General features: G+C 45.8%; 1 protein-coding gene across 1 annotated transcript; it reads right to left on the reverse strand.

Moving 5' to 3' along the window:
- Positions 1-22,095: 22,095 nt before the first annotated feature.
- PSAT1 (phosphoserine aminotransferase 1) lies at positions 22,096-101,409 on the reverse strand. Its single transcript, XM_069230069.1, has 9 exons — positions 101,060-101,409; positions 76,697-76,757; positions 76,102-76,171; positions 75,700-75,905; positions 68,498-68,670; positions 55,404-55,573; positions 49,754-49,882; positions 46,239-46,376; positions 22,096-23,120 (listed from the first exon to the last, which is right to left on the reverse strand). The coding sequence occupies exons 1-9, from the start codon at positions 101,117-101,119 to the stop codon at positions 23,021-23,023; spliced, it is 1,107 nt and encodes a 368-aa protein (XP_069086170.1). The 5' UTR covers positions 101,120-101,409; the 3' UTR covers positions 22,096-23,020.
- Between the last annotated feature and the right edge of the window lie 42,770 nt (positions 101,410-144,179).

Raw genomic sequence — 144,179 nt, forward strand, 5'->3', positions numbered from 1 at the left:
GAGTAATGCCCCCCAGCCCAATGGCCATGCCCAGGGCATGGCAATTGGGCCCAGTGACATATAGGGGGCCAGGGCCATGTAGGGGGCCCAAGTTAGGACCCCCCATGGCACTTTGGAAAACAAAAATACCCATACCTACCCTACCTACCTGGGATGGGGTCTCGGCATCCTCAGGTGTCTTCCTGGTGTGGGTAGGGGTGAGTGAGGGTGACCCTGGACCCAGGAAAGGGCACCTTTGGGCTCTTTCCATGGTGTATGACCATGGAAAAATGTCTGCAGGTCCCCTTAAATATTTAAGGCCCCAATCCCCCTGTGCTAGATTTTAGCACAGGGGATAAATATGGCACTAAGGCCCTATTGTCGTTTTCTGCACGGGAATGCCTACCTTGCATCTCATTGACGCAAGGTAGGTTTCCACGTCCAGAAAATGAAGTGAACTCCATCACTTTGGCGCTAGGCATGTCTAGCGCCAAAGTATAAATATGGAGTTAGGTTTGCGCTGAATTATCATTAAAAAAAAATGACACTAATTCAGCGCAAATCAAGTATAAACATGGGCTTATGTTGGTAAAATTCGATGCTTTAGAAGTGGTTCACTTACACATACTTCTAACCTCATGAATTATCCTGCCTTGATGCAAGAGTTTTGGACGTGTACAAAATTGGCCACTTGGGCAAAGTACGTAGAGGAGGCAAGCCTTTAAACATTAGGAGTGAAACTAATCAAGAAGTATGAGAAGAGATGGAGTCTATAGGTTAAATATTAAATGAGCTGATTCTGTCAGTTGGGGTAGTCAACATGCGTACTGTTCAGGTAGACAAACTATACTAATCCATGCTGTAATGAAATGGGGTATATATATATGCTGCGGTTGGGTGATCTCACGGTGTCATACACTTACAAACCCCTGGCTGCGTTTGTTAAATCTTTAGCTCAACCCAGGGCAGCTGTGGCTCTGAACAGTCAGGCTTACACAAAGGAACAAGTGTAAAGCATTTTAACAACACCAAAACAATTGAAAAAGAAATATAGGAGACACTCAAGAAATCCAACACCATTTTATAAAATACTTTAGATTTTTATATAATTTTTGACACCAACACAAAAAAGATACACTGGAGGGTTCCAGAGATAGAGAATGTATGAGGTATAGTAAACCAATGCTTTTTAATCAACCACGAACATACACTGTCAGATTCAACAAATTTGACACTTAGAAACGTTTTCAAGAAAAACTTGGGCAAATATCAATGCAGCTACTTAGAGTTACTTTAGGTGACAAACTACGGCAGGGAGGTAGTCAGGTGGACCAGCAAGGTCCATAGAAACAGTCTCCGGTCCAGTTCCAGCATCAGTGGCTCCTTGCATTGACTTCCATGGAGTGGCCCTGATGCAGGGATACAGGATGCTTAAGATGCTGTGTGGTTAAGGGGGAGTTTCTAGGGCTAATCCTCAGTCCATGGGCTTGGTGAGGTGATCTTCGCCATAGGGATGGACATGACAACACTGGCCCAATCCCATGTTCAGAAGCATCAGTTGGCAACGAATTACTTACTAATGCCAGGTACTTTCAGGACAGGTGCTGAGCACAGTGCTGCGTTGAGGGTGTCAAAAACCTTTTGACATTGCTTAGTCCAGATAACTTCTCTGGGTTGGTTCTTGAAGGTATGTTAATTTAATGGTGTTACTAAGGTACCACAACCCTTCACAAATCTTCTGTAGTACTTTTGAGGGTACACTTGCACATCCAAGAGCTTGATTACAGTAAGGTGCTGTTGCTTGCAACATTCAGATATATTTGGTTATATTCACTACATCCTTGAATATCAGGTTTTCAATAACCAATGCTTGTTAAATGTATTATTTATTATTATCCAATGCTTATTAATTATACCCATTGTATTCCACCTGCTAAACGTATGCCAACTGTAACTGCTAAAACATTTGCTCTTCACAATGTAATCTGTATTGAACATGCGCCACGATCAGGATAATTGCTAATTTCCTTATTAAGCAACCAACTGCCTTTCCACCAGCTCCAACTGTAACTGCCAAAACATGTGCTCTTCACAATGTGATCTGTATTGAACATGTGCCACAATCAGGAGGATAATTGCTTATTTCCTTAACAAGCAGTCAACTGCCAAAAAGCTGATGTGCACATTTGCTTATTTAAGGATGCTTGTGAGTCTGAAGTCTTGCTTGGCTTCGTACCTATTGCTCTGCTCACCTGTTTCCAGTCAAGTCAAGTTCCTTGTCCTCCAGCCTGCTTCCAGTGGAGTTCCAGTGTTCTTCATTCTCCGACCAGCTTCCAGTCAAGTTCCAGCATTTCTTGTCCTCTTGACACCCGCCAGTTGAGTTCCAGTGATCTTCACCCTCTGGTCAGCTGTCTGCGGAGTCCTGGCTCTCCTCTTCTGTCTTCTGCCTATGATCCGCTACTTCTTGTAAAAGAGAGAAAATAAGGAAGGGGGAAAAAAAACAGTTTGGGTTCTTTGGAAATTTTCAAGAAAGTAACTTCATTTCAAGGTAAAGAAAGATTAATCGCTTATATGAAACAAAACAGAGCTCTGCCTTTTAAACAATTTATGACAATAAGCGCTATCATGATTTGTCATTTGGGTGAGAATCCAAGATACCACTAAACGGACATTAAGGAAAGATGTATTTTCTGTACATGCTTTCCCCTGAGAATTAGGAGATCAGAAATAGAGCAAGTTTATCAAAACTATAGCTGGCAAGAGATTACACCAGAACACAAAGAAGCCCTTTAGTCAAGTTGATTGTTTTTGAGTTTAGACATTGCTTGGGATACTGTAAAAAAATATTGTAAAAAGAGGCAGAGACTTGTTCAGCCTTATAGAAAGGTATGCACAACTTGTGAACAATAACTGACATTTTGCAATAGTTCATGTAAATTCAATGCATTCATGAAGTAATTTGTTTGCAGCCCAGAATCCTGAAAAACCAAGAACCTAGTATCTTGAGAAATCAGAACACCTGAAGCCCAACACAACACGGAGTCCAGGGTCCAGCAGTCAGATTCTGCAGTCCACGAAGCAGAAGTTGGTATTTTCTCTTTTTCTCTTCCCAAAACCCCCTACCCCTTGAGGACTTGCGACAGGGCAATGTACTCTTCATCACAGACATGTTAGTCTCAAAGGGATTGGGGAATTGTCATCGTCCCATCGGAACGCCTGGAATTCAGGTGAGTGGCTCGTACAGAACAAGTACCCAGTCAGACCACAAAAGACTCTGACTTGGGTCTGAGTTTTAGGAGCTTCCCAGTCCAGAATTGTCTGGATCTTGGGTTGGAGAGACTGTACATGGCCTCCACCTACTTGGTGGCCTGAGTACACAGCAGATGCTGCCCAAATATCTACTTACTTGCCTTGCTAATTAGGCCTGCATGTTGCAGGGACTGAAGCACTTTCCTTAAGTGGACCAGGTGAGCCTCCGAGATGGAACTGAATACAGCTATATCATCAAGATTAGCTGCACTGAAACCTTTTCTGACCTCACAGTACTCTGCCTACCAACCTATGGAAGGTGGCAGGTGTATTGTTCAACTCAAACATTATCACTTTGAATTGAAAGTGGTCGTTAGGTGCAGAAAAACAGACCTCTCCTTGGCTTATGGGATGAGGGCTAGCTGTCAATCACCTAAAGTCAGTCAAAGGTACACAGATATTTTTCTACCCCAACCAATGAACTTATCAGCTCTTAGTATGGGGTGAGCATCAGTCTTTCTGACTCATTGAGGCCTCTGTAATCCACACAGAACCTCATCTCAGGCTTCCCTTCTTTGGAATTGAGCTTGGACTACTGTATCATAGGGCTGGCCCATGAACTATTAGAGGACTCTATCACCCCCAACTCTAGCATTGTGGCAACCTCAGCCTTAAAGCTAGCCTTGACCTGGCCTGACAACTGACATATCTCACTTTTGGCAGGAAAGCGGTCACTGGTGTCCACATCATGGGTACACTATTTTGTCAGACTTGGGGTCAGAGAAAATAATCCAGCAAACTGCTTCAAGATGTAACCGGTGTCCCTTTGTTGCTGGTCTGTGATTGTAGAGGAAAGTACTAGTCCTTCCACATTCGAGGACAAGAGGCCAGGGAGAGAATTATTCTCCTCTTCCTCTTTATGATATCTGCCCTGTTGTAGTGTAGCAGTGTAGCTTGAGCCTGTTTACATGGATGACCCTATGAGGGTTTCTGGGGCTCTAAGTCCACCAAAAAGCCGACATCCCCCTTCTTCTCCAGAATTGGATAAAGCCCAAGTCCATTTGTCTTGCAGTGCTCTGAGAATCACAGGCTCTAAGACCCACACCAGCTGTACTGGCTGGTATTCCACTATTAGGACATTTTGGCATACTCATGTAATACTTTACAAGCATCTGGCTGGCCTCTAAATTCTTATTCACCTTCTTCATGTACTTAACCATTCTTGAGGGATGGCCCAGGACACAGTCCACCATGTCCTGCTTGGACTCTTTGAGGGGTCTCTCTCAACTCTCTCCCACTAAGCTTATTGGACCCCTCACAGGATGCCAAAGAGTAATTCAAAGGGATTAAAGCCAACTTTTTGTGTAACATCCTTGCAGGTGAACAACAGGCATTGGAGAACATCCCATCTCCTCTTGAATTTTTCAGGCACACCCATAATCATGCCTTTTACCGTCATGTTCAATCTTTAATCTATCTCATTTTCTTGGGGATCTTAGGGGGTGGTGAATTGAATGCTACACCACACTCAATCCACAATCCTTTCAGATAGGCAGACATGAAATCTGTGCCTCTATCTGAGATGACCTACTTAGGGAACCCAAACCTGGTAAACATTCCAAAGACTGCTCTGCTACTACAAGAGAAGTGGCTATCCTAAAGGGAAGAGCCTTTGGATAGCTGGTGACATGGTCTACTACCACCAAATAAATCTAATCCCTGAGGCTGTTAGGGGGTATCAACCCTCTCAAGGGGACTGCCCACCACAGGATGTGATATCAGGGGAGGCTTTTGCTTGCCTCCTGCCTTGCCTCTAGCTTGACAGGTAACAAATGAGTGACAAAACCCCTCTACCTTCTGAGACATCTGGAACCAGTAGAAGTGATTGACCAGCCTTTTGCAGGTCTTGGTCATTTTCTGGTGTTCAGGTAAGGGAATGTGTGCCAGAATTAGGAGGAACCCACTGTACTGCCATGGGACCGCCAATCTTCATGTTCCCTGTGGTTTGGGTCCCTTGGCTGGCTGTACAGTAGGCCCTCTTCCCAGTATACCTTATGGCTACCACTGGTATCCCCTTGTTCCTGTCTGACAGCTGACTATTGCAGGTCCTCAAGAGTGGAGCACATTCTTTGCCCTCTACTCGGGTCCTCTGTAGAGGGACCCCCTGCTCCCTGGAGTACTGACAGATCTGGCAAGTCTTCTCTTGAGGCACCAGGTCTGCCCCCTTATAGTTAGGCACCTTCTGGGACTGTGGACTCTTGGAAGGTGGGCGGCTAGCTTTCCTACCCCTTCTCTGGTCTCTAGGGACCTATGTTTCAGGCTCCAGGATACCTCGATTTTCGTTCAGGAGGCCTTCTGTGCTCTTGTGGTAACACACACCGATTCAGGAAGACCCAGCATTGCTGTATGGTTCCTTCTTTCCACTTCTGACCAGGCCGAAGTTTCCAGATCATTGCCCAGCAGACACTCTGTTGGGATCACAGGGGGCACAGCTACCGTCTTTGGGCCAGTAACACCCCCCCTCCCCCCCCCCCCCACACACACACCCAAAGTCTATTTGCCAAGGATGACTTTGTGACATTATCAGCAATGACAATTTGGTGCACCTTTTCTGGAAGGATCTGGTCAAGGAAAGCCAGTTTGGCCATAAACATGGTTACACTGGCACCTGTATCCCTCAGAGCCTTCATCTCCGCCCCATGGATTTTTGGCCACTGCCTCCACTTCTGCATACTAGGAGGAAAAAGGCTCAATGTCCTCCCCACCCTTAGACACTAAGGTGGCCTCTCTATATCCCCTGGAGTCTACTGGGACAACTTTCACTCCATCCCTGCATGAGCCATACCTTTGGTATGGTCACCAGTGGGTGCCTTGTTGGTGCACACTTGAGTCTCCCCTCTTGTGACCATGTTGCTTGCAATCAAAGTGCACCCTAACCTTTGAAGGATTGAACTTCTTACACAAGTATCTTGTCCCCTTGTAATGGGATGTGGCTCCCGACTTCCTCCACCCTTTTGCATCTTTTGGGGACTTTTTGGGATTTCCTTTTTTTGTCTCCCCCTTCCTTCCACTGAAAGAGGGACGGCCTCCTTTACTCTTGTCACCATACTGGGACTTTTTGTGGACTTTGGTGGGATCCCACTCAGCTGTCTTACCGATTTCCCTGGGCCTAGAAATATCAGAGTCCACCAGATGCTGGTGCAACTTCCCTGATGAACAATTATGTAGAATGTGCTCCTTAAAAATTAGGTTATAAAGCCCTTCTTAATTGCCCACTTTGCTGCCTTCAATCTAGCCATCAAGTGCCTTAACTGAGGAGTCTACTAAGCCTACCCATGTCTGTGTTGCCCTCTGTTGTGCGGGCCTAAGCTTCTGCCTCTACTCTTCAAGAGTGAGACCAAAGAATACAGTAATTGCTGCCTTCATGGTTGAGTAGGATTCTGCTATCCATCCTCAACTGAGTAGTCTATTCCTACCACCTACAGGCACTAACTCCCAGAGTAGTGGCCCCCACTGTTGTGTGCCCATGTTCCTCATTTTGAAACCTCTCTCATATGAATCAAGCCACTTACCTATATCATCTCTCTGGACCTAACTAGGTGCAATCCCTTTGGGCAAACTGTAGTAGGCGGGCCCTCTATGTAGTGTGCAAATCTAGGCACACTGTGGGGAGGGGGGATACAGGCAACCACAGGTTGGTTTACAGGGGTAAAAACTAGATCACCTAATGCTCTAATTTTTAAGGAGTTTGGTTGAGCAGTTAGGCCAATCTTGGAGAAGTGCAAAGGTGCAAAGCAGTTGTTGTACTCACAGTATCAATCTTGCAACTCACGCACTCAAAGTAAGAAGTTGAGATCAATTTAAAAAATACTTCAGATTTTCATGTAATTTTTAAGACCAAGATTATCAAAACTTGTTAAGTACTTTTTGAGATATGAATTTTTGAAGATTAATAAAAATAGTCTGAGCGTAGTTACACACCATAGGAATCAATGGAGGATCACCTTTCAAAAAATACATATAAAATCATACATTTGGTTTACCAAGTTCTTTTTTTGCAGGTTGGTCGAGGTCATCGGTGGCACACTTTGCCAGCTCAAGAAGTTCGGGTGGTTCCCGGTTCTGGCAGGAGCAGCGATGAAGTCTCTGGAGCTGGTGCAGGGCCACTGCAGGAGGCCACTTGGAAGAGCACTGCACAAGTAAGTTTAAAGATGGTTCTTTGGGGTCCCCTTGGAATGTCGAGGTCGCAAAGGGTGGGGGACCCTTAGGGCACAGCCGGTTCATCGGTGTAGCGCACAGGGCGGCTGGGTGAAGCGGTGAGCCAGGAACTGTGCACAAGGATGCCCTCTGGAACAGGTGGTGAGTTGGTTCAAGGGTCGTTTTCAGGACAAAGGGGGTACTCTGGCGGGAAGTCTGGGGTGTTCCTGAAGTCCTCTTTCTGGGGCTTCCTCCTGGTACTTTTCAGCCCTGGGCGGGATGGTTTTCTCAGTGTCTGACGTTAGCTGGCCAATACCCAGGGTAATGGTACAGTTCTACCACTGGAGGGTGCAGGGCCACCAAGCTTAACACACTTGCAGGGTTTGTCCTTGCGGTTGTCGGTCCAGCTGCGACTTCTGCTTCGGGAGTTAGAGGCTGGTCAGCGAAGTGACCCTCACTGGCTTGCTGGTTTCTTGGTGTTGTAAAGTGGTACCTCCAGCAGCTCCTCAATGGCGATTGTTGGGTCCTGGGTGCAGCAGGCAGGGTTTGCCGCCTTTTCCATGTTGCAGCATGTCCACAGTTCTCGTGCCTTGGATCTTCTTGGGGCTGGTCGTCTTTTGTCCATCGAATTTGATTTCCTGGTCTAGGGATGCCCACTAAATACTGTGTTTAGTGGGCTTTATAGGGGAACCTGGTAGTGACCAATGGGTCACATACCTTTGGGTGGCTACAGCCACTAAAGTGACCACTTCCTGTGGGAAGGGTCACTTCCCTATCCATGAGTGGCTTTTTTTCTTCCATCCACATGGAGGAAAATGAAATGGGGTGCCCACCTCACAGACAACACCTTAGGGGTGGTGCATGCCAGGTGGGCCACTCATCCTACTCTTTGCTTGAGTTTCCCATTGTTGCTCCCACCAAAAGTGGGGGTTTGCACCAGGGTTAACTTCTGCTGCTAGCAGCAGGCCTGGGGATCGAGTTTCAAAGGAGGTTAGCCCTTTGAAGCTTGCCACCAGGGAAGTACACATTCCTGAGGGAGGGGGTGTTGGCACCCCCACCCAGGAAGGGCTTTCTTCTTCAGACCAGAGAGATGAATCTCTCCCCCAAGGTTTGTAGATTGGTTATATCCAGCCTGCCACCTCCAGACACCCAGTCAGCAACCATGCCAGGGTAGTTAGCTTAGCTAGTTTAGGGATAAGGCCAATACTCGTACCAGGTTGAATTTACCACTCGGAGTTGTTTGATACCAAACAACCCAGGGTACAGAGTGGCCATCATGTAGCCGGTAAACTGGTATTGACCAGTGTCCATCACATATATTAAAATGACTGCTCTGTCCACTCACTATGTCCCAGGCTTAGCAAGGACACAGTGGGGGCATATTATTCATGCAGCTATGCCCTTACATATGATATGGTGCACCCTGCTTTAGGTCTGGAAAGCCTGCCAGGGGGTGTCTTACCCATAGTATATGCAGTATATGGTAGAGAGGGCACACAGGCAGTGTCGAGTCTGTGTTTCATGTATGCACCAGGACAACCGGCCCCTAATGGCAGTGCTGGGTGCATGGCCCTACAGGGTGACACAATCAGTGCTGCTGCCCTCAGGGGCCTACCCTTCGTACCCTATGCCCTGGGTACCTTTTACTGGGGACTTATAGTGGTAGCTACAGGTGTATTTAATTGTGACAATGCATCACAACAGTTTTGGGGAAAGAGCGGTGGCCCAGGGAAACTGGTTAGCAGGGGCCTTGATCACTACACTTTCTAGGCTACATCATTTCTAGGCAAAAAGTGAGGGGGTAACCATGTCAAAAAGAGGCAATTTCTTACACAATCTAACTTCTTGGGCACCTATGTGAGATACCCAAGTTGCTCTTCTGCTGCCACAATCTCCTCTGGGCCTCATGCCCAGTTTGGACCTTTTTTCCCTAAAGTGCCAGTCTTCTCTCTTTCAAGGTAATGTAAAGTCCCCTTTTTGGATAGTCACCCCCCACTTTTTGCTACTTGATGCTGGTACGTTTGATCTGGAAGTGTACGGAGGTCGGCTAACCAGACCTCCATACCAGTGCTCTTTCCCTTAAATTGTACTGAGAGGTTTGCATACCCAATTGGCAAGGACTTTACCACCACTGTAAGGCCCTAGTAAATGGTACCAGTGGTACTCAGGGCAGGGATGGTAAAGGGACCACCAAGACTGCAGCACTGATTGTGCCACCCTGTGACCCAAGTAAACGCAAAGCCTGCAGAGTTGCCATGTCAGTCTGCATGAGCAGCTTGCCTGCTTGAGTCGGACTCTGCCCACACCAAGTGCAGGTAGCATCCATTCACTTCCATAGCACAGGTCAGTCACTTCTAAGGCAGGCCTTCTATAGCCCATGAGGTAGGGTGCACTGTCTTATGAGTGTAGACATAATCACACAAGCATACAAGGCCATGTGGCAGCATTTACCACAAGTGACCAGCGGTCTACAGGATAACATATAACAGGATAACATGGGCTGGCACCTGGACAGTCCCCAGATGTCTGGCAGAATCCCCAGTGTTTGGTATCATACACTGAGCTTTTTACCCTGAGCATGATTCTTGTGCCCAGGGTTAGCTAGAATGTATCCTGGTGGCGTCTTTAGAGGATGCTCACCAAGATACCAGCTTTCCCCTGCTTTGGCGGGACCTCCTGAGCCATTTGTCACCAAGACAAGAGTCTACACTCCCACTAGTCGTGCTAACACTTCCAACAGGACGGAAACAAAGGATCTAGGCAGGAAGGAGGTCACACCTCCTCCCTCCCAGGAAGGCTAGTGTTTACAATAATCAAGGCAGTGAGCCTCCAAGGCTTCACCGCCCTTGTTGTGTAATCTCTTGTCCCCCCCACTCGAGGAGAAGATCTCTTCCTGCCCTGACCAAGCTGGCAGGTGGGAAAATTAGCTATTCAAAGGCTTACACGCCACAAAGACTAGCCACACCTTTAGGGTGGGAGAGGAGGTCTCTACAGCTGAAACAGGGTTCTGCCATCTTGACAAACCTTAGGAATAGTGGGTTCTGGGTAGAAAAGTGATGTACTCCCACAGGGGCGGACTAGCTGCAGGGACAGTAACCCATTGGCCACCGGCCCAAACACCCTTAACACTCCCTAAACCAGGATTTAAGGGGCTCCCCTGGCACCAGAACCTCAGCTCTGAATTTAAAATCAAGACGCACAAAGATGACACCATCACCGACAACAGGACTTCCAACTACACTGCAGCGCACAGAGAGGTCTCTTAAGTGCCCTGAGGAGACCATATACTCGGCATGTGCCTGTGGTGAAAACTCATTGCTCCTAGAAAAAGGGACTCCAGTGGATGTTAGAAGCTAAAGCAGACCCTCCCACCCCCCACTGACTTTCAGTACCAGTCACCTGCAACCTGCAGAAGAATTGTTGTCCTGCGTCCTCATAAGTGCAACCCGTCGGGCCACCCTTGAATGATCCAAAGAAAGCAGGTAACCTACACCCTGGGAGTGGTAGTGAGACGCTCACCAAGATTCGAGCCACTACCCCCTTCCGGACGACCTCCAACTGACAAACTAACCGTGGACTACTTTTGCTGCTGCCAAGGCTTGTCTGTCCCAAGCCTGGTAACCGTCAGCTTATCAGACCACCAACTCCAGAGCAGTTCCCCAACACAGTGACTGATGTCAGCAACAAACCCATTCCTGAGAATCTGCATCCTGAAGGAGGCGACTAAGAGGAGCAGCAAACCATCTTTGATACGACCAGTCCCCCTAATTGACAGCTGCAGGGCCACCTCTGCACCCAGAGCCGCTAGATGGTGTGGCTAAATTACAGCTGTGGAATCCAGATCCTGGGACCCCAAAGGTTTCTATTTCCCAGGGGTAGAGTGTGAGTTCCACCCTGAAGTGTGCTTTTGTCAAGTGCAACATTTTGACAGTGCCCGCGAATCCCGTCAGCACCAAGGACCCAAACTCCCTGGGCAAGGTAACTAAAAACTGACTGTTGAGGCTTGATCTAGGGATCCGCAAGACCTTAACTCCAAATGGGATCTCCAGAGCTCACCCTACAAGTGACCGACTGCACACTGTGATTTTCCCCATTGAGTTCAATGGGAGTGGTTTGGCCACTAAAAGTACTCTGTTTTTCAACACTTTAAAAATTCACAACTCCGGTTGTCTACAAGATAAAACATATGTTTTGGAGGGTCTAAATTGAGATAAAAATCTGCTTTATTTTTCAAAATTTTTGTCTGATTTCTTTTGAGTCGTGTCATTTTCTTATCATCCATGTGGGTGTTGTGAAATGCTTTACACACTACACCATCAGGACTGAGCTAAGGTTTGCGAGTGTGAAACCGAGGCCCACTACTGCGTAACGTGCTAGTATTACATGGTAAGACTTCACAGTCATACCACATAATACTGCCACGTTGCTACATTGGTGTTTCAGCTGTTGGATCTTGAACTTGTGAACTTAGACATAAGCATATTTTTGGGTACACGAGAAATACTCAATTGGCCTTGGACCCAAAAAGTATTTTTTAGATTTTTTCTAAAATCAAGTTTAGCTAGAATTGCTAGGGCCCTGCTTTATATCCCTATTCCAATAGTTTTCAAAAAGTTTTAAAAGCTCAGAAAGTATCTAGAAAGTTAGGTAAAAGCATGTTTTAGACAGTTGTAAAAAGTACCCAACTCGATAGATAACCAGTGCACCATGCAGAGTATCCTGAACCCCGATCAGCCAATCTTCTCCATCCTCAAGATCAATGATCTGAGGGATTTGTGCAAAAGTAGGTGCATTAGCGTTAGGGCTACTGTGAAAAGAGAGGACCTCATAGAGGTCCTCATCTCACTTGAGCAAAACAGCTAAGGAAAAGGCTTCTTATTTCAGAAGAAGAGCCCATATCGTTGGGAGGAGAAGCCGTGGGCCCAGTAAGTGAAGAGAAAGGAGATGAGGACCATGTTTCTCCATCTTTCCGAAGACCACTTTCACCAGTGGAAAGTGTCCACTCTAGTAACGCCCACCTCCCACTGGAAGAATGGGTAGGACTCCTGACACCAGGCTTCACCAGCTCTCCCAGGAAGAGAGGAGGCTTGAGCTCGAAGACAGGACACTAGCCTTGGAAGAGAAGGGCTGGATTGGGACTAGTTCCCAAGGATATTGGCAGCAACTTAGCTAGAGTAAATGAGAGTTCTTGTGGCCCTAATTTCCCCGAAGGGATTGTCCCCATGTACAGTGCAGGAGATGACATTGACAAATGGTTTGCATTTGAAAGATGTTGCAGAATGAGGAAGGTACATCCACAGCATTGGGGCACTTTTCTTTGGGTGTTATTCCCAGCTAATGGCAGAGATATTCTGACCATTATTGAGGACGTTGAAATATACCTGCATAGAAGGGCTTGGGCTCACCACAGAGGAGTACAGAGTCAAGTTTAGGGACACCTGAAAAGGTCAAGACCAAACTTGGGTAGACTTTATTGTCTCCTTAGTCAAGGCACTAGAACGCTGGGTAAAAGGCAATCATGTAGACACATATAAAGGGCTGTATAATCTTTAGATGAAAGAGCAGATTTTAACCAATTGCTATACTGAGTAACTGTGACATCATCTAGTGGATTCTGAGCTGTCTTCTCCCAGAGAGCTGGGAAAGATAGCTGACAAATGGGTCAGGCCCAGCGTTACACAGAACAAGGCCCATAGTGGAGGTGACTCCAAGAAAGGTGCTCAGGTTTCTGAAAAGGGGAATGGGAATAACATTGACAAAGGTAAAAAAAAAAAAAGAAAGAGTTCACTCCAGGTCCTCAAATGAACTCTAAGGAGGGTAGGCCCGAGACACTTCCCAGTGCAAAAGAAAGGGATATCAGGGGGAAAAACTTGGATCCCAAGAAGGCTGAGTCGTGCTTGGACTGTCAGCAGCCAGGGCACAATAGGGGTGATGCAGTTTGCTCCAAAAAGCTCCCCAAAGCGGGGCAGTCCAAGGGTGTTTTTAGTATTGGGATGGGAGTAGAAGTGTACTCTGGAGAGACCCGAGGCCACAATGAGGCTACCTTGGTTTCCCTGGAAGAGGTGGACATTGAACGTTTGGCAATCTTACCTTCAAGCCTCAAGAAGTATAGACAAAGACCAAGAATCAATGGGAGTGAGGTAGGGGCTCTGTGGGATACAGGTACCAGTGTCAGCATGGTGATGGCCAAACTGGTTTCCCCAGACCAAATGATCCGTGGTGCCAGTCACCTGATTACCAAAACTGGCAGTGAGACTAAGCTTCATCCAATGGCTTTGGTGAATTTAGAGTGGAGAGCAGTTACTGGCCCGAAGAAGGCGGTTGTGTCTTCTGCCATACCAGTGGGGTAGACTGCTGCATGGGCAGAAGTAGAAAAGAGGGTTTCATGTAGAGATGCTGTGTCACCCCCCCCATTGCTTGTGACAACTAGGGCACAGGCTGAACAACAGGGTAAAGGTAAAGAGCCTGAAACTATGGCCAAGCACTTTAAGAGCAAGAGAAAGGGCAAGAGGACTGCTGACCCAGCCTCTCAGACTAATCAAGCTCAGGGGGAGAACTTATCCAAGGGTGAGACCCTGCTGCCTGATGAAAGCGCTGCAACTGAAGAAGCCTGGCTTGGCATAACTTCTCAGTGCTGGGAGACCTTTCAGAGAGGAACTTTGCCAGGAGCAAAGAAAGTGCCCTACTCTTGAGAGCCTCAGGGAGCAAGCTGCCAGGCAAAAAGATGAAGATGTCAGTGGTACTCAAAGGGTGAATTAATGTACACTGAAGCGAGGGGTCCAAAACCAGGGGCAGCCAGAACAGTGGTGATCCCCCAAGTGTACAGGGAGTTCATCCTAACTTTGGCCCATAACATTCCCCTTGCTGGACACCTGGGGCAGTCCAAGACTTGGGACCAGTTAGTGGCCCATTTCTATTGGCCCCAGATGTCAGGGAGTGAAGGAGTTTTGTCACTCTTGTGTCACTTGTCAGGCCTTTGGCCAGACAGGTATACAACCAAAGGCTCCCTTAATACCACTACCCGTGGTTGAGACCTCATTTTAGAGGGTAGGAATTGACATACTTGGTCCCCTTGATCCGCCTACTGCACCTGGGAACATATTTATCCTAGTAGCTGTGGACCATGCTTATAGATACCCAGAGGTAATCCTTCTTAGGACTACAACTGCTCCCAAGTAGTAAATGCCCTCCATGGTATTGTTTTACCAGAATGGGGTTTCCTAAGGAAGTGGTCTCTGAAGGCTATGTGGGATGAATGTGGTGTGACTCACAAGTTCACCAACCCCTTTCAACCCAGACTAATGGCTTGGTGGAGAGCTCCAACAAGGCCATTAAAGGCATGATCATGGGACTCCCAGACAAACTCAGAAGGAGATTGGGTGTCCTACTGCCATGCCTCCTGTTTGCATGCAGGGATGTCCCTCAGAAGGGGTTTGGCTTCAGCCCCTTTGAACTTCTGTTTGGGTACCCGGTAAGAGGTCCCCTTTGTCTAGTGAGGGAAAGATGGAAAAAGCCTCTCCAACAACCCAAACAGGACATAGTAGACTACGCGCTTGGCCTTCGCTCAAGCATGGCTGAGTAGATTGAGAAGGCAAACAAGAATTTGCAGGCAAGCAAGGAAATTCTAAGGCACTTGTAAGACCTCGCTGAGTATTAATCTGATCAGTTGGTGTGAGTGTTCGAGCCTGTGGCTCCTAGGGCCCTCCAGGACAAGGTGACTGGGCCCTATCCCATTGTGGAAAGAAAATAGGTCACCTATTTGGTTGACCTAGGCACCCTCAGGAATCTGCAGTGATTCAGGTGAACTGCCTAAAACCGCACCAGGACAGGGCTGCCATGACCATGCTCATGGTCAGAAATGGAGTGCAAGAAGGAGAGGGAGACTCTCCCTGATCTCCTATGAACCAATTCCAAAAAGGGAAAAGCGGAGGGTGTTTATCGAACACCCTCACTGCACAGTAGCAGGCTGACTGCAGACAGGTTCTCAGTCAATTTGCAGAGCTCTTTTCTTTGATCCCTGGTCAGACACCTTGGTGTATCCATGATGTGGCCACTGGTAACAGCCTCCCTGTCAAAAGCAAACTCTATAAACTCTCTGAGCAAGTTAAAGAATGCATCAAGACTGAAGTCAAGAAGATGCTAAAGCTAGGGGGCAACTGAATCCTTGGACAGTCCCTGGGCCAGCCCAGTGGTACTGGTCCCCAAACCTCACTCAAAAGGTGGGACACTTCAGATGAGGTTTTGTGTGGATTATAGGGGGTTGAACGCAGTCACTAAGACAGATGCACCCCCCAGAGCAGATGAGCTTATTGATAAGCTAGAGGCAGACACATTTCTCAGCACCCTTGATTTGACATTAGGGTATTGGCAAATTGGTCTACCCAGGGAGCGAAGGAGAGATCTGCATTCTCCACCCCAAAGGGCCACTTTGTTTAAGGTGATGCACTTTGGCTTAAAGAATGCACCTGCCACTTTTCAAAGCTTTGAGGATAATGTTCTGTCAGTTTGGAAGACTTCAGTGCAGCATATCTGTATGATACAGCTGTCTTTAGCTCCACCTCTGAGGATCACCTGGTCCATCTGAGAGACGTTTTGCAGGCCATGCAGCAGGCAGGCCTCACTACCAAGGCCAGTAAGTGCCAGATAGGGCACAGTACTGTAGTTTTCTTGGCCCACCTGGTGGGTGGAGGCCAAGTAAAACCTCCAAAATCTAGACCATTCTGGGTTGGGAGCCTCTAAAGACACAGACCGAAGTCAAGGGCTTTCTTGGCCTGACTATAGGTTTGTGAAGGGGTATGGTATCACTGTGGTCCCTCTCACTGAGTTAACCTCAAAGATGCAATAAAGGAAGGTCATTTGGACAGAGGCTTGTATAAATACCTTTGATACCTTGAAAACAGCCATGTGTGCAGTACCTGTCCTTAAAGCACTAGACTTTGGGAAACAGTTCATTGTCCAGACAGAGGCTTCTGAACTTGGGTTTGGGGCAGTGCTGTACCAAACCAACGATTGGGGGGCGGGGAGATCAGCCAGTTGCTTACATTAGCAATTGACTTCTTCCCAGAGAGTAGGGTTGGGAGTGCCATTGAGAGGGCAGCTTTTGCTGTAGTTTGGTCCCTGAAGAAGCTGAGACCCTAACTATTTGGGGCTCACTTCAAGGTTCAGACCAACCACAGGCCTCTCAGGTGGTTGATGCGGATGAGAGAAGAGGAGAGAATCCCAAATTGTTGAAGTTGTCCATTTCCCTTCAAGGGATGGACTTTTTGTAGTTGAATACAGACCAGGGACGGACCATGCCAATACAGATGGTCATTCCAGGTTCTTCCACTTAGATGGGGATGGCCAGAAGGAAGGTTAGAACTAATCCCCTTTCATTGGGGGCAGAGGGGTGGGGGGAGGTCATGTTGTAAAGTCCCCTTTTTGGATCGTCACCCCCTTCCCCTCTTCTTGCTACTTGAGGCTGTTGTTTTGACCTGGAAGTGTACTGAGGCCTGATAACCAGACCTCAGTACTTTTCCCTTAAATTGTACTGAGACGTTCATTCACTGCCATAGCACAGGTCAGTGACCCTTAAGGCATCCTTAGAGGTGCCTTAGAGGATGCCCACCAAACTACCATATTTCCCCTGCCTTTGCAGGATCTCCTGAGCCATTTGCCAACATGAGTATGCCCTGTTGGCATACCCCCCAGGACGGTGACAAAGGACCTGGGCAGGAAGGAGGTCACACCTCCTCCCTCCCAGGAAAGCTAGTGTTTACAGTAATCAAGGTGGTGAGCCTCAAAGGCTTCACCACCCTTGCTGTGTAATCTCTTGTCCCCCACTCAAGGACAAAGCCCTTCCCGCTCAGGCCAAGCTGGTAGGCAGAAAAATAAGTTATTAAGGAGGCATACCCCGTGCCTCAAGACTAGTTACACATGTGGCATGGGCTTGGCGGTCTCTAAAACCGAAGAATGATTTTGCCATGTAGGCAACCCTTAGCAATAGTGGGTTCTGGGTAGAAAAGTGATGTACTCCCACAGGAAGTCATCACTTTAGGGGCGGGTTAGCCGCAGGGACAGTTGCCCATTGACCACTGTCCCCAACACCCCTAAACCAGGTTTTAAGGGGCTTCCCTGGAACCAGAACCTCAGTTCTGACTTTGAAATCAAGAAGACGCACAAAGAAGAAGCTGTCACCGACAACAGGACTTCAGACTCCACCACAGAGCACAGAGAGGACTCTTAAGTGACCTGAAGAGACCATATACTGGAACTGTGTGATCAACATGTGGCCTTGGTGAAAACTTGTTGCTCCTGGCAGGAGGGACTCCAGTGGATGCCAGAAGCTAAAGCAAATGCACCGGTCGGTATCAGACACCTGCAAAAGAATCGTTATGCTGTGTCCCCAAAAGTGCAACCCGTTGGGCCCCTTCAGTGAGCCCAACAAATGTCAGTGACCTGCACCCCAGGAGAGGTAGTGAGGATCTCACAAAAAATCTGAGCATCTACCCCCTTCCGGATGACCTCCAGCTGACAAAGTAACCATGCATTACTTTTGCCGCTGCCAAGTCTTGCTGTTGCCAGCCCCGTTCTTAGACATCACAGACTCCAGAGCAGTTCCTCAGCATAGTGAACGATGTCGGCTAAATCCCCACTCCCAAGACTTTGCAACCTGAAGGAGGTGACTTTGAAAGGAGGAGCAAACAATCTTTAGCACAACCAGACCCCGTGATTAACAGCTACAAGGCCACCTCTGCACCCAGAGCCGCTGGATGTGGTGGTGAAGTTCCATCTGTGGAATGCAGATCCTGGGACCCCTAGAGGCCTCTTCTTCCCAAGGGTAGAGTGTGAGTCCACCCGGACATGTGCTTCTGTCAAGTGCTGCATTTTGGCAGCGCCTATGTATTCTATCAGCACCAAGGACAGCCAGAGAATCTCTGCACCCAGACTCCCTGGGCAAGGTAACTAGAAACTGACTGTTGAGGCTTGGTGAAGAGACCCGGAAGACTTTAACCTCAAGTGTTTTCTCCAGAGCTCACCCTTCAAGTGACCAATTGCACACTGTGATTTTCCCAATTGACTTTAATGGGAGTCATTTGGCCATGAAAAGTGTTCTGTTTTTCAACGCTTTAACAATTCACAACTCCAGCTGTCTGTAAGATAAAAAGTTTGTTTTGGTGTCTAAATTAGGATAAAAATCTGCTTTATTTTCCTAAATTGGTGTAAGATTTCTTTGGAGTTGTGTCGTTTACTTATTGTCCATGTAAATGCTTTACACATGTTCCTCTAAATAGCCTGACTGCTTTTTACTACTCTAACTGAACTGAGCTAAGGTTTACTAGTGTGAAACCAAGGTCCACCGCTGGGTAACATGCTGATACTACATTGTAAGACTTCCCAGTCATACCACATAATACTGCCACCTTGCTGTGCAAGGTTAGAGCCCTCTCTTCCAGTTACAGAGTTGTCATGGCCTTCTGGAGGGAGCTGTAGCCCCTTAGGCTGTTGGCTCTGGAGGCCACTCTTGACCTGGCGTTGGGGGCCAGGTTTTCACCCACACTTCCTGTTTCCTAAATGGCGCTTTGCCATCCTCATCTTTCCCCACTACCTTGAGGGAATTCTTTCTCCAGTACTAGAGGAACTCAGTAGGCCTCCTCCCAAATCTTGAGGGCCTTGATCAGATTATTCTTTCTGGCCCTAGTCCCCATGTTGATCACCCTGTCCCTGCAAAGTGCCCTCAGCTCAACTATCTTGAGAGTGGACAGGTTTGCTATGTCAAACTCCATGTTCCCTTGCTGAAGAAGAGACTTTTTCAAAACTTTGTCACAACTTTTTGCAGCTCCTTGAAACGTTTGGCAAACCTTTGCAGACAAAAACTCAAATAATGCTCGAGAGGCACAAGAAATGTTTTTTTTCTAGGTGTCACTATTGGCAGATTCTCAGAGGACTCAAGCTCAAAAAAAGTGTATGGTACTGCTAAACACACGTTCAGTGGCAACATTTGAACGCCAGGTTCGGGTCCTTTGGGCTGCATGCTCATGAGGAGCGGCAATTCAATAATCCAGGCTACCAGCTCACCCCAGCAGGCTTCTTCAGCTGTTGTGGCCCTGTGCTGCGAATAAATCAGCCAACTGACCCTTGGATTCTCTGATTTCAGCTGGGCTCAGGCATCAACTTCTCCACGAGCAGGACAACAGGCAGTCCTGCTCCTTTGCCAGCTGCCAGGTGCAGCAAGCAGAGTTCACTCAGGTGCAGCCTGTCATTGTCAGGTCCTTAGGCTGTCCTTCTTGGGTCCTCTTCTCCAGTCCAATGAGTTATGAGTGCAAAGAGTCTTTTTTTATGCCTAGAAAATGCACTTTGGGTAGGTCACTACCCAATGGACTCCTCCGTTTCCTCCGTCCTGATCACTACTTCCTGTGAAGTGGGGCATCTACCCATCCCAGAAGTCTTTATTCTACCCAATTTCAACATGACAGAACCGCTCTCGGCATGCAGAGCTCCGTAGCCCAACCCAGAGGTGTAGCTACCAGGGGGCTACACACCTCTGCAAACCAAGTTTATTGGCTGGCCCCTCCTCTGTGTGCCTAGTGCCAGCCTGTCTACCTAGACAATAGAGCAGCCCCTCTCCCAATTGTTAGCTATTTGCCCGTCAAAGGTGACTTCTCATTTGAAATTTGCCTTTTGGGCCAACATCCTTGTTGCTCCCTGCCAGGGAGAGTTAACAGCTTTCCCTCATGCAGTTTCTATTGTGTCCTTTCCTGGGAGTCGGTTACATGTCACCCCCCATAAAGGTGGGGAGGGGGCAGAAAACTGCCTCGGGGACAGAGCCCATATGCAACCATAAACAGGCACAAGAGACTACGGGCAACAAAGTGGCAACTTTGTAGAAGTTGGACAGCGCAACAAGTTATATCAATTTCGACTTGAGAAACAAGTCGGCCTTAATGCAACACATTGTTTGATCCCTTACACTACCAACTTTAGTAGTCCCAGTCAGATGTTAACAGGGCTGTTTTGGTAGCATGTAACCCTGCACTCACCAATGGGGCTACTAGCATTTTCCACAGTAAAAAAAAAAGTCAACTTTGGGGTTTTAATGTTGGGACATTTAAGAGTACATGTTCCAATTCCTAATACACTGCAGTCTGCCTTAGGGCTTGAAAGGCCTCCCTTTGGGTGACATAATAAAAAGAGGTTAGATGTTGCTATTGCTTTAAAAGGCAAAGTTGAGTTTGCAGTTTACAACTGCCTTCCACTCTGCAGGGGCAGGCCGGGAGTCACGTTTGGTCTTTGTAACACCCAGGGTGGCACAAGCAGTGCTGCAATCCCAGTGGTGACTATCCAAATTACAGGCCCTGGGCACCATACAAGTAAGCTAGTGTATGCAAATTGGGTATAAGCCAATCAAACATACGGTCAGGGCACTGGCACCGAGGTATCGTTAGCCGGCCTTAGTACACTCTCAGAGTTGAAAAACCAGCAGCATCAGCACAAAACTGTGGGGGTGACTACACAAAAAGAGGCATTTCCTTACACATGCATACCCATCTCAATAGATAAAGAAACTATATATGTATTACTACATTCGGGAGATAAAAATTACCATCATTTCACAAGATAGGTTTAAGAAATCCTGGGCAAACAAGACATTATTTCCTCTGGATGTGATCACCACTACTACTGAAGGGAACAAAATAGAGTTATTTGGATATTTTAGGCACAAATTGAACTCAACGATAAAAATATACAAAAGAAGTATATGTTGCACAAAAAGGACAACATTTTCTAGGATAGTGGCATCAAGTCTGGGAAGAAAAATCCCATATCTCGCAATCAGGTGCAGAGGTCTGAACAAATGTTTGAAGAAAAACGTTAAGAAAAATATGTATGCATCACAACAAGCTCAAGGAGCGGCGTGTTCAAGTCAAACATTGTCTTCTTAATATACTGTGGTATTTAAGCATGAATTGGGGTGAAGGACAGCGCTGGTGCTAATATATAATATGGCAAGTCCTTAATCTCAAAAGGTAGCTAATGCAAAAAAATTGCTATGCAAAAAAATTGCGAGTCCTTTCAAGATATATTTAATGTACTTATTACTGATAAAGATACTTCAGTATCCAAAGCCAAGAAACAAACAAAAGTGCAGCCAACACATGTTTCGCTCCCTGATGGTGCACAGGCCTGGGGCTCAAGGGGTGAAAATAAAGGTTCAGTCGCAAGGCACACTAGTCCAATCACAAGGGAAAAAAAGGTCTAAGGGCAGGCCAGGCAACTGACTGAACTCATAAGACAAGCAAGATGTTCTGAAGTGGAACATATAAATGACCAATTTTAAACACAGAGCACTATTGCATCATAAGTGTACCAAAGGTTGATGTTGATATATATATAAGATACCTTTGAAAGGACACTGTACAGACTGGCCTGTCCAAAAAGGGCACATAGAGCCTTCCCAAAAGTAAACACCATCATGTCTATCACGCAAACATATCTAAGAGCGCTGCATTATTAAGCAGAAGAGAGGACTTTTGCCACAAATAGACAATGCACAAGTACATTTGTTATTGAAATATTTTACAAAATCAGTCCTTTTCAGCTGCACAACACAGTGACAGTAAACACAGATATGAGGAAATGTCTGTTACAAATGACAGAAAATGAATTAAATATAATCTAAAATACAGAATATAATGAGAAAATAGTTTAATAGAAATTAGCATTGTGGAAGAACAAAGAACACTTAAGCAAGACAGAAAAAGAAAAGAGTACATGAGTAAGTTATGGTAATAATAATAATAGAGGGAACGGGGCAATTACTAAACAAACTATTTTTGAAGCCAGGAGGAAAAGGACAACTTAAGTTTTGAGATCCCAAGGAATTATACCGAACTACAAAACTTTGTTTTCTGTCCATCTCAAAAATGAGTCATGCAGGAGGATTCTGAAACTGTTTTGCTATGTCATACAAAGTTAGACATTTTCTTCCAGCAAACATTCACAAGCAAAATAAATGTATGGGACTTCATTTTTTAAGCACTTTAATTGTTTTCCATTTTAGATAGATCATGAACTGAAAAGATGAATTTGCCGAAAAGAGCTCCAAAAATAAACTCACAAACATCTTATTGCTAAATATCAGATATGACAGAGTTACACTTAAGCATACCCATATAAAATGTTAAAAAGACGTATCAATGATTATGATAAACAGAACATACAAAATTCATAATTTTTTTTACATAAATACACAGATATGACTTTAATTTGTCTAAGAGACAATTGATAAGTGCTTACTTGCACAGCAGCTTTAATGAGGGAAGTCTGAAAATTGGCAACTACGCTTTGTCATATCAAACAGTATATACACACCATAGCCTTCTTGTAGTGTTCAGTACAACATACAGCACATCAGTGAATGGTAGGAATGCAAACATCAATTGAGGAATGTTACAAAACTGCAAAATTAAAACCTACAAGTGTGAAGTTATTTTGCAAGATAGAAATGTCTGATGCTGCATGTGATAAGAGCATGTAAACTTAAACAGAGCTTATTTTCTAAGCTAGTCACAGAGAGTGGTACACCGTTGTTTGCAGGTGTTCCTGGTCGGATTGTCTAGTGCATCTGCATGAAGTTCCTCATAAATGTTGCAAGTTTCTCAACTTCTTCAACAGTAACAGCGTTATAAAGGGAGGCCCGAATGCCACCGACTGACCTGTAGAACAAAAGAAAAGTGTACACTTTCACTCCACAAGGTCAAACTCAGGAGAGAGCACAGAACATTTTCCAGTACAAAGAATTAGGCAAAGCTGTGGAATAGTTAACGCCTTGAGTGCACATTAATACCCTAGCAAGTAAAAAGTGACATCTCCCATAAAATTTAACAACGTTCAGCCATCTCGGGCAAGTGCAAATAAAAAAAGGAAAAAAGAATCTAAAAACAATATTTCATGACAAATACATAGAACTGAACTGAACTGCACAATCTGGCTATTGAGTAGGCCTGGATTATGTCCAACTGTAGCTTAGTCACTGTGATGGGCAATTATCAAACGTGTATTAATGTGAATGAATGTTTATTTTTTTTGTTGAGGAACAGGGTGGAATGTGAGTATTGTGCCACCCACTGTAGAGTTTTTATCTATTTGGTGTCTACAATTTCGAGGGTGCATGCATAAAACACTTGGGAAACCTATAGGTTGTTTTGTGCTTTTACAAAATAAGTGAATGATGGAGAGCGAAATCACCCTGGACAAAGGTGCAGATGACCTGTAGATTGACCAGGAGCGGCTCGTGGAAAGGTGAAGGGGTGGGGCGGTACACAAGGGAGGGGGCGGGGGGGGAAATTAAAACAAAATTAGCTTCTCGCTGCAGGCACAGGCTCCGAGCCTGCCCTGCAGCCAATCTGGACACTGATCAAAGCAGCGTCAGGATTGGTTGGGAGCGCCCAGGCAGACTGGGAGCCTGTGCAGGCTCTCTCCAGCCCAGCAACTGTGTTGTTGGGCTGGAGAGAGCCTACAGCGCATGTGTATTTGGCCAGCCCGAGACGGCTGGCCAAACACACATGCGCTTTGAGGGGGGAGTGCTGTACCCTACCCCTTTTACCAAACAACGATAATAAACACAGTTTATTATTGTTGTTTGGCAAAAGTTTTGCAGCTGTCACTGCTGGCGAGGGGGCGATGCTCCTCCGCCCCCAAGGAAGAGCACCCCTGAGATTGACTGAAGTCATAACTGATCTTCACACTCCCAGAATGACTGATAGATCTGTGTCTATGTGTAGTGTAACATAATTAATCACACTGCATGTCAGTCCTTACAGGGGACGTGGTAGGTGGTGGAAGGATGTCAGGAGTGCAAAAGAAATAGAGGGGGGGACAGATAGATTCTTTGCACCTCTAAAGATAAGAATCTGCATGTCAGTTTCATTTGGACTCATCTTTTTTCTTCTGTGTGAAGCATGCAAAGTTTCTAAAGCAAATGTTTACCCAGAGGCACTTTGGCGCTAACTAACCTAAACAAACAAAGCTGGTTAGTTCTTATGTTCACTGTAGGAAAAGCATGGGTTTGATAAGCTTATTGAAATGTGCGATTGGAATTTGCCTCCAATGAACATCAAGGCTGAGGACAGAGCTTGCCTGAGGGTGTAGCAAAGGACCTCCCTCACCATCTAGATTACTTTATTCTTGGGACAACCTTGTCCTTGATCTCTGCTGATCTCGGAGGTTTCCAAGGGCATACCAATTCAAATTAGATGTAATCGATGCTGCACCAGTCCCATATAACATCCTGTGCAGCAAGCAGAAGGCCTTAAACATGGAGTATCTGAGGACTGGCAGCCAATCTAGGCCCTTCAGTGCCTCTGCCACAGAACAATATTTAGGAATCCCCAGAATCAATCTTGCAGCCACATTTTGAGGGACCTGTAATCTTGAACACACCACCTGGGTAACTCCCAGATAGAGGAAGTTGCAGTAACCTAAACAGGAACAATGAAAGCCTGAACAGGCCGTTTCTGTGCCAACTGGGAGTTACCAGGAAAGATTTTCTTCAGCATTCTAATAAAGGATAAGTCTTTGTCAGAAATCACTCCAAGATTCAGTGCATAATTAACTGGTTGAGGCACTGAACCCAGCTTAGAAGCCCACCACGCAGGAGACCAGATATTTATTGAGTTGCTAAATATCAAGACATCTTTTGTCTCACCATTACGTTTTAGGCACTTAGATCTCAATATATGATAGACTTCTCTCGTGCAATGCTGGGACTTGATCGCTGTCAGTGGATCGCTAGAGATATTAGTTACAAACTGTGTATCATCAGCATACTGTGATACCATAAAACCATGAGATCAAATCAACTCAACCAATGACACCATGCATAGATTAATCTATTCTGAACTGAGTGAAAAGCCTTGTGGAACACAGGATTGACACCTTCTTGTTAGGAAGGATGAAAGAAACTCAAGAGTCATCTTTAATGTCAATCTGAGAAAGATGAGCCACTAGCACAAAGTGCGGCATGGTATCAAATGTCACGGAGAGATCCAGTAATATAAGGGCATCAGAGGCTCCTTGATCTAAAATGGTTCCTACATCATCCGCGACACTAGCACAGAGTTTGTGTTGGACAAATGTTCCTTGTTTAGGGCTTTTTTCCAGGATCTTAGCTGGCAAGGGCACGGAAGAAATCATTGTGTAATTTTTCTACACTACGGGATCTGCAGTCAGTTTTTTCAAAAGAGGATTATTGTAGCTTCCTTCCAAATTGGAGAAAAAAACAGCTATCTCAATGGCCAAATTAAGACGGGGAACAAGAAATTAAGTTATACTATTTGGACCAGGATGAAGAATTCAGGGGTCAGATGTGGATCCTGTTTTAACCTCCACAAGCAGGTCTCAAACATGTAGTTCAGTTAGCATGTGAACTTGTAAAGCAAAGTATTTTGTGAGACCAGTGCTCTGCTAGCCAATGCTAGTTCTAGATCCATGACTGAATCCAAGGAAAACTTTAGCCAAATATTTTGTTTTGAGGAAACTAGCTAGTTGATTACACATCTTCCAAAGGTGCAATGGTAGTTTTGAATGTGGGGCCGAGACAGTTTACCACCGCAAACAAGTCCTTGCCTAAGCTATTAAGAGTTTTCAAGCTTATGCATGAAGAACTCCGATTTTTTTGTTTGTTAAATGCACCTTTATATTACAGTCTTGCGGCTCTAAAGGACAATGTATCAGTCAAGATAGTCTTTCCCCAAATCTGTTCAAGTCTCTTATATTTTAGTTTCAGAGGTCTCAAGGTGCAAACATACCATAGAGCAATGGAACAAAACTTATTTTCTTCAACTGGTCTTAAAGGAGTAATCTCATTCAAGGCAGATAGGACCCAGTTGCTAAATCTTGCTGCCGTAGCTTGTAAGTTCTCATCCAGAACAAATGGCAGATGCTTTAAGGTTTAGTTAAATCCACTTGTTTTACATAACCCCATTTACAAGACTATTATTAAATTAAAGGTGATAGCACTATGATATGACCATGTAACAGAGTGGGAACCATATCTTTATAAGGCTGCGGTTGGTGTAAATATCATCCAACATATTTCCTACTCTATGTGTGGGACAGCCCACCAACTGTGAAAGACCAAATGCATTCAGTGTAGTCGATAAAGCACTACTGTACAAATTATCCACTATCTCCAGATGAAAATTGAAATGCCCTAAAATGGTTAGGTTAGGCTTTTGAAGAAAGGATTCTAATAAAGGGACAGGCACTGAGTAAAGCTGGCCCTGTGGCGTGGTGGTTTACAGAATAGCATCCCTGTATCAGTGCTAACTGCATTAAATTCTAGTGAGAACTCGACATACTCGTAGTCAGGTCATTACAACTTGGAGAGGGCCCCTCTAAACTGGTCTGTGAACATTACTGCTATGTCACCTTATTCACCCTTTCCTGCCTAAGAACAGACTAGCGCTCTGGGACTGCAATGACTAAATCTTGGCTTGATAAATCATGTAGTAATGTTTCTGTTAAAAACAATCTCTGATTTGTGCATTTGAACAAGTTCCCCAATGCAGATTTAGAAAGAGGCATATAGTAGAGTTCATATTATCACTGGTAACAGAGATACAGCCATGGTGCAGAACTAGAGTGTTCATCATACCAGTCATTTGAACACCTGCTAAAAATGCTTTCGGCAGGGACCTATTTCAATGTGGTCATAGCCGTTCACTGCCCCTGCTCCACCCTAGCTATTGTTACAAGGCAAATCTGCAGGCAAACTTACGGCATGTGTTTAGTTTTAACATACAAGTTACTTACCTTTGGTAATGAAATATCTGGTAGAGACAAATTCTAGTTGCAGATCCTAACCTTAGAATTTCCCCCAGGCTCAGACTGGATCTGGAGATTTTTCTTCAAGCAATACCCTTGAGCGTTGGTAGGTGGCATCTGTCAACTTCACAGGCGGAGTCACCGTGATGACGTCAGGAGTAGTACACAAATGCCACTTCAGCGCAGTGACGTCAGTTTCTTTTAACTACTTTCCATGGCAAAGCGCAGAGCCGCTAAGAACACAGATTGGTGCGATAGAGCTAAGTACCTGAAGGGGGAATCTCTGTCCCTAGAAATCAGTTCGCAAGCGGGAAGGATGGGTGGGTCGGCTAGGAATCTGCAACTAGAATATGTCCCTACCAGATATTTAGTTACCAAGATGCCAAGTTAGGATTTGAAAGTGTGCTGAGGGGTGCAGAGTGCAAAGTCTCACGCTTCCAGCGGGAAACGTGTGGTCTTTAAAAGTTGCTTCTTTGTTGCAAATATGTTTCTTCTTTGGAGCAGAGCCGCTGTCCTCGGGAGTTCTTGGTCCTTCTAGATGCAGGGTAGTCCTCTGAGGCTTCAGAGGTCGCTGGACCCTGTGGAACGCGTAGCTGGAGCAGTTTCTTTAGAAGTGGGGAGACAGGCTGGTAGAGCTGGGGCCAAAGCAGTTGGTGTCTCCGTCTTCTCTGCAGGTTTTTCAGCTCAGCAGTCCTTCTTCATCTTAGGTTGCAGGAATCTATCTTGCTAGGTTCTGGGAGCCCCTAAATACTCAATTTAAGGGTGTGTTTAGGTCTGGGGGGTTAGTAGCCAATGGCTACTAGCCCTAAGGGTGGCTACACCCTCTTTGTGCCTCCTTCCTGAGGGGAGGGGGGCACATCCCTAATCCTATTGGGGGAATCCTCCATCTGCAAGATGGAAGATTTCTAAAAGTCAGAGTCACTTCAGCTCAGGACACCTTAGGGGCTGTCCTGACTGGCCAGTGACTCCTCCTTGTTTTTCTCATTATCTCCTCCGGCCTTGCCGCCAAAAGTGGGGCCGTGGCCGGAGGGGGCGGGCATCTCCACTAGCTGGAGTGCCCTGGGGCGCTGTAACAAAGGGGGTGAGCCTTTGAGGCTCACCGCCAGGTGTTACAGTTCCTGCAGGGGGAGGTGGAAAGCACCTCCACTCAGTACAGGCTTTGTTACTAGCCACAGAGTGACAAAGGCACTCACCCCATGTGGCCAGCAACATGTCTGGTGTGTGGCAGGCTGGTAAAACTAGTCAGCCCACACTGGAAGTCGGGTATGTTTTCAGGGGGCATCTCTAAGATGCCCTCTGGGGTGTATTTCACAATAAAATGTACACTGGCATCAGTGTGCATTTATTGTGCTGAGAAGTTTGATACCAAACTTCCCAGTTTTCAGTGTAACCATTATGGTGCTGTGGAGTTCGTGTTTGACAGACTCCCAGACCATATACTCTTATGGCTACCCTGCACTTACAATGTCTACGGTTTTGCTTAGGCACTGTAGGGGCATAGTGCTCATGCACCTATGCCCTCACCTATGGTATAGTGCACCCTGCCTTAGGGCTGTAAGGCCTGCTAGAGGAGTGACTTATCTATGCCATAGGCAGTGTGAGGTTGGCATGGCACCCTGAGGGGAGTGCCATGTCGACTTAGTCATTTTCTTCCCACCAGCACACACAAGCTGGCAAGCAGTGTGTCTGTGCTGAGTGAGGGGTCTCCAGGGTGGCATAAGACATGCTGCAGCCCTTAGAGACCTTCCCTGGCATCAGGGCCCTTGGTACCAGGGGTACCAGTTACAAGGGACTTACCTGGATGCCAGGGTGTGCCAATTGTGGAAACAAAGGTACGGTTTTAGGGAAAGAACACTGGTGCTGGGGCCTGGTTAGCAGGCCTCAGCACACTTTCAAATCATAACTTGGCATCAGCAAAGGCAAAAAGTCAGGGGGTAACCATGCCAAGGAGGCATTTCCTTACATTTTGCATTCGTTTTCTGAGGAATAGCCCAGAGGAGAGACCCTAAATAGCCCAAAAAGGAGGCTTGGCTACTGAGAGAGGTAAGCACCTATCAGGAGGGGTCTCTGACATCACCTGCTGGCACTGGCCACTCAGAGCTGTCCATTGTGCCCCAACACCTCTGAATCCAAGATGGCAGAGGTCTGGGATACACTGGAGGAGCTCTGGGCACCTCCTCTGGGAGGTGCTGGTCAGGGGAGTGGTCACTCCCCTTCCCTTTGTCCAATTTTGCACCAGAGCTGAGCTGGTGGATCCCTGAACTGGTGTAGACTGGATTATGCAGAGATGGGCACCATCTGTGTCCATCAAAGCATTTCCAGAGGCTGGGGGAGGCTACTCCTCACCAGCCCTTCATACCTATTTCCACAGGGAGAGGGTGTAACGCCCTCTCTCAGAGGAAATCCTTTGTTCTGCCTTCCTGGGACCAGGCTGCCCAGGCCCCAGGGGGGCAGAAACCTGTCTGAGGGGTTGGCAGCAGCAGCAGCTGCAGTGGTGACCCCGGAAAGGCAGTTTGGCATTACCCGGGTTCTGTGCTAGAGACCCGGGGGATCATGGAATTGTTCCCCCAATACCAGAATGGTATTGGGGTGACAATTCCATGATCTTAGACATGTTACATGGCCATGTTCGGAGTTACCATTGTGACGCTATACATAGGCAGTGACCTATGTATAGTGCACGCGTGTAATGGTGTCCCCGCACTCACAAAGTCCGGGGAATTTGCCCTGAACAATGTAGGGGCACCTTGGCTAGTGCCAGGGTGCCCACACACTAAGTAACTTGGCACCTAACCTTCACCAAGTGAGGGTTAGACATAAAGGTGACATAAGTTACTTATGTGCAATGAAAAATGGCTGTGAAATAACGTGGACGTTATTTCACTCAGGCTGCAGTGGCAGCCCTGTGTAAGAATTGTCTGAGCTCCCTATGGGTGGCAAAAGAAATGCTGCAGCCCATAGGGATCTCCTGGAACCCCAATACCCTGGGTACCTAGGTACCACATACAAGGGAATTATAAGGGTTTTCCAGTGTGCCAATGAGAATTGGTAAAATTAGTCACTAGTCTGTAGTGACAATTTTAAAGCAGAGAGAGAGCATAAACACGGAGGTTATGGTTAGCAGAGCCTCAGTGATACAGTTAGGCACCACGCAGGGAACACATACAGGCTACAAACTTATGAGCACTGGTGTCCTGGCTAGCAGGATCCCAGTGACACATATCAAACATACTGACAACATAGGGTTTTCACTATGAGCACTGGGCCCTGGCTAGCAGGATCCCAGTGAGACAGTAAAAAACACCCTGACATATACTCACAAACAGGCCACAAGTGGGGGTAACAAGGCTGGAAAGAGACTACCTTCCTACACCCGGCCGTTCCTGACCTTCATGAGAACTCTGGGCAGAAGTGGTATAGGCGGAAATGAGGCCAGAGTTCCACTCAAGATGAAAATCGTCTCCAAGCGAGTGCCGCCTTGGAAACTTCAACGAGCAAAACAGCTGACATTGCGCGTTCTCTGCGGAGGTAAACAGATTTAACCAAGGCTCTCCCCGCTGCTGAAAGAGACCTTGCGCCACCTCGGGAAAGAGACACCATTTGTGATAGACTGTGCATCGACGGCAGAGTTCGTCCGCGCTGGCATTGAGAGAGCCCGCCAGATGTTGTACCACCACGGTAGTGCCCTGATGTTCCAGCCATGTCCAGAGGCGTAGTGCCGCCTGACAAAGGGTCCAGGGTCCTACTCTGTCCTGTTTGTTGCAGTACCACATGGCAGTAGTATTGTCCGTGAACACCTGCACTACTTTCCCTTTGAGAGAAGGAAGAAATTATTTCAACGCACGCCTGATCACCAGGAGCTCCAGAAGGTTGATATGGTGATATGGAGCCCAGACTTCGCCGGAGACTAGAGGCCTCTGATCTCTGCCTCTCCCACGTGGCCACCCCAACCTAGAAGCAACGCATCTGTCACTATAGACCGATCTGGTTGGGGAAGGGAGAGGGATCTGCCATGGACCCAATGCGGATTCGAAAGCCACCACTGCAGGTCTTTCACAGTCCACTCCGAGATCTGGACCATGTCGGATAGATTCCCCATATGCTGCGCCTACTGCGGGGACAGACTAGGTGAGTTTGGAGGCTGCAGCAGGGGCAGGGGTGGACTGGGCAGACCTCTGGTTCCCTGTCCCACGTGGGATTCCGCGTACCCGGCCACGCAGCGGCTGAACAGCATGGGTGGCACGGTGGCTGGGTGTGGGATGCGACAGGAAGCCCCTTCCGTGGCCACAAAAGGGGAGAAAAGCAGACTGCTGGAGGCGAGGGGCAGCGGAAAGACCAAGGGACCGAGCAGTAGCCCAGGAATCCTTGTATCTCTCCAAGGCAGAGTCCTTCTTGTCTCTAAGGAGCCGTCAAAGTGCATGTCCATGAGAGACTGCTGGACATCCCTCCCCTAAAAAAACAGAAGTACGCAACCAGGTGTGGCGTCTCAAGGCCACCGTCGTAGCAACCGATCTGCCCAGAGAGTCAGTCGTGTCCAGCCCACATCGGATTGTTAACTTTGCTGCATCTCTCCCATCATTGACAGCTTGGGAGACGATAGCACGGGCCTCCTCCGGTATCTGCGGCAGAACTTGCGCACCCGTATCCCAAAGAGAGGGGTTATAGCGGCCCAAAAGGCATGCGGTGTTCACGGATCGCAGCACTAGACTGGAGGAAATAAACATCTTCTTGCTAAATTGTTCCAGCCTTTTGGATTCCATATCCGGGGGTGCGGACGAGAATGCGCCTGAGGAAAAGGAAGCCTGGATGACAAGACACTCTCAGGCGTTGGGTGTTGGGACAGGAATTTAGGGTCGTTTGGGGCGGGCCGATGGAGACGTGCGATAATCCTATTCACAGGAGCCCCTGTGTTGGGTTTGGACCAAGCACCCAAAAGGACATCGGTGAGGGCTTCATTGAATGGCAAAAGGAGCTCAGATGTGGAATCCCCTGGTTGAAGCACCTCCCTCAGGAGATGGGACCTGACCTCTACAGTAGGTAGCTCAAGTCCAAGGACCTCAGCCACCCTACTGACCACCATAGCATGTTGCTCCCTCTGCTGTAGCCACGGTAGGAGACAGCATGCCAGCGTTTGGAGCAGTGTCCAGTCCACTGGCCTCGTCCAATTCCTGTGCCCAGTCCAAAGATGGGTCATCCTAGTATTCATAAGGGTCCAGGGACCTCTCCATTCTTTCCCCAAAATTCGTACCCATAAGGAAAAGGGTCCAAATCCTCCCTGGGGTGAGTAGGCCCAATCGAGGACAGAGGCATCATCAGCTGACGCCGCTCCAACTCAGAGTCGTCGGGGATAAGGATTGGGTCACCATCAATAGTTGGCACTACCGACGTCGGGAGCATCAACAATCGAATCGGTGCCGGGGACGGTCTTAGTGGTACAACTGGTGTCTGTGCGGATCCGCAGGGGCCCTCGGTGGCCGAAGCCAAAGCCGCTGGTGCGGAATCCGAAAGCCCCTCGATCGAACCCCTTGGGCCGAAAGGTGGTTGGTTTGTCCAAAAATGAGGCACATGGCCTGAAAGAACTGTAAGTTGGTCGGGGGTTGTTCCGGCTCCCGGAAATTCCGGGAAGCGGAGAGTGGACCCAGAAGCAGGCTCCAAGGAAGGAGGCCTTGTGCGTTGACGCTCCTCTTGCATCGCATCAGCGGAGCGACGGGGCGAGTCAAAGGGTGATGGGACTTCTTTGACTTCTTCTTACCTGTGCCCAAAGACTTGGAGGAAGACGAATGGTGCTGGCTCCGCAAACTGTCTCAAGACCTTCCTCTCGAGCGAGACCGGGACCTACGCGGAGTCGAGCACCGGGCCGCCATGAGGTTGGGAGAACGCTCCCTCAAGACCTTCGGAGCACGACTTCGGGTCGTGGTCTCACTCCAGGCACCACAAACAAACCTGATGCAGATCCGTCACCAACATCATGCAGTGACAGTCCACACACGGCTTGAAACCAGTCTTCGCGGACATCAACACACCAAAAAGCAACCAGAAAAGTAGACAAAACGGGCAAAGTCGGGCAAAAAGAGACCAGGGTAGCTCTCTCCAAATCAGCACGTGGTGTGGAAAGAAAAGAACGGACATCACTGCGCTGAGGTAGAGTCTATGTACTACTCCCGACGTCATCACGGCGACTACGACCCCAACGATGCCTGCGGAGTCGACCGATGCCACCTACCAACGTGCAAGGGTTTTGCTCGAAGAAAAATCTCCGGATCCAGTCTGATCCCTGGGGGAAATTCTATGGTAAGGAATCTGCAACTAGAAGTCTCTATCAGATAAAGTCTTTACAATATATTATTCTGTGCTTTTGTGGACAGCCAAAGACAGGCTTGCCCCTGCTGCTTCTTAAGCCCAAACTGAGAATGAACTGCATTTTTGAGGTGCATGTACCCAACTTTTTACTTGCCATAACGGGGCTCAAGTGCAATTGTTTTGTGTACCTTGTACCGTAGTCCAGGCATAACCACATTTTATTTCTCTGGCTTGGGTAAGCTCATTGTAAGCAGCAGCAGCAGCAGCTGGCTGGCTGGACAGGGATGCCTTCTGCTCTAGCAAGATGCAGCTGCGCTCCCTTTTTCTCCCAGAGTGTGGAGAGGGCATTAGAACCCTTACTCGGTTCTGATTTGTTTATCAAATATCACATCATGGAATTCTTCTGCGAGTTACAGCTCATTTCAGAGCAGGTAAACATTTCCTCTACCTGTATATCAAGGAAGAGACGTTGGGTACCATGCAGATCCCTTTTGGTTTATTTGGGAGACAGTCATTTTGAGAGCCGGGTTAGGCCATTTATACATTGGAGTACTTTATTAGAACTAATTTTATGAAGTGTCCTACTGGATCGCTACAGCCATCAGAGTACAGCAGTAAGCAGGGGGGCACTTGTACAATACCGGGCATACTTGGAAGCACCTCATCAAGCAGGAACACATCAAACATCACTACGCTTTAACCGAGTGGTAAACTGTGGTGCAAGAAAGGAAACACAGTATCAGACACCAGCATACTGTAGCTGTCACCCACATGCTGATGTCTTTGCTCTGCCAGACAGCCATGCAGGGCTGGATGACATACTTATGAGCTAGCAAACACCAGATTGAGGCCATCTGCACCAACAGGAGTGAAGAATCACAGTTTATGCAAAACAGAGTCAGATTTGTGTTTTAAATACACACCATGCAGTCGAACACCTACATGTTTAGTCTTAAGGAAAAGACAGCTCATCTTTGATGCACCGTCTCGTGCTGGGCATATTCCACCAATTGGTGTATGGCCTTGGGAGGTGAACACTTGTTTTTACAGAACACCTTCTCGATGTCATCGACCAAAAGCTCCCCACACAAACCCAAACAACAAATTGAGAGGGTTTTCTTCCCTATCAAATAGGATTGGCTTTAATCTAAGAAAATCATTACATATTCTCAGACTACACAAGGAGACATGGGGGTCACATGTGGATCTGAAGCTTGAGGAAGCTGAAAAGCAACGGTTACGGAGGTTGTTCTTTTGAGAGAAATGTTTTCAGCCTTCTTTCTATGATCGTCGTCAAGAACAAGGCAAGTTCTTCCACCTTCTGTGATTACTGTCCATACATGCACTGTAGAGCCAGTTAACTAGCAATTCTCCACTCACTGCCTCTCCAGTCTTCAATCCTACCCTCGAGTGCTCAAGCCTCTTCCTCTCTTTGTGACGAGGAGAGCCGTAAGTGGTACTTGCATATATCGATCTCGTCTAGGACATACGGACCACTAGAGACAACTTTAAATGAAGAGAAGGGCTCTGTAACGCTGCTGCCATAGATTTCTATTCAATGAGATGTGCCACAAAACTGACTTTCAATGGGATCTTGAAGTTCAGGAGCTGACTTTAAAACCACATTCTGAGTCGGTAGAAACACGTTCATTTTCTGTCTTAGTCAGTTTTTCTATAAGAAATAATTTTTCTCCACCAGCGTTTGGGCCCCATGAAGGGCACATGCTCTCTGTATAACTGAATTATGGTGTCTTAGCTGATAAGTTCTTAGACCTTTATCCAGAAATCAGTCAACTCATTAGTCACTCCTGACAGCTAGGACTTTTTCGCTGTAATGGACAGTTTCCAGTTCGGTTTATGTGTTCAACTTACAGATGGTCTTCAGCAACAGGCCAGTGGAAATTTTTCAGGGCTAGTGGTACCAAAGGCTCGCTGTAATGAGACCGATGATATGGCTATGAAGCCTAATTTCTGCTGTCTTATAACTGTTGACTTTAAGGGATGTTTAATGGTTAAAGTAACTGAAAATATTTGGTCATATACATTTGAAAAAGATAAGGCTATTACTCCAATGCCTATATATTTCTAGGAGCCCATTGGGACGAGCACCTTTACAGAAAGGTAAACTCATAGAAGTAACTATTTGGCCCAGTACTTCTTCTGAACGTAACAAAAAAACATGAGGACAGATGCTCCCTGAATTTACCTGCCCATAGCATAATAAATTGTTATGGCAACCCAAGAAAATCTCTTCCACCCTTGTTTGCCACCCTCTTGTTTGCCACCCTCCCAGAACAGGCTCACACCCTACAAACCCTGATACTAGCTTAGTAATGGACTGAATTGGATACTGGACTGAGCAGCCTGACCACACACAGGCATGGAATTCAGATTTTGTGCAGTGGTCACAAGTCATCTTTTGCACTATTGGTGATCATGTGCGGAGACTTGTGCCTACCCCAGGAAGTCTGAAAATGGAGCCACAACTGTCTGAATCCAACATAATTCCTTGTGATTAGGTGGCGGAGAGGAAGCTGTTGTAAGAGCAGCGAGTCAAGAGGATGGTAAAGGAGCACTGTAAAAGATGAATTTCTAGTCTTAGAAAAGAGCATGGTTTAGAGTCTGACCTCTCTGTAGGAAGCAATCATGAGTAGTGGCAGGCATTGGTGGCTCGTCGTTCCACTCAGTTGTAGATAGCTATGAAATATAGTCATGGTGATTATGATATTAGAGACAAAGCCTTGTTTGCCGACTATGGCATCTACAGTCCAATGTAACATGTGCATTAGGAAATTATTAGACAGCCCACATCCGCTTGATATTGTGCAGGTACTTGCCTTACAGTATGGCTTTTTGTTTGGATTAAATGGCCTTTTCAGTCTTTACGTACCTGAGGAAGCTCTTTATTCAATTGCTGCTGGAGTTGTAATGAAGACCCAGAAACACTAATAGCCATAAGCTGTGGGGGCTTTAACTGGTCCTCTCGGTTCCACTGCGCATGGGCATCGACTCCATTGTTAGATTGTTTTTCCGCAGAGAGTGAAGAAAGGAGTGATAGAGTATATAAGAGAAAAGAGATGTCCATGCAAATGTAAATGTATATACATATGTACAAATGTTTTTAACTTAAACGACTACAGGCGTCCGTGGAGGAGGGAGGGTGCATGTGAATCTGCAGCACAACATGCCACAAACAGATGTACACTGGGTAAGTTACATTTTCGGTTCGATGGCATGTGTAGCTGCAGATAAACATGCTCTGCATTGACTACAAAGCAGTTAGTCGTCACAAAAAGCAGTGGCTACCCTGTAGGAGTTTAAGTTGTTTGAAATAATGTTCTTAAGACAGCTTGTCCTACAGTGGCTTGTTGTTGGAAGAAATCATCAACACAGTAGTGTTTAGTAAATGTATGAGGGGTTGACCATGTAGCTGCTTTACATATATCAGCCATTGGTATGTTTCCTAAAAAAGCAATTGTTGCACCTTTCTTTCTTGAAGAATGTGCTTTAGGAGGAACTAAAAGTTGTATTTTTGCTTTGATATAACATGTTTGTATATATCTAACAATCCAGCTTGCTAAACCTTGTTTTGATATAGGATTGCCTGTATGTGGTTGTTGGAAAGCTACAAAAAGTTGTTTTGTCTACCTAAACTGTTTAGTTCTGTCTATGTAGTACATAAGAGCTCTTTTGAGGTCTAGGGTATGAAGAGCTCTTTCTGCCACAGAATCTGTCTGTGGAAAGAAGACTGGCAAACCCACGGTTTCATTGATGTGAAAAGGAGATACTACTTTTGGTAGAAATTTTGGATTTGTTCTTAGTACAACCTTATGTTTGTGTACTTGGAAAAAAGGTTCTTCTAGAGTGAATGCTTTTATTTTACTAACTCTTCTTAAAGACGTAATAGCTACGAGGAAGGCAACTTTCCAAGTTAGAAATTGATTTTGACAAGAGTGCATGGGTTCAAAAGGTGGTCCCATAAGTCTTGTAAGTAAAGTATTTAAATTCCATGATGGAACTGGTGGTGTTCTTGGTGGAATAATGCGTTTTAATCCTTCCATGAAGGCTTTAATAACAAACTCTGAATAAAGAGTTATGTTGAATAGTTTGTAAATATGCAGATATTGCAGTAAGATGTATTTTTAATAGAGGAAAAAGCCAAATTAGATTTTTGTAAATGAAGTAAGTAACATACAATACCTTGTATTGATGCTGTAAGTGGATCTATGTTTTTAGATTGACAATAGCAGACAAATATTTTCCACTTGTTTGTGTAGCACTGTCTAGTAGTGGCTTTTCGTGCTTGTTTAATGACTTCCATACATTCAGATGGAAGTTTTAAGTATCCAAATTCTATGACTTCAGGAGCCAAATCGCTAGACTGAGAGCACTGGGGTTTGCATGCCTGATTTGACCTTTGTTTTGTGTTAACAAATTTGGTCTGTTTGGGAGTTTGGAGTGAGGTACTACAGATAGGTCTAGTAGTGTTGTGTACCAAGGCTGACGTGCTCATGTTGGTGCTACGAGTATCATGTTGAGTGATGTTTGACGCAACTTGTTGACCAGAAATGGAAGGAGTGGGGGGGGGGGGGGGGAGCATAAGCAGATATCCCTGACCAATTGATCCATAGAGCATTGCCCCCGGATAGGGGATGTGGGTGTCTTGATGCGAAGTTTTGGCATTTTGTGTTTTCGCTTGTTGCGAATAGATCTATGTCTGGTGTTCCCCACTTTTCAAAGTACTTTTGAAGTACTTGGGGGGTGAATCTCCCATTTGTGTGTTTGTTGGTGATTTCTGCTGAGGACATCTGCCAACTGATTGTCTATCCCTGGAATGTACTGTGCTATTAGGTGAATTGGATTGTGAATTGCCCATTTGTTTGGGCTAGAAGAGACAGTTGAGATGAATGTGTCCCTCCCTGTTTGTTGAGATAATACATGGTTGTTATGTTGTCTGTCTTTATAAGAACATTCTTCTGTTTGAGAAGAGGTTGAAATGCTTTTAGGGCAAGGAATACAGCTAATAACGCTAATTGCCTCATGTGTAGCTGTTTCTATTTGACATCCCATGGCCCTTGAATGGTGTGATTATTTAGGTGAGCTCCCCAACCAATCATTGATGCATCTGTTGTGATTATGGTCTGAGGCACAGGGTCTTGAAACGACCGCCCCTTTATTAAATTGCTGCAATTCCACCATTGAAGGGACATGTGTGTTTGGTGGTCCATCAACACTAGATCTTGAAGTGGACCGTGTGCTTGTGACCATTGTTGTGCAAGGCACTGTTGTAAGGGCCTCACGTTTAATCTTGCATGTGGGACTATTGCAATGCAAGATGCCATCATTCCTAAGATCTTCATGACAAATCTTACAGTGTATTGTTGATTTGGCTGTATAAGTGGAATTAGATTTTGGAAAGTTTGTATCCTTTGGGTTTTTGGATACGCTAGAGCTGCTTTCTGGGCCTCGCGCTGCCAGGGACCAGAACAGACTACAGTTCCTCTCACGCACAGCGTCGCTAAGTGCTGTCCACCACTTTTCATCTTGGTCACGCTTGGCTTTGCGTATGGCTGGCTTGTAGGACTTTCTAGCTAGGCGGATGACGGTGGCATCCTTGGATTTAATAGCTTGGATTAAGTGCTTATTTAAGGACTGGCACATTTTATTCAACCAGCGGTGCCTACCTTTGGGTCTCTTGCCATCATGGGCTGTGGATACTGAGAAGTGGGCTGCGATATCCCTGAAGCATGAGGTGTGGATTAAACTTATTTCCTTATAGGGGATTGCGGGACTCACCTCTAGGTTCATTAATGTAGTCTTTAGGGTGTTATTAGCTGCATTGATGAGTGCGGGCCGAGCCGCAACCTTGTCCCACTTTAGGTGTCGTTTGTCGTTAACCAGGCTAATCCCCTCCGGTGCTGCTACTGAGGAGTTAATCGTGGGCGAGTGGTTGCCCAAAGCCAACGTGTGGACAGAGAGAGGATTATGATCACTTTCAGTTCTTTCAATTATCGTCATGTCGATGACTAGGGGCCATAATCTTATGTCAAATAGACAGTAGTCGATTCTGCTGGTGTGGTTGGTTTTGTTGAATGTGTGATGGCCTTTGGCGTCTGATTTGGTTCTGCCATTTAATGCCCTGAGCCCAAATTCCATGGTCAGTGACTTAACTTGGACAGCGACCTGCGTCCATCTCTTGATGGGTGGAATGGAAAGGGCGGGGCGGGGATAGACCAAGCTCGATCCTCCTCGTCTGTGGACCTGAGATCATCCCAGTCTAGAGGTTTGAATGTGACATTAAGGTCACCTGCCACGATGGTTTTATGATGGCGGGGACAGTTTTGCAAGAGGGCTGCCAGGACACAAAGGGTTTTGGAGACTTGACCCCCCGACCCTTCGAGTGTAGATATTGAAGATGTTCACAACAGTGTCAGGCCCGAATGATAGACAATGACCTAACAGTTCAGGAGAATCGGTGGGTAGCTGTAATATACGACAGTTAAGTGATGTTCTGATCCAGATGGTCAAGCCCCCAGAAGGCCTGCCTCTAGTACTGGGCACGGCAGGGATGTGGCAGTTTGAATAGCCTGTTCGAAAAAGTGGATCAGTTGACCATGTCTCTTGGAAAAGACATATGTCATGTTCTTCAATAAAAGAGGTAAAAGATGGAAGAGGGAGAATAGATTTCAAACCTGCCACGTTCCATGAGACAAGTCGTACCCCAGTGAGTGGAGGAGCTATCATGTCTAATGGCCTGGTATTTACATAATTAGCTGCAAGAGGTTGGTTTGGCAGGTGAGGTTGAGTGGGAAGAAGTGGATCAGTACCAATGTTCGTCAGTGAGACCTGGGGTGAGTGGTGATGTTCCTCTAATGGAGCTGACCTGGCCCTGGTGAGGGAAGTACTTGCAGGCTTGGCTATCGGTTCTTGATTTGGTAGGCAATATTCCTGCAAGATGAGAGGTGCAGTATTGTCATATTTGCATAGCAAGCCATCAGAGGTCTGGGGGAATACGTCATGAGAGGGAAAATGAGTACTAGCACTGGCAGTGTTAGGGATTGCAGCAGGCCTGGAGGTGATTGATATAGGTTGGTTGCGTGGTTTTTCAGCATAGATTTTAGATGAAGCTTTAAGTCAATCGTTCTCACCAAGGGTAGATAAGTTTTTTGCTGGACAGTAGCTGGTGGGTTTGTTCTTGCATCTAGGGCCACCAAATTGTCCACCATGGTCCCGTCCTTGAGTGTCAGTTTTAAAATGTCAAAATGTGTTCCGAGGTCAGGCCATCTTGCTACATTAATTATGTCCTCGCGTTTTACAGAGCGACAGCCTCTTACATGGCGGATCCAGTGAATTACCTTGTTTTTAATAGAGTCTGCCCCTTCCTTTTGTGTCGATGTGTTTAACTTGGGAACATGACCATTAGAACTACATTTCCTGATTGAGACCAATCAGTGGCAGGCTGTACAGAGTATTTTGGGGCAGTATTGCTCATAAGTTTGGGGATTTTGTGATGGTCGTCTAGTGTATTTCCTGCGCCTGAGCTGTTATGCAAAGGAGGCTGGTGGAAGTTCTTGGTCTTAACACCGGCTGGGAGGAGGCCATCACAACTGAGTGCTGGAAAAATTGGCAGATTTGTTGCGGTGCCCGATAGGGTTGGGCTTTGGGTAAAGTTCATGGTGGCCGTGTCATCTGCAAGAGTTAACTGTTTTACTATTGCAATTAAAGAGTTAACCATGAGCTTAAGTTCTAGTACTTCCTTTTTTAATTCTTGTATGCACTGAATGTGCTGTCGGTTTATGTGAGTTGAGTGTGTGTTTGCGGCTGCTAGCCCGTCCACCCTGGTACCTGGGTCAATGTCATCATGTGATTCTAGGGCATTAATTAACGGGTTAAAGCGGTTGCTGCACTGGATGAAATCGTTAGAGCCCAGTGGTAGGTCGTTCACTAGAGATGGAGCAGTGTGGGTGATAACATTCCTGCCCTCTCCCTGCCCTGTAGTGGCTGTATCCTGTTGCCCACGTTTCACAAAAATCTCAGCAATTTTCTTTGGGCCAGCCATCCTTTTGATTGGGGAGTGCTCCCCCCACAGTGCCGTTAAAATTATTTCCCTGAGGAGTAGTTAAAATTCCCTTGCATTCACCCAAAAGAGTCAATTCTGTCCATAACGCAGTTACTAGCTGCATGCTTGTGCCATTTTCGCTTAGCTTTTAGCACTGCCCCTGCCCCAGCCTCTATTGCTTTCCTTTTACCCATCTGGAACTGTTATTGGTGATAAAATGTTCTATAGGGTATCAATATAATGATGCAACCTACGGGATGGCACACTATTGGCAATAGCGCATAGAGCTAAGATCAATGATGCCTACTTGAGTGGTCAATGTCAAGGGGGTGGCCCAGCCCAGCCCAGCCCAGCCCAGCCCAGCCCAGCCCCTTCCAGGCGTGGACGGGCCCACCCTTGTCCCACGCAGTGAGGTGCCCCCACATGCTTTATAGCGCTCACTGGTGTCAAGTGGGTGCAGCTGCAGGTGAAAATGGCCGCTTCCTGGGGACTCAAAGCAGCTTGGGATATGTAGTCCCTCTCAAGTCTTTAGCTCGTCCCGCGCAGCAAGATGCCCCCACGCGCTTTATAGCGCTTGTTGGTGTCAAGTGGGTGCAGGTGAAAATGGCCGCCTCCTGGGGCGTCCCCTGTAGTCTTCCACTCACAGATGTGTGGAGTGGAAGGGAGGGAAGGAAGTCACTGTTTTGGTTGTGTTGTTGGTTGTTTAGAGGTTTGGAATTTGCCTCTATTTCTAGAGTATTGGCCTCTGTATATTCCTCTAAACCCACCTCGCTGGTACTGGGTTTGATATAGTTGTTTTGTTTGTGAGGTAGAAGCCTCGGAGGATTGTGCTCTAAAACCTCCTCGAAACTGCGGCTTACGAAATGACCCCCTATATGGTGTAGTATACAGAGCACCCATTGCCTTTGCTGTATCAGAGACTTTTCACAAGTTCTCTATTTTAGTGTCCACTTCTGGGCCAAAGAGGTGTTTTTTTTTATCAAAAAGCAGGTTTAACACAGCCTGTAGGATTTCCGGTTTAAAACCAGAGGAGCGCAGCCATGCATGTCTTCTGATGGTAATGGCTGTGTTAACGTTCCTTGCAGCTGTATCAACAGCATCAAGGGCAGACCTTATCTGATGGCTTGCCCTTCCTCTACTACTTATCGTACCCGCTTTTGGTGTTCTTTTGTGTGATGCTGTATGATATCCTGCATCACATCCCAATGAGCTCTATCATAATGGGCTAGTAGTGCCTGAGAATTAGCTATTCTCCACCGATTTGCCACTTGGAACGCAACCCTTTTCCCTGCAGCGTCAAATTTCCTGCTCTCTATCCGGAGGGGGTGCATCTGCTGACGAATGGCTATTTGCCCTCTTTCGTGCAGCACTAACCACCACTGAATCTGGGAGGAACCCGATGGGTAATATAATCTGGGTCAGAGGGTGCAGGCTTATATTTCTTTTCTGTTCTAGGTGTAATTATCCTGGATTTCACAGGCTCATTAAAAATGTGGTCTGCGTGTTTTACCATGCCTGGTAACATTGGTACCTAGAATGTGTTGAGGATAATGTATTAAACAAAAAAATCTTCAGTTCAGTGTTGTCCCGCCCTGTTTTTTGTTGCACCAGCAGTTACCACTATTAAAAGTGCAGACTACACACAGGTAACTACCTAGGTGCTTTTATATCCTTGTAGCTTAGCTGGATTCCATTATCTCCAGATATAATATATTTACGCACAGGTGGTACTATCCTACCTGGGTGGGGCCAGGTGGTCAAATGATGAAGCATGACACTATATAGTGTGTGAGACCACCTAGTCCGTAAAAGGAAATTCCCCCCCCCCCTCAGCCCCCCTTCCCGACACAGCATCCACACCACGTATCTTCTAAACCCAGTGAGGTCCAGGAGCTCACGGATAATCTCTCGTGGACTGAGCTCCATTTCATTTGTGAACCCCATACTTTCTTTTGGTAACTAGTTTTTTGAAGAGGAAGCTAGTATGGGACGTTTCCCACCAAATACATGTTTCTAATCTCCCTCACTACTCTCCGTTAGTGTGATTATAGGCCATTGTAACCTTCACCAATTTACAAAGGAGGGTTGTGGAAAAATGTGCTGCCTCAATTAGTCATACTCAAACATGTATTAACTGACAGTGCCCATCTCCCAGGGTCAATTGCCACAAAGTCTCAAACAAATGAAAGCTTAGCAACTGCAAGAAGCATCCTCCATTAATGTATAATTCTCTGAAAAAAACTACTTCTGTAATCAATGATGGTTTGGCGCAGTGGTTCCCTAACAGTGCGCCAAAACACCTGGCAGGTCTTAGCTGGATATGTCCAGCTCCAGATTGAGCATGCATGAACAGAAAACATATGGAGTCAATGCATGGCCAGAGGGCGCACAAATATTGTGAAAAGAAAGTAGACGTATCTTTGCATTGCACGCACTATTCTCCATACCTTCGTCCCAATTATTTTCAAAGCATAAAATGGAACTACTACCAAGTTCAGGCTTACATCCCCTCCGCGCTTACACCCCCCTGCCAAAATAAAGGACTGTAATGGAGAGTCACAGCCAATGGCCAATTGGTCAAGGGAGCCGCAGATCTAAAATGTTTGGGAATCACTGTCCTAAGCAGTAGTAACAGAGAAAAGGGCAAGTCGGACCTAAAAACGTCCTCACCTTGTAAAGAGACTGCACTTCCACCCTTCACCACTACCATCAGCCAAATGGCAGTTCCTGAGAAGAAATTACTGGCAGCTCCATGTTTATTAAAGTCTTCAGCGAACATCTAAAAGTAACCCTCTCTATATCCTCCTTACTTCACTGTCTGGATTTCTATCCTCAAGCCACAGGAATGAAATCAATAAACTTCTACTGTCCAGGGAATCTGTCCTCATGCTCTGTCTTGGGTCACGTTAAACCAGGGACATTAAAAAAGATCCCACTGTTTTTCAGTACTCCTACCAACAGTCTTACTACTATGCATGTATCACAGGCTCAATGTACATGCACTCAACATACACAAGTTAGTGAAGACTCTGGGGTACACAAAACAGTGAAACCTCTCACTTAAGGGGTCAGCAGGCCACACAGATAAAAACATTCTTGTCACACTTAACAGAAAAACACAGTTCGCTGCCAACATCACTTTATATGCCACACCCAGGACAGAGAAAGCAATCCTATATTCACTATGGTGGCATGCTTGGTGCGCCCCCCAGGTCACAGGACCTGGAACTTGCAGTGTCATGAAAGGGCCAGGACTCAGTGCACATGCTAAGATATGTTCTTCTTTTCTCCTGTGTGAATCAGCAGTTACTATCATTTCAATCGCAAATCGACGGAGTTGATAACTTGCCAGAGTTTGCCTTTCACTAAATGAACTAATACAATAATATACCTACATTAAATAAATTACTCCCTGATTTCGGAAGCATCAACGTTCAGATCCTTTTTCTGACAGCACTTGAATGGCTCCAGCGCTAATCAGCCTACCCCGCCCCCTAAAAGTAAATCCCCTACTTCTTAATAATCCGGATCAATCTAATGAGGAGAAATACATTATAGTTGTAAACCAACTAGATGCCTTAAAGTCCCTACGAAAGGGCAAAGGACGTGTTGGCTGTTTGGCTGTAATGAAAGGACTGTCGTGTACACAAAAGAAAACTGACCAATTCAATAACACTGAAGAAGTTCTACTACTCATATCATGTTGTGCTTTAGAAATGATAGACTGTTATGGATTCCTATGAGAATTAATAATGAGATGTGCCACCAAGTTTTGAGTATTTATATATTATATGCAGGGGACATTTAAACCCAAGAGATGAGATTCATCAAACTGCTAGCTCAGCATTTAACATTTCTACGCTGAGCTTCAATGGAGTGTAGTCATCACCTTTACGGGCCACCACAGAACTTAGCTTAAGAGTGCTACGACCAAGTTCTGGTGTAAAGGTGGAAGAGGACCTGAGGGGGCAGATGAGGAAGTGGGGGATGCACCAACTCTCAAAACCACAGCTTTCAATTCCTCTTGGCTACTCCTTTAGAAAGTGCTACACTGAGCGATCATTTATGGATCCCTAAAGTACAGATTTATGTGCAGAAAACAATACATCAGAAAGTATCTTCTTCAGTATAATGATCAGACCAGCACCATGAATTGTAGCTTTATTAGGATGTGCTTTCTCGTGTGCTGCCCATCAATTCTACCTCTCTACCACCCATGTCCTATTATTACACATGCTTGAAATACCACCCACCTCTACTAGGAGCCTTTATATTCATATTTTTCAAGTAGGCAGAATTGAGGTGATTCGCTATGGTATGGCCCACACCAAGAGAACCAGTTTTAATACTATTGGACAAAGAGCAGCACCAAAGCCTCACTTCAGCCCACTCACAAAAGGATAAGTGTTAAAGGTCTACACCATATCGTTTTAGACTGTTCCCTTTTCCAGGATCCCCCTGATCTTCCCCCACTACTTTCACACATGGAACAATAAGATGAAGCCTACTGTATTTAAGGTCTGGAGCTCCCTGGCTCTTATGAGCTTGAATCAGGGCAATATGGAAACGGCTATCTTTTTCCCAAATAACAGACTGTGTACATGTATGCCATCAAAAGAATTCGAACAAAAGTTACTATCATCTTTACCTGTGACCTTTCAATGACATCATTCCCAGATCAGCAGCCTTCTCAAGAAACTTCTTTTCCAAAGTGTCATCACCCTTTGCATTTCCTATACGGAAAGGTATGTTCATTTTGCTTCTGCTCTTTTTTTCAACAGGGCAGCTAGAAAAATATAAACATTAAATTGTTAGTTTCACCAAAGTGCTGTGAACTGCAAGTGAAGGCAATTGTCTAACCTGCTTTTTCAGTCTACATACAGAACAAGTGTCGTTTTCACAATTATCTGGACCAATATTTCCTGTTTTGTGGAAAGGTCTAAAGATAATTGTACATAACACAGTGAGAACAAAACATGATAATATTGTTGGCAACACATGGAACAGATTAAACATATCCTTTTGATCTGTCATTGCTTCTTCCTGTAAAAGGAGAAAAAGCTAAAGGTATTTGTTTTTCACAAACAGCATTTCAACTTGCATCCAAGTCCTTCTTTCATAAAAAACGCCAAAAATTATTTTGCAATTACTTATTTTTTGTAGACTATTTGTCTATTATATAAGAATGTGTTTTGAAGAAAATGTAATACTAACAAACAAACTTGTAAGCATAAACAACTTCCAGTTACTGGGCTCTTTTACTCAATTAAGGATGCCACTCAAAAGCAGATTCTATTATTTAAAATGTTGTTAAATATGGACAACTCCATTAAAAAAAAACTGACATTTCATTATAGTTTTGTGGGTGTTTTTGAAGCCTGTCGAGCAATACCTAATAAAACATGAACTTATCACAAGGAACACAATTTGGACAGAGACCTATTTAAGTATAAAAACATTTGAAAGTATTTTCAATGTTATTATAAATCTGCTAGCTCCCTCTAAAGCCCCAAAGGAGACAATCATGAAACAACTAAAATGTTGTCCACACATTTGTCTCTCTACCAGGTGGGGAGTGGGGCATAAGCAAAGATCAGAAGGAATGAAGCCCCAGTTGTGGTGAGGTCAAAGGAAACGAGTTCAGCAACAAACATTAGTGCAAACTTGATCTGTTGTGAGGCTTTGCACTGGCAGCCCAGAACAGTCTACATACTGGTGCAATGGGCAGGGTTTCAGCTGGCTAAAAAAGTGGTTTCATCTGAGCATACTAGTGCCTTTGTAATAATGGCTGTGCAGTTCCACAAATCAAATGTCATACTGAGCCATTACAATTCTTTCCTCTAACAGTGAAGGCCCTGTGATATGGAGGCCACACAGTTTGTCTTAGATGAAAAAAGAAAAAAAAAAAAAAAAAAAAATGACCTCCATGCAGATCTTTGCATCACTGAAATAAAGTCTACATCATCCCGTGGTCTGATTAAACAAAGCATGTTAACTTAGGTGGCTCATTTCCAGACCTATGTTCTAGTTCCTCAGACTACCAGATTGTATGCCTGGGACAATTACTTCATCTGGCTTTTAGCTCTCACAATAAAAGCTAAGTAAATAAGACGAAAGGGCAGTGAATCATAAACACGTCAGATTTCAAAAGAAAACATGATACACTGTGGAGGGTGTCAAAAAGAATTCAAAATTAGAGACTAAAAGCATGCATCTAGTAAAATGCATTCTTCTTAAAGTTGCTTTTGTATATGAAAACAATAATTAATTTGCAGATGCAGTTCTATAGAGCTTCATAACCTACCATTGGCTGGCTTATTATATTGAACGTCTGGCCATCCAAGGAATATCTTGCCCCTCTTTAAACACTCATTTATCACATATAGTTTGGGGCTTCGATAACCCATCCTATAATCACAAATTTAAACTTGCAAGAAAATCTTCTAGCCACAGAGCTCCAGCTTTAGGCCGGCATGGGTGGAGTGATCCCTCTACTGCAGGCCTCTTTACCACAGAAGCCAGAAGAGAAATGCCAGGGCTCAACTCTAGCCCACTAACTCAGTCACTTGTGAAAAGAGGCTGGAGAAAAGGAGCAACAGCCTTTGATAATTTCAGTCAACATATGATTCCAAATCGTCATTCAAAGACTAGTTGCATGCAGTCAGGAGACGATACAAATGACCTGAATGTATCCATGTATGGATACACAAATAAACAGCTTATTTTACTGCCGTTCAGAGAGATATTTAACTAAAACATCTCTTTTCAGAAATCAGCAACCGCATCTCCAGTACGATAAGTATCCTTTGCTTTCGAGACTGCCTGGTTAGAAGCATTCTCACTCTCCTCCTAGACGACCTTAGAGCATCGCTCCTAAGAATTAGTGTTAAAATTCAAGTACCACTAAACACCTTGCGAAACTGGTGAAGACTCAAAGCAATAATTACAACAAAAGAGCAACCCTTTATATACATTTAGGAAACTTAAAAAAATAAATAAAAAAAAATCTTAAGTCTTATAATCAGGAACATTATAAAACCTGCACTGCAAAGCATCCACTTTCTACGACTTGCTGCTTACATGTGTTTCAACAAACATGGAATGACCATCACAGCCTTCTGTTCCCTCCATATAAAGTAAGCCGCCACAGCTAAAAAAAATGGTGCAGATCACTTCTCTTCTATAGCATAAATGCGTGAAACACATTTCAGAGGCAGTATATTTGCAAGACTTGTTCACAGCATCTTCAACTACTCCTTTATCAAATAGTCATTCACTGATCACTTAAATACTTTGAGTCCTCAAAATGTAAGAAGAAAAAAAAAAAAAACACAAGCCTTTCTCCCCTCTCCCACTCTTACTAAATTCCTCTTACATATCGCTATATTACCAGGCGCGGCTCTTCTGCTTGGACGGAGGAGTGTTGCGCCTAAATTCCCCCCTCCTTAAACAGGTGAAAACCTTTCACCAAAAAGATAATAAACTATGTTTATTATTGTTTTTTTGGTAAAAGGGGCGGGGCTACAGGCTGTGACAAGCATTGCGCATGTATGTTTGGTTAGCAGTCTCCGGCCATCCAAACACACATGCGCAATAGGCTCTCTCAAACCCGGCACTGTGTTGCCAGTCTGCCTAACAGCGCCCTGGCTGGGCGCTTTACAGCCAATAATGACGCTGCTCTGAGCTGGGAGCCTGTGCCTGCAGCCTGTCTGTAGCCTAGGAGAGGAGCAGCGCGGTGGTGATGGCAACAGCAGCACATGTACGTTTTTGTTTTTTAATTATTTCCCCCACCACCACCCCACCCGTGCATGCGCTACCCCGTCCCCATTTACCACCACAAGCCGCTCCTGTATATTAAACCTGCTCACCAGGATCTCTCCTGAATACAAAAGCAACAACCACCTATTAGAAAACCTATGTAACTCTGAAGCAGCAGAAAAAAAAGGCACAGGGAATCCTAAACAGTGGCAGTACCAAATCAATATTATTGGGGGTACCAGAGAGTGGGAGTAAGAAGTGAGCATCCTTAACCATTACCGTGCTATAAACCTGTAATGCTATAATAAAGTTGAACCATTTCATGGTTTAGAATATACAAAATACTTGAATAAGTGGACAGACAGGAACACTTCAAAATAAAAAAGCAAAAGAATAGTAACTTACACATAAAATCCATGGGATTCATCAATGAGATTATAAATCAAACTTGATTTGAGATGATTCATCTTCTCCATGGCTGCAGCACCACCATTGTTCTTAATCCATTCCAGAACAAGACCTGTTATATAGATGCTGTAAGAAGGAAATAATGAAGTCACATTGTGCACAGAAGGACACAAATTACAACCACTTTCCTGTCTGCAGTTCACTTGATGAAAGAGGGGAGCTCAACACAGTCACCAACATGTATTCATTGATGTTTCTAGCATTTTTCCCCTGCAATGGGAACTTTCAAGACACTCCACTACGACTTTCTGAAGGACTATCATAAATGTCTACCGGGTCACAGTATATTGAGGAATCTGATCTTTACCTCTCTAGAGGTCAGGACAATTTTAAATATCCAGCATAATAGAATATTTTGGTATCATTTGAGGATGCCACGTACAAAACAACATGGGCAGCTGCAACTTCAACACTAGAGGGATTACTGGTCAGCAGTGCTTTGAATTACATAATGCAAGTCATTACGAATCAACACAAAGAACAGTTCATGTAATTCTTAAGGATGATAATTGTAGGGAACTGGGTTCTGGTTGCAGCACCGCCCTACTTTTTGCCTGGTTTTTAGATGCAACTTTGACCACAGTGCACTGGGTTCCTGCTAACCAGGTCCCCAGTGCCAATGTTCCTAAATAGTAAAGCCCATATTACCCTGGGGCTCAAGTGTAGAAATGCTAGCACCTGCAGCCTACGTCTCCTAGAAGCAACAAATAAATCTCCTTTGTGCTTAAAAATTCCATCCAGTCAATATCCTCAAGTTTTTGTTGTAGTCCAGCTACTACACTCATGATAGGATTGTAATCCCTTTGACCTCAATGTGGACAATTTCACTGTGTGATCACGGTTAGGTCAACTCTACGCCTGGGTGGTTTGTGGCTCTTGAGCACTGCTGGTATCCAATGGTAGTTTACTTTTCCTTTGCCCAATTCTGGCCTGCTTTACTGTTTAATGGCAACTGACCTATCAGCTGAATTTCCTCACCTGGTAACTGTCATGTTCCCTAGTAGAATTTTGAAATTCCCTTCTGGCTTTTTCGAAAGACCCAGTTCCTTTTGTGCCTTGTGATGCCTGCTAGCTGTGATAATCAATTCACTTTGACAGACATGCTGTGTGTGTCTGATGGTTTAGCACTTCTGTGTGGGAGCAGGTCTATGCCCATCACATGGAGGTTATCAAGATTATCATCAATAAGCTTTGGGATGTCCGGTGGGTAGAACTCCATGTTGCAACAAGCACCCATTATTGCTGCCTCGATTACGGTGTAATGCCAGGCACCTGTGTTGTTTATTATTTGTATGTCCTGTGCTAAAATCATGGAAAGTGCTGGGATGGTACGAAGCACCTCCAGCAGGCCTGCACGGTTTAGCAGGACTGGATTTGCGGAGTCTAGGAATAGATCAATGAAGATGAACTGGGTTGGTTCCCTGCTAGTAAGGACAAATGGCCCAGAAGTCGTTGGTTTATATTACCCTGGTGAGTATAAGCGAGGCAGACAGAAAGCTCTTCCAGAAGAGTTTAGTTCAGCTGGTCCTGGGTGGAAGGGAACCCACAGTTCTTCGACTGTGGAGCCTATAGTTCCTTGGTCAAGCATACAGGGAGGGGTTGCTGCTTGCACAGCAATACTGCTTGGATTTGCCTAGGGGTTGGGGGGGGGGGGGCGGGGGTAAGAGGAGGTGGCTATGCAACCCGACTTTGCTTTTATTGCATGCCTTAGAGTTGTTTTGGCTTTCTTAACTTTCATTTTCCTCCTAAAAGTTGGTCTCATTTGCAATTAATTTTTAACCTCTACATCCATGGAGAACAGGGGTGCTCCGGTTCCAGTCTGCTAGCATGTAAGTACCTGCGTCCTCAGGGGGAGACCAGGGGGGTTTTGTAGAGCATTGGGGGGGGGGGTGACTCAAGTAGGCACACAAAACGCACCCTCAGCGGCACAGGGGCGGCCGGGTGCAGTGTGCAAAGCAGGCGTCGGGTTTCAGGTAGAAAACAATGGAGGGACCCGGGGGTCACTCTAGCTGTGCAGGCCGCAACGGGGGGCTTCTCGGGACAGCCACCACCTGGGCTAGGCAGAGGGTCGCCTGGGGGTCACTCCTGCGCTGAAGTTTGGTTCCTTCAGGTCCTGGGGGCTGCGGGTGCAGTGTTGGTTCCAGGCGTCCGGTCCCTTGTTACAGGCAGTCGCGGTCAGGGGGAGCCTCTGGATTCCCTCTCTGCAGGCGTTGCTGTGGGGGCTCAGGGGGTCTTCTCTGCTTACTCACAGGCTCGCAGTCGCCGGGGAGTCCTCCCTGAGGTGTTGGTTCTCTGAATCTCGACCCGGGGGCGTCGGATGCAGAGTGAGAAGTCTCACGCTTCCGGCGGGAAACGTGCAGTCTTTGGAAGTTGCTTCTTTGTTGCAAAGAAGTAGCTGGTTTTCAACAGGGCCGCTGTTAACGGGAGTTTCTTGGTCCTTTAGTCTAGGGCAGTCCTCTGAGGCATCAGAGGTCACTGGTCCCTGTCGGATGCGTCACTGGTCGCATGTTTTCGAAGTTGGAGACAGGCCGGTAGGGCTGGGGCCAAAGCAGTTGTCATCTTCCTCCTTCTCTGCAGGCTTGTAGGTCAGCAGTCCTTCTTTCTTCAGGTTGCAGGAATCTGATTTCCTGGGATCTGGGGAGCCCCTAAATACTGAATTTAGGGGTGTGTTTAGGTCTGGGAGGGCAGTAGCCAATGGCTATTTAGGGGTGTGTTTAGGTCTAGGAGGGCAGTAGCCAATGGCTACTGTCCTTGAGGGTGGCTACACCCTCTTTGTGCCTCCTCCCTGTGGGGAGAGGGGCACATCCCTAATCCTATTGGGGGAATCCTCCAAACTCAAGATGGAGGATTTCTAAAGGTAGGGGTCATCTCAGCTCGGGACACCTTAGGGGCTGTCCTGACTGGTGGGTGACTCCTCCTTGTTTTTCTCATTATCTCCTCCAGCCTTGCTGCCAAAAAGGGGGGGCAGTGGCCGGAGGGGCGGGCATCTTCACTAGCTGGGATGCCCTGGGGTGCTGTAACAAAAGGGGTGAGCCTTTGAGGCTCACCACCAGGTGTTACAGTTCCTGCAGGGGGAGGTGAGAAGCACCTCCACCCAGTACAGGCTTTGTTCCTGGCCACAGAGTGACAAAGGCACTCTCCCCATGTGGCCAGCAACATGTCTGGTGTGTGGCAGGCTGGCAGAAACTGGTCAGCCCACGCTAGAAGTCGGATTGTTATTCAGGGGGCATCTCTAAGATGCCCTCTAGGGGTATTTTACAATAAATTGCACACTGGCATCAGTGTGCATTTATTGTGCTGAGATGTTTGATACCAAACTTCCCAGATTTCAGTGTAACCATGATGGAACTGTGGAGTTCGCGTTTGACAAACTCCCAGACCATATACTCTTATGGCTACCCTGTACTTACAATGTCTAAGGTTTTGCTTAGAGACTGTAGGGGCATTGTGCTCATGCACATATGCCCTCACCTGTGGTACAGTGCACCCTGCCTTAGGGCTGTAAGGTCTGCTAGAGGGGTGACTTACCTATGCCACAGGCAGTGTGAGGTTGGCATGGCACTCTGAGGTGAGTACCATGTCGGCTTAGTCTTTTTCTCCCCACCAGCACAAACAAGCTGTGAGGCAGTGTGCATGTGCTGAGTGAGGAGTCCCCAGGGTGGCATAAGACATGCTGCAGCCCTTAGAGACCTTTCCTGGCATCAGGGCCCTTGGTACCAGTTACAAGGGACTTATCTGAGTGCCAGGGCTGTGCCAATTGTGGAAGCAAAGGTACAGTTTAGGGAAAGAACACTGGTGCTGGGGCCTGGTTAGCAGGGTCCCAGCACACTTTCAATCAAAACTTCGCATCAGCAAAGGCAAAAAGTTAGGTGGTAACCATGCCAAGGAGGCACTTCCTTACAAATGGGTCTTGCATTACGTCGAGTTAGAGCTATTAGCGTTGTCAACGCCTAACCGGTCTTTTCTTGTCACATTAAATGAAGAAAAAAAAAAAAAACACGAGCGCAATCACGCTGCGTAAAACACGGCGCGATCGCACTGCAAAATTAATAGAGGAGCCTCGTATGTTTCCGGTATTTTACCAGTGCTCTCGAGGAGAGCTAAACACCAGAAAAAGCATGAGGTATGCATGCCTTTCACAAATGAAAACAAGCGGATTTTAAAAGCCACGCTCACAAGCCAATGAAAGTGGCTGACCTAACATGGGTGTGGTTAAAATCCCCCTAAAGAGAGATTAGAAATGGGAAAAGGACACAGTAGAATGGGCTAAGACTGAGATGATAGGCATAAAAGCTGTGAGAAAGGATAAGAAAATACCAGAATACCTAGCTAGCTGGGTACATATGATTAATGCACTAATGAAGAATCCAGCAAAGGAAGCATTACAAAACTAATGATTGTGGTAGAGATTTATGTGAAGTATGAATATCTATGCTTAGTGCAATACAACTGTAGGTGGAATAACAACCTTAAGTTACAACTGATAAACATGATCTGATATTTGGCTTGGTAAAAACATGTGCTGAATGTTGAGAATGTTTATTTACAGCTTAATGGTAATAGAACAATATTCTGATTGTTATATCTCTAGTTTCATTTGCAAACTGTAAATAGTTAGGAAAAACTCTTGTTCCCTAAATTAACAAAATCGTCAAGAACAGTAGGTTCAAGTTCCAACTCCTATGAAAGATACCGTTTTTTTTTTTTAAAGGTAAACTTTAATAAAATACTTGTAGGAACCCCAAATCAACTCTGTACTTGATAACAGCAACGGTCTGTTTGGTAGACATCTGAAGTTTCTTGTTGCGACCATTTTGTTTACAAAACATAATTTGTCCTTCCCAAAAAATACCCAATTCCACCTCAGGAAGTTAATACACTTACACGAAACAACAACAAGTACTGTCCCCCAGACATTTGAGATCAGCTAATATCCTGCTTCCGACAGTAGTCATCCATCAAAACGCAAACATGATGAGCCTTAAGATTCTATGAGCTTTTACAATGTATATGTTTTTTTTTTTTTTTTTACCATCAGGTTTGTTTTTGTGCACAGTACACATTAAATAAATTAATTAGTACACTATTGTTAAACATCTAGGTGGTCCTTCTTCAAGCAACTCAATTTTCTCATTAAAAAACTCAGTGTACTAGAAAGTACTATTGTCTGGGCCAATCTGAAAATGCTAGCTATTGCTTGAAATTGATCAGCTTACAATAACTTAGCCATCAGCTCTGTGTAGTTTTTAGTTCCAAAGCAATGGGCGAGGCTAAAATTTAAGCTGCTAATTAGACACGTTCAAGCCCTACTCATTCAGAGCAGGCCAGTGCTTGCATCTGTCCTAATTTAGGCTGATTTCATAAGCACTGTTGGCTTTCGTTTCCGCTGCTCGCTCTGTACAATGCCTTGAAAAAAGCCAAGGAAGCACACGTGATTGATATATATGTATATACACACATATTTGCATTATTTTTCCATTTACCGTTGCCAAAATTGAAGGAGTTCAAATACTTCATCCAAATGTAATGTAAATCCAGAAAAGTGTTGATTTCATACAATTGTCTTTTGCAATAAGACCAGAATTACCTGAAACATGGAGGGGTGTTGTATAACGAATTGTTCCCCACTTGAATTTTGTAGTCGAAGATCGTAGGACATTCTTTCAGAGCAAAGCCCAGCAAGTCCTCGCGGACTATTACCACAGTGACGCCAGCACAGCCAATGTTTTTCTGCGCTCCAGCAAAAATGAGTCCAAACTATAAAAATGAAATTCTAAGTCAGTGAAAGCTGATGTCATTTCAAGGCTGCAACACACTCAAGAAAAAATATTCAATACCGGATTTAAGGTGGTGCAAACACTGCCGTCCCATCAAGTACCAAGGTCAAGGGTGTGCACTCTGCATGACCGATTGAGCCGAGATAAGAGCAGCCTACAGTGATCTCTCTGGGAGTGGCATTTTTCAGGGGACAACTATAACAGCATAATAACTCATGGTTAATGCACTGGAGGGAGAGATGCCTTTTTGACTCATGATATAGTTGCCTAGGGTGTTAATGTTTCTTCTGCAAAGCACAACATGTGACATGTAGATCACAGATTAGTATTTCATGTAACTAGCTCAGTGGGTTATTACTTTTGTCACAGAGATATTTTTGTTACTTGGAGTTCATAAGTAGCAATCCTAATATAGCACACTGAGCTATGCATTGCATGCAAATTGAAAGACATAGGTTCAGAAGATTATTGCTTTTTCTCCTCAATCTTTCGTTAATCTTCAGTTGCCATTGAGTTGCAATTCAATTTTATAAGTATGACATCCCCACACTCCTCCAATTACTGTGTTATGTATATTGGTAGGCTTGACTAACAGAAGCGCCTAGCTTGCAACACAAAAGTGATGCAACCCTGGTACAAAGTGTTGCTTAGGGGTTTACTTTTCAGCACAAATAATAAAGTGCATTAGATATTAGCCCTTAAGTAGCCCTCGACCTCTTAAGTCAAGCGTCCCACTCCCCCATGGCTGGCGAGATAGATCACCAATACTATGACTGTGCCACAGTCCTCGAGCTCTCTCGATCGAACCCGCCACCCGGATGGATCTTCTTTCATGCATTTGCCCGTACTGTCTAATATATGTATATCCTTTAACCACATTGTAAGGTTGAATTTGTAATTTTTTGTGCCACACTGCCTGTTTAACTTTGGATTTCCTTTTGCCTGCACAGTCTGTTTAACTTTGTAAGAAACTGTGTTTTGCCTAACTTTGCTGTTTCACCACAGTTTTGCCTGTATTGTTTGTTTCAGTAGTTTTCCTCTTAGTCATCTTCAATTGCCGACATATTCCCACTCCCTGCCCTCCAAACTCCCACCTCCCTTCTAGCCCCTCCAACCTCCCAGGACTTTTTATGGAGCCACGGCACGGCTCCAGTGAGTAGCCCTCGGCCTCCTAGGTCAAGCGTGCTGCTCCCCCACTGCTGCCATGATAGATTACCAATACTGTGACTCTGCCACAGTCCTCGAACTCTCTCATTCAAACCCGCCACCCGGGTGAATCTTCTTTCCTGCATTTGCCTGCTCTTTCGGCTAATGTATGTAAATTCTTGTGCTGCATTGCCTATCTAATTTTGTACTTCCTTGTGATGCACTGCCTGTTTAACTTTGCAAGTACTGTCTATTGCCAGCATTTGCTGTTTCACCACTGTTTTGCCTGCATTATCCGTTTCAGTTGTTTTCTTCCCAATCATCCCACCCCCTGGCTTACCGTCCCCTGCTAGACCCTCCCACCTCTAAGGACTACTTATGGCAGCCGCTGCATGGCCGCGCTGCTGGCACACCAAAGGCAAGCTTGTCTGTGCCCATCCATGCCTGGATCATGCCCACCACCAGGTTCCCTGGCTCTTCCCCACTGCACAGCTACACCGCCGTTGGCCTCCAAGTCCTACATGTCTCAACTTATACTGCTGCTGCACATCCCCATGATCTACAAGAGGAGTATTCTCCTGCCACCACTGCCACTTCACCTGCAGCAAAGCCTGCACTTTCACCTGCAACCTAACCTCCAAACTCCAAATCAAAACAGACAACCGCCTAAGATGCATCCTACTTAACACCCGCTCCGTCCACAAACATGCAATTGAACTCTGGGACCTCCTGACCACATACTCGCCCGACGTCGCATTCCTCATCGAAACCTGGATGAATTCGGCCTCGGAACCAGACGTAGCCATAGCCATACCAGAAAACTACATGATCACCCGAAGAGACCGAATCAACAGACCAGGAGGAGGAATCGCCATAGTCCACAAAAACACCATAAGAGTCTCCACCAACTCCCACGACACCATCAACTCCGCAGAGCACCTCCACTTCAAAATCCACATCAACAACACACTCAGAGGAACACTGGTCTACAGACCGCCTGAACCCACACCACAGTTCTGCGATGACATCACCAACGCCATCAGCTCCCAAGCCCTCGCCTCAACAGACTACATCTTTCTCGGTGACCTAAACTTCCACTTAGAAAATAACAACGATATCAACACCACCAACCTAATCGACAACCTCGCCAACTTCGGCCTCAATCTACACCCACCCACTCCGCAGGCCACACACTCGACCCCATCTTCTCAGCCAGCAACCACGTCTCTTCCAGCCACACCACCTAACTCAGCTGGACAGTCCACCGCTGCATCCACTTCTCCTACCAGAAACCAGTCACTCACCACCACCGCACACAACCCCCCGACGCAACTGGAGCAAAATATCAACTGATCTCCACTCTCGCCCGGGCCCCACCCCCTGGGACCCCAGACCCGAACACAGCCACCACCAACCTGCATCGCTGGATAGATGATTGCGCCAACAACCTCGCACGGCTCAAAAAAAAAAAAAAAAAAAAAAAAACAACAACAACACCTCCCACAGAATCAAGGTAAGCTGGTTCACCCCAGAACTACAGGAACCCAAACGGCTATGTCACAGAATGGAAAAAAAACTGGCACCTTGGCCCTACCAACTCCAACCACATCGCTTTCAAGGATGCCCTATGCAAACATCACCAACTGATCCGCACCACCAAAAGGATCCACTTCAAAAACCGCATCGACACCAACGCTCACAACAGTAAAGAGCTCTTCTGCATCGTCAATGAGCTCTCCACCCCCAGGACCTGCTCCAACGAACCCCCGCCATCACAGGAGTTCTGCAACTCACTGGCAATCCACTTCCGTCGAAAGATCGAAGAAATCCGCAATAGCTTCAAACCCCAGACCCACCAGCTGACTACAAACACCCAAGAACCCAACGCTCCAAGCAACACCCACCTCCTCCACACCTGGACCCCCGTCAACATAGAGGACACCGCCACCACCATGGCCTCCATCCACCCCGGATCACCATCGGACCCCTGCCCACACCATATCTTCAATAAGGCAAACATCATCATCACCCCCCACCTCTGCAAAACCATCAACAGCTCCTTCGAGTCAGCCACCTTCCCAGAAAGATGGAAGCACGCAGAAATCAACGCCCTGCTGAAGAAATCAAAGGCAGACTACCGGCCGATCTCCCTCCTCCCCTTCCCAGCCAAGGTCATCGAAAAAATCGTAAACAGCCAACTATCCCGGTTCCTGGAAGACAGCAAGTTACTTGACACCTCCCAATCTGGATTCCGCAGAAGCCACAGCACCGAGACTGCACTCATTGCTGCCACAGACGACATTAGGACCATGCTCGACAAAGGAGAAACAGCACCACTCATCCTCCTGGACCTCTCCGCAGCTTTCGACATGGTATGTCATCACACTCTCCGCACATGCCTCCACAACGCTAGAATCCGCGACAAGGCACTCGACTGGATCTCGTCATTTCTCTCAGCCAGAACCCAGAGAGTCCGCCTCCCACCGTTCCTGTCAGAAGCCTCTAGAATCATCTGTGGCATTCCCCAAGGATCTTCGCTCAGCCTCACGCTCTTCAACGTTCACATGGCCCCCCTCGCCAACATCTCACGAACCCACCACATCAACATAGTTTCCTACGCAGACGACAGTCAGCTCATCCTCTCCCTCACGAAAGACCCTACATCTGCAAAGAACAACCTCCACAACGGACTTCACGCCATCGGCAGCTGGATGGATGGAATCAAGCCACCTCAAGTTAAACACAGACAAGAAGGAAATCCTCATCTTTGGCACCAACCCCTCAACTTGGAATGACTCCTGGTGGCCCACCTCCCAAGGAACCGCGCCCTCACCTACGCAACCTAGGCTTCATCTTGGACTCCACACTCAGCATGACTCAGCAGGTCAATGTCATCTCCTCTTCCTGCTACAACACTCTCCGCATGCTTTGCAAAATCTTCAGGTGGATTCCTGTCGAAACCAGGAAAACTGTCACCCACGCCCTGGTCAGCAGCCGATTGGACTACGGAAACGCCCTATATGCAGGAATAACAACCAAACTCCTAACAAATCTGCAAAGAATCCAGAACACATCCGCCCGCCTCATTCTGGACATCCCACGCAGCGACCACATTTCCCCCCACCAAAGAGACCTTCACTGGCTACCAGTATCAAAGAGGATCACCTTCAAACTCCTCATCCACGCACACAAGGCCCTCAACGACACAGGCCCAGCCTACCTCAACGACAGACTCACCTTCCACACCCCCACCCGCAATCTTCGCTCCGCCAGCCTCGCCCTCGCCTCCATCCCCCGCATCCGCTGCACCACCGCCGGAGGAAGATCCTTCTCTCACCTAGCCGCCAAGACCTGGAACTCCCTACCGCTCCACCTTCCCAAGACCTCTTGACATTCAGAAAACGCCTCAAGACATGGCTCTACGACCAGTAGCTCCCCCCCAGCGCCTTGAGACCCTAACGGGTGATTAGTGCGCTGTATAAATCCTTGATTGATTGAAACAGCTAACAACAACAGAAACACCGCAAATATGACAGCGCCCTAAGCTTCGACCAAGACCACCACGGTCCACCTCCAGTGCATTCTACTCAAAGCACGATCACATGGCAAGCATTCCATAGAGATATGGAACACAATCTCATCCCTCACCTTCAATGTCATCTTCCTCATGGAAACCTGGCAGAATCCCGCCACTACACCAGATGCCAACATAATCACCCCCAAAGACTAATAATGACACTCTGGGTCTAAACCACCAAGTACAGAGGCAGTATTGTCATCATCTAAAAGGACACCATCTGCTGCCCAACAGATGACCCAACTCTGATAACAGAACACCTCAACTTCCAACTCCACAGACAGAAAATACACCATCAGAGGCATCCTCACCTACAGACCACGCCCCAGCTTCTACAACGCCATCCCAGACCCCTTTGCGAACATCGCCATTGGCTCCGAGCACTACATCTTCCTAGGGGACCTCAACTTCCACCTTGGTGACCCTAGCAACTCCAACACAACCAACCTTCTGGAAAGCATGAGGAGCATCAGCCTCAAGCAAATTGTCACTGACCCAACCCACATTGCAGGACACATGCTCCACCCCATATTCACCTCCAGCAACACAGTCAAGTACAACCACGTCACACAGCTCACCTGTGCTGACAACTAAAGCATCCACTTCACAATCTCAAGACCTAACAGCTCTGGCATTCACCACTCCCCCATGCACAGATTGGAAAAAGATATCAGAAGACCAGTGGAATAACGCTATCGGATCCCACCTCCCTGACTCAACACCTGACCCAGAACAAGCAGCAAAAAAAAACTTCTCCCAGTGGATCACAGAATGAGCTGACACAATCGCCCTCACCAACACAACCAGTTTCAAAGGACCAACCAAAGAGACTGCTGGTTCACTGAAGAACTGAAACCTGCCAAATGCAACAGCCACCAACTAGAAAAAGTGAGGAAGCAGCAAAAAGACAGAAGACAGCACTACCTTCAGGACTGCACTCAACCAGCACACCACCTCCTGAAAGAAACAAAGAAGAAAGTCCTAGCAGACCTCATTGAAGCCAGCAACAACCACAGCAATTAACTCTTCGCCATCGTGAGGGAATTCTCCAATCCCACTGCCACCAAGATTTACATAACATCCTCCTAGGATGTGTGCGACAGCCTCACAGGCGTCTTCACTACAAGATCTCTGCCATTTATGAAAACTTCAAACATCCACCGCCGACAGTATCAACCAGCTCACACCCATGAACACTAACCCTGAACACCTGCTCACCGACTGGGACCCCCTCACCACGCATGACAGTTCTGCCACATCATCAACTCGGTGCACTCTGTAGCACACACTGACTCCTGCCCATACCACGTCTTCAACCCTGGAAGCAAGATAATCAGTGACGAGCTCAGAAAAGTCTTGAACACCTCCATCACCTCGCCATCTTTCCCCAAGGACTGGAAATGTGCTGAAGTGAAACCCTCCTGAAAAAAAGAAGAAAAAAAACAACAACAACAAAAAAAAAAAACACACATCTGCCAACCCAGCCAAACCAAAGAACTACAGACCCATCTCCCTGCCCCCCCCCTACACAGCAAAAACCACTCAACCAGCAACTCACCCAACATCTGGAACACCACAACCTCCTGGAGCCTTCCCAATCCGGATGTTGAGCTAATCATAGCCCAGAGACAGTCCTAATCACAGCCACCAATGACATCAAGTCCCTCCTGGACTCCTGCAAAACAGCAGCCCTCATCCTCCTGGACCTGTCAGCCACTTTTGACACCATCTCCCATCACATCCTGAACAACAGACTCCACCACATTGGGATCCAAGGATACACCTTCATAAGGACTGCCTCATTCCTCTCAGGAAGTACCCAGAGGATCCATCTCTCACCTTTCACCTTGGAGCCTAAGAATGTTATCTATAGTGTTCCAAGGACCGTCCCTCAGCCCCACCCTCTTCAACACTTACATGACCCCCCCGACCAGCCTACACCATCAGATAGCAGACTCAACATCATCTCCTATACTGCTGCCACCCAGCTCATCCTCATGCTGTCCAAACACCCCTCCACCACCACAGCCAACTTCCACAGATGCATGATGAACATCACTGAATGGATGAAGGACACCTGTCTCAAACTGAACAAGGACAAGACGGAAGTCTTCATATTTTGGACCAACACATAGCCCTGGAAAGATGTATGGTGGCTTGCAGAACTCAGCACACCTCCTGCCCCAACAAACAACACCTGCATTCTCTGAATCATCCTGGACGGCAAGCTATCCATGAAAAAGCAGTTCAACACAGGGTCATCCGCGTGCTTCCACACCCTTTCGCATGCTCCGCAAGATTTTCAGATGGATCTCAGTCATCATCAGAAGGACCGTCACGCAGGCTAGACTACGGAAACACACTCTACGTAGGAATCACGGCAGGCCTCCTGAAGAGATGTCAGACAATACAAAACTCAGCAGTAAGACTCATCCTCGACCTCCCCAGAATGACCCACATCAAGAAGCTACACTGGCTCCTGATCCAGGAGCGAGATGCCAATTCAAGATGCTGACCCACGCTTAATAAGTCTTGCACAACGTAGGATCAGCATGCATCAGCAAACTTCTGACCTTTCACCAACTGACCAGACACCTTCAATCTGGCTCCCTCTTCCTCTCAGCAACCCCCTTTGGATCCACCGAACCAACAGCAGAGGATGCTCTTTCACGCACCAGGCGGCTAGAGCGCATCTCAGGGCTGCCTCTTCACTCCAGCAACGTGAGAAAGAACGCAAGACCTGGTTGTTCGAATTAACTAACCACCACGCAGCAGCCAACATCTCCAGCACCTCTAGACCCTCACGGATGATTTGCCATACTTTATGAATATTTGATTGTTTGAAAGTAGAACAAGGTAGCACTCTGCAATACTTTGCATCAAAGAGGCATATGATGGGTGGTAAACGAACAGTCCCATGCACTCACCCAGGATTTTCTACGCTAATCCTCATCTACTAATGTTGGTTCAAATGCATTGCCACAAAAATTAAATATTATATATATAAAAATAAATAAAGTGTTCAAGCAGATCTAAAGTTGAAGAGATTTATTTTCTCCAAACCTTTCCAATTTTGCACATGCTGCATGTACAGCACAAATATAAAGTGGTAAAGTGTTAAACCTTGTCAAATTATTAAATAGTGTGCTACGAGGGTACCCTTCCAGTATAAAACCTAAGCTTGACCTTAGGCAAACATCCTTGCACTAAGGTGCAAGGGTGTGTACACTGGTGCAAGGCAGCTTAGGGTATGCCATGATGATAGGAAAGCAACAGTACCATATCTAAGTAGATATGGTGTTGTTGTGAACTCTTTTTGACAACGCGTGCAACAACTTTAGTTATTGCGCATTGTAAAAACAGATAGTGAGGGAAACAATTAAGAAAGAGGTCATCGCAGATGAAGGTGCCAACAAAGACTGTTACACCAGGTGCCACAATGCTAAAGCCGGTCCTGCATACATGTGTACATATTGCAAAACACAGTCTGTTAGACAAAAGATCAGGTCAGGAGTATATTGTAAAAGCTTTTCAAAGTCCGTTTTCAGCTTCGGCCAACATATTGGACAGGGAATGAATCGTTCTCCATATCCCTGTATATTTTGTATTTAGATGTGATATACCAAAATGAAGACAACAAAATATGTAGAAGTCTGCAAGCCAAGAACACTATAGACATGTATCATATTCATGTCAAGCTAGTGGTCAATGTGTAGTTTGCAACATCAGTAGTGTGCTTTGCAAGAGCACCAAAGGCTGACTGCATGATAATTTACCTCCTTTCTCAGCAGTTCAAATCCAAAGTAAATTTCTCCAAATCAAAGCAAAGTGCCAAACCTATAGCACATTTGTTTATTTAATTCTATAAGGGGTTTTTGTCCTGTTGGCACAGGCTCTAGATGGAGGTGAAGCAAATAAAAAAATGCAACATTAATACTTTACTTCTCGGGCCTTACATTCTAATTTATAGATTTGTCACCCACACCACAGTTTGCTGTAATTGAGTTCAAGGTTATGGTTTCAACCATCACTTATATGCAGATCTTCAAATTCAGTGCCTTTATCACAGTCTAACTTTCCATTTTCACCTACTCGAAAATGTAAACGTCCTCGAAATATCCAACCTTATTTCTCAACACTGACATTGCAACCAACTCTTTAACCTCACACAACTCTATATACTAAGTCATAGGCCTTTCCTTCGTTTTAAAATATGTTTGCTTTCACCCCTTACATTATGCTTCACAATGTAATCTCCTACCGATTTAGCAATAGCACGTGTACATCGAGTAGCTGGATATTATAGCTCATTAAAAAGGCTCTCACTATCTACATATTATTTTATTACAGATGTTATCACCAAGATTGGTGCAGCATTCCATTCTTTAGCTGAGAAGCACGGATTTCCCAACGGCGTAGCTAAATGATTCAGTGAACCTGTGGTAAAGTTTAACAAGCCAGGAACATAGTGGAGCCAGCAATAGGGACTGCTTTAAGGTTGCTGGAGTTAGTCCAGAAGGGAAAGGGCAGCTGTAATTTATAGTGTTAGTCAAGGCCTAAGCGTACCACTTTCTTCAATGGTGGTCAACCAACAACTTGGCGCAAAGCAGGCCCCTACAGACCCGGTCCTGAAGATTATCATTACCACAGAGGTCTCAATCTCAGGCACTTTAGTGCAATGTTCAAGGAAAGTGCCCCCTTCGGAACCAGGATCACCATATTGATTACTTGGAACTGCTAGTCATTCAGTTAGTCCTCAGTGCTTTACTCCAGTCATTCGCGGTTTTCAAAATTTGGCTAGATCAGGGGTACCCCACCTTTTTTTGTATTAGGAACTACTGATGTTCAATGAAAAATACACTGAGCTACAAACAGTTTAGTGTGGTAACAGAAGTCACGTTAGACAAGATTACATTAGTGCCCACCCTATGAGTGAGAAATCATCAGCAGTGATCACCTCTGTATCAGGCGGGGTTGCCATCAGTAATGTGAAAAAGTCTTTATCAATGTGTACTAAAGCTACATGGTTACAAGACAGTCATAGCCGCAATGCCCCTGACGCCAAGGTAAACATATCAGTAATAAGTCTATCCAGTTACTCGTGATTTATCACTCAAATACCAGCTTTAAATATATGTAATATATTATGGAAATGTACACTTTTTTCCTCCTAACATCAAGTTAGGAGTTCTGAAAAATACACACAATTTTGTCATGAACAAACTCTTTTAAATTTTGGGATGCATTTATTAATTCAACCAAGCATAAACCTTTAATTTACTAGGCTGGGCTGCACACAGGACAGCTACTCACAAGTAGCTGGAGAGCTACCATTAGCTCACAGCCTACTAAAGATGCCTGGGCTCGATCCTAAAACTACAGAGATGTGATGGTTTAGTAAGAGGAAGAGGCTGAACAGTTCATACAATGTAGTGCTGAACACAATAACCAAAGAGGTTCAGCAGCAGCTAGATTCCTGCAAAAAAAGAGTTGCTTCTATGCTGATCTCAATTATTTACACACATTGTTTTCCCAACTACATAGCACTAAGAAAGACCTGATGAAAACCTAAAGCAACCAAAGGGACTTTTCCAAGTGCCCCTGCATTCTGTTTGGAGAAACTTCCTGCTAAACTGAAGGGGTTTCTCTATTGTTCTAAAACACAAACACTGATTGAAAGTTCCTCACGCCCTCAGCTACAAACAAAACTGGCCAACTCTCACCAACAACTCAAAGAAACTGTTTTGAGAGAGAAGCACACAAAGTAGGACTAGCAATACCATTTGTAAATCAAGTATTTTAATAGATATAAAAATCGCTTTAAAAAATAAAATAAAAAAAAAGGGGGGGCACCAAATCGCTACAGCATTCCATCCTCTAAACGGCAAGCACAAATTTCCAAGGGCACAGCAAATCGATCCAGTGGAAGTGTGATGAAGTTTGTTACAGCCAAAAACAGTTGTCTAATCTACCTTAGGGACCGCTTTACAGACGCTTGAGATAATCCCCATAAAGTCAAGGTAAGAATCAACTCAAGTGAAGTCCTGCTTTTCTCTCAACACCCACAAACAGACACAAACTGCACTCACAAAAACACATCTTACAATTGTTCGCAAACAGTTTGAAAAGCTGACATTAGAATATCAACTATGGCGGCACCACCACCCAGGTAGTGGGGGATTCCCCAAACAACTATCAGAATGATAAGTTGTTTTAGAGTTTGAAATTTATGTGGGAGTAAAAATAAGATAGGGCAAATTGCTAGGGTTTTAGGACAACGTGTGCTAGGACTTTTATTTTTCGTTAATTATGCTCTTGGATCAATTAAGATGTGGTACCTCTGCTTGCTTAACCAAATTTGACTTCATAGTGACTTAGCAATCATGGCACATAGCGCACCTCAGGGTGGTTTAAAGCACTATCAAGCAGGACACTAAAAACGTGCTTTGCTGCTCATGCCAACATGTTGAATCATTTACCAATTCGGTTTCAAGCCAACATGGAAGACCAGCCAATACCCTCTATATGCCACTGCCCTTGTTCTGCTAAAATGTCCACCACAACACAAAAGTAAGTCTGCAGTTCATCATCGAACCTTTGCTTACTGGTCCAGACGTTGATCATTAAAAGACCTGCTTTGTTCAGCAATTCAACTACGGAGTGGCTCTGCACACTAAAGGAATGAAGTGATTGATGTTATTTTCGCATTCATTATAAGCCTACTGCTAACCAACAACTCTCTTAATGGCAGCCACAAAAGGGAATCAGCTGTGACCTTTCTTACCCCCTGAAACATATTCCATTTTATAAACAAATTCTTCTATACGGTATTGCCAATTCACTGCACTTGCCGTCCTTGCACCTTCATTTCAAATTATCAGCACTTTCACAGTGCTTTGTATGTGGTATCATAGCACTTTATTGGTGCACAATTCTACGAGGTGCTTATGGCTCATGTACTTGGAACCCTGTCTCCCAGAAGCCCGAGTATCGTTTACACATCCTCTGTTTGTGAATTAAAAAAACATGTACATAGTGATAAAAAATAGCAGCAATATTAAATTTTACCTATAACAATATACAGTGTTGTATTATATTCCATTGCCATTTATATAGCAGTTTCTTACCCCATTCATTAGGTTCTATTTTGTCACAGTTCTTGAATCTAAGATTGATCTCAAAATTACTGCTTCTTTTAGAAATATGCCAAATCCATAATAAATTGCTGGTGTTATTATTACTGAATACTGAAAAGGGAGAAGTAACATTATGTGAGTGGAGTTCCCCATATAGGAAGCACCCTTATGGCCAGAGAGTAGACCTTGCAAACAGAAAAAGCAGCTTTGATCCGACTTCTGTGTTAAGGCAGAGCTCTGGGCGAAAATTATTTTGGGGCTAGACGTCATGGGTGAAAATACCTGAATAGAAAGAAGAGCTAGAATGGCCGTAGCCAGGTCAAAGACCCACCATCTGGTACGGCTTGCTACGCCCCTCAAAGAGAACACTGTTGATATGCACTGTCTTCATGCACACCAGATCCACGCCAAAACACACTTATGTGTAAGAGAGAGGCTCAGTTTTCACAGAATAAACATAGTTTACCAAAAGGGGTTGGGGTGGTTAATTACTCCGCCAGGGGTACACAACAAGAGACCTGTCTTCTCTACAAGAATCTCAGAAGTCAACATTTGTCTCTTCCTAGGCAGGGGGGTGACAGTAGCCACATTCAACTGTAAGCGTGACGCTTTGGGTACACATCTAATACTGAAGAATCTTGTCCGTAGCTAGTACACAAGAACGTCAAGCCTACTTGGGAAAATAGGGTCAAGCCTGAAAGTTGTGCGAAAGAGCTGGATGTGGCACAGCGGTCTGCACAAAGCAGTCGTTTTCACGAACTTAAAGAACAACAAAAAATACGAGTGAGGAGCTTTGGGGGTGTAGATGAGTGTGCACAGAACTGGGGGTTAAATGGGTGGGTAAGGGTGAGAAAGAACGCAAGTATCAATCCAACCTCTTTACTTCAAGAACGATGTTATAGGACCGCTTGACAAGTCATGTGCCAAGGTCACTTCCAAATTGGTTTAGGTGTGACTGGTATTCACTTTTGCACAATTTAGATTATATATCATATAGGCAAAATAAACAAGATGATTAAGCAAAAAAGTTGTATCAGTACCCTACCTTTGAAATATCCACTGGCTTGGACAAGATATTTGATGACATGTCACAAACCAAGACTGCTCCTTTGACATCAGGTACAAAGTCAAATTCCACACCATGGATAGTCTCATTTGAACAGTAATACACGTATGAAGCATCAGGGTTAAGTTTCCAACTGCTCTGATCTGGAATTTCTGAGAAAGAAAGAAGAAAACGTTCAGTTGTGTTCTGCTACAGTACAACACCTTACAACGAACTCTTTATATAATTTCCGAAGGTTAGGTGAATGTCAATCGTTGGTCCTACACAGAAACGGGTCTTTCTAGCTTTATGGTGCAAATCGTATTTGGGAGCTGCAGGCATACTAATACTGAAAGGCCATACATAAAGAAGACAATTTATATTTATTGTCGACTTTGCTACCTTTATTCAGCAGATTGTTTTATTATTCTGTTTCCAGTACCCTGCCTTCGCACAGAGATACAATATATTTGGAGGATACCACAAGCTTATCCTTTATCTTCCAGTGGCCAGGATCTGGATACTTATCTGGTGGTATCACGCTGGGGGCGTATATATATATATAGAGGCGTTTGGCTGGATATATATCTATAAGCACAAGCTGGACTTCCTGTTCCCCAATAGGATTGTAAAGTCTAATCAAAATAATCATTCGTCCCATGAATTTACAACATATGTTTGGTGCTCACCTGTTCACTGCTATGTGCCATTACTAAGTAGCAGAGGATAGTTTTGGGAATAGAGAGCAGAGCAAGAGGATGGGGCAGAGATGAGTGGAGTAAGAGTAAGGCGGGGGGGCGAAGCGAATGAGGGCCTGAATCAATGTAACGTTAGCTGTGCAATCTAAGCATTTACATTTCTAGTAATTTACTTTTTGTATACTTCTATGAGGACCCAGTTTGATGATAATCCTTAATGCGCCACAGTAACCAAGTTCTTCTACGGCTGAAGTGCACTCAGGGTATTTCCTCTTCCCTGAAAACGTTTTAACATTCTCTGTGAGGCAATAGTTGCCTTTACATGTAGGTACATGTAGCATAGAAGCAAAGTTTCTCACTATGTAATCTAGCCTTGGGCACCACACCGTTTCAGCTAACACGAGTCTTCTCTATCATGGCCCTGCACACCCTTCTGTCCTATTGGCATGACCAAAACTGGCAAGTACAGGGCTGTGCAGAGTGTCTGCATTGAAAAAAGGACACAGAGCTCCTTGATGAAAATAATGCATCATCTTCCAGTCTTGCTAGCTGACACGGATGGATTTCTGTGCAGCAGTTTTGCGCATGGGTTTTGGGAAAGGGGAGTATGCAGTGATGCTCAACAGTATGGCTTATGTAAGACTTGATGGCCTTCTAAAGAAGGTTTCTGGCTACAAAATAAATTAATTACACTAAAACATAAGAAAAAGACTTGACGTGCAAGCCAGCCCTAGAGTTAACACTGTGGTCAAAAAGCATCATTTTGTATATAAGCTTGAATTGGGGGGAACAGAGAATTATTTTCTTAGTAGCCCAAACACTGACTATTTAATGCTGGCATCGGTTTGTCTGGTGCACTGGTGCCAAAGTCAGTGAGATGGGCCTGAAAGGCTCCCTACAAGTTGCAATTAAAATTATAAACTGCAGGATCAAACACTTTGGGATGTGATAAAGTGTTAGAGAAAAGCCAAAACCGCTAGCTGTTGCTTGTGGAACCAGTAGAACCAAGATATTTAGTATTTCACAATGCACCTTAGTATGAAGGAACTGGATTATTGACTGAGATCTTCAAGATATAACATTTCTATGACCCAAAGAGAGTCTGTGCTTGGGTGGCCGCAGTGTGAAGATGGACAAAGCAAGAAAAGAATGTTAGGATGCTTTCTTTGAAAATCTGGGGTGCCTCGGAAGGTATGTCATCACTACAATACACCCATAACCACACAGGTCATTTTTACGTTCCTTTCAATGCAGGATTTTGGTATGCAGTTAAAGTATTCTTTTTTTTATGACAAACACTTTATCTTTGATTATATTATTATTATATATATTTACGTATGTCACTTAAGAAAAATATTTTTTTCTATTTAAGGGCTGGGTAGGGGTAGACGGTAGAAAGGGATTTTTAGGTTTAATTGACAGGTAAGGGGTTTTTAGAGTTCTGGGATGGGAAGTGTGTTAGAAATTGGGTCTCTAGTTGGCAGAGCTATGCACCCTGTCCAAGAAGGGACTACAATCCTAGTCAGGGCAAGTCAATTACACAACATAAATTTGCCTGTCCTCACCCTCTGTTAGCTTGGTGCAGAGCAAGCAGGCCTAACTATGATGGCAATGCGTAAAATATTTGTGCAGAAAACACAATAATCACAGGAGGTACACCACAAAAAAAAGAGACCCCACACGGATGTAAAAAAATAAAGCTTGTTTATATGGTTAATTTAAAATCAGTACAATACAGAACCAATTGGTAACTGCTTAAATATTTGTTTTACAGACTCAATAATAAAGCAAGGTTGGTAATCAATGATGTGATCGAAGAGATGGTGCCGGTTATTCCTCAGCATGAGTGTGTGTTGATTCCCCAGACTACGGTACGGTCCTTGGCTGTGCTTTGGTCGGGGGGCGGACGGGCGATTCCCAGGCATTGTCACCAGGGAAGCAAGTGACGATTGTGGGGCAGTGGTGGTGGCCGTGTGGCTGCCAGGTTTAGTAATGCTGCTCTAGGTCCAGGGAGAATATGGGTGGCAGCTATTGGGGCCGCTCTGGGTGATCAAAGCTGCATGCTGCAAAGTTTGGCCAGAACCGCTCCAGATGACCAAAGATGCAAGAGGCAGGGACTGGAAACACTGCTCAGGGTGATATGAAGTAGCGAGTGGCAAAGTTTCATCAGAGCCGCTCTGGGTGACTACAAAGAGTTCTTGTGAAGTGCCCAGATCCTCCTTTCAGGTCAGCCTCGGCTCCAGACTAATAGTAGGAGGTAATCAGCCTCTTTGTGAGAGATCCGGCCACTATCCTTTGAGATTAGGTGGGAGCCCTTCCCAACCTCCTCCCCAGGAAGACCCACCAGTATGCAGATGTAGCCAAGTATCCTGTGTTGCGGGTGTCTGAAGAGAATGCACAAGTGTAGCTGTCACCTAGCCCAAGCCAGACGTGTATTAGAGATAAGCTGGGGGCACACAGGGCAATGAGTGCAGAAAAATGTCCACTTTCTAAAAGGTGGCATTTCTAAAATAGTAATAAATCTGGCCCTACCAGTAAAGAGAATTTATTATTACTATTCCGATGGTACTAAACATGATGCAGCTACTCCTTTCAGATCAGGATCTACAGCTTAAAACGTATTATAAAGAATTCCCAATGCTAGCCTATGACAGGGGCAGGCCTCACAGTAATGAAAAACGACTTTGGGAGTTTTTCATTACCAGGAAATGAAAACTTAAATGTATCGGTCCTTCCTTTTGCTTACAGAGCACCGTGCTATATGGGCTTCCTGGGGGCTACTTTGGGGATGATATATGTACGAAAAGGGGAGTTTCAGGCTTGGCAAGAGGTTTTAAATGCCAAGTTGGGGTGGTAGTGAGACTACACACACAGGGGAGGTCTGAGATATGTTTACAGGGCTGCGTAGGTGGGTGGCATAATCAGTGCTGCAGGCCCTCTAGTAGCATTCAATTCCCACCCCCTGGGTATATGGTATACCACTTTACAAGGGACTTCCATGTAAATTAAAAATGTAAATTTTGGATACACAAATGCTACCATGTTTTAGGGGAGAAGCATGTGCACTTTAGCACTGGTTAGCAGTAGTAAAGTGCTCAGAGTCCTAAGGCCAACAAAAAGTCGGTCAAACAAAGGAAGACAAAGGCAAAAAAAAAAAAAAAAAAGTCTGAGGTAAGAGCACCCTAAGAACGTCAGGTCTAACAAAGGGGTAGTAGATGTTTTAAGTTTCATGGATGGGTAAAGTGTGAAGGGTAATAAGGTGTTTTAAAGTTTATGGGATGAGAAGGGAAAATGGGTAGAAAGAGTTTTCTAGGATTCAGGGATGGATGGGGTAAAGGGTAGTAAGGGCAGTAAGGGTTTTATGGGTTCAGGCAAGGACTGCGATAAAGAGTAGTAAGAGGTTTTCAGGTTCAGGGGGGTGTTACGAGGTCTTTCCATTTAGAAAGATTTTTTTTTTGGGGTGGGGTTATGAGGTTTCATCCATACCAAAAAGTAACTAAGATCTAGCTTCCTACCAAATTTGGTGCAGTTTCCTTCAGGACTTCTGACTGTTGCGAGTTTAAAAAAAAAAAAAAAAAAAAAAAAAAAAAAAAACTTTCTCGGCTTTCTCTTGACAGATCACCCCGAAATTTTCCATGAAGGAGCTAAGCAAAAAGGAGCACTTTTTCTTACCAAAGTTATCAGCAAACCAAACAAATACTTTCTATGAAAACACGATCCTAACTATAACTGCACAGTGACAAATGCCACTGGGTAATTAATATCTAACACACAAACATTTACCAGCACTCTTGCCACACAGGTTTCAATTTGGTGAGACTTACTCTTGGTACTCCAATTCAGGGATATACTCCTCTTAACTCCAACTAGTAAGGTTTCCTCTTCTTTTACCACAGCAGCAGGGCTCTTCCTGCTCCTAGACTAGGCCCTGGTCTTAAGGGGAAACAATGTCATGCAACGATTCACTAGGGAAGGGGTGGTTTTTAACCTGCTTTACAGGGGGGTAACATACATTCTAAAGTTAATATGAATATTCAAAGCTTTTTTCGGCCTTTTGAAGAGCATTTGGATGGTGATGAGTAGTAAAAGATGAGGTTATGTTAACTGTAACAGGGAGACCAGAATGTTGAATCGTGGAAGGTCCAAATACTTCACAATTCAAGGGAGAGAGGAAATCAGATACTGCAGCACAGTTGATTGGAGGTAGATGTATTTATATATTTCCTCCAACCCCCCACGTGCTTCACGGGTGGAAGCAAGTCACATACAGAAGGTGGAAAAGTGCAACTTCAAAGGGGGAGGAAATCATCAGTCTGTGCTGAACTCGCTCCGTCTAGGCAAATTTTTGCACACAATCTGATTTTAAGCTTATTAGTTAGCAAATGTACTTTAAAAATATTTGTGGAAAGAGGGGCTGATATAGGTTTGGGTGTGGGGTGGGAGGGAGAGTGGATGTATTTAAAACTATTCTTCTAGCGATCTATGCCCTCTCATACTTTACTAATAATGCTTTACATAAGATGGAGGTAGGAAGCGCTCTCTGTTCCATTTCCTCTTCAATGACTATCTCATGTATCTGGCTTCTATAGAGAGTCATCTTTTCTGATAAATGTATCTAACACTGGTGTCACTGCACAGCGGAAAAAAAAATGGCACGATAACACGTTATGCTAGAGCAAATGTACTAAGAAATTACTACTGGAGGGCAAAGTTCCAATATGAGTTTATTACTAGACTACAGCAAAAACTGTTTTTACTATCACACAGATTGCAACCAACAACTAATTTACACAAGGAAACTGCTCTCCCAATAGTCACACTATGCCTAGCGTGCGATTTCAACTAGCCTAAAACATGTAACCCTCTGCATCCTGGTTTTGGTTAAACGTGCTAAAGCAAATGCACATGACAAAAATACCGTATCACAAACCACCTATGAAGATACAGAGTGTAATATGCTATTAATATCATTGTTGAGAGGAGAGGTGCATCATGACTCATTGGAGGCTTCTGTTCTCACGAGTCACGGCTCTGCCCCACACTCAGCAGCAGAATCAAACATGTTACACTCTGCACATCTGCATATATACTATTACCACTCCACCCATCAACTGCATTTCCATTCCAAGGCCCTGCTATTCCCAGCCAAGTAACACCTATCGATCGCACTGAGAATCACTCTGTACTACAAACAGAAAGCAGACTTAGGTGAATGTAAATGTTCATCTTAAGTATATGAGATACTGTGACAAGGCCAGCATCTATTTAACGCTGCATATTGTACCGCCATTACGCTGTGCTAAATGGGTCAACTGAAAGTCTGACTTTAAGGAAAATGCCATATATCGAAACATTTGTTTTTTTTTCCCCACGCCAACTTTATTTAGTTTGGATAACATGGTCACACGTTTTCTATCCACATCACAACTGCATTGTGTTAATTTCCAACTATGTCTACCAGATATGGGTAGACTGCATTGGAGGGAGAGTTTCACTTTGTCATTCCCCATCAAGTCTAAGGTACGGTCTTTGACTGTAGCTACGCCAATCACCTGTTGTCCAAAATACAGTAACAACTCGCTCTTAAATGTGGAGGGCAAAAGATCAAACCAAACATTAGGCACCATGTTGGCATTATGTCTTAATTCAGTCCAGCACTGCAGTCTAATTCTTTAAGACAGAAGTATTATCTGTAAATTACAGTCAAGCCTTTTCCTTATCACCTAGTGCAATCATTCATCATTACAGCCTCAAATTCCCTACTGTAAGGGCACATTCTTCATAGTTTCATTATTCAGTGATAAACAGGGAATCAGCTGCATACACGGTAATTGATTCAAGGGATTTTACCTGCATTTTACCAGCAAAAAAAATATTTTAAATCATGCAGCCTATTCCCAACTCACTCAATAAAAGGGAATTATTGTCTGCAAATTAACTCAAATAGTCTAGGAAGAAAAAAATACAAAAAAATAAATAAAAAATCTCGAGTTAAAGTAGGACAACAGACTATTACAACCCTAACAGTGTGGGCAGACTCAGTTCTGTAACCTACTGCAATTTCACAGATTATTCTTTGAAGTCTCACATGCATGTTAATTACATCCCTTACAAAAGTAATCCTCGTAGAGCAACCACTTTTATCACACCAAGTCCCTTCCTCAGATCTAGAGAATTCGCACGAAGTATGTAAGAAATAGTAGGTTCACCTGCGTGTCGCACAATCCCAATGCCAACTATTGGACAGAGGTGGAATGGCTTATGCTGGGCAGAACAATGGCGTAGAGAGTCAATTTTCGCCCATCCCCTCGTTCCCGTGGTGGTCGGGAAGGGAGTGCAAATCAGCAGGAGAGCTTGAATCCCCTGACAGAAAGGTTTTGCTAGCAAGTAACTGCTTTTAAAGTGAAGGGGCAGATGAACTTATGCAATAACAAATTAGTCTGCTGTGCTTCAATGAGCTGATCATATCTCAAAAAATAGAGGTGTGCTTAAAGAGGGATATACCTGTGTAACTTCCAAGTTTAGGGTGAACAATATTCACTTTTCCATATTTCTCTGCCTCGAGCGCAGCCTTAGCAGACCAGGCTCCAGTGACGACATAGTCTGCACATCTGCTTTCTTTCAAGCCAATTAAGTTCAGAGGGACTGAACAAAACTGGCCCGATCCACCCCCCTGCAGGAAAAGGACCTTGTAGTTTTCTGGGATACTCCTGTGGTGCAGAGAAAAACATGCATTCCATTAGTAAAGGAACATATACATGTAATTCAAGAAAGCCTCACTTGTGCTTCATACAGCAGCAACAACTATTAGGCAATTCACATTTATGTAAACATCATTTTCTGTTTACTAAGCAGGAGTATTCAAGAGAGATCACAATGTCAAGGTTACACTGAAAGAAAACTTACAGTAATTCACGCAACAGGTTTTCGCTTGTGTTGAGAATCTTTGTGAAATCTGATGATCTGTGGCTCATTTCTGGATTAAAAAAAGCAAATAAGAGTTTTTTTTCCAGTGATTCTTATATTACAGTCTCCTTCATCAGTTTATCTTCACAAGCCCCTGTCCACCACAAACTCTTCCCTGCTGCTCATGGCTGTTTCCCAGCTTTACCAAATGTGGGAAGCCTATCAAACTCTGCTCGTCTTTAGCGATCCAATGCTAAAAGGAGTCAGTTTTCAGAAGTGACAATAACTCGAACTTCTGCAAAGGAATGATGGTGCCATCCACAAAGATAAGCAACTGGATAATCCCTTTCATATTATCCAGTCAGTGGGCACCAGGAAAAACAGCACCCTCCATGGAGGATAAAATACAAAACACTAACCACAAACACATTGCGCTGCCACAGAAAATGGATGCCACAAACAATCTTGTATCACTAGGTTATTATTTTTCTGGAGAGATGGAAAGCACCAATTTTCTTCTATCTGAAGCATTCAACGGACCACGGTGGAATAAAAGTTTAAAGAAAATCCAGCAGATACTGCCTGGCATACTTACCCAGAATACTAATGCCAAGTCCTCTGTAGTTCACCAATTCCTTCTGTGCTTCAAGCAGAACCTGTTGGATGTCAAACAGTTTCGAAGAGTCATATCCAAAGTCATTCATTATAGCAACTGCCAAATGGTCACATTTTGGATAAAATTGCAGTTTTTATGCTTCAAGTTGCAAAATAGGCAAACAAATTGACAATTGGTCTCGCTCTGCCAGTGCTGGTTGCTACTACTGGCTTTGCCAATGCTGGTAAAATTATACCAGCATTGACAAAACCAATAGCCATAGTCAGCGATCGTGGAATGATATTTTCTATATACTTTCAGGATGGTTGCCATCTTATGATAAACGCAATATGACAGCCATCTTAGAATGGTATTTTCTATACTTCCAAGATGACCACCTACGATGTTGCTCTAAAAGCAATGTACGGCCACCTGTGAAATATAAAAATGCTATTCCATTCTAAGATGGCTGGCTGTTGCTTCTAGATTTAGGGGGCAGAGGAACAGAAGGTGCCTTAAGGTGGAGTGTGGAGCTAGGAGAGAAAGAGAAAAGAGACCTTTTCGTTTTGACAATGCTTATTTTGTCTATGAATGTTTTTGTATGAATGTGCACAATGTATGAAAACAAGTGCTGCCTAAAAGCCAAAATATATTTTTATGCAAAAGCACACATTACACTGGTAGTCCCTAGCACTGGAGCAGACTACTTAGTGTGTGGATGCCCACTTAGTACAAGAGCAGATTGTTGTAACTCACAGTCAGATAAGCCAATGGCTGAAGTGGGCTGACGCCTGCCCCACGCTGTGGTGGGCAGAAGCAAAACATGAATGACACTACCCAATGATTAATGGATAAAGAGGGCTGACTGAAAGCCCCTGTAGATAAGCATATATATATACACACACACATACACATACATACATACACACACACACATATATATACATACACACACAAACAAAAGGTTTTGCCTAAGGCCAGGCCTGAAAATTTCTCACTCCAGAATCAACAAACAAAATTGTCAAAGCGAAATGCCGACTTTCAGGTAAATGTCTCATTTTAAACAGAGCCCATTCAGCTGCTAGACTGAGACATTGCACAAACCAAACTTTAGCAAAAGGTTGTGTGTTACAAACTCAGGCCCGCTCCCCGTGCACCTAGGTTTAACACGTGACTGACTGCAAAACAATTCTAATGATACAGGGGAAGCTACAATTTAACCATAAGCAGGCTTTAAGTACGTCAGGTCCCACTGGGTCTCACACTGCAAACAGACTTTGAAATGGGTCCCTTATCGGCTTTATTTTCATGTCCTTAATTTAATGGCAAAAATATTGATTGATTTTTTAACTATGACTGTAAAACCATTATGGCGGGGCCACTGGAATTACGTGGCTGAGCAGCTGTGGTGTTTTCCATATGGTAATGGAGTTGCCACATTCACCACATAATTCATCATCTGCTGCATAATTTGCTAATATTTACAAAAAACGTTGTTTTTAGCTCAAATGGATCAAAGGCCACGTAAAACATGGTGACACAAGTTGTCTTGTCAACTTTCAATTTCCTATTGCTGCACTGTAGTGTTAAAACTATTACCAAGGAGGTAGAACCTCTGCCCAGGCAGTGATTGTAAGAGGCTGGACTGGCTTGTAGCGAGTACCTAGGGGTACTTGCACCTTGCACCAGGCCCAGTTATCCCTTATTAGTGTATAGGGTGTCTAGCAGCATAGGCTGATAGATAATGGTAGCTTAGCCGAGCAGCTTAGGCTGAACTAGGAGACGAGTGAAGCTCCTACAGTACCACTTAGTGTCATATGCACAATATCATAAGAAAACACAATACACAGATATACTAAAAATAAAGTTACTTTATTTTTATGACAATAGGCCAAAAGTATCTCAGTGAGTACCCTCAGTATGAGGATAGCAAATATACACAAGATATATGTACACAATACCAAAATATGCAGTAATAGTATTAGAAAACAGTGCAAACAATGTATAGTTACAATAGGATGCAATGGAGACACATAGGGATAGGGGCAACACAAACCATATACTCCAAAAGTGGAATGCGAACCACGAATGGACCCCAAACCTATGTGACCTTCTAGAGGGTCGCTGGGACTATTAGAAAATAGTAAGGGTTAGAAAAATAGCCCACCCCAAGACCCTGAAAAGTGAGTGCAAAGTGCACTAAAGTTCCCCAAAGGACATAGAAGTCGTGATAGGGGAATTCTGCAGGAAAGACACAAACCAACAATGCAACAACGATGGATTTCCAGTCGAGGGTACCTGTGGAACAAGGGGACCAAGTCCAAAAGTCACAAGCAAGTCGGAGATGGGCAGATGCCCAGGAAATGCCAGCTGTGGGTGCAAAGATGCTGCTACTGGACAGTAGAAGCGTAGGTTTCTGTACGAACGACAAGGGCTAGAAACTTCCCCTTTGGAGGACAGATCCCTCACGCCGTGGAGAGTCGTGCAGAAGTGTTTTCCCGCCGAAAGACCGCCAACAAGCCTTGCTAGCTGCAAATCGTGCGGTAAGGGTTTTTGGATGCTGCTGTGGCCCAGGAGGGACCAGAATGTCGCAAATTGCGTCAGGAGACAGAGGGGACGTCGAGCAAGACAAGGAGCCCTCTCAGCAGCAGGTAGCACCCGGAGAAGTGCCAGAAACAGGCACTACAAGGATGCGTGAAACGGTGCTCACCCGAAGTTGCACAAAGGTGTCCCACGTCGCCGGAGACCAACTTAGAAAGTCGTGCAATGCAGGTTAGAGTGCCGTGGACCCGGGCTTGGCTGTGCACAAAGGATTTCCGCCGGAAGTGCACAGGGGCCGGAGTAGCTGCAAAAGTCACGGTTCCCAGCAATGCAGTCTGCCGTGGGGAGGCAAGGACTTACCTCCACCAAACTTGGACTAAAGAGTCACTGGACTGTGGGGGTCACTGGGACACAGTTGCTGGATTCGAGGGACCTCGCTCGTCGTGCTGAGAGGAGACCCAAGGGACCGGTGATGCAGCTCTTTGGTGCCAGCGGTTGCAGGGGGACGATTCCGTCGACCCACGGGAGATTTCTTCAGAGCTTCTAGTGCAGAGAGGAGGCAGACTACCCCCACAGCATGCACCACCAGGAAAACAGTCAAGAAGGCGGCAGGATCAGCGTTACAGAGTTGCAGTAGTCGTCTTTGCTACTATGTTGCAGTTTTGCAGGCTTCCAGCGCGGTCAGCAGTCGATTCCTTGGCAGAAGGTGAAGAGAGAGATGCAGAGGAACTCGGATGAGCTCTTGCATTCGTTATCTAAGGAATCCCAAGAGACAGAGACCCTAAATAGCCAGAAAAGAGGGTTTGGCTACCTAGGAGAGAGGATAGGCTAGCAACACCTGAAGGAGCCTATCAGGAGGAGTCTCTGACGTCACCTGATGGCACTGGCCACTCAGAGCAGTCCAGTGTGCCAGCAGCACCTCTGTTTCCAAGATGGCAGAGGTCTGGAGCACACTGGAGGAGCTCTGGGCACCTCCCAGGGGAGGTACAGGTCAGGGGAGTGGTCACTCCCCTTTCCTTTGTCCAGTTTCACGCCAGAGCAGGGCTAAGGGGTTCCTGAACCGGTGTAGACTGGCTTATGCAGAAATGGGCACCAAATGTGCCCATGAAAGCATTTCCAGAGGCTGGGGAGGCTACTCCTCCCCTGCCTTCACACCATTTTCCAAAGGGAGAGGGTGTAACACCCTCTCTCAGAGGAAGTCCTTTGTTCTGCCATCCTGGGCCGGGCCTGGCTGGACCCCAGGAGGGCAGATGCCTGTCTGAGGGGTTGGCAGCAGCAGCAGCTGCAGTGAAACCCCGGGAAAGGCAGTTTGGCAGTACCAGGGTCTGTGCTACAGACCACTGGGATCATGGGATTGTGCCAACTATGCCAGGATGGTATAGAGGGGGCAATTCCATGATCATAGACATATTACATGGCCATATTCGGAGTTACCATTGTGAAGCTACATATAGGTAGTGACCTATATGTAGTGCACGCGTGTAATGGTGTCCCCGCACTCACAAAGTCCGGGGAATTGGCCCTGAACAATGTGGGGGCACCTTGGCTAGTGCCAGGGTGCCCTCACACTAAGTAACTTAGCACCCAACCTTTACCAGGTAAAGGTTAGACATATAGGTGACTTATAAGTTACTTAAGTGCAGTGTAAAATGGCTGTGAAATAACGTGGACGTTATTTCACTCAGGCTGCAGTGGCAGGCCTGTGTAGGAATTGTCAGAGCTCCCTATGGGTGGCAAAAGAAATGCTGCAGCCCATAGGGGTCTCCTGGAACCCCAATACCCTGGGTACCTCAGTACCATATACTAGGGAATTATAAGGGTGTTCCAGTAAGCCAATGTAAATTGGTGAAATTGGTCACTAGCCTGTTAGTGACAATTTGGAAAGAAATGAGAGAGCATAACCACTGAGGTTCTGATTAGCAGAGCCTCAGTGAGACAGTTAGTCACTACACAGGTAACACATTCAGGCACACATATGAGCACTGGGGCCCTGGCTGGCAGGGTCCCAGTGACACATACAACTAAAACAACATATATACAGTGAAAAATGGGGGTAACATGCCAGGCAAGATGGTACTTTCCTACACAACCCCCCCCCCCCCAAACGAAGGACAATAAGACTAGCCATGACCTGATGACTCTTCATTGTCTAAGTGGAAATATCTGGAGAGTCCATCTGCATTGGAGTGGCTACGCCCAGGTCTATGTTCCACTGTATAGTCCATTCCCTGTAGGGATATGGACCACCTCAATAATTTAGGATTTTCACCTTTCATTTGTTTTAGCCAAAGTAGAGGTTTGTGGTCTGTCTGAACAATGAAGTGAGTGCCAAACAGGTATGGCCTCAACTTCTTCAGAGCCCAGACCACAGCAAAGGCCTCCCTCTCTATGGCAGACCAACGCTTTTCTCTAGGGGTCAACCTCCTACTAATAAAAGCAACAAGTTGATCCTGGCCCTCAATTAAGTTGTGATAGGACTGCCCCTACTCCTAATTCAGATGCATCAGTTTGGACATAGAATTTTTTAGAGTAACAAGGGCTCTTCAGGACAGGTGCAGAGCACATGGCCTGCTTCAGCTCCTCAAAAGCTTTCTGACAGTTTGCTGTCCATAATACCTTTTTAGGCATTTTCTTGGATGTGAGGTCATTAAGAGGGGCTGCAATGGAGCCATAGTTCTTAATGAACCTCCTGTAATACCCAGTGAGGCCTAGGAAGGCTCTCTGAGTCTGAGTAGTAGGGGGAATCCAATCAATAATTGTTTGGATTTTCCCCTGAAGTGGTGCAATCTGTTCCCCACCAACAAGGTGTCCCAGATAAACCACCTTACCCTGCCCTATCTGGCACTTTGAAGCCTTGATAGTGAGGCCTGCCTTTTGCAGGGCCTCCAAAACTTTCCATAGGTGGACCAGGTGATCATCCCAGCTGGAGCTAAAGACAGCTATATCGTCCAAATATGCTGCACTGAAGGCTTCCAGCCCTTGCAGGACTGTGTTCACCAACCTCTGAAAAGTGGCAGGTGCATTTTTCAATCCAAAAGGCATTACAGTGAACTGGTAATGGCCTCCAATGGTTGAAAATGCAGTCTTAGGTTTAGCATCTTCTAACAATTTGATCTGCCAATACCCTGCAGTAAAATCAAAAGTGCTTAGATACTTGGCAGATGCCAGTGTATCTATGAGCTCATCTGCCCTGGGTATAGGGTGAGCATCAGTTTTGGTTACCTGGTTGAGACCTCTGTAGTCTACACAAAACCGCATTTCCTTCTTTCCATCTTTGGAATGGGGTTTTGGTACAAGTACCACAGGAGAAGCCCATGGACTTTCAGAGTGCTCAACCACTCCCAGTTCTAGCATTTTCTGCACTTCTTGCTTTATGCAGTCCCTGACATGGTCAGGCTGCCTATAGATCTTACTTTTGACAGGTAAACTGTCTCCAGTATCTATAGTGTGCTCACACCAAGAAGTGGTACCTGGCACAGTAGAGAAGAGTTCAGAAAAATGACCCAGGAGATTTATGCAATGGTCTTTCTGCTCAGCAGTAAGACAATCAGCCAAAACTACACCTTCCACAAGAGCATCTTGTTCTGTGGAAGAGAAGAGATCAGGTAGAGGATCACTGTCTTCTTCCTGTCCCTGATCAGTTGCCATGAGCAGGGTGAGATCAGCCCTGTCATAGTAGGGTTTCAGGCGATTGACATGGAGCACCCTAAGGGGACTCCTGGCAGTGCCTAAATCAACTAAATAGGTGACTTCACCCTTTTTCTCAACAATTGTGTGGGGTCCACTCCATTTATCTTGGAGTGCTCTTGGGGCCACAGGCTCCAAGACCCACACTTTCTGCCCTGGTTTGTACTGAACCAAAACAGCCTTCTGATCATGCCATTGCTTCTGGAGCTCTTGGCTGGCCTGAAGGTTTTTACTGGCCTTTTTCATATACTCAGCCATCCTTGATCTGAGGCCAAGTACATAATCCACAATATCTTGCTTTGGAGCTTTTAAAGGTTGTTCCCAACCCTCCTTGACAAGTATTAGTGGACCCCTAACAGGGTGACCAAAGAGGAGTTCAAAGGGGCTGAAGCCCACTCCTTTCTGGGGTACCTCCCTGTAGGCAAAAAGGAGGCATGGTAAGAGGATATCCCATCTCCTGCGGAGTTTTTCAGGGAGTCCCATAATCATGCCTTTGAGAGTTTTGTTAAATCTCTCCACCAGTCCATTAGTTTGTGGATGATAGGGTGTAGTGAACTTGTAAGTCACACCACACTCCTTCCACATGGCCTTTAAGTAAGCAGACATGAAATTGCTTCCCCTGTCTGATACTACTTCCTTTGGGAAGCCCACCCTGGAAAATATTCCCAGGAGGGCCTTTGCCACTGCAGGTGCTGTAGTGGTCCTTAAAGGAATTGCTTCAGGATATCTTGTGGCATGGTCCACTACCACCAAGATAAACCTATTGCCTGAAGCAGTAGGAGGGTCAAGGGGGCCAACTATGTCAACCCCTACCCTTTCAAAGGGAACCCCAACCACAGGCAGTGGAATAAGGGGTGCCTTTGGAGTGCCACCTGTCTTGCCACTGGCTTGACAGGTTTCACAGGATTTACAAAATTAATTTGTGTCCTCAGACATCCTAGGCCAATGAAACAGGGGAACAAGCCTGTCCCAAGTTTTCATTTGTCCCAGATGTCCAGCTAGGGGAATGTCATGGGCTAGAGTTAGGAGGAACTTTCTGTACTCCTGAGGAATCACTAACCTCCTGGCAGTTCCAGGTTTAGGATCCCTTGCTTCAGTGTACAAGAGGTTGTCCTTCCAGTAAACTCCGTGAGAGTCACTGACATCCCCATTAGCCTGTTTGACAGCTGGCTGTCTTAGACCCTCTAGTGTGGGACAGGTTTGCTGTGCCACACTCAGCTCCTCCCTGGCAGGCCCCCCTTCACCCAAAAGCTCAGCAGTGTCTGCTTCCAGCTCCTCTGGTGTAGGTTCTGCACAGGGTGGAAATTCTTCTTCCTCAGAAGTAGAATCCACTGTAGAGGGAGGGATAGTAGGAAGTGGTTTGCTTCTACTAGCCCTAGCTTTAGGGAGTACTTGGTCCATTGTTCCAGGATCCAAGCTTCCCTGTCCTTTTTGCTTTTTGGCCTGAGCCCTGGTTAAAGCAAAAATATGCCCTGGGATGCCCAGCATTGCTGCATGGGCCTCCAACTCCACATCTGACCAAGCTGATGTCTCCAAATCATTTCCTAGTAGACAGTCTACAGGTAAATCTGTGGCTACCACAACTTTCTTTGGACCAGTAACCCCCCCCCCCCCCCAGTTGAGATTTCCAACAGCCATGGGGTGGCTAAGTGTGTTGTTGTGAGCATTGGTTACTTGGTACTGGTGACCAAGTAGGTGTTGTTCAGGGTGGACCAGTTTTTCAATCACCATTGTGACACTGGCACCAGTGTCCCTGTAGGCCTGAACCTCAACACCATTTATTAGGGGTAGCTGCTTGTACTTATCCATATTAAGGGGACAAGCAACTAAGGTGGCTAAATCAATAGCCCCCTCAGAGACTAATATAGCCTCTGTGGTCTCCCTAACAAGACCAACCCCAACTAAGTTACCAATAGTGAGCCCAGCTACTCCCTTGGATTGGCTATTAGTAAGTTTGCTCCCACCACCACTGCTATTAGTAGGGACACTAGGTGTAGCAGTAGGGGTTGTAGTGGTAGGAGGCTTGGTGCTTTTCTTTGGACAACTGGGATCTGTTGTCCAATGGCCTTTTATTTTACATAAATAGCACCATGGTTTCTTTTCCTTGTTTTGATTATAAGAGGATTTGGGCCCACCACCCCCACCAGAGTGTTTTTGTGGGCCTGATGAAGACTCATTTTTAGATTTGTCCCCACCCTTGTCAGAAGACTTACCATCCTTCTTCTTGTTGCCATCTTGGTCACCCCCTGTATGAACTTTTCTGTTCACCCTTGTTCTGACCCATTTGTCTGCCTTCTTTCCCAATTCTTGGGGAGAGGTCAGATCAGAGTCCACCAAGTACTGGTGCAACAAATCAGACACACAATTATTAAGAATATGCTCTCTCAGGATCAAGTTATACAGGCTGTCATAATCAGTAACTTTACTGCCATGTAACCACCCCTCCAAGGCCTTCACTGAATGGTCAATGAAATCAACCCAGTCTTGTGAAGACTCCTTTTTGGTCTCTCTGAACTTTATCCTGTATTGTTCAGTGGTTAAGCCATAACCATCCAGGAGTGCATTCTTAAGAACTTTGTAATCATTAGCTTCATTTTCTTTCACAGTAAGGAGCCTATCCCTACCTTTTCCACTAAATGATAGCCATAGGATAGCAGCCCACTGCCTTTGAGGGACATCCTGTACAGCACAGGCCCTCTCAAGTGCAGCAAACCACTTGTTAATGTCATCCCCCTCCTTATAAGGGGGAACTATCTTGTGCAGATTCCTGGAATCATGCTCTTTTGCAGGATGACTATGGGGAATACTGCTGCTGCCACCATGGGTTTCTAAACCCAGTTTCTGTCTCTCCTTCTAAAGTCTGTCTCTCCAAATCCAGCTGTTGCTTTTTGAGCTTCAGTCTGGTTTGTTCCACTCTCAATCTATTGAGCTCCCTTTCTAACAATCTGTCATCGGGGTGGGTGGGAGGGACATTCCTAGACACAGAAGTATGATGAGAATGAACAGAAGGAGACCTGTCCCTTACAGAGGGCACCCTGACAGCTTGGCTGACAGTGTAATGTGAGAGCACACCATCTGTATGATGTGACTCCACCTCAGTACCAACTATGCTAGACTGTCTAGTAATGGGCAGGCTAAGAAGTTTCTTTCCTGAATCTTTTCCTGGGGGAGTCCCTGGATCAGATTGGGAACCATTAGCTACTTTTTCAACAGATGGGGCACTTTTAGCCTTATCTTGTTCTCTAAGCATGTTAAGTAACAATTCCAAGGAAGGATTCTTCCCTACACTCAAACCTCTCTCTATGCAGAGACTCCTTGCTCCTTTCCAGCTAAGGTGATCATATGCAAGTTTGGACAGATCAACATTTTGGCCTGTGCCAGACATTTTTAGAGAGAGTTAAAGTGATAGAAAAAGAGAAAAAAGTTTGTCAGAGCTTTTAGAAAGACAGAGAAAAAAAACTTTTTAAAACTTTTAGAAAGTTTAGAAGTACTTTTCAGCACTTTAGAAAAGAGTGAAAAGAGGAAATGCAAAACTTTTTAGTTATGTGTACACACACTGAACTTGTTTTGAATATTTTTCTCTTATGAAAAGTACAATGACAAGAGTGGTAAGTAGTCTCAAAGCACTTATCCCACCGCTGCACAACCAATGTAGGAGGCTGGACTGGCTTGTAGTGAGTACCTAGGGGTACTTGCACCTTGCACCAGGCCCAGTTATCCCTTATTAGTGTATAGGGTGTCTAGCAGCATAGGCTGATAGATAATGGTAGCTTAGCAGAGCAGCTTAGGCTGAACTAGGAGACGAGTGAAGCTCCTACAGTACCACTTAGTGTCATATGCACAATATCATAAGAAAACACAATACACAGATATACTAAAAATAAAGGTACTTTATTTTTATGACAATATGCCAAAAGTATCTCAGTGAGTACCCTCAGTATGAGGATAGCAAATATACACAAGATATATGTACACAATACCAAAATATGCAGAAATAGTATTAGAAAACAGTGCAAACAATGTATAGTTACAATAGGATGCAATGGAGACACATAGGGATAGGGGCAACACAAACCATATACTCCAAAAGTGGAATGCGAACCACGAATGGACCCCAAACCTATGTGACCTTGTAGAGGATCGCTGGGACTATTAGAAAATAGTAAGGGTTAGAAAAAATAGCCCACCCCAAGACCCTGAAAAGTGAGTGCAAAGTGCATAGACATAGAAGTCTTGATAGGGGAATTCTGCAGGAAAGACACAAACCAACAATGCAACAACGATGGATTTCCAGTCGAGAGTACCTGTGGAACAAGGGGACCAAGTCCAAAAGTCACAAGCAAGTCGGAGATGGGCAGATGCCCAGGAAATGCCAGCTGTGGGTGCAAAGATGCTGCTACTGGACAGTAGAAGCGTAGGTTTCTGTACGAACGACAAGGGCTAGAAACTTCCCCTTTGGAGGACAGATCCCTCACGCCGTGGAGAGTCGTGCAGAAGGGTTTTCCCGCCGAAAGACCGCCAACAAGCCTTGCTAGCTGCAAATCGTGCGGTAAGGGTTTTTGGATGCTGCTGTGGCCCAGGAGGGACCAGGATGTCGCAAATTGCGTCAGGAGACAGAGGGGACGTCGAGCAAGACAAGGAGCCCTCTCAGCAGCAGGTAGCACCCGGAGAAGTGCCAGAAACAGGCACTACGAGGATGCGTGAAACGGTGCTCACCCGAAGTTGCACAAAGGAGTCCCACGTCGCCGGAGACCAACTTAGAAAGTCGTGCAATGCAGGTTAGAGTGCTGTGGACCCGTGCTTGGCTGTGCACAAAGGATTTCCGCCGGAAGTGCACAGGGGCCGGAGTAGCTGCAAAAGTCGCGGTTCCCAGCAATGCAGTCTGGCGTGGGGAGGCAAGGACTTACCTCCACCAAACTTGGACTGAAGAGTCACTTGGACACAGTTGCTGGATTCGAGGGACCTCGCTCGTCGTGCTGAGAGGAGACCCAAGGGACCGGTGATGCAGTTCTTTGGTGCCTGCGGTTGCAGGGGGACGATTCCGTCGACCCACTGGAGATTTCTTCGGAGCTTCTAGTGCAGAGAGGAGGCAGACTACCCCCACAGCATGCACCACCAGGAAAACAGTCGAGAAGGCGGCAGGATCAGCGTTACAGAGTTGCAGTAGTCGTCTTTGCTACTATGTTGCAGTTTTGCAGGCTTCCAGCGCGGTCAGCAGTCGATTCCTTGGCAGAAGGTGAAGAGAGAGATGCAGAGGAACTCGGATGAGCTCTTGCATTCGTTATCTAAGGAATCCCAAGAGACAGAGACCCTAAATAGCCAGAAAAGAGGGTTTGGCTACCTAGGAGAGAGGATAGGCTAGCAACACCTGAAGGAGCCTATCAGGAGGAGTCTCTGACGTCACCTGATGGCACTGGCCACTCAGAGCAGTCCAGTGTGCCAGCAGCACCTCTGTTTCCAAGATGGCAGAGGTCTGGAGCACACTGGAGGAGCTCTGGGCACCTCCCAGGGGAGGTACAGGTCAGGGGAGTGGTCACTCCCCTTTCCTTTGTCCAGTTTCACGCCAGAGCAGGGCTAAGGGGTTCCTGAACCGGTGTAGACTGGCTTATGCAGAAATGGGCACCAAATGTGCCCATGAAAGCATTTCCAGAGGCTGGGGAGGCTACTCCTCCCCTGCCTTCACACCATTTTCCAAAGGGAGAGGGTGTAACACCCTCTCTCAGAGGAAGTCCTTTGTTCTGCCATCCTGGGCCGGGCCTGGCTGGACCCCAGGAGGGCAGATGCCTGTCTGAGGGGTTGGCAGCAGCAGCAGCTGCAGTGAAACCCCGGGAAAGGCAGTTTGGCAGTACCAGGGTCTGTGCTACAGACCACTGGGATCATGGGATTGTGCCAACTATGCCAGGATGGTATAGAGGGGGCAATTCCATGATCATAGACATATTACATGGCCATATTCGGAGTTACCATTGTGAAGCTACATATAGGTAGTGACCTATATGTAGTGCACGCGTGTAATGGTGTCCCCGCACTCACAAAGTCCGGGGAATTGGCCCTGAACAATGTGGGGGCACCTTGGCTAGTGCCAGGGTGCCCTCACACTAAGTAACTTAGCACCCAACCTTTACCAGGTAAAGGTTAGACATATAGGTGACTTATAAGTTACTTAAGTGCAGTGTAAAATGGCTGTGAAATAACGTGGACGTTATTTCACTCAGGCTGCAGTGGCAGGCCTGTGTAGGAATTGTCAGAGCTCCCTATGGGTGGCAAAAGAAATGCTGCAGCCCATAGGGGTCTCCTGGAACCCCAATACCCTGGGTACCTCAGTACCATATACTAGGGAATTATAAGGGTGTTCCAGTAAGCCAATGTAAATTGGTGAAATTGGTCACTAGCCTGTTAGTGACAATTTGGAAAGAAATGAGAGAGCATAACCACTGAGGTTCTGATTAGCAGAGCCTCAGTGAGACAGTTAGTCACTACACAGGTAACACATTCAGGCACACATATGAGCACTGGGGCCCTGGCTGGCAGGGTCCCAGTGACACATACAACTAAAACAACATATATACAGTGAAAAATGGGGGTAACATGCCAGGCAAGATGGTACTTTCCTACACAACCCCCCCCCCCCCAAACGAAGGACAATAAGACTAGCCATGACCTGATGACTCTTCATTGTCTAAGTGGAAATATCTGGAGAGTCCATCTGCATTGGAGTGGCTACGCCCAGGTCTATGTTCCACTGTATAGTCCATTCCCTGTAGGGATATGGACCACCTCAATAATTTAGGATTTTCACCTTTCATTTGTTTTAGCCAAAGTAGAGGTTTGTGGTCTGTCTGAACAATGAAGTGAGTGCCAAACAGGTATGGCCTCAACTTCTTCAGAGCCCAGACCACAGCAAAGGCCTCCCTCTCTATGGCAGACCAACGCTTTTCTCTAGGGGTCAACCTCCTACTAATAAAAGCAACAAGTTGATCCTGGCCCTCAATTAAGTTGTGATAGGACTGCCCCTACTCCTAATTCAGATGCATCAGTTTGGACATAGAATTTTTTAGAGTAACAAGGGCTCTTCAGGACAGGTGCAGAGCACATGGCCTGCTTCAGCTCCTCAAAAGCTTTCTGACAGTTTGCTGTCCATAATACCTTTTTAGGCATTTTCTTGGATGTGAGGTCATTAAGAGGGGCTGCAATGGAGCCATAGTTCTTAATGAACCTCCTGTAATACCCAGTGAGGCCTAGGAAGGCTCTCTGAGTCTGAGTAGTAGGGGGAATCCAATCAATAATTGTTTGGATTTTCCCCTGAAGTGGTGCAATCTGTTCCCCACCAACAAGGTGTCCCAGATAAACCACCTTACCCTGCCCTATCTGGCACTTTGAAGCCTTGATAGTGAGGCCTGCCTTTTGCAGGGCCTCCAAAACTTTCCATAGGTGGACCAGGTGATCATCCCAGCTGGAGCTAAAGACAGCTATATCGTCCAAATATGCTGCACTGAAGGCTTCCAGCCCTTGCAGGACTGTGTTCACCAACCTCTGAAAAGTGGCAGGTGCATTTTTCAATCCAAAAGGCATTACAGTGAACTGGTAATGGCCTCCAATGGTTGAAAATGCAGTCTTAGGTTTAGCATCTTCTAACAATTTGATCTGCCAATACCCTGCAGTAAAATCAAAAGTGCTTAGATACTTGGCAGATGCCAGTGTATCTATGAGCTCATCTGCCCTGGGTATAGGGTGAGCATCAGTTTTGGTTACCTGGTTGAGACCTCTGTAGTCTACACAAAACCGCATTTCCTTCTTTCCATCTTTGGAATGGGGTTTTGGTACAAGTACCACAGGAGAAGCCCATGGACTTTCAGAGTGCTCAACCACTCCCAGTTCTAGCATTTTCTGCACTTCTTGCTTTATGCAGTCCCTGACATGGTCAGGCTGCCTATAGATCTTACTTTTGACAGGTAAACTGTCTCCAGTATCTATAGTGTGCTCACACCAAGAAGTGGTACCTGGCACAGTAGAGAAGAGTTCAGAAAAATGACCCAGGAGATTTATGCAATGGTCTTTCTGCTCAGCAGTAAGACAATCAGCCAAAACTACACCTTCCACAAGAGCATCTTGTTCTGTGGAAGAGAAGAGATCAGGTAGAGGATCACTGTCTTCTTCCTGTCCCTGATCAGTTGCCATGAGCAGGGTGAGATCAGCCCTGTCATAGTAGGGTTTCAGGCGATTGACATGGAGCACCCTAAGGGGACTCCTGGCAGTGCCTAAATCAACTAAATAGGTGACTTCACCCTTTTTCTCAACAATTGTGTGGGGTCCACTCCATTTATCTTGGAGTGCTCTTGGGGCCACAGGCTCCAAGACCCACACTTTCTGCCCTGGTTTGTACTGAACCAAAACAGCCTTCTGATCATGCCATTGCTTCTGGAGCTCTTGGCTGGCCTGAAGGTTTTTACTGGCCTTTTTCATATACTCAGCCATCCTTGATCTGAGGCCAAGTACATAATCCACAATATCTTGCTTTGGAGCTTTTAAAGGTTGTTCCCAACCCTCCTTGACAAGTATTAGTGGACCCCTAACAGGGTGACCAAAGAGGAGTTCAAAGGGGCTGAAGCCCACTCCTTTCTGGGGTACCTCCCTGTAGGCAAAAAGGAGGCATGGTAAGAGGATATCCCATCTCCTGCGGAGTTTTTCAGGGAGTCCCATAATCATGCCTTTGAGAGTTTTGTTAAATCTCTCCACCAGTCCATTAGTTTGTGGATGATAGGGTGTAGTGAACTTGTAAGTCACACCACACTCCTTCCACATGGCCTTTAAGTAAGCAGACATGAAATTGCTTCCCCTGTCTGATACTACTTCCTTTGGGAAGCCCACCCTGGAAAATATTCCCAGGAGGGCCTTTGCCACTGCAGGTGCTGTAGTGGTCCTTAAAGGAATTGCTTCAGGATATCTTGTGGCATGGTCCACTACCACCAAGATAAACCTATTGCCTGAAGCAGTAGGAGGGTCAAGGGGGCCAACTATGTCAACCCCTACCCTTTCAAAGGGAACCCCAACCACAGGCAGTGGAATAAGGGGTGCCTTTGGAGTGCCACCTGTCTTGCCACTGGCTTGACAGGTTTCACAGGATTTACAAAATTAATTTGTGTACTCAGACATCCTAGGCCAATGAAACAGGGGAACAAGCCTGTCCCAAGTTTTCATTTGTCCCAGATGTCCAGCTAGGGGAATGTCATGGGCTAGAGTTAGGAGGAACTTTCTGTACTCCTGAGGAATCACTAACCTCCTGGCAGTTCCAGGTTTAGGATCCCTTGCTTCAGTGTACAAGAGGTTGTCCTTCCAGTAAACTCCGTGAGAGTCACTGACATCCCCATTAGCCTGTTTGACAGCTGGCTGTCTTAGACCCTCTAGTGTGGGACAGGTTTGCTGTGCCACACTCAGCTCCTCCCTGGCAGGCCCCCCTTCACCCAAAAGCTCAGCAGTGTCTGCTTCCAGCTCCTCTGGTGTAGGTTCTGCACAGGGTGGAAATTCTTCTTCCTCAGAAGTAGAATCCACTGTAGAGGGAGGGATAGTAGGAAGTGGTTTGCTTCTACTAGCCCTAGCTTTAGGGAGTACTTGGTCCATTGTTCCAGGATCCAAGCTTCCCTGTCCTTTTTGCTTTTTGGCCTGAGCCCTGGTTAAAGCAAAAATATGCCCTGGGATGCCCAGCATTGCTGCATGGGCTTCCAACTCCACATCTGACCAAGCTGATGTCTCCAAATCATTTCCTAGTAGACAGTCTACAGGTAAATCTGTGGCTACCACAACTTTCTTTGGACCAGTAACCCCCCCCCCCCCCCAGTTGAGATTTCCAACAGCCATGGGGTGGCTAAGTGTGTTGTTGTGAGCATTGGTTACTTGGTACTGGTGACCAAGTAGGTGTTGTTCAGGGTGGACCAGTTTTTCAATCACCATTGTGACACTGGCACCAGTGTCCCTGTAGGCCTGAACCTCAACACCATTTATTAGGGGTAGCTGCTTGTACTTATCCATATTAAGGGGACAAGCAACTAAGGTGGCTAAATCAATAGCCCCCTCAGAGACTAATATAGCCTCTGTGGTCTCCCTAACAAGACCAACCCCAACTAAGTTACCAATAGTGAGCCCAGCTACTCCCTTGGATTGGCTATTAGTAAGTTTGCTCCCACCACCACTGCTATTAGTAGGGACACTAGGTGTAGCAGTAGGGGTTGTAGTGGTAGGAGGCTTGGTGCTTTTCTTTGGACAACTGGGATCTGTTGTCCAATGGCCTTTTATTTTACATAAATAGCACCATGGTTTCTTTTCCTTGTTTTGATTATAAGAGGATTTGGGCCCACCACCCCCACCAGAGTGTTTTTGTGGGCCTGATGAAGACTCATTTTTAGATTTGTCCCCACCCTTGTCAGAAGACTTACCATCCTTCTTCTTGTTGCCATCTTGGTCACCCCCTGTATGAACTTTTCTGTTCACCCTTGTTCTGACCCATTTGTCTGCCTTCTTTCCCAATTCTTGGGGAGAGGTCAGATCAGAGTCCACCAAGTACTGGTGCAACAAATCAGACACACAATTATTAAGAATATGCTCTCTCAGGATCAAGTTATACAGGCTGTCATAATCAGTAACTTTACTGCCATGTAACCACCCCTCCAAGGCCTTCACTGAATGGTCAATGAAATCAACCCAGTCTTGTGAAGACTCCTTTTTGGTCTCTCTGAACTTTATCCTGTATTGTTCAGTGGTTAAGCCATAACCATCCAGGAGTGCATTCTTAAGAACTTTGTAATCATTAGCTTCATTTTCTTTCACAGTAAGGAGCCTATCCCTACCTTTTCCACTAAATGATAGCCATAGGATAGCAGCCCACTGCCTTTGAGGGACATCCTGTACAGCACAGGCCCTCTCAAGTGCAGCAAACCACTTGTTAATGTCATCCCCCTCCTTATAAGGGGGAACTATCTTGTGCAGATTCCTGGAATCATGCTCTTTTGCAGGATGACTATGGGGAATACTGCTGCTGCCACCATGGGTTTCTAAACCCAGTTTCTGTCTCTCCTTCTAAAGTCTGTCTCTCCAAATCCAGCTGTTGCTTTTTGAGCTTCAGTCTGGTTTGTTCCACTCTCAATCTATTGAGCTCCCTTTCTAACAATCTGTCATCGGGGTGGGTGGGAGGGACATTCCTAGACACAGAAGTATGATGAGAATGAACAGAAGGAGACCTGTCCCTTACAGAGGGCACCCTGACAGCTTGGCTGACAGTGTAATGTGAGAGCACACCATCTGTATGATGTGACTCCACCTCAGTACCAACTATGCTAGACTGTCTAGTAATGGGCAGGCTAAGAAGTTTCTTTCCTGAATCTTTTCCTGGGGGAGTCCCTGGATCAGATTGGGAACCATTAGCTACTTTTTCAACAGATGGGGCACTTTTAGCCTTATCTTGTTCTCTAAGCATGTTAAGTAACAATTCCAAGGAAGGATTCTTCCCTACACTCAAACCTCTCTCTATGCAGAGACTCCTTGCTCCTTTCCAGCTAAGGTGATCATATGCAAGTTTGGACAGATCAACATTTTGGCCTGTGCCAGACATTTTTAGAGAGAGTTAAAGTGATAGAAAAAGAGAAAAAAGTTTGTCAGAGCTTTTAGAAAGACAGAGAAAAAAAACTTTTTAAAACTTTTAGAAAGTTTAGAAGTACTTTTCAGCACTTTAGAAAAGAGTGAAAAGAGGAAATGCAAAACTTTTTAGTTATGTGTACACACACTGAACTTGTTTTGAATATTTTTCTCTTATGAAAAGTACAATGACAAGAGTGGTAAGTAGTCTCAAAGCACTTATCCCACCGCTGCACAACCAATGTAGGAGGCTGGACTGGCTTGTAGTGAGTACCTAGGGGTACTTGCACCTTGCACCAGGCCCAGTTATCCCTTATTAGTGTATAGGGTGTCTAGCAGCATAGGCTGATAGATAATGGTAGCTTAGCAGAGCAGCTTAGGCTGAACTAGGAGACGAGTGAAGCTCCTACAGTACCACTTAGTGTCATATGCACAATATCATAAGAAAACACAATACACAGATATACTAAAAATAAAGGTACTTTATTTTTATGACAATATGCCAAAAGTATCTCAGTGAGTACCCTCAGTATGAGGATAGCAAATATACACAAGATATATGTACACAATACCAAAATATGCAGAAATAGTATTAGAAAACAGTGCAAACAATGTATAGTTACAATAGGATGCAATGGAGACACATAGGGATAGGGGCAACACAAACCATATACTCCAAAAGTGGAATGCGAACCACGAATGGACCCCAAACCTATGTGACCTTGTAGAGGATCGCTGGGACTATTAGAAAATAGTAAGGGTTAGAAAAAATAGCCCACCCCAAGACCCTGAAAAGTGAGTGCAAAGTGCATAGACATAGAAGTCTTGATAGGGGAATTCTGCAGGAAAGACACAAACCAACAATGCAACAACGATGGATTTCCAGTCGAGAGTACCTGTGGAACAAGGGGACCAAGTCCAAAAGTCACAAGCAAGTCGGAGATGGGCAGATGCCCAGGAAATGCCAGCTGTGGGTGCAAAGATGCTGCTACTGGACAGTAGAAGCGTAGGTTTCTGTACGAACGACAAGGGCTAGAAACTTCCCCTTTGGAGGACAGATCCCTCACGCCGTGGAGAGTCGTGCAGAAGGGTTTTCCCGCCGAAAGACCGCCAACAAGCCTTGCTAGCTGCAAATCGTGCGGTAAGGGTTTTTGGATGCTGCTGTGGCCCAGGAGGGACCAGGATGTCGCAAATTGCGTCAGGAGACAGAGGGGACGTCGAGCAAGACAAGGAGCCCTCTCAGCAGCAGGTAGCACCCGGAGAAGTGCCAGAAACAGGCACTACGAGGATGCGTGAAACGGTGCTCACCCGAAGTTGCACAAAGGAGTCCCACGTCGCCGGAGACCAACTTAGAAAGTCGTGCAATGCAGGTTAGAGTGCTGTGGACCCGTGCTTGGCTGTGCACAAAGGATTTCCGCCGGAAGTGCACAGGGGCCGGAGTAGCTGCAAAAGTCGCGGTTCCCAGCAATGCAGTCTGGCGTGGGGAGGCAAGGACTTACCTCCACCAAACTTGGACTGAAGAGTCACTTGGACACAGTTGCTGGATTCGAGGGACCTCGCTCGTCGTGCTGAGAGGAGACCCAAGGGACCGGTGATGCAGTTCTTTGGTGCCTGCGGTTGCAGGGGGACGATTCCGTCGACCCACTGGAGATTTCTTCGGAGCTTCTAGTGCAGAGAGGAGGCAGACTACCCCCACAGCATGCACCACCAGGAAAACAGTCGAGAAGGCGGCAGGATCAGCGTTACAGAGTTGCAGTAGTCGTCTTTGCTACTATGTTGCAGTTTTGCAGGCTTCCAGCGCGGTCAGCAGTCGATTCCTTGGCAGAAGGTGAAGAGAGAGATGCAGAGGAACTCGGATGAGCTCTTGCATTCGTTATCTAAGGAATCCCAAGAGACAGAGACCCTAAATAGCCAGAAAAGAGGGTTTGGCTACCTAGGAGAGAGGATAGGCTAGCAACACCTGAAGGAGCCTATCAGGAGGAGTCTCTGACGTCACCTGATGGCACTGGCCACTCAGAGCAGTCCAGTGTGCCAGCAGCACCTCTGTTTCCAAGATGGCAGAGGTCTGGAGCACACTGGAGGAGCTCTGGGCACCTCCCAGGGGAGGTACAGGTCAGGGGAGTGGTCACTCCCCTTTCCTTTGTCCAGTTTCGCGCCAGAGCAGGGCTAAGGGGTTCCTGAACCGGTGTAGACTGGCTTATGCAGAAATGGGCACCAAAATATGCCCATGAAAGCATTTCCAGAGGCTGGGGGAGGCTACTCCTCCCCTGCCTTCACACTATTTTCCAAAGGGAGAGGGTGTAACACCCTCTCTCAGAGGAAGTCCTTTGTTCTGCCATCCTGGGCCAGGCCTGGCTGGACCCCAGGAGGGCAGATGCCTGTCTGAGGGGTTGGCAGCAGCAGCTGCAGTGAAACCCCGGGAAAGACAGTTTGGCAGTACCAGGGTCTGTGCTACAGACCACTGGGATCATGGGATTGTGCCAACTATGCCAGGATGGTATAGAGGGGGCAATTCCATGATCATAGACATATTACATGGCCATATTCGGAGTTACCATTGTGAAGCTACATATAGGTAGTGACCTATATGTAGTGCACGCGTGTAATGGTGTCCCCGCACTCACAAAGTCCGGGGAATTGGCCCTGAACAATGTGGGGGCGCCTTGGCTAGTGCCAGGGTGCCCTCACACTAAGTAACTTAGCACCCAACCTTTACCAGGTAAAGGTTAGACATATAGGTGACTTATAAGTTACTTAAGTGCAGTGTAAAATGGCTGTGAAATAAATTGGACGTTATTTCACTCAGGCTGCAGTGGCAGGCCTGTGTAGGAATTGTCAGAGCTCCCTATGGGTGGCAAAAGAAATGCTGCAGCCCATAGGGGTCTCCTGGAACCCCAATACCCTGGGTACCTCAGTACCATATACTAGGGAATTATAAGGGTGTTCCAGTAAGCCAATGTAAATTGGTGAAATTGGTCACTAGCCTGTTAGTGACAATTTGGAAAGAAATGAGAGAGCATAACCACTGAGGTTCTGATTAGCAGAGCCTCAGTGAGACAGTTAGTCACTACACAGGTAACACATTCAGGCACACTTATGAGCACTGGGGCCCTGGCTGGCAGGGTCCCAGTGACACATACAACTAAAACAACATATATACAGTGAAAAATGGGGGTAACATGCCAGGCAAGATGGTACTTTCCTACAGTGATAACATCCGTAAAGTTTTTGTTTCTTTTTTAAAGACAAAATTATGCAGTAATAATTTCACAAAATGTACCACATGTGCATAGTGGCCTTTTCTTGCCGCTTACTTTAGTCAGCGCCGCCTCATAATTTGGTCTACCCATGTTCCTTAATTCCAGTGGCCCTGCCATTATCTTATTCCACAGCCGCTATGTAATAATCCCTGTTTACAGTTCATGTTTTACTTCATTTTACATTTCCTAAGTGTTTTTGCTTCTTTCAAGAAGAGTCTATATCTGTATTCATGCAACACAGGATTATTGTAAATTGCATTCTTTGGCATGAGTTCACAGCAAGTGTCTGACTTCAGTTTGCACGTGGATTTTTATGACGGTGCAGGATTGAGAACTCTGAAGTTGAGGCAGAAGGCATTGCTGCTTTCTCAGGGCACCTGTCAGTGGGTCATAAAGATGTGTAGGCTATATGCAGCGATGGTCCATATGTGCAATTGGAAAGTGTGAGATATGCAGATGGAGGATTTCTGTAAAATAGTAAGTGTCTACCACAGGGAGAGACTACAGAAGAAAGTGATGTGAAGGGGAAAGCGTGAGTGTCTCAGACAACCCGAGGTACACTACACCTTCCACGGACCTTGTTATTATACAATTCACAATCCAATATGTTCAGAATTGAAATACTTCCAATTTAAATTCTCCACAACAAACCTGTTATTCATTTACCTACTACAGCTAACAAGCATTGGCAAAGCAAATAAATAGGTCTGTCTTGTTTGAGGTATATGTGGTGGGTACTTTAACATGTCTGGGTGTGGGGGGAAAGGAGAAAGAAAGAGAGATCAGGGACATATGCAATGTGAAGTACAGGATTTTCGTTTACATATTTTATCCCAAGCCCTTTATTATATGTGCCCAGTTCCAGCCTTAAGCATGGGCGCCAATATTCTGAGGGTCGCATGGAGCATCTTGCTCCTGCCTTGTCCCCGTCTGTTCATTTCTGTCTGATTTGCCAGTTTAAAGTGGTGTATCATTCTTCGACCGATGTTTTAAACACCCTTTTCGCCCCCTTCCTTGCTCTCTCTTCACCCCCGGACCCCTGCTGACACATCAACAAAACCATCATCTGCGTGAGGTAGCCAAGCTATCGTGATTTAGGTGAGCTGTGGGAGGTCTGGGGATGTTTGTGTTCAGAGGTCAGTAGCTGCTTACAAGTGAACACAAAAGGGAGCACGTGCTGCCTCATTTTATTCACTACTTCTACTGTCAGCGAAGGGGACAACTTTCTTTCCGCTGTCTTAGCAAAGGCCGGCTCTGCAAAGGCCACACCTCTGGGGCAGGATTCCTAATTACGCTTCTTTGGTCGCGACAGCCACCTTTTTTCATCCCACTTCAAGCAATTACTATAGGTCACGAAGACTGTTGGGCGCTACATATAAATAAATTAGCTGAATGACGATGACAATTCAAATACTGGCCGTCGAGGGTCAAATAAAAAATGCTTGGCCCTGAAGCATATGCATTTTATTAAAGAAATATTAGCATTTTTCAAGTTACCGTACATGAGACCGCCCAACTACAAATTGGTTACTAAGGGGAAAAATAGCACTGTATTCAAAAGATTAGAGGAAAATCAGTTTCAAACAACTGCAGATTGCAGAATTTTGCCTGAAAAGAATAAGAAAAAACCAAATGAAAATGCCAGGAGGTTCAAAAGGAGATGCAGTCAACATGCCATCCCCCAGTTTTCTCAGAAGCGCACCATGAGAAACCCATGGAATCTGAAACAGAATGGCTAAACAGAAGAGGGCATGCAGCCAGAACAATGCAAAGTTGCAGAGAAAAAGCTGACACTACAACATTGTCTCGTATTCCCTCGCGGGACACGCCCCTTTGCATCTCACTGGCTTAGAGCAGATTGCTGATGCAATGTCACGGATCACTGGGTTTGTTTCTCACCGTTCCGCTAGCAGCTGCCGGTGAGACAACCACACAAGTCCAGAAAAAAGTAAAATGTTCATACTCGGGCATTTAGGTTGCTCGGCCTGCAAATCACGGGTATGCTGTATAACAACTGAACTCGTGTTACGCTTTCGGTAGCGACAGACTGCCAGGAAAGGGAAAGTAGCCCGACTCTCTAGAATTACACCACAATCATAAAGACTGCGAAACACTCATACTTTCTTTACATGTGGCTCACATGCTGCTACCTCAGACTCTGGATCAACAGCGTTAAGAATCGTTAAACTACAGTAACCGTAGTAGTAATAATATCGTGCATCTCATTCTGCGGGTTTACCCCACTTCTGGCACCTGCTAGAAATCCAAACCACCTCTGATCGGTTTTGAATTTGGAGGACTGAGAGCGCAAACATCTCCCATCTTGGCTGCACTAGTCGAGGCCTGCAATCAACGTTGTTCAAGGTCTGTAAATGTACAGTTCCAAGGAAAGGAGTTTCCCCTAAGTATGCGACCTGCAGCTCCGGCTTCACATCGGAGGTCACCTCGGCCTGCAGCATCTTTACTTCGTAAAAGCAGCATTCGTTTGGCGGCTGCAACTTGCCACTCAGCTACAGGGTTTTGCGATGTATGGTAGACAGCATACATGTGAAGTTTCTGCAGGCAATGCCTGTGTAATATCGGCGGTAAAGGGCAATAAATACCGGCCCATCAGGTAAACAGACCCACACACTTACCTGTCAGACCAACCCTTCTACCACTGCCAGACTATCCTATAGGGCAGACCGACCGTGACCAGAACAGCTGATTTAAGAGGTACGTGAGAGTTTTTCGTTGTTGGAGGACGTTTATGGACTGATGAGCTGTTTTTAACCACTCAGTTTCCTAATATTACCAAACAGTGCCGGCAGCAAGGACAAATGCATGCAGTCGCCTACACCATCCGAAACACGTTTACAGCATGCCTCTACGAGTTTAAAACTGCCCCAATTTAAAAATGTATGCCGCTTTCCTCAGCTATCTGACTGGCTAAATGGGGACCCGGCCTATTTTCTGCCCCAGTCTGACCACTGGAAAGGGGGTAATTACATATATAAAAAGTTAAGTAGTGCTACTGTGCGCAACAATACACCTTGCTTCAGCCACATAAAGTATTAAGTCCCCCTTTGACTGTTTAAACGTCCACACCTTCCGGAGTTCTGCAGGTTATGCTACAAAGCTAAGAAAAACAATCCACGTCACATCAAAGGAAACACGGTCTACGTACATGGCACTTACACCGGAACACACCGGAGGACCGTTTAACACCGTTTACCTCCTAAATAAGGGGGAACGCGAGAGAACAACTTACAGATGCCGGGAGCTTGGCAGGACCAGCCCCAAAATTCAGAACCTGCTTCTTACTCTCCATGAGGAATGCAATGGTGCTGCAGGCGGAGAAGAGCCGCGGGAGCCTGTGCTGCTGGGTAGTGCTGGGACTGCAGTGGTGGCGTTTCAGGAGAGCTGCAGATGTTCACTGCTGCCAGGAGAGATGGTGCGCTGGGATGTTATCGCTGTGAAGCCAGTTCTGGCGGGCTGACTGATTTCTATAGTGTCTCACTGCAGAAGGATGAGTGATGGTGGAAGTGGGGTCAGGCCAGTCTACTTGCAGAGCGCGTATGTTTCTTCCCTGCGTCCTTCTGCAGCAGCGGCTCACGGTTCAGTCGCCCGGCACTAATAACTCTCTGCCGGCCCTGCCGCCATTGGTCCGTTTCACATGCAGCATATTATTGCCGTATAGGGATTGGTCGCAGCGCGATGACCGAGCCCTGTCATTGGTTGGGTCTGCACGAGCCAGGCGCGTGATCACCGCTTCAGTGCAAGGCTGAGTGGAGATTGCACCATCCAGCAACAAATCTCTACACGTGAGAGCGGCGGAGGGAAAAGGAGTTAGAGCTCAGCGAGCTGCACAGAGCATCAGTATAATGTTTCACGCTTCTTTCTTCCCATACCAGAGTCCTTCGTGGTGCGAAGTTCAAGCTATATAACACCTACCTATCGTGCAGGTTAAAAAGCAGTGATAGACACATTTACATAGCAGCAGTGTGGTTCCCTCATTATCATTTTGAGGTTGCTGTTAGCATCTTACTGTAGTTTTCGTAAATCAAAGAGTTATTTGAATACAGTACTTTTAACATTATGACATGTTGTGGCTGTTTACTTCTAACTAGGCCCACAACGGCCAGTGATCGCTAGAACTGTGCTGGGGTTGAACACCAGAGACATTGCTGAAAAATAACAAAACAGTCTGAAACTGAAACTATATTATTGGCTTATCAGTTTCAGGTAAATACATATGAAATGTAAGACACTCAGTATGAAATGCATTATCTTGTTTTACAGTTTCATTTGGTTAACACGTCCACTGAAGTCATCTCAGTGATTTATGCTTTCTCTTTACTTTACTGACAAACACAGCAGCCAATAAAAGTATAAACAATTCAAACTACAACTCCCATGAGCCCCAGTCCACCAATCATGGCTCTACACTGTCCATAAACAGCCTGAACGCTACAGTCCTTCCTATTTCTTTGCTGCTCCAGCAGCCAGTTAAGTGATGCGTCTCTTTTGCTTATTTGTATATTTCTATATTTGAGATGTGAGCGCACGCATATAGTAGTACGCTGGCGCGTTTTTATTCCCGAATTGTTACAGGGTCTCTGATTCCCTTATTTCTCATGCCGGTGTGGAGTGGGACCAAGCCGTAGTACGAGCTTGTACCGAGGAGGACGTTGTCCTCTCTCTCTGTCGTTGTCCACGCACGCGCGTTGAGCTGCATCGGAGATTCCGATCGGATTAACGCACGCGTTCGGAACAAATCTCTGTCACTCAGAGACGCATTACGGCTGCATTTCGCCCGACGGGGCTGCAAGAATACGGACAGGCACTGCCCTGGGGAACTTCTATAAGTATATATATATTTAAAGCAGGTGGCTCCCTCCACTCTCAAATTTTGCCGGCTCAGCAGCTTTTGAGCTGTTTTTCTTTAACACATATCACCTGCTTCAGGGGTGTTCCCCCCCCTTCCAACTCCTCCAGTCTTACAAATCTTACTATGGCGTACTACACCGATGGAGATGAGAAGTATCAAGAACTGCAAGAAATGCCTGTTGAGCATCAAATGGAGAAATGTCTTGTGGAGGCACTGGGGTACCATGTGCAAGACTCCGTGAACTGGGCACTTATTCAGGCCTCGAAACCTTTTACGAAGCCTTTGACTAATTTTGTGCGCAGGGAGTTTTTGGGCGAAGGCAGTCAGCAGCCTCGATTGCATTCTGGTGACTCTAGAGGGGCTTCAGGCCTCTCTCTACTACGTGCCGGAGGTTCTTCCTCGGCAGAGATATTGGCGCAGATGGCAGCCTCGGTGCTGCGCGATCACGAATATGGGGGTCCCACCCCTCAAGATGCTTCTTCCTCCTCGACCCAGGCAGGCTTTCATGAATCTTCCTCATCTAAGTCAGAGTCAGATAACTCGCAGGCGTATTCTCTTCCGCGTAAAAAACTGCGCAAAACACAACATTCCACGCCTGACATAAATGCCCCAGCTGGTAAAAATCTCTTGTTTTCCCCTGAAGACATTATGCATCCACGTTCCACTGACTGGGTCCCTTCAGAAGAGGTAGGCCACTACGTTCAGGATAGACTGCGCAAGAGTTTTGATAAAGACGTGCGCAACACCCTCAGGTCAGAATGCCCACGACCTTCTCTGTCTGATAAGTTGGCCAAGACGCCAGAGCTAGACCCCAGCATGGCTACTTTTTTGCGTAAATTTGCCAAAGACCCCAAGAAAGGTCTAGATCATGCCTGGCGGGGCTGCCAGGACAAATTATTGGACGTATCTGGCCCCTTAACTAAAATATTAGATCTTGCAGTTCAATCTAAGGAGACTAACATCCCGTTAGACCCTGAAGTGGTGTTGCAATGGATACAGAGAGCGATTTGTCTTTTAGGCAACGCAAATTGCGCCATGTCTACTGAACGTAGACGGTCTTTTCTTATCCGGCTGGACCCTAAGCTGGCTGAACTGGCAACGAATGAAGCAGGGCCTGCAGCCAATGGGTTGCTTTTTGGCGACAAATTCATAAAAAATTTGGGCAAATATGTTGCTACCTTCACAGCTTTGGACAAAGCCCAGTCCAACATCAAGAAGGTATTTAACAATGCATCCTCCTTTGGATGGACAATGTCTCTGTGGTCAGGTACATCAATCGATTGGGGGGGGACAAAATCACGACTCCTAAGGGAGATTGTGAAATAATTTTGGCATTTTTGTCTTCAACAGAAGATTTCAGTGATAGCAGAATACATTCCAGGTCGTATCAACACGACAGCGGATTGGAATTCACACTTCCTTCGGGATGGCAGCGACTGGAAACTCAGTTCGCAGATTTTTCAAACCCTTCAACTACAGTGGGGGAATTGTCAAGTAGATCTGTTTGCCTCCCGATTGAACCATCAAGTTCCATATTTTTTCAGTTGGGGACCGGATCCTCAAGCAATGGGGACAGATGCCTTCCTGCACAAGTGGCCGGAGGAGCTTCTTTATGCATTTCCTCCTTTCGCGATGATTCCGCGCGTCCTTGCCCAAGTTCGGCGCCAACACTCGAAAGTCATACTGATAACTCCCCTTTGGAGGGCTCAGCCTTGGTTCCCTGCTGTGATGCAACTGTCATGCGATTTTCCAGTGTTGCTTCCTGTGACAGTGGACCTTCTCACAGATCCAATGGCAGTTTTCACCCTTTACTCTTGCAGGGGTTGCTGTGTCTGATGGCCTGGTGTCTTTCAGGCTTCGATGGCAAGTGCCTGGAGTTTCAGACTTGGCACTGTTTTTCCTATCCCAGTCTTGTACTCCCTCCACTCATAAAATATATGAGCAAGCATGGAGGAAGTGGTTATGTTGGTGCGATTCAAGGAGTTTGGATCCCATGGGGTCAGAAATTAATGTAATAGCCAATTTTTTATCCGACCTGGGCTCTCAAGGTTTGGCATATAGGACAATAAATAATTGTCGTTCCGCCCTATCAGCCAGTCACCCTCACATTCAGGGTAAACCGGTTGGGGAACATCCCTTGATTTGCAAACTGCTTAGAGGTATTCGGATGGTAAAACCTCCTCAACCAAAATATCCATCCTTATGGGATGTTAATTTGGTTCTTCGTTTTCTTAGAAACTGGCCCGACAATGAAGGTCTGTCTCGTAAACAGTTATCTGCCAAATTGACTGTTCTGTTATGTTTACTGTCCTGTAGACGTGTCTCAGATATTAAAGCCTTGGATTTATCAGGTAGAGTATTTACCCCTGATGGAGTGTCGTTTTCTAATACTAGACGTACAAAAACCTCTTCAAGGTGTATTTCTTATCCTTCTTTTCCACACAATAAGAAGCTTTGTGTTGTTCAATGGCTAAAAGCCTATGAAGATTGTACTCGGAAATTCTGACAAGAGGTTTTTGGTCAATTGTTAATTTCTTTACAAAAGCCTTTTCGACCAGTCACGGCTGCTACTTTGGCTCGTTGGGTCAAATGGTTGTTAGGGCAAGCAGGTATTGATACAAGTATTTTTGGGGCTCACTCAGTGCGTGGAGCCATGGCTTCTAAAGCTTTTTCAACTGGAGCTCATTTAGAAGACATAATGGCTGCAGCGGATTGGTCAAATTATTCTACTTTCAAAGTTTTCTACCATAAACCTATTGTTGATGTGGTATCTAATGTGATAAATAGACTTTAAACTAACATAATCATAAGCCTCCGGTCCTGACATAGAATTAAAAGTTTTCTAGCTATCGCCTCAAGAATTTTAGATTCTATTAAGGACACGGAGGCGAGGATTATCCCACTGTTGTATATATTTTATTGCCATTTTGTTATGGATATTATATTGAATTGTTATCGCATAAAATGTGTATAAAATACCCACCCAAGGTATACCTCAATATTAGTTTTATTTTTCTCTTCTTCAGGAGCATCTAATACGACTTCGTGAATTCTTCCGGTGGATCACCGCATGTTTCAGTTCAAGTTTCCAACAAAAGTGGAATCGGTTCCAGAAGACAGGAGAGACTTTGGTTCCAAAGTTCTGCAAGTCTTAATGCATTTACGCGTTGGATTCACAAAGAAAGAGGAAGGACTGTAGCGTTCAGGCTATTTATGGACAGTGCAGAGCCACGATTGGTGGACTGGGGCTCATGGGAGTTGTAGTTTGAATTGTTTATACTTTTATTGGCTGCTGTGTTTGTCAGTAAAGTAAAGAGAATGTATAATCCTCGCCTCCGTGTCCTTAATAGAATCTAAAATTCTTGACGCGATAGCTAGAAAATTCTACAACCAGGGCCAGCTTTTGGGCGGTGCGAGCGGTGCGTCCCCATCGGGCGCTGACCTCAGGGGGCGCTGTGTTTACCAATAATATCAGAAACTTGCGATTTAAAGCACCTGCTGAAAGTATCTTGTGCGTTTAGCCTTCAAGAAACGAAATGTCAAGATGCCTCTTGTGATTAATGCTCCTGCTAGAGAGAGATGGGAGTTTTGACTAGTGGCAGCTTTGACTGAAGTAGCATAGAGGGTTAATATGCCTGCTGAAAAAAACAGAACTATGGGGCATATTTAAGAAAAGTGGCGCAGCACACTGCAGCGCCACTTTTCTTGCACCCCTTGGCGCCCCCTAACGCCACTATGTGTGCGTCATATTTAAAATACGGCACACTATGACGGTAGTTAGGGGACTCGCGTCAGAATTTTTTACGCCAGTCCGGCGCTTTGCAGGATTATGATGCTAATCTTGCAAAGCACCCAGAGGCCCATTGTAACCAATGGAAGCCTCCTTTTAATGCCTGCTCTGAGCAGACGTTAAAAGTGCTGGAAAAAAATGACGCAAAGACATCTGACAGATTTCTTTGTGTCATTTTTTTGCCTCCTCCCCTAACAGGGGGATGCCCCCCTTGCATACATTTTTTTTTTTATAAAGAAAATGTTTATTGATTTGCAAAAAAGAGTAAAACAATGATACAAACATATAGCTTAAGCGCCAACGGGCACCTAGCGACGGTCAATCCCACTGTCTCGGACAACATATTCGAAGCGCAGGTTATGCAACACCATGGTGGAGTACCCTATATGTGTCTTATTTCCGTTAGGGGTAGAGGGAGGGGGTTCATATTGGTCTCTCCTGGTGTAGTGTCATTCGGTAATGTATGGAGGATACCTGTTGCGGCCTCCCACTTCCCCCACACTCTATTATATTTGTTTGGGCATCCTCTAGCCTCATAGACCAGTTTCTCACGCTGCGTGTACCAGAAGAGAAAGATAAAAATAGAATAGAAGAAATATAAAACTGATATCGAGGTATACCTTGGATGGGTATTTTATACACATTTTATGCGATAACAATTCAATATAATATCCATAACAAAATGGCAATAAAATATATACAACGGTGGGATAATCCTCGCCTCTGTGTCCTTAATAGAATCTAAAAATGTTTGTACCAGTCCACCCCTCGTCTCCATTTAGTCAGTGTTGGTGCGCCTTGGGCTTTCCAGTCAGCCATTATATCCCTTTTGGCCACTAGGCATGCAACCCCTAGGAAGATTCGATCTGCCCTTCTCATTCCAGTGTCTCCCATAATCCCTAGCAGGAGAGGTAGTGGCACCGTTTCTATGTCTTCCTGTAAGACCTGGGAGATTTCTCGCGTGACCGCCCTCCAGTAAATTGCTATAATCGGGCATGTCCATACCATATGGAAAAAATCAGTTTCGGTATTCATACATCGGGGGCAATCAGCTGTGGATCGGAGACCTGCTCTGTACAATTTGGAGGGTGTAAGGTACGCAGTGTGAAGGTAATAGGTCTGAATTAGTCGGAACCGAGTTGCCATTGTAAGGGTTCGCGGAGCCATTAGTGCCTCGATCCAGTCCACCTCATCCAGGTGGCCCACCCATCCCTCCCATCCCTGACGGGGTCCCTCTAGGGAGCTAGCTGTGTTGGCAGTCAAGGAGCGATATATCTGGGAAATACCTCCCCTGCCTAGGTTCCCCATCAGTGCCTTTGCCTCCATAGGGCTATATTCGGGTACAGTACCTCCTGTCTGGATGTGTACAAGGAGGGGGTGGCGGAGTTAGAGATACTTATGGAATTGCGTCTTGTTTAATGAGAAGAGTTTCTGAAGATTCTCAAAGGGTCGTATGTGTGTCTTGTCCCAGACGTCTCCCAGAGTGGAAATACCTATGATATCCCATTTTTGAAATCCCTCGAGGCCTGCCACCTCCCGTAAGAGCTTTCGGTGCCATAGCGGGGTCTGCTGGCACCCGCCACTTTGACACCTTCTGGGCCTCCCGCCATCCCGTCAGTATCACCTTAGTCACATCTGGGATATCCCGGGAGATTGGGCCTCCATGCAGGGCATCAAGGATCCGTGGGTAGCTCAGCATCTGGAGCTCCAGTCGGTACACTGGGTCTGACCATCCACCCCCCATCCAATCATTGATCACGAGCACGTGCATCGCAAGGTGGTAGTAGTGAGTGTTGGACATTCCCAACCCCCCATCGTATACATCTCTCTGGCAGGTTTTGAGCGCCAATCGGGGACGGGTGCCGTTCCACATAAATTGGCGAGTTGTCGAGTCCATCTCTTTAAACCAACACATGGAGATGGGATGTGGGAAATTCTGTAGCAGGTAGAGGAGTCTGGGGAGGATCATCATCTTATAGAGTGCAATTCTTCCGAGCAGGTTAAGGGGGAGGGGTCTCCATCGCTGGAGGTCATTTTTGATTTTTCCAGTTAGTGGTGTGACATTGAGTTCCCACGCTAATTCAGGGAGCAGTGAAACGTGTATTTCCAGATATTTGAAGCTGTTTCTTCGCACCGGGATGTTTTGTTGCCAATCTATACAGTCCCTGGAATGGTGGAGAGGGATCAATAGAGATTTGTTGGGATTTAAAGTCAGCCCTGAGGCCTCCGAGAAGAGGCCCAGAATTTGTAGGACGCGGGGGCCACTCCTAGCTGGGTTAGAAATGTACAAAAGGATATCATCTGTGTGTAATGCCACACGGTCCTCTGGACAAGCAGGCTAAGCCCAACCCTCAATCAGAGGGTCCTCCCGTAGCAGCTTCGCCAGGAGCTCTATCATTAGCGCAAAGAGTAGAGGGGATAGTGGGCATCCTTGTCGGGTGCCGCGGCCAATGGGGAATGGGTCGGAGACCACTCCGTTCACCTGGACCCGGACCATCGGATTAGAGTAGAGTAGCTTCACCAAGCCCCGGAATCTGGGTCCGAGTCCGTTCTTTTTAAGGACGTGCTCGAGGTAGGACCAGTCTACTGTGTCAAAGGCTTTTTCAAAGTCAAGCAGAAGCAGCGCTAGGGGGGAGTGAGACAAAATCTTATGGTGAGCCAATGCTAGATGTAGCCGCCTGATGCAGTGCCTAGTGCTACGGGTAGGCACACATTGGTCGGGGTGTATCAGTGTGGGCATTACTTCTTTTATTCTGGAGGCGAGGATTGAAGCCAGCACTTTGATTTCGGTGTTCAGAAGTGAGATGGGCCGGTATGCCGAGCAATGTTGCGACGGGGGTTGGGTTTTAGGGATCACCACAATTGTGGCTTGGTCGATCCCAGGGGGGAAACGGCCCACCCGTTCAGCCTCTTCGTACATATTGAGCAGGTGGGGTCCGAGGATATCACTGCATTTACCGTATAATTCTGCAGAGAAGCCGTCCGGTCCTGGGGTCTTGCCCGCTGCCAGGCTGGAAATTGCACTGGCAATCTCCGTGAGGCTAATGGCTTCATCCAATCTGCTCCTGTCCGTTTGGGAAACACTGGAAAGAGTTATTTCATTTAGAAAGGGGGATTCTCTTTCAATAGCGGGTCGAGGGTGCTCAGCGTATAGGTACGTGTAGTAGGAGGCAAAGCTTTGTGCTATTTCAAAGGGTGTTTTCGAAAGGGAGCTGGATTTCTCCATGATTTCCGGTATAATTCTATTAGCTAGAGGGCGGGTGGCCAGCCAATGTAAAAGCTTCCCGTTCTTATCCCCCCAGCCATATACTCGGGCGGTTGAGGCTCTCCATATATGTTTTGCTGATTCTAGCACTAAGGGCCTGATTACAACTTTGGAGGAGGTGTTAATCCGTCCCAAAAGTGTAGGTAAAGTGACGGATATACCACCAGCCGTATTACGAGTCCATTATATCCTATGGAACTCGTAATACGGCTGGTGGTATATCCGTCACATTTGGGACGGATTAACACCTCCTCCAAAGTTGTAATCAGGCCCTAAGTGTTTAATTTCGTCTCTGATAATAGTGAGCTGCCTTAGATTAGAAGCTGATGCTGAGGTCGTTTGTTGGCGCTCCAGGTTTAATGCCCTGGCCTCCAACTCAGACACTCGTGAGTTTCGTGCCCATTCGCGTGAGTGAAGGAGATACTTGGCATGTCCTCTAATAGTGGCCTTGCAAGCGGCCCATAATGTACCCGGGGATCGGACCGATCCCAGGTTCAATTCGAAGTATTGAGCAAGATGGTCCCTAACCTCAAGAGTGTAGTCGTTGTCTTGCAGGTACCATGCGTTCAGGCGCCACACCGGGCGACCGGCGGGGTCTACTCCCCCCAGCCGGACACGCACCGGCACGTGGTCTGAAACCCCCCGAGGCAATATCTCCGCCCCTGTGACACTGGTAATGTCTAGAGCGGGCATAAATATAAGGTCAATTCTGGAGTGGGTCAAATGTGCAGCCGATGTATGTGTGTATTGACGCTTCCTGGGATGCCCAGTTCTCCATACCTCACATAGACCGAGACTCTCGGTCCAGCCTCTAAAACTCGAAGCCCGATTGGACCTGCTAACAGTGACGTCGCTGGATACATCTAGTCTGGGGTCGAGAACAGCATTAAAGTCCCCTCCCACTAGGGTGGTTCCCTGGGGGGGTCCCGCTACTACCTGACGGAGGGAAAGTAAGAAGGTATCAAGTCCTGTTGGAGGGGCATAAGCGTATACAAGGTTTAGCGGTGATCCGTGGAGTAGTCCTGTGACTATTACAAACCTGCCCTGTGGGTCGGATTGTGTGGCTGTAGTCACCATAGGCAGTGAACGATGGAGTAGAATGGCCACCCCTCTAGAGCCTCTAGAAAAGCCAGCGTGATAGACCCTGTCGTATCCCCCTCGCGCGAGCATGGGGCACTTGGTTCCAAGGAGTTGGGTTTCTTGTAGTAGGGCTATTGAGGGGGAATATCTGTGGAGAGTACTAAAGACTGCAGACCTCTTGATCTTATCTAAGAGGCCATTAACATTCCAGGAGATGATTTGTGTCAGTGCGGACCAGGCGTGGGTTTGCGTGGGTGTTATAGATTGTCGAGTGTCTGCCAGTGGACATAGGGCGACCGTTTGGAACTAAGCAACGAAACATTAGAACAACAGAAAACACTTATCAACATGTTACTGTCTAACCCATCTCAAACTTCTCACCCCCCAACCACCCCCCTCCCCATACTCCCACCCAGGAAGCATCTGTCGCCCAAATACCCAACCAGAACAGGACAGTCAGAAGGACTGTCATTGGGGTGGAGTGGTGGACCCCTCCTTTCAGCCGGATCATTTGCAATCAAAAGTACGAAGTCAGGCCATACATGGCAGATGTCAAGGAGACCTCGAGCCGCCGGTGGGGCTCCTCCAGGGGCCCGCGGGTGCGAATCAGGTGACTCTGGTCATCCCCCGCGCACCTCACGGGAGCCCCACGTTTCTCGTCAGCCAAGTGATGGGGATTGACTCAGGCGGTCACCATCCACGGCCCGCGCGGAGTCCCCCATCTCCGGGGATTTGACGGAGGCTCCCTGTCGTCTCTTTGTCTACAAGAATGTCTGGGTCTTTTCGCCTCCCTTTTCGGGATCTGGTGCGTCGCCGGCTCCTCCAGGGTCCCCCCAAGAGGGGGGGTCCATCGTGGGAAGGCTCCCCCGTCCGACCCAGGGGTCCTCTTCGAGCTCCAACACCCTCCTCGGTTAGCCAGTCCCACGCTTCCTCCGGAGATTCAAAGAAATGTGCTTTTCCGGCCATAAGGACCTTAAGCCGTGCAGGGAAAAGGAGCATGTAGGAGAGTTGCATTGCGTTAAGTTTTTGATTGACATGTTCATATGACCGACAGCGGGTTTGAACTTCATGGGTGTAGTATGGGAATATTAAGATATTATGATTTTCCCATGGAAGGTCGTCCGAACGTCTAGCCTCTTTAAGGATATTGTCACGATCTTTGAAATTGAGAAAGCGTGCAATCATCGGGCGCTTTGGGCCACCCGGCGGAGGGTGCACGGCCAGGGCTCTGTGGGCGCGTTCATTTCCGAACCAGGGCGAAAGAGTCTGTTCTGGGATCCAGGTCTTAATCCAACGCTCTAAAAATTCGGAGGTTTTGTCTTCCTCAACCCCTCCGGGAATCCGACAAAGCGCAGGTTGTTGCGTCGTGATCGATTTTCTGCATCCTCCGCTCGGCGGTGCAACTCGTATGTTCGAGTGCACAACTGGGCCACTTTGGTCCTGAGGTCGGCTAATTCGTCTTTGGTTTGGGAGACCCGGCCCTCCACTTCCGTGATTCAGCCCACTGCATTTCTGAGGTCTTGCCTAATGAGACCCATGTCCTCCCACACCTCTCCAATTCTGGTCTCCATGGCTGATTGTGATGCCTGGATCGCTTGGAGGATAGCACTCACTCCATCTAGTGCCGGGCCCCCACTATTTGCGCCTCCGTCCCCTCTTGGGCCTGCCGGTGTCGTGAACTGGTCGATCTGTTGCTGGGAAGCTGGAGGTTGTTTGTTCGCTCTATCTTTCCCCATCTCACTCCGGGGAGCTGGGATCAGCTTACGTAATTTTGAGGTGACCTTGTCTAGGCTCCGATGGCCGAAGCGCACCTGCACTCCCCGGGACCCGGAGCCTCTCAATCGGTCCTCACTCACCCGGGCCAGGTCACTGATCTCCTAAGCTGCCCCGTGGCACGATGGGAGCCCGGGGGGGGGTGGTCTCTCTCCATCAACCCATATTATGGCTGGGTCCCCGCCTGGGGCCCAGCCACAGCAGCAACCAGCGGTCGGCCCCTCCAGCTGGGGAACTCAGGGGCAGCCCGAACCAGCAGGCCCTCTTTTCCGCTTTTTTGTGTGGTTTTAAAAGTTGATTTTCTTTTCCTTTTGAGGTCTTCGCGTTCCTCTCCTCCGCCCGGGGGCCCCCACTCCTCACCAGGTGTGCCGATCCGCTCCCCTTCGCCGCGCCGTGGCCCACGCCGGAGCCACAGCGCCGATCATATCGGTCCGGGGACGCCCCCTCGGGGCCCTGTGGTCCTCAGCGCCCTGCATGCGTCTCGCGGGCCATCCACCCGACCGGGGCGCTGGGACCCAGCGGCCGCAGGCGTGCGCAGCCGCTCCGGCGCTTGATTCAGCCCGAGGAGTATTTTCCCTTGGTGCGGCTCACCTCTTTCTCCCGGCCCAGTCGACACGCAAGCCTGCGCGCTCCACGCGGTTGTCCCGCCGCACGGGTCAGTTCGAGGAGTCTTCTCCCTACTGCAGCCCACTTCTCACTCTCGGCCCGGCCGGCTCAGCCATCCGCATCCGGTACCTCCGAGCAGGGGCACGGAGGCGATTCGGGCCGCGGGGTGCCCCTTATGTCGGCCGATATCGCGCAGCCTCCTCAGCCCATGGGGGATCCGCTCCAGGCTGCAGCACCGGCTCCTCCCAGCCGTTCACAGCACTTCTTTTCAGGGGCGGCCGCGTCAAGGGCCAGCGGCTCGGCTCTAGCTCCGTCGGGGCGCCTCAGTCCTGGCCGCCATGTTGGATTTTGGCTGGCCGGGTTGCGGCAAGTGCCCGCGGCTCAGTCCCCGCCGCCACTCATATCGGAGGGATCCTAAGCATTCAGGGATCCCGTGGGGCCAGTTAGGCGACGCCATCAGTCAGTTGGTAACGGCTTCTTTGGGCGGATGATGGAGGGGTCCAGAGCACTCTCAGAGTGCGACCGCCATCTTGACTCCCGAAGCCACGCCCCCCCCTTGCATACATTGCGCCTGGCCCAGGCATAATGTAGCGCAAAGGGCTACAAAGTGAGGCAATGCATGCATTGCGCCTCTTTGTAAATATAGCACAGCATTTTTGGCCATCTAACGCCACATTAGTGTAAAACAAATGACACAAATGTGGCGTTAGAATGGCACTAGGGGCTCTTAAATATGCTCCTATGGCAGTGCTTAATTTGTGCTTGTTGTTTTTGGTGCAGAGCACCGGCACTTATTTCTGAGGGCCAGAGCTTATTTTTCTGGCTCAAGCATTTACTGCGTGAAAAAGACGCATATGGGAAAGACGGATGAAGAGAAAAATGAAAAAGCGTCACAATGGGAAAAAGAAGAAGTCCACAAGAGTGAGCTGAAGGGTCAGGGAGTGCCTGTAAATGGATTGAAGAGGCCCGAGATGGCTTCAGGATTATGCTGCCTCTGTATTCCATGTTCACACATTTAATTGCAGCCACCGCGTATTTAAGAGGAGAGCTTTGGACACTGGTACCTTTTTATTTACAAATTAAGCACTGCCATGTGGGGCATATTTGAAAAAAGTGTTGCTGCACCACTTTTCTTGCGCCCCTAGTGCTCCCCTAACACCACCACTGTATTTAAAATACGGCGCAACATGGCGGTAGTTAGGGGACTAGTGTCAGAATTTTTTACGCCAGTCCGGCGCTTTGCAGTATTAGCGTAAACATTTTTGATGCTAGTCCTGCAAAGCACCTAGAGGCCCATTGTAACCATAGAAGCCTCCTTTTAATGCCTGCTCTGAGCAGGCGTTAAAAGTGCTGGAAAAAAATGATGCAAAGAAATCTGTCAGATTTCTTACGCCATTTTTTGTGGCTCCCCTAACGGGGGAATGCCACCTTTGCATTCATTATGCTTGGCGCAGGTATAATGTAGCGCAAAGGGATACAAAGTGGCACAATACATGCATTGCACCACTTTGCAAATATGGCACAGCGTTTTTAGCCCTCTAACGCCACATTAGCATAAAAAACTACTCTACTGTGGCGTTAGAATGCAACTAGTGGCTCTTAAATATGTCCCTATATGGATTAGTAAAGCCAGCCTTTACAAGTGCTTTAAAACACATGAATGTATGGGAAAAGGGAGCGATGGAGAGATGAGGGGCACATTTGCTGGGTTGTAGTGTGTGAAACCGAGGAGGTCATGGGATGGTGCAGCACCACAATAAACTGTTGCACAGGGCACCACAAGTCCTAAAGCCGGCCCTGTCTATAACCTGGGAACATCACCAATCAGCACTACCCTGACTTATATCTTCAACACCTTCATCATGTCCACCACTTTTACAGATGAATAGAAACTTGCAGAAATCAACGCCCTCCCCTTCAAGAAGTCCACAACGGACCCAAATCAACTGAGCAACATTAAACCCATCTCCATACTCCTTTATCCAGCCAAAGTGATTCAGAAGGCCATCACAAGCAACTCACAGCCCACCTCGAGCTTCACCATCTTCTAGCTAACACACAATCATTATTCAGAAAGCACCAAAACAGCACTCATCACGGCCACAACAACCTTTGAAACATTCTAGACCACAGTTGCTTCATACTGCTCAACCTCTCTGCAGCCTTTGTCAACATCTCCCACAAAAGCCTCATCAGGAGACTCCACAAAACTGGCATACAAGGATACACTCTCAAATGGATCTGTTCTTTCCTCACAGGAAGAAGTTAAAGGGTCACGCTGTCAGCCTTCACATCAGAGACCAATAAACTGATACGCACAGTCTCAGCCCCACCCTTTTCACCATATACATGACACCTCACACCAACATCATCCGATCACAAGGCATCATCATCTCCTATGCCAATGACACCTTGCTCATTCTTTCTCTGACCGACAAGACAAACACCACCAGAACCAACTTCATCTACTGCATGACAATGGTAGCAGACTGGATGTGAATCAACTGGCTGAAGCTTAACTCCAACAAGACGGACGTACTTGTCTTTGGCAACAAGACCTCCCCATGAGATTCCACCTGGTGGCTGTCAGAGTTAGGACCAACACCCACACCCACAGACCACTCAAGAAATCCAGGGATCATCCTAGATAACAAGCTCAACATGACCGCTCAAGTAAACACAGTGCTCACCTTCTGCTATCACATTTTAAGCATGCTGTGAAAGACCTTCAGATGGCTGCCTCAGAACACCAGATGGCCATCACACAAGAACTCATCACCAACAGGCTGAACTACAGCAGCGCTCTCTTTTCCTGGATCTCCAAACAACTCCTACACAAACCCCAGACCATCCAGTACTCAGCTGCAAGACTCATACTCGACCTCTCACACCACACTCAAATCACACCGCACCTCAGGAAGCTTCACTGCCTCCCCGTTCATAAGTGCAGCCAATTCAAAATTCTCATGCAAAAATACAAAACCCTACACAACACGGTACCAGCATACCTGAACAGCGACACTTTCCCCAACCCACCACACAACTATGCTTTACCTCACTGTCACTTGCATACATTACCCGCACCAACAAAAAGAAAAAACTTGAGGTCATTCATCTCCCACATTGCACCCAAGACATGGAACAACCTCCCTCAACACATGAGAGCCTCCGCCTCACTTCTTGAACTCCGCAAGAAGCTGAGATCTGGCTCTGCATATAAGCTCCTTGGGATCACACACCTACACACCTTGCCCAAGTGCCTGGATACTGCCTCAGGTGATTAGTGTGCTATACGGATTAACATAACATAACATCTCTGTGTATAACCAGATCGGCTGGGCCAGCCTTTCACAAAACTGAGCCCTAGTGGATGGGCATAGTGACGTTTTTAAAGTGCTTTCAGATCCCAGCCTGAAACTGAAAGTACTGTGAATATGCAAGCCATTATTTTAAAATAGTACTACGCATAATATAAAACGAGCCGCCTCAAACTGTGGGAAGAGATTTAGGGGTGATTTTAAGTTTTCATTCAGTGTAGCAATAAAAGTTGATGTGCTGTGTTGTGTGAAAGGGTGAAAGGGAGAGAGTAGGACAGCACCACAGCACCACAGGCCTGATTCACAAGTTTTGTGTAAGTTTACTATTTTTTTCATATTCAAAAACTACAAGTTTAATTCTACTAATTGTAATTTTATGACTGCAGAGACTCTGCACATTAAAAGATAGGCTTGATTAATCTTCTTATTTACTGAGTTCTCCGCCCGACTGCAAAGTCTCTGCAGCCGTACAACTACTGGTAGTGAAATTAAACTTGTAGATTTCGAATAGCAAAAACATGGTAAACTTATGCAAAAATGTAAGTTTACTTTTGTGAATCAGGCCCCATACCCACAAAGATATGGCACTCGTGCTTTCTTTCTGAGTGTTGGCGCACATATTTGCTGGAAAACACCGAGCACACACCTACACACCATAGTGCAAAAGTCCAGACGTGCTGTCTAGCATATGTTTTGTACTGGAAGGTTACCCTTCTGGTACAAAATACTATGTTGAGGTATGCATTTTAACTATTTTATCATATGTGTGCTGTACAGTGTAGCACACATGCACTGTGGGAAAAGTTTGGAGAAATAAACATATTTTCCCTTTTTAATGTCTGCCTCAAGATGGCATTATATTTTGGCACAAGCCATGCCTACAATTGTTAGTATATATGTCTTTGTATCCAAAACCATGGGTGATAGCGTGAGAATGCCCACGTACCACCCAAGGGACACCCCTGACTCAAAGCAGCACAAGCTCTACTTTGTATAACTTTTTCCCCAGATTTCTTTATTCAGGTTTTGACAGGTCAGAGATATGACACATACAGCTTTATAAAAAGAGAAAAAGAAAATCATCAGGATATCCTCCTGATGTGAACAAGCAAGCTTGAAGAATGAAAAACATGCAGCTCCGTGTAGATTCACGTTCCCTTAACTGATGAAAAGGTGGGTGGGTGAGGGATGTAGTCCGGCACACATGCACCCCCTTATTTGCATAACTTTAGGGCTACTTCCCAGCTGAAATAAAATTCTGGGCCTGAAATGAATCCCTTTTTTTAACTTGTGTCACTTTGTGTGGCAACATTTTTTATTAAATCTGCCCCATTCCGTGTTTAACGCTATAAGCGCAGCTGTTGGCCAGTGGTCGGCGTCCACACTCCCTCCCCAGTGCCTCTGTCAGCCATTGGCCGACACTGGGGAGGGATATAAAGTCACCACAGAGAGTCCTTGTAGGAAGCTGGCTATCTATGTAGTGTACCAATGTAAGGGGACACTATGCAAACAGTTAAGGGTGACCCTTATTGTCTGACAGGGGTTACAATAATAGCCCTAGAAGCTCTCTTTTGTGCTAGTGTGAGCAAGCAGTTAAGCTTATTAGAGAACATTGTTAAGCCCAGTAAGCGAGACACACACTCACCAATGAAATCCAACACCAATTTATAAAAATAACTCTTATTGTTATATGAATTTAGATACCAGGATCATCTGAATCAGGTAAGTAATTTTGGAGATATGAACTTTTACTGGTTTCAAAAGTTGACATAGTGCAATTTCTGGAGCGTGATATTATCCTATGGGGTATTGCATTTGGGCACTTGTCAGCAACTTACAGTACTGTTCTTCCGGACTTAAGTGAGTATGGGGCAAGTTCCAAGGCCACACCAACAGGTCACCTCTGGATGCTCTGGGGCATCTAGGTGCAGAGGTGTGTTACGGCATCCTGTGTCCCATTCACTTCAATGGAGATTGGTCCGGTAAGAAAGAGGCTGCAAGCAGGCACTTCTTCTCGGGCTGGGGGGCTCGGGTGCAGTGATGTTTTTTGGCGTCAGATTTGTGTGCTGAAGTCACTTGTTGTTAGAGGGGGCCTGCAGAAAGGGGCTGCAGGTGGCAACTGGCTGTTCAGTCTGGCCAGACCCAAGGATAAGCTCGGCTCTTGTGGGTCTTAGTTCCCTGTGGGCACCGTCACCGGCCTTGGACTCGGGCTGCAGGTGCAGAGGCACTTTGAGGTGTCGAGTGGCGGCAGTCGAAGACTCACTCCTTGTCTTGGGCTCTGCAGAAGTAAGGGGCAAGCAGGTCAGCTGGGCCACTCTTGATGTGGGTCTCACTGCCCCTGAAGTCCTTCGATGTGCAAGTTGGTTTTCCTCAGCGTTGGTGCCCGGACTGGACACAACAAGCCTTGCCTCCTCCCTTAATGGAAGTACAGATCCAACCTTACTGTAGTCTCTTCCTGAGCAGCTGCTGCATTGGTAGTCCCGGTAAGAGGCAGGACAGTGAACTGGATCTTGCTTCTTTGGTACGTGCAACTGTAGGGGAGTACCTCCTCTACTCCAAAGAAGATTCCCTGGCAATTGGCGAAGTACTGACAGCCCTTCAGGTTTCTTGGAGTCTGCACAGCGGCAGGACAAGTCTGCTTCCTCCAAAATTGTCAGGGGCAGCAGACAGGCTGGCAGGGTTGGCACCAAGTCAGTCATTTTCTGCTGTTCTTGGGTCAGCACTTTTCTTTGTCCACCCCTCTTTGTCAGTTGAATTCTGCAGACCTAGTATCAAGGGGTTCCCTAAATACTCAATTTAGGAGAATTAAGGGGAGCGAAGGGTAGTAGCCAATGGGCTACTTGTCCCTGGGGCCAGTATACCCCCTAGATGACCACTTCCTTTTGGGGAGTGGCCATCACTCTGTCCCATAATTCCTAATTCCACCACATTCAAGATGGTGGAATTCCTAACGTCGTGTTCACTTCAGGCTGGTCACCCTAGAGGTGTGTCCAGCCTGGCAGTGCAACGCTCCTCCTGCATAGCTAAATTCCCTGCCTGTCCTGGTGCCAAATAGGCCTCAGGGCAGGGGGTGCCTCTCCTAAGTCTGGGGAAGCTGGGGTTGCATACCAAAGGCAAAAGGGACTTTGAAGTCCCAGGCCTTGAAATGCAGATGTACTAGCCATCCTGTTGATGGAAGTGATAACACGTCCTGCCAGAGCAGGCATTGTTTCTGACCTCGGAGAGCAGAGGCTCTCACCTCCAGTTGATCAGAAACTTGTCTGTGGTGGCAAGCTGGTCGATACCAGTCAGCCAACACACTAGAGGACTAGTAGGTTTTTAGGGCGCAGCTCTAAGGTGTCCTCTGGTTGCATGTCATAATAAATACTAAACTGGCATCAGTATGGATTTATTAAGATGAGATGTTTAAACCCAAACATCACTATTTTCCATGCAGCCATCATGTAGCTGGGTCACTTGTGCTGTCCAGGTTCCAGGACATGCTTTAAGATTGCTGCCAGGTCACTTGCAACATCTAGGAATGAAACTAGATATCACAGGTGCATATCTGCTCATGCAGATATGTCCTGTCATGTATTATAATGCATCCTGCCTTAAGGGTTTGAAGGCCTTTTCTGGGGGTGAATTACATATAATGCATGCATGATTTTGGCACAGCACACAATGAGTGTGTCATGTCATGTTTTCACTCAGGGTTTGCACCCTGACACTCAGTATGCGATGGCAGGTTGTGTGCAATTTGTATTTGGGTGTCTTAGGTTGGCATAATGTATGCTGTAGCTTAGGGACCCTCCTTAGTACCCATGCCCTAGGTACCAGGGGTACCATTTACTAGGGGAATAGAGGGGTGCCAAAGTCCTGTGCCCATAGTAAACAATTAGACATACCTTGCTTTTAAGGAAAGAGCACTGGTATTGAGGTCTGTTTAGCATGCCCCAGTGACTGTCAGAGTCGAAAACCAACATCTAGTAGTTCTGAAAGCAAAAAGTGGGGGCGGCATCTGCAAAGAAGCCCAGTTTCCACAGTCCTTTAACGTTTTTTTTCTATCAGGCTGCTCGGGAAGAACTTCCTGAGCAACCTGATTGTTTATTTGTTTACTGTTATGATTATCGGCGCACAGTTACAGTAGGCTGAAAGTAAAACGATGGACTCACTTTACTTTCAAGGAATCAGTGCTCAGAGTCATATCTCAGCCCTCTGAGCACTGATTCTCTTGGGAGGGGTACCGTTAGACAGGGAGAATCTCCCCTTTTCATTGGTTCCTCTATAGAGTGGATCACCACAGGAGAGCGATCCTCAAGCAGTGATTCATCCACAAGCCAGCAGGGATAGGGTAGCAGCCTCTTGGGCAAGGGCTGGTGCTTCCCCCCAGGCTATTTTAATATTTCAGTCTTTCTGCATCCCCCCACACCCAGGGGCTGATGGGGCAAATGCCTCTTGATCTGCCCCCAAAGCCCATTAGATACCAGGGATTTTTTTAAAGTAAAAATATAGGGGTCGGGCTGCCCAGCATGACCATGATCATGTCAATGTCCACGGCCATGCCCCCACCCCAAGTAAATGGGGCAGCAGTTGTCTTCCCTCCCTGGGTGTCATATTGGGGTAATTACATCTGGATGTGCCCCGGGGGAGGGGGTAAAAAGCCCACTAGAAGCCAGGGAAAGTTTTTTTTTTTAAATATAGGATTGGTGGCTGCCCAGCATGGGCTTGGCCATGCCCCTAACTGAAGTACAAGGGTCAACAGTCTTTCTGCCCCCTGGAGGGGCAGACGAGGTAATTACCTCCAATGGGCCCCCCGGGGGAGCGGTAAGCCCACTAGACACCAGGGAAGGATTTTTCTTTTAATGTAGCGGTTGGGCTGCCCACCATGGGCATGGCAGTGCCCCCACTCAAACTAAATGGGGAGGGGAATTACCCCTGATCTGCCCCCGGGGCAGAAAGCCCACTGGATGCCATGGAAAGTTTTTTTTTTTTAATATAGGGATACCCCCACCCCAAATAAATGGGGCAACAGTCTTTCTGCCCTCATGGGAGGCAGATGGGGTAATTACCCCAGATCTGCCCCTTCTAGGGGACAGAAAGCCGATTAGACACCAGGTTTTGAAAAAAATAAAAATATAGGGGTGGGGGCTGCCCAACATGGGCCTGGCCATGCCTCTACCCCACATAAATGGGACAATAGTCTTTCTGTGCCCCCGGGGAGCAGAAAGCCCACTAGACACCAGGGAAAGTTTTTTTTAATATAGGGGTATGGTTGCTCACAGTGGACATGACTATGTCCCCACCCCAACTAAATGGGGTTTTGTTTGGTGACCACAGTCCCTCATTGCCCTTGCTGCAGCTAGTCTCCATATTTAAAAGGGGGAGCTGAGAAGATCCACATAATTATAGGCCTATTATCCTGATAGATGGGATGCAAAAACGTGTTTGTCGCCACTGATGCCAAGCTGGTTTTCGGGAGAAGATCAACACAATGGGCCAGATATATTTTGTGTGTGCACTTTATATTGAAAAATGGTGCTGGTGGAGAAGGTCCACCTGTATGTAGTCACATTGGCCTTCTATTTTATTTCTAGTGTGAGAAAACAGGGCTATTGCAGAGCCCCCCTTACTTTTTGCCCCCATTTTTCACTTTTTGCTGGTGTTTTCTGACTCTGACGGTGCCCTGGGTACTGCTAACCAGTCCCAGGGCCTGTTTATAAAATAAGTATGCAAATTAGGCTAATTATAATTGGCTATGTCAACCTACATATAAGTCCCTAGTGCCCTAGGATAGGTGGTGCATCCATAGGTGCACTGCTGAGTTGCCCCGTGTCATTTTAAAGGCAGGCCTGCCTTGCCTGCTGCTTTTAAATTAAAGTTAAATGCAAATTCGACTTTGGGATTAAAAGTACTTTCAAAGTCTTAAACTACCTTATTTTTACCTATAAGTCACCCCTAAGGTGTGCCCTATGTGCCCCAAGGGTTGGGTGCCATGTAACTATAAGCAGGGACCTTATAAAAATAGTTTTATAAGCCCTGGTGAGGTAAAACAGCCACATTTGTGTTTCCCTCACTGTATTGATTGGCCTCCATAGGCTAAAATGAGGAGACTTTATTTTAATTAACAAAGTCCCCTTACGTGTCAGATACCTCGAGTTTGGTATCAAATTAATTGTTATAATAACTCCCACAATTTGTTGGATTTAATATAACCAGTTCAGGTAAATAGTTTTAAACTCTACCTAAGCTCTGTAGTGCCCTTCTCTGATAGGCCAGCCTCTGGCAGCCTGGCCAGGCTGTCTTGATGAGGTGTGAAGTAGCCTGGGCTGAACACTAAGGATGTGCTTGGGGGAGGAGATCTACCTCAGCAGATGGGGAAGCAGGAAGAGGGAAGGGCTGTCAAACTGGTCTTCAAAGGCAGGGGAGGATATTTGGAGCAACCCAGCACCCCCCTCACACCCTGAAACTCCAAACAATTGGGTGCCCTCTTGATTAGATTAGGAGAGGGCAGGAGAGGGGTGTGTTTAGGATTTTTAGCCACACCAGTGGGTGGGCTCAGCCAAATGTAACCTCCATAAATCAGTTTCAGTCATAATGGATTTTTGAAGAATGTTTCTCCCTGGGATTGATTTTTGCCACACTACCCAAGAAGTGGTCATCACAGGAGGAAGGGCCCTGCATCTGATTGGAGAACCAGAACCCCCTTATTTGTCACCCAGGAGCAAGGATAAATATGGCAGAGCTGCACCCACATCTCAGATCCCTACCGGATCCCTACAAGGCAGAATATCATAAGAAGAAGGACTGCCCTGCAGGACCCCTGACTTGCACCTGGACACTGCACTCTGAAGGACTGCACCAGCTGCACACTTGGGCTCCACCACAAGAAGGACCCTTCCTGGCTTCATCTGGTTCAAGGAGGGACTTTGTTTGCTACAGGTGAAAAATAGGTAACCAAAGTCCTCTGCCTTAGATCCTGAAGAAACTGACCAGCTGACCACTGTCCAGTTGCTGTTTTGGAGTTTGAGCCAGGTGTATCCTGGGAGTTGTAGCCCACACCCTCAAGGAGCAACTCAGAGCTTCTGTAACCTTGGGGTGAACTGTGGACTCCAAAGTCCTTCAGGAAGAAGATCCAGAAGTTTGGAGAAGATTGGAGAACTTTTTGGAAAAACCTCCATAAAGGGACTGACCCGCCACAGGAACTCTAGCTGGCTTGCCTGGACCAGGACCCAGCTTGACTTGCAGGTTCATCCCGCTGAAGAAAATACCCAAAAAAGTCCAAACATGGAAAGTTGACTGGGACCTACTGCACAGTGTATCCAAAGAGGGGTCCAGAGAAGTAGGATCAAGATTCAGGTTTGCCCCGTCGAAAGATTTTCATCTCGAAAAATCATCTAGGTCCATACGTAGAAATCTTCACCGAGGGCTCCTGTGATGCGTATCCGAGGAAGCACTCCAGGGCGGTCGGATTGGACTGGCGACTTCATCCTGCTGAAGAAAATCTTCAAGAAAATAACTAAGTCCGAAGGTAAACATTTGATGAGGCCTCCCGCTTGCAGTAGCCGAGCAGGGCTCCATCGCGGTCGGCCTTAAACTTTGACTTTGCCCCGGTCGAGATGAGAACAGATGACCAGATTGGCGATTTTCATTTCTATGTGCGAGAAAACAGTAATTCTTTAAAAACTCATATCTCCAGTTCGCCTTATCTGATTTAATTCGTTTTGGTGTCATTTTAAAGATAAAAATATACTCGAATTTTATAAATTGGTGTTGGTTTTTTATTGTGTTTTGTGTTTTACCTATTTACTGTTTTGTGATTTTTAAATGCTTTGCACACTTGTCTCCTAAATTAAGCCTTGTCGCTCGTTGCCAAGCTACCAAGGGTTGAGCTGGGTTTAATTTATTGAGACCTAACTGGACCTAAGTGGAGGTTAGTGACCTATTGCTAAGTGTAGGTACTTTCCTGGCCTTACCAATGATCCACTTCCAACATTTTTGATAGCAGTGATGGGATTGAGTACTTGTGTTTAATATCACGCTACATTTTTAAGTGAAATAGGTTAAAAATCCTCTAAATTGACTTAGAGCAAAAGTATTTTTGATTTTTTGAATTTGGACTAATTGTTTAATTACTTCGTTTTTGATTTTTCTAAACTGTTCTGATCAATTGGTGCCAAATGTTTTTTTCTTAAGTGACACAAAACTTAAGGGAGACCATGGAGCTTGATCTGGCTAGCCTACCCACACTCACTGCAGCTGAGCTTAGGGTGTTTTGCAGAAAGAGAGGATTACCTGCTGCTAACAACCTTAGGAAGGCTGTGATGGTCAAGTCCCTTGAAGCTTGGGTAGCGCAGAAGGAGACAGAGAAAGCTTCAGAGGTAAGAAGGGAGAGGTAAGATGTCCTCTCTGTAATCTCAGCAGCTACGGCCCCATCCAGAGCTAGTGGGAGGGGAGGGTCTGTGGCATCAGACCAAGAGGAAGCAGAAATGGACCTCAGGGAAAGGGAACTTGAGGCCTAAGTAGCCCTCATAGCTTTGGAGGGAGAGAAGTGGGCCCTGGAGAAGAAGTGGGCAAGGATTGAAAAGAGAGATTGTGGCAGCGACAGAGAAGTTGAGGTGTCCCTGGGTAGGGTTTTTGTCCCAGCCTACCCAAGGTGGTTGTTCCTGCGTATGTAGAGGGGGATGATATATACAAATGGCTGGGGGTCTTTGAGAGGGCCCTCCAGATGAGAAGGTTCAAGCCTCAATACTGGGATTCACTTCTATGGGAGTTGGTCCCCAACTCTGAGAGGGATAGGCTTCTAACCTTAAGTGGAGAGGAGGCAGATTCATACCCTAGTATGAAGATGTTCTTAACCAATAAGTTTGGTCTGATCCCAGAGCAGTACAGGATGAAGTTCAGGGACACTCAAAAGGTCAATACACAGTCTTGGGTTGATTTTGTGGGCATCTCAGTTAAGGCACTAGAGGGCTGGATACATGGTAACAAAGTAAATACTTATGAGGGGTTATACAATTTGATCATGAGAGAGCACATCTTGACCAATTGTATCCAAGACAGGTTATGCCAGCATCTAGTGGACTCTAAGCTGACCAACCCCAGAGAGCTGAGGGAGGCAGCTGATGAGTGGTTGAGAACCAGGGTGGTTGTCAAGCCCCGGGGGGAGACTCCAAGAAGGCAGGGTCAGGTCCCCAACAACCTAAGGAGGGAGGTGGTAAGCCTACCACAGAGACTCCCTCTGTAACCCAGAAGGTGGGGAGTTAATCCCATTCCCCCTCTGACAAGCAGAGGAAGGGAGACCCAGGGTTGAAAAAGCTCTTGGACAGTAAGACTTGCTTTGACTGTGAACAGACAGGTCACTTCAGGGGAGATGCAGCCTGTCCAAAGAAGGTGGTTAGCACTGGGCTGTCCAGTGTAGCCATGGAGGAGGACTCCTCAGATGATGAGGTCCAGATGGTAAGCTGGTGATCCTTGAGGGTGGGAGTAGGCACTTTCACCCCATTCAGGTGAATGGAATCCCTACCACTGGCCTGAGAGACACCTGTTCCAGACACACCATAGTGAGTGACCGGTTGGTGACCCCAAACATGTATGTCCCAGGGGATGCAAGGAAAGTCAGGATAGCCACAGGTGATAGCACTTCCAAACCTGTAGCCACAGTGCCCCTAGAGAGGGAGGGTATCCTTGACTGGCTTAGGGTAGTGATCAGTGCTGACTGTTGTGATTCCCTCATTTAGGTCTAGTTCTTGTGTTGTGTGCAGCCAGCCACCTCAGGGGTGCTGGCTCAATCATGTTACATTAAAAAATAAATGTAATTAACTGCATTGAATTGCCAATGCTGGGTTTAACCAAGGCTTGTTCCTTGTTGCTGTTATTATGCACAGTTGCCATTGCCAAGGCTTGTTTATTCTGCTCCCACAAGGCTGGTTTGTAAACACCTAAACCTCTGCACGTTTCTAGACAGTTGCTGTCCTGGTTGCTAGGCAACACCCTCCTGCTCTTCTGTTTGCCATGTGCTAGTGTGACTGCTTCCAAGAGTGACTATAAATAGCCTCACACAGGTCAGGCTGTGCTTGGCTTTGTTTCCTCTTTCTGTGGAGCTGAGGCCAAGAGGGCTAGCCAACTCCTCCAAGCTTCTTCACTGTTGCCCAGCAACAAGGGAAAGGACTAAGCTGAGTTTGAAAGCCAGCCCAGCTGAGAATTTCCCAAGGCTTTCTCACTGTTGCTCGGCAACCAGGATCCAGGACTTCTTCTAGTAAAGCTAAATGACAAAATAAAAGGCACTCACAATAGTGTGAATGCTTTTGAAATGTTTTGAACTAATCATTTGTGTATTTAAAAAAAAAAAGACTTTGGTGACTTTCATTTCAGAAAGACAGACATTCAAGGTGGTTAGCAAGAATGTCTGAAAGACTGTTTAGCTTTGATTATTTTTATTATTACTCTTATCCAATCGCTTGTTGTCTTTACCTTGTGACCTGTGGAAGAAAGTGACACACCTAAAACTGTGTTCTAAGAATATAACCCTCATTAATGTTTGTGTGCTACCTGTTACTATCAAAATCACAAATTCCTACAAATCATTTTCAGCGTTGATCCATACTCAATGTCAGTGATTGTCACATAAATGAACATGGGGTCAGTCATGTTTTGAAAGTCTTCTGAGCTTTATTGTTTAACCAGTGGTTATGCATATTTGCTTTTGGGAAGAAAATATTCCTGTTTTGTGTGTTTTAGTTAAGCTACATGTTTAGTGTGTGCAACAACGTCAAGAGTGATTACTTAACACAATATAGGACAGAGAGAAGTCCCAGGCAACAGTGGTGCATTCCTGCCAGCCCTATAGGGAGGAGAGAAAGTACAAGGGAGCAAGTTGAGTGGCAGTTGATTATCTGAGGGTCTGAGTGAGTGTGTGAGCATTAGTTGCTTAGTTGGCAGCACGTCCATGATATCTGTTCCTTTTCCATATAGAACCTGACTTCTCAACAACGCAACAACGCAGTGACACCCACCACCTGCACCCACAAGAGTAGGCACTCGGCTGGACCAGGCAGAAGTGGCAGTATCTCTATCTCTCTCTCTCTCTCTCTCTCTCTCTCTCTCTCTCTCTCTCTCTCTCTCTGTCATCCAAATCCCCTTCCCTTTGGGGACACCTGCTGGGACTCCTGTGATAAGATCAACAGTGCTGAGTGGTGTCCTGGGAGGACGAGGAACCGTCATCGCCCCTGCAGACGATCTGCTTTTCAGATGAGTGGTCAAGCTATCACACTGACCTCCCCCTAGATTGTATCCTGGGCAATGACCTCCCAGAGGTAAATCTGGTCCCAGATGGGCCAGTTGCCCAGGGCGCCCCCCCCAACCCAAGGTCCTGGGGAGCTAGTACCTACAGTTAAGAGACAGGGGTCCCCAAAAAAGGGAAAGAAGAAAAGGAAGGTTAGGCCACTCTTAAAGAGAGTTCCAGGGAGCCAAAGGCCTTCTGCCCCAGTAGGAGGGGAGCCTAGAGTTGGCACTAGTGAGGCCTTACCTGACCCCTAGGAGGTCCTGAGTAGTCAGGCAGATGCCCAGATGATGGGTGTTTATGCTGCATTGACAGAAGGGAGAGTGGAAGGAGGGTGTCTGCCACAGGAAGTGGTAGCCCCCCACACTAGACACAAATAGGGGTGCCAGGACCCCACAGTTGCCCCTAAAGTAGCTCACCAACCTGTAAGTGGAGAGCTTAGGATATGGTTCTGGGTGCTGCCGGCTGCCAGTAGCCTCTGCTGGGTGCTAGCCTTCATGGCTGCACTGCACATGGCCTGGGAGGCAGACCTCAGGGCCAAAAGCAAAGTAGGCCCCCTGACTCTGTTGGTCATAATGGGGTTGCTCAAGTGTTAGGTGACCTCTTTGGGTAAGCTAGGTGCTGCCCTAGCAAAGTTAGGGATAGGGGAGGTGGGCTCCTCATTACCCAACTTGGTAGAGAGAGAGGAGGAAGATCCCCTAGAGGGAAGTTTCAGTTTACAGTGGGTCCTTTCACTGTTGGGGTGGGTTCACTACCCAGAGGGAGTGACTATGACAGGAGGATGTAAGGCAGAGTAGGCCCTGCAAAGGGACAGCCAGTGTTCTTCACTGTCTTCCTTGCCTGACAAGCCAGGAAGACTCTCCCAGGGTTGGGCTGAGTCTCCTGGGTGTGTGGGCTGTGGGCGGGAAGGGCTTGTTTTAGAAAACAAGGGCTGATTGCAGAGGCCCCCTAACTTTTTGCCCCCATTTTTCACTCTTTGCTGGTGTTTTCCTGACTGTGATGTTGTCCTGGTACTGCTAAACAGTTCGAGGGCCTGTGCTCTGTATAAAATAAGTATGCAAATTAGGCTAATTATTATTGGCTATGTCAACCTACCTATAAGTCCCTAGTATATGGTAGGGCATGTAGATTTAGGGACCCCAGCTTAGGAGGTGCACCCATAGGTACACTGCTGAGGTGCACAGTGTCATTTTAAAGGCAGGCCTGCCTTGCTGGCTACTTTTAAATTAAAGTTAAATGCAAACTCAACTTTGGAATTCAAAGTACTTCCAAAGTCTTAAACTACCTCAATTTTACATATAAGTTACCCCTAAGGTGTGTCCTATGTGCCCCTAGGGTTGGGTGCCATGTAACTATAAGCAGGTACCTTATAGAAATAGTTTTATAAGCCCTGACTAGGTCCGCCAAGTTTGTTTTTCCCTCACTGTAGTGAATGGCCTCCATAGGCTAAAATAGGGAGGCTATATTGTAATTAACAAAGTCCCCATAAGCGTCAGATACCTCGAGTTCGGTATCAAATTAATTGTTATAATAACTCCCACAACTTACAGTTGTTGGACTTAATATAACCAGTTCAGTTAAAGACTTTTAACCTCTACCTACAAAGTTGCCAACTTCAACTCTGCAGTGCCCTTCTCTGATTGGCCAGCCTCTGGCAGCCTGACCAGGCTGCCTTGATGAGGTGTGAAGTGGCCTGGGCTGAACACAAAGGATCTGCCTGGGGGAGGAGAACTACCTCAGCAGACGGAGAAGCAAAAAGGAGGGAGGGCTGCCAAACTGATCTTCAAAAGCAGGGAAGGACATTTGGAGCAACCCAGCACCTCCCTCACCTCCTGCAACTCACACTAATTAGGTGCCCTCTTGATTAGATTAAGAGAGGGCAGGAGAGGGGTGTGTTTAGGATTTTTTAGTCACACCTGTGGCTGGGCTCAGCCAGATGTAACCTCCAAAAATTAGTTTCAGCCATGATGGAGTTTTGAAGAATGTTGCTCCCTGGGATTGATTGTTGCCACACTTCCCAGGAAGTGGTCATTGCAGGGTAAAGGGCCCTGCATCTGATTGGAGAACCAGGACCCCACTGCTTCTCACCCAGGAGCAAGGATAAATTTGGCAGAGCTGCACCCACACCTCAGATCCTTACCAGATCCCTACAAGGAAGAAAATCAGAAGAAGAAGGACTGTCCTGCTGGACCCTTGACCTGCACCTGGAAACTGCACCCTGAAGTACTGCACAAGCTACACACTTGGGTTCCACCACAAGAAGGACTTTTCCTGGTTTCAACTGATTCAAGGAGGGACTCCCTGTTTGCTACAGGTGAAAAATTGCTAACCAGAGTCCCCTGCTTCAGATCCTAAAAAAACTGACCAGCTGACCACTGTCCAGTGGCTGTTTTGGAGTTTGAGCCAGGTGCATTCTCAGAGTTGTAGTCCACACCGTCTAGGAACATCTGAGAGCTTCTGGAACCTTGGGGTGAGCTGTGGACTCCAAAAGAACATTAAAAGACATTTTGGAAGAAGATCCAGAAGTCTGGAGAAGATTGGAAAACTTTTTGGAGAAGGTTCCATAGAGGGACCAATCTCCCATGGCAACTCTAGCCAGCTTTCCTTCAACAGCGACCCTGTCTGACCTGCAGGTTCGTCCCGCTAAAGAAAATCTCTGAAAAAGTGACTTAGTCAGAACGTAGAAAGTTGACCGGGACCTCCTGCACTGTGTATCTGAAGAGTGCTCCAGCGACGTCGGCTCAAGATTCAGGTTTACCCGGTCAAAGGATTTTCATCTCGAAAAATCATCAAAATTTGAACGTAGAAATCTTTACCAAGGGCTCCCATGACGCATATCTGAGGAAGGGCTCTAGGGAGGTTGTGTTCATCTGACGAATTCGTCCCGCTGAAGAAAATCTTCAAGAAAATGACTAAGTCTGAAGGTAAACTTTTGACGGAGGCCTTCCGTTTGCTGTAGCCTAGCAGGGCTCCATCGCGGTCGGCCTTAAACTTTGACTTTGCCCCGGTCGAGATGCGACCAGATTGGCGCTTTTCATTTCTATGTGCTAGAAAACAGTAATTCTTTAAAAATTCATATCTCCGGTTCCCCTTATCCAATGTGATTTGTTTTGATGTCATTTTAAAGATAAAAATATACTCTGTTTATAAATCGGTGTTGGATTTATGTTGTGTTTTGTGTTTTGTGTTTTACTTATTGACTGTTTTGTGATTTTTAAATGCTTTACACAATTGTCTCCTAAGGTAAGCCTTGTTGCTCGTTGCCAAGCTACCAAGGGTTGAGCTGGGTTTAATTTATTGAGACCTAACTAGACCTAAGTGGAGGTTAGTGGCATATTGCTAAGTGTAGGTACTTACCTGCCCTTACCAATAAACCACTTTCCAAAACCTAGACACAAGTTATGGGCCTTATGGGGCGACATGGGGGACCCAGATGGAATTCTGTCAATCTTGATAAGACTGCATGAGCTCAGGTTTGCCAGGGTAGGTGTGGTAGGAATGGTAAGTTGACTAATAGTTTTAGAACCCAGAAGGGACTTTGCTGGAAATGATGCACCAAAAAGTCCAGACACTTCTGTTAGCGGGTGATACTTCGCTTATATCCAAAACTCGGTCTGGTCTGCAGGCCTTATTGTATCATTTTCTATTTTTGAGTGTCGAAAGGGGAATGGAATTGCATATTAAAAAGATAAAATACATGTCTTTTAATGCCTATATATATATATAGGATGTGCACTATTCTGGCTCAACACGAACTGCTTAAACAAGTAGTATATTGATAACTTTGGAGTTAGATTGACCAACAAGCTAGTCTCGTACTTGCAGAAAGAGAAAAGTACACTTAAGTTCCAGCAGGAATCCAGTGTGAGTTTAATGATGATAAAGAAGACTAGGACACATTCACTTTCTCAAGGAGTTGAGATATATAATGTCAAGGCTGAGGGGTTTGCCCTGTATGGGGCAGAGCTCTGGGGCCATAGTACAGTCAAGAGTCTGTCAGTAGCAGAAAACAAATGCATTATGTCCTTGCTGAATCTGCTGCAAAGCACCCCTTGGCTACCACAGTTTTGAGATGTGGGAGTTCTCACAATTGCTTTAATAAGTAAACTCAGACCTCTAATCTACGTGCATAGACTGTGGTCCCATGATGAGCGAGCCCCATGTAGGCTTCCCCTTGTGAAATTAATGCGTCTCAATATTTTATTTGATAACCCCTTGACGCAGGACTGTTAAGGAAATGATTTAAACAATTGACCCAGCTACCTTTTGAGATTCTTCTTCTAAATCTCTAGATCTGCAGTAAAAGACAGATTAAAGACTTCTTTGTGAGAAGAGGAATCTGGAAAATGCAAATCAGGCAGTCAGACAGTTTTTTTTATTTCAAAGTGGTTCTATCCTTTGAGCCTTTCTTGGATAAGACCACTTGCCCTTTAGCCAAGCAGTTGTTAATGAGATTCAGATATGGAATGTTACCTATCAATAGCTTCTGTATCCATTGGGGAACTAATTACTGCACTAGCACTTTTTGCTCTTCTTGAAACCTGGACATTGAAAGTTTACATCATTTTTTCTTTTTTTGTTTACATCATTTTTTATTTTATTTATTTTATTCCTTGTAGGAAGTGGATTAAAGCCAACAGGTCTTTCTTCAGGTATTAAGCAAATTGAACATGTGTTGAGAATAATTAAATCTGATATGAATAAAATTATTTTTATTAGGGTTTCTAACTTTTAATCCCCCGTGTAGGAAAGTACCCTCTTTATGGCATGGTTACACCCACTTTTTGTCTGCTGTTAATGTGCTTTGACTGTTTTCACCGGGATCCTGCTAACCAGGACCTCAGTGATTGTGCTTTCTTTCTCTACATTTAGCTGCCTAGGACTTTGCACACCCATAATTGGCATACTGGTGCCCCCATGTAAGTCCCTAGTATATGGTACTTAGGTACCCAGGACATTGGAGCACCAGGGGTTCCCTATGGGCTGCAGCATTTATTGTGCCACCCATAGGAGCCCATGCAAAATGTGTCTGCAGGCCTGCCATTGCAGCCTGTGTGAAAATGTGCATGCACCCTTTCACTACAGGTTACTGTACCAGGTCACTGTAAGTCACCCCTATGGTAGGCCCTCCTAGCACAGAGGGCAGGGTGCAGGTACCTGTGTGTGATAGCACCCCTGCATGAGCAAAGGTGCCCCTACGAACTTCAGCTCCATTGCAACGGACTTCATAAGTGTGGGGAAGCCATTTTACCTGTGTACTGGACACAAGTCACACCTCTGGTCCAGCTAGATAATGGTAAAATCTGAACATTGGCATGTTTGGTATCAAACATGTCAGGATCATACCCCAATACTGTTGCCAGTATTGGTTGTATGATTTCATGCACTCTGGGGGCTCCTTAGAGGATACCCCAGAATTGCGCCTACCAGTCTTTCAGGGTTTCGCAAGCAGCCCGCGTCTCCAGACCAGTTTCTGCCCTACTGCTGCTTGACCAGCTCTAGTAGGGAAATGCACAACAAATGATTTCCTATGGGAGAGGAAATCAACACCCTCTCTCCTTGGAAAAAGGTGTGACATGGCCTGGGAGGGGCAGCCTGCCCAAGCCACCGGTATGCTTTGAAGGGCACATTTGGTCCCCTCCATGTATAAACCAGTTTGCGCCAGTCCAGGGACACCTAGTCCCTGCTCTGGTGTGAAACTGGACAAAGGAAAGGAGCGTGGCCACTCCCCTGTCCATCACCACCCTAGGGGTGCTGCCCAGAGCTCTTCCAGGTGGTCACTTGGTTCTGCAATCTTGAATACAAGTTGTGCAGAGGCCCCTTTGAGCATCCGAGTGGCCAGGTCAGATAGGTGACTTCACATCCCCCTCCTGATATGTGGTCACACTGCTAGGTGACCAATCCCCCTTCCTGGGCTACTTAGGGTCTCCCTCTGGGGTGAGTCCTCAGATTTGGCATGCAAGATTCCATCAGGACTCTTCTGCATTGTTTACTTCATCTTCTGGCCACTGGGACTGCAACTGGACCCTCCAGGAACCAACAATCTGCAACTCCAGCGACGAAACTGCTCAGCAACATTGTTTCTCCAGCTTCTTGCAGCAACTCTGACATTTCCCCGGCTGTGCATCCTCTGAGGGTGGTGAGTCTTCAGCTTGCACAAGAAGTAAGAAGGAATCACTCTTGGAGTGAAGGAGTCACTCCCCTGCATCCGCAGGCACCAACTGCAACAACAACCGGCTGTGTGGATCTTCTCCCCTCCAGAATTGCATGGATCCTCCATCACAGGTGGTGGTCTGGAGTGGTCCCCTTGGTCTTCTCTACCAGCTATCCAATTTGAGAGACGGTAAGCCCTTGCCTCTCCTTGCAGGACAGTACCCCTGCGCACCATGACTCTTGCAGCTACCAAGACTTGTTTGTCCCTCCTCCAAGGAATCTTCAGGCATCTTGTAGCCCTAGCCCCCAGCACATGTCCTGCAAAGCACAGTCTCCTGCCTGTTGCTCCAGCGACGTGGGACTCCTCTTCAGGTGTGTTGAGTGGACCTCACTACAACTCCTATGCCTGCTGCCAGTGGGTTGCCTGTGGGGGCTGCCTCCTATTCTTGTGACTCTCCCAGCTGCTGAGGGTCACCTCAGACTCCCCTCCTAATGCCGAGTCCCCTGGACCTTGCTAGTCCTCTTTAGCCATGCAAACCTTCTTCTCTGTCTCTTGCATTTCCAAGGCTTGTTTGTGTTTTTCCAACACCACTAACTGACTGCATCTCAACCGTCAAAGTGGGACATCACTTGCATCACTTCTGGAACACCTCTTCAACTCCTGTGCTGCACTGCACCGTCAACCTGGTCCTGCATCCACAGAAGGGTGAGTAGTGACTACTGCCACAACCAGATACTCCAACTCAAACTGGACTTGGTCTCCTTCCTTTGCAGGTCCTCTTCTGTCAGAATCCAACTTTGGGTTCTTCCAGTCCTGGTTGAGTCTTTGCACAACCCTTTTTCAAAGTCCTCCTGTTTTGTTGAAACCCAGGTATTTACCCCTGCTCTCCTGGTCACTGGAGATCACTCTGGTACCCACCTCTTGGGATTCCTAGTTCCTCCAGCTCCTATCTATTGATTCCAATTCCTTGCGTGGGGGACTGCGTTTCACATTCCACTTTTTTAGTATGTGGTTTGGCCCTTCCATGGCCCTCACTAGTTGCTATTGCTTTTACCATTGCCTATTGCTTTCTATGCTATTTATTGATTGCTAATGTGTATATAATAGTGTGTTTACTTATCTCCATTTGGGGGCTTGCCTAGTCAGCATTCAAGTATTTGTGTTACTATAATAAAGTGCCTTTATTTTTGTAGCACTGTGTGGTTCTTTCATGTTTGTAAGTGCTGTGTGACTGTAGTGGTATTGTATAAGCTTTGCGTGTCTCCTAGATAAGTCTTGGCTGCTCATCCACAGCTACCTCTAGAGAGCCCTGGCTTCCTAGACACTGCCTACACTTCACTTATAAGGGATACCCCAACCTGGTATAGGGTGATAACACCATAGGTGCTCACCACACACCAGCCCATCTTCCTACACTCCGCATGGATCATTCTCAAGAAAATCATCAGTGCCCAAAGTTCATTACTGATTCTATGTGATTGATTTTTAGTTGTGGTCTGAATTCCTAAAATTAAATGCGTGTTTTGCACTTTTGTATTTTTATAAACAATCTACGTGCAATATATTGCTGAACGACAATGTTTATTAACTGATCACTATTTCGTATTTACACTTTATGATGATTTATTCACAGTTTTATTGTTGGTTAGGGGATCTTTTTAAATTATCTTATTTTCCTTTAATGTGGAACATATTTGAACTCTTGTATAATCTCACCAAATTTTGATTGCCTTTTACTGTAATGGTGATTTATGGCCTTCAATTTTAATGTGATTTGTGTCTGTTTTTAGGATTTTGGATTTGAAATAAACTATATTGATGACGAATTGGGGCAGCAGTCTTTCTGCCCTCCATGAGTGCCCTTGCAAGGGTTCCCATTGGCCTTGGTTTGATCCGTTTCTGTTGTGGTCACTTGGCCCAGTCACACAAGTGGTGCAGCACTTTTATCTGCACAAGAGAGAGAAAGCTAGGTAGTAGGAATTTAGTGGATTCTTTCAGACTCCTTAAGTCTCCATCACAGAAATGTAGGGAAAATGCATTATTTCATGCAAAGCTTGATTTGCCGGGCGTTCTCTGTAAGAAAACCTCATGGGATCCACACAAGACACACCACCCTAGACTCCCCAAGTTGACTACATTTAAAAAACTTGCAGGTTTTCTAGGTTTCCCTAGGTGCCTGAGCTATGGCCCAAAATCCACAGCTACCCACATTGGGAGAAAATGGTCAGTTTTCAGTGGAAAAATGAGATGTAGCCATGTTGCATTTTGGGCTCCTTACTGTTGCAGGCACCAGGCCTACCCACAGAATTGAGATACCATCTTTTTCAGGAGTCTTAGAGGAATGCAAGGGTGAAGGAAGTTTGTAGCTCTCTGCAGTTTCCAGAACATTTCCATCCCAAAAATATAAGGAACATTTGAATTTTTTGTCAAAATTTGAGGATTGCAAGGGGTTCTGGGTAAAACAGCCTAGCAAGAGCCACACAAGTTCCTCATGTGTCTCGTTTAAAAAAATGTATAGGTTTGCTAGGTTACCCTAAGTTCCAGCTGAGTTAGGGTCCAAAATTCACAGCTACCCACTTTGCAATATACAGGTCAATTTTGAACAGGCAAATGTAATGTATCCACATTGCGTTTTGGATCCATTTCCTTTCACAGATACTAGGCCTACCAACACAAGTGAGGTACTATTTATATCGGAAGACTTAGAGAAATGCTGGGTGGGAGGAAGTGTGTGGCTTCCTGCAGATTCCAGCATTTTCCATTACAGAAATGTGAGGAAAATGTGTTGTGTTAGTCAAAGTTTGGGGTTCGCAAGAGATTATGGGTAAAACAACCTGATGAGAACCACACACGGCATGCCTTTCTAGATTCCCCAGTGTGTCTAGTTTTAAAAAATGTGCAGGTTTAAGGGTTCCCCAAGTGCCGGTTAAGCTAAGACCTCAAATCCACAGCTATTCATTCTGCAAAACCGGGTCAGGTTTGAGTGGGAAAATGCGAGGTAACCATGTTGCGCTATGAGTCATTTCCTTTTGCAGGCACTAGCCCTACCCGCATAAGTGAGTTACCATTTCTGTCAGAAGACTTAGGGGAATGTTGGGTGGAAAAGAAGTTTGTGCTTCCCTGGAGATTAGAGCACTTTCCAACACAGAAATGTGAGAAAATATGCTGTTTTAGTCAAATGTGAGGTTTGAAAGGGATTATGGTGAGAGCCACACAAGGCACCACTTCCTGGATTCCGCCATATGTCTGGTTTTAAAAAATGTGCAGGTTTGATGGGTTTCCCTAGGTGCCAGCCGAGCTAGGACCAAAAATCCACAGCTATTCCATTACAAAAAAATGGGGCAGTTTTAAATGGGAAAATGTGATGTATTCTTGATGCATTGTGGGCTGTTTCCTTTTTCAGGCAGTAGCACTACCCGTACAAGTGAGGTACTCTTTTTAATGGGAGACTTGGGAGAATGTTGGGAGGAAGGAAGTTCACCCTGCAGATTCCAGAAGTTTCCATCACAGAAATCTGAGGAAAATATTTTTTTGTCAAATTTTGAGGGTTGCTAGGGAATTTTGTGTAAAAAAGGTTAGCTTTGAGTGGGAAAATGTGATGCATCCATGTTGAATTTTGGGCTGATTCCTGTCGCAGGCAATTGACCTTCCCACACAAGTGAAGCGCAGGTTTTATAGAAAGACTTATGGGAATGATGAGTGGAAAAAGGTTTGTGACTCCCCTCAGATTCTAGAAAATTCCATCACTGAAATTCGGGGAAAATGTGTTTTTTTAGTCAAAGTTTGAGGTTTGCAAGGGATTCTGGGTAAAAAAAAAAAAATGGTGAATCCATGCAAGTCACCCCACCCTGGACTCCCCAAGTTGTCTAGTTTTAATAAAAAATGTACAGGTTTGCTAAGTTTTCCTAGGTGCCAACTAACCTAGGCTCAAAATCCAAAGGTACCCACATTGAAAAAAGAGTTTTCAGTGAAAAATTTGATGCATCCATGTTGTATTTTGTCCCATTTCCTGTCACGGGCATTAGACCTACCCACAGAAGTGAAGCATAATTTTTATCGGAAGACATGTGGAAGCACAAAATAGTAGAATATTTGTCATTAAAAATTGGATTTTGCTGCATTTATGCCTTCCAAGTGTAAGGCAGTGTATAAGAGAGGTCTTTTGAAAAATAACCTCTAAAACATATGCTAGTGTGGGTATCCACAAATTCAGAGATGTACAAATAACCACTGCTCCTAAACTCCATCTTGTGCTTATTTCAGAAATTCATAGGTTTACTTGATACAAATGTTTCACTCTACACATTTGGCCATGTGAATTGGTCTATACTCCATATACAATGAAAAACCATTGTGTGGTCTAGCTCCGTTGTTGGCTCTGGGTACCTTGGGTTGTTGAGGTACCTACAAACCATATATAAGCCTGCAACTGAAGGGCCTAGAAGTCATAAAGGTATATTGCTTTTGTAAATCAGCCCTCCTGACAAAACGTTATAGATGAAAACGTCACAAAAGGACATTTTTTACCTGTTCATTTTCAATACTTCTTTAATTCAACAGTTAGTTTCTTTGGGAAAACCTTGAGGAATCTACACATACGACCCCATGCTGAATTTTGATTTTTTTTCTCCTTTTCAGAGATCTATACCTTTCCTAGATCACTCATGGGTTTCACAGTGGTTTCCACCACAAACTGGAAGTAGGTTGAGAGCAGAAAAAATAGGAGTAATGGGCTGCCTCTTTGAAAAATGCCAACACTGTGGTAAAAAATTAGTTTTTTTATCCAGCTCTGCATGTTTCTGAAAGCTGGAAAGGTGGTGACTTTAGCACAGCAAGCCATTTGTCTATGCCTTTTTGCAAGGAAAACACTTTTATCCAGAGCACCTTTTCCTATTTTTCCCTCCAAAACTCAAAACTTAGCTATAGTTTGCCTATTTTATCGGTCCCCTCCAGTGAAATCACAAACCCTAGCTACCTTTAGAATTCATAGGATGTTAGAAAATCACGTAAATTTGAGGTGGAAAGAAAGTTATAGAGACCTAAGCACAGACTACCCTAAATAGCCAGAAAGGGTTCTGGTGGTGTGTGTATGGGGCTTAGCAGTAAATGGATTAGGATAAAACAATTGTGTACAAAATATATATTTTTTAGTAGTATGCAGTCAGACTGCACCTAGTGCAAAACCTTTTTTAAAGTTCCATTAAAAGAACATACTACTGATCTCAGCAGATTCTACCCTCACATTACCTCTCAAAAAGGATGAATCTTTGTCACCTTGAGGCCTCAAACTTCTTCCTCAGTTAATGCTATATACTGGCTCCCAAGCAGACGTAGGACATTTTTTGCACACATTTACCTTTCTTTCAGGTAGTAGGCACCTTGGCGAGAAGGCTTGTTTCTTCTTTCGCTGTCAGCCTTTACCTTGGTTTCACAGAACAACAGCCCACATCCTTCCCTTTCAGCCAAAGGCACCTGAAGGTTGGCATTATCCATCCTGGAACTGTTGTTTTTTCACTAAAAATTATGGGAACTGGTATTGTAAAATGAAAGTAACGGCAAACTTATTTTTAATTGATCCTGCACAACCACTGAGGTCATCCTAAAGCCGTTTATAGGTAGACGAGGTCTTTGTTTTTTCATCGCGTCTCATGTGTTTTGATGTCACGCTCTCTCTACTTATTCAGCCCTCTTGCAAGGTGTCCATAAAAGACCTGGGCCACCATTAGGAAATGTGAGGAGGGCAATTCAATTCTGCACAATTACAAGAGGACCTGTATTCCTGCACCCAGAGTTGCTGGCTCCCAGAACAACGTTTACTGGCTGAAAAATTCAGCGGGTTAAATCACTGTAAGAAAAGACTGCATTTTAGTCTGTACTCCTTCCTTGACTCCTGACCAAACTTCGCACAAGACAGCCAACATTTTCTACCCCCTCCTTTCACCTTCCTCCCCCTCCCCCACCTCAGAGTTACAATAGATCCCTGCACACATTTACCACCACCCTCCACATACATTTTACACCTACTGAACAGAGGTGGTAACTATGTGTATTACACTCCACAGAAAATGGAATACCATACAGAATCCTGCTAGGGATATCAAGATCTGCACAATTCCCTTTCAGTGGGGTTTAACTTATAATTGCATGGTACTGGCGGGTTAATACTGCACAGTAAAGGTACTCACTGGTGCGCAACTAGTAATCAGGGACCGGATGGGATACTTAATGTTACTAGGAATAGATCAACAGGGATGAAGGGCCTGATACTTGCAACTCACACATCCCCAAATTAGGTGGATATTTCATAAGCTCATTTTCATTTCAGAGAAGGAATTTTTGGAGAATTGCCAAAACCATTCATCTTGACATAACTTTGGGAAAATTGGTTCTAGACTGTTCTGAACTGAAATCCGTAGAAGCTGCTTTTCTGGTGTCAAATCACTCATTCCCCCTTTTAAAGATTTCAGTCTGTAGCCAATAAACATTATCAAATCCACTAAAATATGTTTTTTGTAATTGCATTTGGTTTGATCAATGTGTTTAAAATGCACAAATAATCACTCTTTTTTCTTGTATTGGCTTGAAAGATAGATCCGCCCCTTTGTTTGAAGTGTTAGCCCCACCTCTATTGGTTGATCTGTTGGCCCTCTCCCAAAGTTCGAGTCTAGTTGTGCCCCTTATGACCCCAACATGTCAAACATTACCTGTGCTAACATGCCAGTGGTGTACAATTTCATATTAAGATTGTTTACAATGTGCTAAATAGGCACCCAGAATGAAAGGAATAACATTCTCTGATGAATGGCAACAAAGCATGAAACACATTTCCTGTATTGACTAAACATGTATTTGATGTTTTAATATCTAAAATGCAGGTACATTTAATTGAAAACACATTGTGAGTAAACTGAACTGCATCTATCGCAATGCAGTGTGGAATGGCTGGTGCAACAAATCTAAATGTGAGGTGTTACTAGCATTAGATTTTTCTTCATGCAAATTCAGGACCCATAAAGCACTATGTGATGAATCAAAATCCACAACTGAGGCTAGTCATCAAATGAGCATGTTTAAATGATGTGAAGCACATTAGGCTCTACAAGGAAGACAGGGAGTGGTTATGTTTTCGGAGCACAAAGGTTTATTAAATATTTGTTACAGATTCAAAATTACATATTAGTATCAATTAATAATCATTAAAATAATGCATTTACTAAATATGAAGTTCAAATCAATCTAAAGCTGCCTCAAAAGAAAAAGTTAAGTAAATCAGTTCTCCCATAAGGAGAACACTTTACTGTGTTCTGAGCCACCCCGAAGTGGACAAAAGCATTTTCTGGAAACATTCCACTCTCCACTAGCTTAAATCACACTATTTTAACATTTGCTACACCTACGCCTGGTTTCCATAAAAGGCTCCAATCAAGTTAACACATAGAGATACAAACTAGGGCTCATTAATTTCTCAAGATCCTCCACAATGCTACACCTACTCATGGTTTCCATAAAATGCCCCAATAGAGTCACAGCAGAGATACAACCTAGGGTTCATTAGTGTCTCAAGATCCTCCACAATGCAGTTTCTCTAAGTGTCCTCAAAATTTACAGTTATCTGCTTCAAACGAAATACAATTGACCAGCCTGTACTCTGCGAGAAAGAAAGCAAAGACACATCACGTTTGGTGATTCTGAGTTCAGCTTCTCCTAGAAATAATATAAAAATTTGACATGAAACAACATGGTTCCCAAATATTAGCCATACTAAACACAGGCCTACATTAGGTATGGTCAATCTAAACATGAAAAATGTACAGTTAATAGCTTTCGTGTGTTCACATATTTTCAATTATATCAGCATTTATATTTGAAATGAAATGAATAAACCACAAACCACAAATTACACTCACATTGCTTTCAAACCCCCTTTACACAGAGTTTAGCAACTTTTGCAGTATACACCTATATTCCTCTAGATCAACATGTCCTAACATTTTGACTTTTTTGGACTCTCCACCGAATCATTTCATGGAATCCAGGAACCACCAAGAAAGTCAATATTGGAGCCTGCTGATCCTCGGCCTAAGCAATTTCTATTATTTGAACCTCACCTCAACCCACAAAAATACTAAAAACAAAGCTACACCAAACAAATAATCAAATATTGACATATTTTGTTTAATTCACAATCAAATATAGAAAACATTTCCACAGTCACAATTTTGCTTCATTACCTGAATATATTGTGTTAATTTAAATTTATTAATTTTAATGTTACTTAATTTTTTTAAACAGTCACAGACTCCCTGACAAGGTCTCAAGTTCACCTAGGGTCCTCAGATGACTGGTCAAGAACCACTGCTCTAGATCCTTTACTTTGTTGGAAATTTTACTCTGTAAGTCTTCAGGTTCCTTATCTGTCAGCTTCCTTTTTCCCTTTCGTGGTTCAGGCAGCCACCTTTCTCTTTTGCATCTTGACCTTACCCTTTGCAGCAATTGTTTTTACCCGTCTTATAAAAAGAAATAGGCATATCACAGAAATTATAATAACTAGCATTGCAGTTAGTATTCCACTACCAATATCACTAAACCGTGAATCAGTCTTAGAAAATCCTTTAACTAATGCTTACCACACACCAGTCTTCTCCAAATCCTTCACCTCACAAGAAATATCTGTCATTTTAGTTACAGACATGTTAATATTGTTACTTGTATTTGGAATATACATGCATCATTGCTGAACATCTAACATGTAGCAGACTCCACCCTCTATCTAAACAAAGCTTATTCTGCAAAAACATTGTACATATAGCCACAGGCTCCGTATATATAGCAGTTAAAGCTACACTTGTGTTAATAGCTAAATTATCTACTAAGGTAGACAGATTTCTGATCTTCAAATCCTTTAAAACTTACTTACAGAAGAAATCATAGTGGCAAATATGTCACCTAATACTTGTGAAGTACTAAACTTAGTTGTTTTATGAGTCTCTATCCCCTTATCATCTATGTCTCTTACATGATACACTTAAGGAAAGACTAAAGCTAAATACCAGCTACCAATCTAGTTCTACAGAAGTTGAAAATAAGCATTTTCCCACCCATGTTATGAACTCCTGTAATAAGAGGAACCCTTCCTGAAAGGTTTTGCTCACTCATAACCCACACATTCACTCCAAACTCCAACCCACCATCTGAGGCCTATGCACCTGCTCTTTTCATCATATGAAACACACTTTTCTCTTGTTCTGTAACTCCAAATTCAACTTTGGAGATATTAATGTTTCATAAATTCTTCTTCCTTTTCCCAACCCACCTTTACACTTTTCTTTAACCTTCTTTCTATCCCCGCCCTCATTTCTCCCACTTCCTCTATAAAGTCCCTTTCACACCTATTCATTTTACATACACATTTAGCATTAAGCAAGTTAGTAACATTAATTGGTGTGATAAGCCTTAAGCAATGATCAACCCTCTCCAAACATTCGGCTCCAGTATTCGGATTTAAACTTTTAAGCATATCATCAAAAAGCAAGTAAAATTTGGAAGATAAGATTCAAATTTACCTCTCTGATAAAAAATAGATCTGTAGTTATGCTAAAGACAGGGCATAGGTGAAAGGTAAGCGATGATATGTCACACCATAGTCATCTCTTGCTCCATAACTTTGGAATGCTTGTGCAGTAACCTAAAAAAACATTATCAGAATGAGTTCCTCTGAACTATCTTTATGTAAAATCTTCATTCTAAATCTATGTTGCTCTTCTATATTGGCCAGGTCAGGTTTATTTTCAGTGGAAGCAAACTCAACAGAAGAGTTAAGACTCCCTGGTAAACCAACTGTAAGTATGGCAACGCTAAATATCACTACTGTTCTTAGTATTCGACAACCTTTCGGTGTTCTTGACACCATGGTTTTTCTAAAGTCAGATCATACAAAAAGTAAAATCAAATATCTATTTGTTCATTCTATGGTGCAAATCAGCAAAGTTTTCAATTCATTTTTAATGTAAGTTGTTTAGTTCAGTTGACCTCAAGAATACAAACCTAACAATCTACAACTGAATACACTAAAGAGACAACAAAATACTACTCTTCTACTGGAACTTATGCACTTACAATGTTCACTGGATACTCAGGATACAAAACATTAACTTTAATGTTTGAACATATGTCACTTGAAATCAGTCAGTCAAAAAATATCAAACAATCTTTGTGGTGGTAGAACTGTTTCTGGGAGGATTTCAAAAACACTGAT

This window comes from Pleurodeles waltl, chromosome 1_1 (assembly GCF_031143425.1).
Source record: "Pleurodeles waltl isolate 20211129_DDA chromosome 1_1, aPleWal1.hap1.20221129, whole genome shotgun sequence".
In the NCBI taxonomy this organism is placed as follows: Eukaryota; Metazoa; Chordata; class Amphibia; order Caudata; family Salamandridae; genus Pleurodeles; species Pleurodeles waltl.

Bases quoted from the DNA above. Each gene is read 5' to 3' on its own strand.
- PSAT1 (XM_069230069.1), bottom strand. From the start codon at position 101,119: ATGGAGAGTAAGAAGCAGGTTCTGAATTTTGGGGCTGGTCCTGCCAAG. The intron at 76,758-101,059 runs GTAAGTTGTTCT...GACATCCAACAG, and splicing joins CTGCCAAGCTCCCGGCATCT to GTTCTGCTTGAAGCACAGAA. The intron at 68,671-75,699 runs GTATATCCCTCT...TTTCTTTCTCAG, and splicing joins TAAACTTGGAAGTTACACAG to AAATTCCAGATCAGAGCAGT.